The 144179-nt window shown below is 40.8% G+C and overlaps 6 protein-coding genes across 6 annotated transcripts; 1 reads left to right on the forward strand and 5 right to left on the reverse strand.

Annotated features, from left to right (window-relative positions):
• Positions 1-27721: 27721 nt before the first annotated feature.
• Positions 27722-29020, reverse strand: LOC137834058 (uncharacterized). Its single transcript, XM_068642123.1, has one exon. The coding sequence runs from the start codon at positions 29018-29020 to the stop codon at positions 27722-27724; it is 1299 nt and encodes a 432-aa protein (XP_068498224.1).
• Positions 29021-50767: 21747 nt separating this feature from the next.
• On the reverse strand, positions 50768-51199 carry LOC137834059 (uncharacterized). The gene has a single exon (XM_068642124.1). It carries the CDS (start codon positions 51197-51199, stop codon positions 50768-50770), a length of 432 nt encoding a protein of 143 aa, XP_068498225.1.
• Positions 51200-59644: 8445 nt separating this feature from the next.
• On the forward strand, positions 59645-98885 carry LOC137835234 (probable leucine-rich repeat receptor-like serine/threonine-protein kinase At3g14840). The gene is made up of 24 exons (XM_068643638.1): positions 59645-59799; positions 60511-60643; positions 77935-78006; positions 78102-78170; positions 78447-78518; positions 78639-78707; positions 78947-79018; positions 79099-79170; positions 79289-79360; positions 79455-79529; positions 79626-79700; positions 79894-79968; positions 80746-80811; positions 82676-82741; positions 82817-82849; positions 82941-82981; positions 95331-95725; positions 95992-96187; positions 96267-96407; positions 96892-97010; positions 97092-97302; positions 97420-97657; positions 97968-98118; positions 98319-98885. The coding sequence occupies exons 1-24, from the start codon at positions 59685-59687 to the stop codon at positions 98670-98672; spliced, it is 2982 nt and encodes a 993-aa protein (XP_068499739.1). The 5' UTR covers positions 59645-59684; the 3' UTR covers positions 98673-98885.
• A 5423-nt stretch (positions 98886-104308) lies between these two features.
• On the reverse strand, positions 104309-105502 carry LOC137834060 (uncharacterized). Its single transcript, XM_068642125.1, has 2 exons — positions 104682-105502; positions 104309-104402 (listed from the first exon to the last, which is right to left on the reverse strand). The coding sequence occupies exons 1-2, from the start codon at positions 105500-105502 to the stop codon at positions 104309-104311; spliced, it is 915 nt and encodes a 304-aa protein (XP_068498226.1).
• A 14604-nt stretch (positions 105503-120106) lies between these two features.
• On the reverse strand, positions 120107-121264 carry LOC137834061 (uncharacterized). Its single transcript, XM_068642126.1, has 2 exons — positions 120876-121264; positions 120107-120755 (listed from the first exon to the last, which is right to left on the reverse strand). Exons 1-2 carry the CDS (start codon positions 121262-121264, stop codon positions 120107-120109), a joined length of 1038 nt encoding a protein of 345 aa, XP_068498227.1.
• Positions 121265-138685: 17421 nt separating this feature from the next.
• On the reverse strand, positions 138686-141201 carry LOC137834062 (uncharacterized). The gene is made up of 2 exons (XM_068642127.1): positions 141040-141201; positions 138686-139870 (listed from the first exon to the last, which is right to left on the reverse strand). Exons 1-2 carry the CDS (start codon positions 141199-141201, stop codon positions 138686-138688), a joined length of 1347 nt encoding a protein of 448 aa, XP_068498228.1.
• Between the last annotated feature and the right edge of the window lie 2978 nt (positions 141202-144179).

Below are 144179 nucleotides of genomic sequence, written 5' to 3' on the forward strand. Positions count from 1 at the left end.
GCAGAGGGTTTTATAGCAAAATAGAATCCCTCTTTGATCCTTTGGTTAAAGTGGGTTTCAGTCTTCAAGGTAGAAAATGTTAGAATATATGGCTTTAAACTAGAGGGGGGTGAATTGTTTAAAGAGAGTTTTCGCAATCTTTTAAGCCTGGAATGAAATTACTTCGAGAATACCTTGATTTAGAAATCAGTTTTTCAAAACACAAAGCTTAAAGCACTGCACCAGTAAAACAATCGTTTGTTTCGCAGAAACAATCAGTTGTTTATACCAGTAAACAAATATCAAAACTGAATTTAAAGAGTTAGGGATAGAGAAAATGTACACAGATATTTGTACTGGTTCACTCTAAACCCAGAGCTACATCCAGTCTTCTCAGAAACTACTGAGGAATTCCACTAAGCAATCACACCTAGATCACTTACACCACAACCAAGAAAGTGACCTTGATCCCCTCAAGACACACACTTCTCTTGGCCAACACACCAACACTAAGAATGCTGATCTTGATCCCCTCAAGAACACACAGCAATCCTCAGCAAACACACAGAAGCAGATGTTTAACAGAATTCAAGAATTACACTTATTACAGAAGTAAATCTGAAATCAATACAAGTAGAATTCCTATCTCACACACTATGATCAAACTCAATCTCTAAGCAATTTCAACTCTTTTCAAAACTCAAAAACTTGTGTTCAAAATCTTATTACTCAAATCTGTTTTTCTGAATATTTTCAAAGAAATTGTTTGTTATCAAATCTTAACAAACTTATTCATTGCATTTAAAAGATTGGTCAAAGCATTAAAGACTGGAGCGTAATCAATTAAAAACATTTAAAGCTCAGTCAAAGATAAAACAATTTTTCTGTTATGGTACCAAAACAAACAATCGATTGTTTTGGTTTCAACAGCTCAACCATTTGAAAAACAGTTTTCAATCTTTTCTAAAAACATCTAAGTATAAAACAATCGGTTGTTTCGACAAACAATCGGTTGTTTTTCACTTAGTTTGAAAAACACTTTTCTTTTAAAAAGATTGAGAATGCCTATGCTTTGGATTCAATCACAGAGTGGATTACAAAACTCAAACTACCCCAGATCCTAACTAAGACACCTCAGCAACAGCAAGCACAGCCAAGCCTTCAACATCCTTCAAAGGGTTTGGATTCTTCAAAGCTTGAACACCACTTGGTTTAACAAAAAATTGGTCCAACTTTTGCACAGAACAACGTCAGCACGTCAGCACATGTGACTTTGACTAGACATAAAGGCACTTGAATTTCCAATATATGGAATATATTCCTTTATGACAAGAAGTAACCTCCTTCATAACCAAATCAGACTTTCATGATTTGATTTGTATAGCTTTAATTACCTTTTATTACCTGTTATTTCTTTCCTTAATTAGGTTGTAAACAGTCTATAAATTGAGATTGTAATCACATTAATAAAGAGATCTCAGAAATTCATTTCATCTATTTCTTTCAACTTGATATCAGAGATTCTGATCTGGGAGACTCTGCTTCTGCAATCTTTTTTTTTAGTAGCCTTCATTGCTGCAACTATTTTTCTGGGCAACCTTCATTGTTGCAATACTTTTTCTGGGCAACATTAATTGTTGCAATAGTTCTTTTTTCCTTCTCTTTTCTCCATTGACCACCACCTTGCACCATTGATCGTCATTGCCACCGCCATTGACCGCCGCCTCCGATCGACGATCGACGACCGCCGAAAACCACTATCGGCCGCCAGAGACCGCTGCTGGAAAAAATTTCCAACTAACTTTTTTTTGTGAACAAGACCAAATTTTGAAAATCTACAAAACTCAGTTGGTTTTGAGCTCTCATGGACTACCTTAGTAAGACATCTAACTATTGTTCCTTAACTATGAGTGGTAAGAGTTCTAGTTTCTTATCCTTTAATGCTTCTAGTACTAAAAATAGATGGATTATAGACTCGGGTGGTATTGATCATATGACACCTCATTCCTCTTTTTTTTCATCCTACACTACTATATCTGGTAACCAATATATTACTATTGCTAATGGTTCCAATACCCCCGTTACTGGTCGTGGTAATGTCCACCTTCAACCTTCATTTCCTTTAAAAAATATATTTCATCTTCCTAAACTATCCAATAACCTCTTGTCTATTCAAAAGGTTACTCAAGATTTAAATTGCGCAGTGGTATTTTTTCACTCCCATTGTGTTTTTTAGGATCTTGCCATAGGGAAGACTATTAAAATTGCTAAAGAGTAGGGCGATTTATACTATTTACAACATGAAGAAAATAAAAAGTGTGCTAGACTACAGGCACACACTTCTAATCTTCAGCAAGGCCTTGAATCTCTGTTGTAAAAAGGGGGGAAGGGGAATTATTGTAGTTCTTTTGTAGTATATGTTGTTATATATCAAATGTTATTGTAATGACTAACTTGTTCAATTCCCAAGCCATATTTCTATCCAATGCTTTGATCTAAAATAACAAATGGTTGTGTGAGATTTTTATATAAAATGCTAATGTAATGGTTAAAATGGTAAATTGACAAACTAACTTTGTAATTCACACTTTTTTTTGGGTTTAATTTTGACAATAGAAATCAATTTGTTTGTTTCCCAAATTAAGAAAAAGTACAATAATTATTTTTGGAATAAAATAGGTTTTTAGTGATAAACTTGAAGATAAGATTTGATGTATGATGACTTGATGGAGTTTGACTTAACCTTGATGAAGATTTGATGTTTTTATTGAGTGAGAGTATGATGCTTGATGTTGACACATTATGTGTTAAAATTGTTTTCAAAAAGTGTTTTCATGATTTTACTTGGTTTGAATGAAAGGCAACACATTTTAATAAATTAAAATGTGTTTAAGAGGTTTAAATGTTTATAACTTTATAAAATTACAAGTTTAAAAAATTTTACCAACTAAAACATTTTTTTAATTAGTTAAAATCTTGGAAATTTTGTTGAAAATCATTTTCACACAATTTTAACATATTGGAATGTGAATGTATTGATTAAAATCACTAAAGAAGTCCATTCAAGAGATTTCAATCTATTGAAACTCGTTTAAACTCATTGAAAATATTTTTGAAACTCAATTTAGAAATGTTTTAATTTTTTTTCTTATAAAAGCTTTCATGTTAGACATCACTATGCAACTTAACACCTTAGCTAGGTTGACACCTCAAGTAACAACAATCATTTGTCATCACATTAAAAAAATATTATTAAAATAAATAAAAAAAAGAAATAAAATACAGAAAAAAAAATGCGGGGATTATACCAAAACCTACATTAACAAAAATGATACATAGGTAGACTATACCTATTCATAAAGAATTCTAAGAACAGACTAGATGGAAGCCTATTATTCCAATGAAATGATTCTCTATGAATAAATCCTAAATTAACCAACTTATCAGCACACACATTCCACGCATTCCCGTCACGAAAAATATGAGTAACCCTGAACCTGATTTTCTCACAGTAATTAAGACAAGTATTCTATCAATTACGAAGCATCCACGAAACATTAGTCCTAGCAGTAAATGCATCACAAACCAAGGTAGAATCACATTCAAGCCATACATTAGTAAGCCCCATCTTTTAAGCTTCCTCTATAGCATGTATAACTCCATAAAACTCAGCAACCATAGCTGTCTGAACTTCAAGAAACGCAAAGAAAGCACCAATAAAGTCCCCCATACTCCCACGGAAAATACCTCCACAAGTAGCAAGACCAGGATATCCCCTAGCAGCCCATTAGTGTTAATTTTAATCCATCCTGATGAAAGGAACTCTCATCTAATAGGAAGAGGACGAAGATACAAATGTTATAATTTATTAAAATAGATTTTTAATTTTTTACAACTAACAAATTTGCAAAATTTGTTTTTATCTTAAGAGATCTCTAAGAAAACTTGAAAAAGCCATTTACTTTTTACACATTTGAGAAATTGTTATGTTGACAAAAGGACTTTCCTTGAACATTCTTTGAATTGTTAATGAGAATCAACAACGCCCGTGAATTACCAAAATATAATTACAAATAAAATTCATAATGAGGGTTCTGAAATAATTACAACATAATAAATTTTTATTGTAAAAGATGTTTGTACTAGATAATAACTACACAGGTATAATGTATTTGACATTACATATCCAAAACGTATTAAATAACAACTACATAGTCAAAATGTATTTTACGATAATTGCTTCTCCAAAATGAAGTTAGTGTCTTATATTAATTACATCTCCAAAAAGTATTGAATAATAATTACATAGTCAAAATGTATTTCATAATAATTGTATCTCTAAAATGAATTTAGAGTTGTACAATTTACTTTTGAAATTAAAATAAATTTGTATGTGTCATCCAAAGCTTTGTATGCATTAATGAATTCATCAATGTTGTTGACACATTTTCCTTTGGTTTTATTAGCTCTAGAAGAGGATCAAAGAGCCTGAGCTGGCCAACAACACTCAAAGGATCCATATTTGTTGTTCTTTAGCTTATCATATGAAGTGAGTTGAATCAAGCATATACACTTTAGGAACACAATAAGGAGGCTTAAGGACAGTTCAATGGACGACATTGCCTTCCAAATGAAGAGCCAAACTCATAAGAATCATGAGTGTCATATCCTTATACACAAATATAGGGCGGAAATGGAAAGGAAAGCAAGATGAACACAAGTAGAAACACAATATAGAACAATTAAACCGATTAAAAATAGCAACTAACACATATGAACCGATTGAAAGGAGAATTAAGTGCTGGAAATAAAAGGAAACACAAGAGAAACAATAACAAATGGTGGAAATTAAATAACAACACCTAAAAAGACAAACTACCGAATGGAATTGCTTGGAAATGGAGATGGAAGGAAGAAGGAACTTAATTGGATGAAGACTTGAAGGAGATGGACAAGCCACTTGGATGGTGAAAGCTCCAAGATGAGTGCTAGTTGCTGCCACTTTAAGCCCTCCAAAGCTCACAAAATAAGACTTAATGAAGGAGATCAAATCTCTCACAATTCTCTCTCAATTTGAGTAGAGTTTCCTTTCTTCAATTTCTCAATTCTGAATTTACAAGAGCATGACCTCTCTATTTATAATAGAAGAGGGGTGAAAAAGAAAAGGCACAATTCAAAAACTAGACTATTCAAAATTGGAGCCAAAACAAGTCACATGAGAAGTGTGACTTGCTTTCCAACTTTGGCACCTCCTAAAACTATATCTACACCTACTCTTTTATGTCACATGGAAGGTGTGACTTTGTTTTGTACATTAGCACCCCTTATTTAATATCTACACCTTCCTTTTAAAGTTCTAATAAAAACTACACAAAAGTAATTACAAAAAGAGACATCCATTGATGCTCATTTATTAATGCTTGGCCTTGCTCCTCATGGGTTGGGCTTGGCCTTCTTGGGCTTGGCCTTCTTGTGCTTGGGCCTCATCTTTTGAAAAGACTAATAAGAATAAGGTTGATTCTTCCTACACTCAATCAAATTGGACCTGCACCCAATTGCATTTGTGAAAGTACCGAATTACCTTTAATGAAAATGAAATTAGGGTTTAGTGATTTTTGCACCCAATCACACACCCAAGTTCGTTTCTACCATTCTTACACCCAACACCACCTCTTGCACGAGTGTTCGCATCCTCACACTTTGGTTGACATTTCTCCAGCAACATAGTGTTGAGTGGAAGGACCCCTTGAACAAAGACGAAGTCAGGAACGTGAAGGTCGTCCAATGTTGCGCGAAGGTTTGAGGGCATCATCTGCATCAGCGCTACAAGCTTTTTCAAAATAAACATGACAAGGGTACAATTGGGTTTTAGAATGTTCGTCGAGTGCCAATCACAATTGATTGGGTGCAGGAAGAAATTGCCTAAGAATAACTTTAAATGCTTTGGCCCTTGTCCATTCTTCCTTGTGATGAAATCTTTCTTTGCTTGTTGAGATGACCCTTCAAGTATAGCATCCTTGGTCATCTTCATGTATTGTTGATTCTCATCATCATACTTGAGCATTTACTATAAGATTTCATTATGAGTTTCTAAATCTACCCTGTTGGGATTGAATAGCAATGTGATATTCCCTAAGTTATTTTTGTTTATAATGGCCTTCATATTTTGTCTTTAAACGATAACCATCAATCCGATAAAAAGTTTGCATGTTTGCTAAAAGGACTATGTGTAAAATCTTCCAAATATGGGGACAAATTCAATACAGGTCTATGAACAAGTGTTTCCAACATATGATCTTTTCAAATCAACACAACATGACTATAGTAAAGAATATTGTTTGTTTGCATCACTCTCAATAATTTCAAGAGTCAATTGTTTCGCCTTGTAAGAAAGTCCAAATGTAATTCCAATAGAGAACTTTTATATAATATAGGTCATAATTTCGTTGCAATAATTTTCCTATTTTCTTTAACCATCTTTGTTATTTGTCTTTGTTTGACATCTCAAGGATCCAACATTTGAGTTTGATGAAGCCTTCTTGAAGATTTGCTATCATATGTGTCTAGGTAATTTGGTCTTTATTTTAGTCTTGTATCTTTGATTTATCTTTTACTTTAAAGATGACGATGAATCCAAGAACAAAGTTTTTAACTTGTTAAAAACTTTTTCAACTGGTTTTTAATTTGATTTACGGAATGTTATAGTTTTTCAATCTGCTATTTTTAAAATCAATTGATTGAAAATACTTCAAAAAATTTAGCATATTATGAAATATGTTTTATATTATGAAAAGAATGTTTTAATATGTTACATATGAAATATTGAGTTTGAATACTTTTTATATTGACAAAAATAAGTTTTTATACAATTATATTCCTTTTAGTAAAATCAACATATTACTTCTAGTTTTTGAACATATTGATTTTATTTAACTGCACCCTTTTAATAAATCCGCTTTTGTTAAAATTATATAATAAAAAGTATAAGAAGAATGTAACTCATACACTCTCAACTTTTACATTTGAGAGAGAGCTTTTTGCGAATTAGGTTTTTGTGAGATTTTTTTTTTTTTGAAAGATCTTTAAGGTTTCTTGAAGAAAAATTTTCATCATCTTGTTGAAGCCAAAGATATTTCACTATTGTTGTGAAATTAAGAGATCCATTTTTGTTTCTTGTTTCACAATTCAGTTAATTCATTTCATTCTTTACTGTGTTGTATTTCTGTATTGAGTTGTTAGCCGAGATATGTTTTTTTGGTGGATAGTTATGTTGTAACAGGGTGTTACAGTATGTGTTTTGGTTCTTGTAGTGTTCAAGAAAAGTTTGGTGTATTTTATTGTAAAGAATTTCGTTTTTAGTGAAAATCACTTTGGTGTGAGGTGGAACTGGATGTAGCTCTATATATGAGTGAACCAATATAAAATTCTTGATGTTTTTTTGTGTTCTTTATTCTTTTTTACGAATTATCTACATAATATTCGATTCTGATATAATATATTTTTTTTTTCAAAAATAATATGTTGTTTTAGTTTCTGCAGACTTGTATTGATTTTCTATAATAATTAAAGTTAATGAGATAATTGATATTGATTGTTACATTGAAGCTTGATATATTTTGTTATAATATGTACCACTTACTGATTAACAAAATTGTTTAAAACAGAAACAATTTAATAAAATTGCATGGATCTTAATATAACCAAATATTTATTAAAGCATTGATTGTTTTTTCTGAAATCTTGTATTTGTCATATTAACTCTAAAATTCCTTTTCTCTATATTGTTGTTATATTTGATCGTGCTTGTTTCTTTTGTGTGTTAATTTTTTTTTATAAAATTTCAATTAGTTGTTGATTGTTTAAATAGTTTTAAATTTTTCTAGCAGTATTTCTTGTTGTTATTCTACAAACCAATTTGTTGAAATTAATTTTGATGAACTGGTTTTTTATTAAAAAATTTAAATCTTTTAAACTGTGAATCTTGCTACAAATTCGATTGTTTCTCAAAATAATTTGTAAAAAATTCACACTAAATTTGAATTAAACAAATTGTTGCAAAATCTTCTAATTTTGTACCGTCCCATATCCGGGCGTTGACGAAGTCAAGGTCAAAGTCAACGCCGCGAGTCAAAGTCAACACAAGGCGTCGCCTAGGTGAAGAGACGCCAAGTACCAGCGTCGCCAAGAGGAAGCGTCGCCTAGGTGGAGGCGTCGCCCAACCAGGGAGTCGCCAAGATCAAATATCACTAAGGCAAGGCAATCACAGTGTGGTTCCGCGATACCCATGGGTAGGAAAGACCATGGAGGGAGCGACGCCGTGGGAAGGCCTCAGGTCCCGATGATCCGGGATAGTGATAAAGAAAAGAGAAAGGTGGCTTCAAGGCCATAGTGACAGCACCAGTGTAGGGTAGCCTGACTCGTGAAGTACCCCTGCCGCCCTAGAGACGCCTTTGGGACAGATACGACTCAAGAGGAAGGTCACGCCCAGGGTAGCCAGGCGCAGGGTACGAGAGGAAGGCGGATACGCTCTCAAAGTGAGTGACTAGATGATTGGGGGCATGAGTTGGCACCCAAAAAGTCACCCCTTGCGCAGTAGCACTCCCAAGCAGGAGGACTCACACGTAGAAACGTCCCCAGATGGGGTCATGGCGCTGTGAGGCCCTCCACGTGTACGACAGCCAGGTCAGAATAGAAGCACCATTTAGTCAGGTACCAGGTAATTAAAGTCATTTAATACAGTTTCTGTTTCGAGCGTTTAAGGTACTATAAAGGCTCCCAAGCGTTTCAACGTCTTAAATGCGCTACGTTTTATAATTAGACGCGGTAATTAAGTGCGTTACGTTTTATGATTAAAAGCGCTTTAAATGCTTGGGTAGTTTAAATAGCGCCGAGAATGTTGGAAACAGGGTTCGAACTTTTGGCAAATTTCCCATAAACTCTCTAGTTGCTTGCTCGAGCCTTGAGGTTACGCACAAGGGACTAGGGGAAAGATCTTTGCTAGAGGGAGAGATACACACGAGATACAGTTTCCTTTTGACCACCTTCAGAGTGCCATACGCGATGCTCAGATACGGAGGTGCATAGTTTTTGGTGTTTCTTGCTGGCTGACTTAAGCGTCGGAGTGCTAACGGCCGCTAGGGCGCCCCTTTTGTCCTTCTTTGCAGGAATCCACAGGTATCCAGTGGGAAGGAGTCCCTAGCTGACGGTTGAGGTCGCGCACGAAGACGTCCCGGATCAACCGGACGGAACAAATTCAATTCAATTAAGTGCGTTACGTTTTATGATTAAAAGCGCTTTAAATGCTTGGGTAGTTTAAATAGCGCCGAGAATGTTGGAAACAGGGTTCGAACTTTTGGCAAATTTCCCATAAACTCTCTAGTTGCTTGCTCGAGCCTTGAGGTTACGCACAAGGGACTAGGGGAAAGATCTTTGCTAGAGGGAGAGATACACACGAGATACAGTTTCCTTTTGACCACCTTCAGAGTGCCATACGCGATGCTCAGATACGGAGGTGCATAGTTTTTGGTGTTTCTTGCTGGCTGACTTAAGCGTCGGAGTGCTAACGGCCGCTAGGGCGCCCCTTTTGTCCTTCTTTGCAGGAATCCACAGGTATCCAGTGGGAAGGAGTCCCTAGCTGACGGTTGAGGTCGCGCACGAAGACGTCCCGGATCAACCGGACGGAACAAATTCAATTCAGCCCTCTTAAACTTAGTTTCCCTCAATTTCAATAGTCCTGTCACTAACTTGGATTTTTCATTTTTATTAAAAAAAATCTACAACACTTATGTTTCTCCATACACACAAAAATGTAGAAAAAATGACTTTTTCCAACTCTAGTAACATCACTTTCTCTATGCACACCAACCTCTCCAGGCACATCATCTTGTCTCACATCACCTTCCTCACATGTTTCAACATCATCATCAACCTTTCTATGCACATCACATTTTTTTCCATATCATATATTTCACCTATATTACTATCATTTTCAATTCCCACAACAATATTTGTTCTTACATCCCTATTTTTGAGCAATTATTCGTAACTTATATAATTAGGAACATTTATTAATAGATGGTCGAAAAATATAGACCTCGATCCTGTTACAAATAGCATAATCAACAATTTCTAAAGCATGTACATCAATGTTGACTTCCTCAAACTCTTTCTAGCTTGCCATCGTTTCTTTTCCACAAAGCCCGATATCAATGTATTGGTACCCAATATCCTTTACAATAGTTATCACTTCCGACATAAACCATTAATCTTTATTACAATTGTTCACTTTATCAACATTTTCCTCCTTTCTTAAAGTACTAAAAGTTCCCCAATAATAAATTATAATATTGAACAACATCTTACAACAAAAATATAAATTTAAACCATCAAACTAATATTTAATTATTAACAAATGTTAAAACCCCTAAATGATCACAAACCCTAATTAAGTCACGCCAATTACCTTACCACTGCTTAAATAACCTTAATTCAAAGTAACAAATAACATAAACTCATCAAAGTAATTGCACACCAACCCCAACTTTGCGCCAAAATTGAACCTATTACACTTCCACAAAAGACACTCGAAAATAAAAAAAAAATTAAGGTTTTCTTTACTTCAAGGGTTGTACTGTTCAAGAGGAAATATGTGAATGGATATCTATGATTTGGATCAAGAGATGTGCAGGGAAGGGAGAGAATGGATCTGCATAGAGAGTGATTTCTCTCATCCTCTTCATATGCAAAGATTTGAGGGGAAAACCACCTAAGATGGTGGTATTTTCCCTTTTTGACCTTCTTTTTTGTTTTGTCATTCATGCAATAATATATATAATAACACCTTTTATTTTTATTATTTTTCCATCACAATTATCATATTATGATATTTCGTACTTTATTCTATATATTTTCTCTTCTTTATAAATAAATTTCTTGTACAATTTACTCCATATATAATTTTTTTTATTATAAAATATCTACATGGTTATGTATCTACATACAATCTAAATCAATGAATATAAAAAAACTTTCAAATGTATAAATAAAGATAACAATAAATTTGTATATGCTTAGATAATATTATTTTTATGATTATTTTCATGTTTCGATAATATTAAGTAACTTGTATTTTAAATACAAAGATAAATTTGTAAAGTTACATTTTACACTTTTAAAAAAAAAATAAAAAAACCTCAACCATTTCATCACTCACAAACTCTGATAAACTTTCCTCACACATCCACCCTAACAAACCCTAATCCAAATAACCTCACTTTCTTCACACTTTCTTCTCATCCTCACACATCCACTCTATCAAATCCTCACACATCCTCTCCTCAATCCAAACACACTAAGTGTTTACCTCCAAAAGTAGATTCCTTTTTGCTATATGTTGTTAGTTTCCACAAAAAGTTCTTCACATCACCATTAATAACCTTCGTTATACTATGTCCTTAATTTTTGTCTTCAACCCTTGATCACAAGTTTGCATCCTTCCAAAAAAAATACTTAATAATATTTTAAAATTTCAAAAAATATATATTAAAAAACTAGCAAAATTAAACTTATTATTTATTATATTAAGACTATTCTCTCTTTTTTCTTGCTATAAAAAAGAAATATTTCAATACTTGTAAAAAAAATATTTTATCCATAATATTATACAGTGTTGAAATTAGATTTTTAGGTTAAGTCTTTAAAATATGAATGTTAGATTAAATAATTTGTAAGATTAATTTGATTATTTTTAGTTTGATCCATTTAGTCCCCAATTTAAATGAGTTTAAATTGGATTAATTTATTTTTTTTAAAATAAAAAATAATATTATTTTAAACATATACTTATTTTACTGTTTATAATAAATTAAGTCATTATAGGTGAACTTAAAGTTAATTTTATTAAAATTACTTAAACATTAAAAAATAAATTATCGATTTTTAATTATTTTAGATTTAATATTATCTTTTTAAAGAGAGTAACACTGGTATGTTGCTTTGCTATAGGGTCAAACCGAGCTTAAAGATCACAGATCATTCAAAATATGAATTTTATTAGTTGACTCGTTATGACGAGTTTGGCTGTCCATTTTGATACTTTTTAGTGAAAACATTTCTGACTAAAAATATTTAGTACAGTAAAGATTCCATATTAACTAGAGATGTTTTAAATACCTATAATGAATTTTGATATTAATATTTCTATTTCTTTTCCTTCTATTGAAAATTACCACTTTACTTCAGTATTATATGAAGTTAATCTATTTGTTAAGCGTTAAAAGTTAAAAATATAATTTCAAACGATAAATATTATAATTGTATATAATATCAGTATTTATTGTTTATTCTTTATAAGGATGCTAAATAAATATTATTAATCGATCTTAAAATGGGTATTAAAGACTAAAATTATTGTCAATTGTTTTGGAGAAATAAGGATAATTATAGGAATTGAAAAACAACAATTTATTTTATTAAAGTAAAAATAAAAGCTCGATAATTTTAACTAAATTATCTAAATCATGAAAAAGAATAATGAAGTTAATAGAAAACAAAATGTTTAAAACGACCTAAGTTCATGAGACAAGATACATGTGCCATATAGTGCTCACATTTTCATAATAACATTAGATTAATAATGAGATAATCTCCATAAAATGAGTTACACGTGCTGCTATTCTATCTTCTTCTTCTTTTTTTACGAGTAAAGAAAAAAGCAACTCCAGAAAGCACGTATTTTGTTGATTGTATGGGAGACACACCATTGGTTTAAAAAGAATAAAAATGTAGTCCCCAACATGAAATTGACGCAAGCTTATAATTAATGCATGTCATCCTCAATTCAATGTGAACACATGGTGCCCATATCCAATTCAGCAGATTTATCGGTGCAGTGTCTCATTAATGCTTTGCCATTCAAAATTAGACCTTTTTTTTATAGTCGTCTTTATGTCATTCTCGTCTTATTATTAGGTTTTGATTCGATACTATATAGAATGAAGACTTTTTGCACAAAAAAATAGCATAAATTATTATAATGAATGTTAGTTTTAGTTTAACAAGAATATTAGAAACACATGGCGCTAAAAGAAACTTAATGTCTAGAGTGGCCAAAAATTCAGGTTAACATTGAAAATATTATACTTGAGTAGTGTTAAATTTGTATAGCACAAGGACTTAAACTATAGACAATAATTCATTAACATTAATTTCTTTAAGGTTGATTTTGTGTAGTATTGGTTTAACCGATGTTAATTTATCACTATATTTTAAATTAATTTTTAATTAAAGTAGTTTAGTTTTAGTCAAGTGATTTTTAATGTCGTTATTGTAATAAAAAATATTTAGTTTTTCTAAATTTTACAATATAGAACAAATCAAGGTTGATTCTTATAGAATACATATTTATTATATTCGACCTTTAGTACTATTCATGGACAAATTAATTTGAGGGTTTAGGAATTTAAAAATGTAAAATATAAATTTAAAATGTGTTTTCGTATGAGGATTGGGGTCTAAAGAACTATTAAGAGAATTCTTCTATATCTTTCTATTAGTCAGCTACCTTGCTGACTTCTTGCTCTTTCTTCCTAGCCTCAGTTCTCGATCTTCTTGTAATCCAGACTCGTAGGGTACTTGCAGAAGGCGGTCCAACACTCAAGTCAACAAAGACGTTGGGTATTCGGTTCTTAGAGCACTGTATATGATGACGTACCTGATTCTTGGAATATGTGCTATTTATATTACCTTTAATGAGTTTTCCTTATTGGGTTAGGTTAAGGAGTTGGACCGCATTTAGGGTTGCATTACGTAGCTTTTAATCGCGAATTAGTTTCGCTGACCTTGATTGAGCATAAATGGACTTCTGCTGTCGGTCGGCCCTACGGACGTGGGTCTTTACTTTTGTCGGTCCAGTGAGACGTGACATCAGTCATACGGTCCTCACCGACACAAAAAATGTAATAGAGGTGAGAATCAAAATCAAGAAGATGAAAAAAAAATCAATCCACATATTTAAGAAACAAACAATCCTCTTATCATAGTTTTTAAATATTTAGTTCTAAGTTTGAACAATTAATCAGTTTAATTAATCAACTAAAATAGTTATACAAATTAAATAAAAATATCATTCAATCAAGTCCTAATTTGATTTTAAAATAAAAAAATGCAGATTATAATCACAAAGTGCGAAACAAAAATTAAAGAAGATTAAACTCAAAGCGGTAACAGTAATGTAAAACTCAATTCGACTAATTTAATATTGATTCCTGAATTGATCTTAATTATTTAGTTCTCCATGAGTAAATAACATCAAAAGAATTTTAGAGAAAACAAAAGAGAAAATTTCAACAACAAAAATTAAAAATTTTTGAGAAACAAGGGATATCTGTGGCCCTCTTTTTATTTTACGCCGTTACAGTTCGAGTTGGCTTAACCGATGTATAAGTTTTAAAATAATATAAAACTAAATTTAAAAATATTTTAAAATTAAAAATTATCAATGAAAATATTATAAATATAAAAAATTACACATTTTTTCAATATCAAAAATTATAATTACATAAATTTTAAAATAAAATATTAAATAAAATAAAAGTATTTGACAAAACTAGCTGATAAAGTCCTTTCTAACTAGATTAAAAATATTAATATTTGATAAACTACTATATAAACTAGTTGTTAGTAAATATAAAATTATATAGTTACATAAGTTTTAATATATAAATATAATTTATATTCTTTTAAAAAATGATATTATTATGTAATTATAATTTTAGATTTTTTAAATAATTAAAATTTTATTAAACATTTTCATACTTTTATTGTTTATAATTTATATAGTTTTTTTATTTGAACAAGTAATATTTTTAAAATAAGTTAATAAAATTAGTATTAATCAAATTTAATTTATTTAATTTTTTAGAATTTTATTTTATTTTTATTTCTTAATTTAAACTATTAATACATTGAATTTTGTTCACTACTTTCGCTGCTTTTATCATGTAGTCAAAGCTATTATTTCACTTATTATGATTCTTACATATTTTCATAACATTAATTACTTTATTTAATTTTCTAATGTTATTTTTTTTCATTTAAACTATATTTAAAATGAAAAATTAATTCAATAAATATTAAAAGTATGATAATAATTAATTATTTCTATAAAATTAAAATAAATAATATAATACATAAAAGGAAATTAAGAATAATAAAAAATGTAAACATAAAAGATAATGATAAAAATTGAATAAACTACAAATTATAAACTAGAAACTAGTTAAAATAATTTACAATTTATAAGTTAAAAATTTCTAAACTAACCTATTTTGAAGTATTTATTAAACATTTTTCTATTGATTAAATTGAGCTATAATTTAGTTAAATAAATTATCATATACTTTATTGTTATTAAATATATTTTAATAATTTAAAAAGAAAATAAATATAGAAATAGAGAGATATACCCGATCTAGAATGTCGACCACGGCTATATACCTAAGAAAATTGATTTTGTAGAGATAATGTTCAATTAATGTATCACTTCTCAAACTTTCAAGTATTTCACAATGAAGACAAAAAAAAATTTACATCTAATCATTTATTTTTCTTTCTGACACCTTTCCTCGTGTTGACTAAATGCTCACTCTAAGATGCTCTACCAATCGTTAGCAATGGGTATCTTTTCTTTACCATTTTCAATTGCTCAATCCTAAAATATCAATAATAATTCAAAACTGATTGTGTCGTCCAGGTCTTCAAAATTGAATTTGTTAACCAATTTATCCCTCTTAATCATGATAAGGTATTACATATACATTTTTAACCTCTTAAAAAATAAGATAATTCTAATTTTGATCTCCTAAATTTAAAACAGTTTATTTTAGTATCTCAAAATTTGTAAAAAAGGAGTATCTAAACATTAACTTTAAAGAATCTTGATATTTTTTTTTTTAATTTAAAGCATATTTTTGGTTGCAACAATATTGTTAGGTTTATTATTGTATTCAAGAATTATTTTCTCTTGGAGTACGAAGCTCATCACAATTTTTTTCTTAAAAAATATCTCGAATGATTAAAGGAGGAAAGTGTATTTAAATTATTCTTTGACTCAACTCTAAGTAATATAAAATTATTGGATGTACTAGAACAAACCCTTTAGTCAAGGTCTAAGCAGAATAAGAGTTTACTTTTTGGAACCATTTTTTCATTCTCTTGGAGAATGAGAGTTCATCTTTGGAACCTCTTTTCTATTCCCACAGATGACACCAAAGTTTTAACATTCTTAAGACCAATCATCGCACCTGATATATTGTTGTTCCGTCCGGTTAACCTGGGTCGTCTTTGTGCGTGGCTTGTTCTAATGAGCTAGGGCACCTTCGTTTTGCTTCGTCTATCAGTACCTGAAAAAAGAAGAACAAAGGGGCGCCCTCGCGGCCGTTTGCACTCCGACGATCAAGTCAGCTAGCGAGAAACACCAAAGTAACTAGAAACTGTATGATTATCTCAATGACTGAAACTTTATGGCTAAAACTGTGCTACCCTAATTGTCTTGTGCTCTCAGCGGATGCGCCGTCAAGAACAATTAGGGTTTTTGCTCTGTATGTCTATCTGGGAAAACTATGTTAAAACTCGTGTCACTGTGAACTAAAAAACGTACCTCTCTAGGGCTTATTTGTGCCCTATATATAAGTGAAAACTAGGGTTCCTTGGAGAAAGTCCTTGCGCCGCTATCTTTAACGTATCTGGCCCATGGACTCCCCTCATCTGGAGTGCAATGTATAGCCTTACGCCCCTTTGGGCTCTAACTTGAGCGCTGTATTTATCGCGCCATCATACTATTCGAGTGCCCTAATTGGACACGTGTCATGCATGCAGCCTTCCTGGATACTTTTAATGAGCACGTGGGCATTACCACGTGCCCTTTTGACTTGATCATTTATTCTGTGCCTAGGGACCCACAGTGTCGCTGCTCAACTTAGGGTTATTCCCTCGTGTGGGCCCCCTCTCTGTGAAATGCTTCGTCATGCGGATTGACTCTTCAGGCGATGTCTTACTTAGGCAATGGGCGATGATCCATCTTGGCGGTGACACATCCCGGCGATAACCGCTTATTCATGCTGCAGAACGCCGCCTTTACACACAACGACTACGTTGACTCCTTGACTACATACCTTTCCCTTGTCCACGTCATCACACCCGATGACCTGGTCGGTACACAAGCCCCCCAGTCTTGAGCTGATAACTTGCTTTCTGCGAAAAGACTAAAGCTTGCCCCATACTGCCCTTGCGGCGTTTTGATGGTATGCCACCTTCCGATCGATTGACGTGACATCTCTGCATCGTCGGCGCAACGTACCCTTAAGGACTCTGACGATGAGACATTCTCTGAGTGAGACAAATGACATTTTAATCCGTACCTTTACCTCGCGACACGTGGCCCACTGACGAGGCGTTTGTTTTACCGCTTCAGCCATGAGGCTCGAATCTTGAAAACCCCGCACCTCAACTCATTGTCTCTGCTTCTTTCGTATCTTTCTTGCACTATTCACCTTCTTTCCAAGAACTTCTTGCCCCACGTTCTTTCTTCGCAACCCTTCCCTTTGTTGACCTCCAGTTTCAGTACACACTAGGATGTCGACCAGTCCATCTTCCTCCCGAGTGAATCACAAGGATCTCTATCCCTGGGTTTCGAGTGAACTGCTCGACGAGTACTCTTGCTTACTTTCTTCCAGGGCCCTGAGGGAACACGTGGGGGAAGCATGCTCCTATGACCATCGTGCCTTCGCAAAGAGGCACGATGATGACATCGTCGTGCTCCCTTGTTCCATGGGGGAGCCGGTGTGCGGGGATGAACGATCCAGTAACGGGGTACCCTTTTTCTATTTCTATCAAGTAGTTTTTAAGTGCGTCGGCGTACGCCTTCCCTTTTCCAGGTTCGAGAGGGAGCTGTTAACGGAGATGAACACCGCTCCAGCCCAACTGTACCCTAACAGTTGGGCCTTCGTGAAGGCCTTTGACATTTTGTTTGGCTTCCTTGGGTGTGCGCCTTCTGTGGATATTTTTCTTCACTTCTTTGAGGTGAAGAGGCAGAGAAACAATCTTTGGGTAACTCTTAGCAATGTCCCTGGTAGAATTCTTTTGACTCCCTTTAAGCAAGCCTTCACAGGGTGGAAAGGCAGGTTTTTTAAGGTATGCTGCTCCAGCTTGGTGCCTTCTGCCCTGGACGGCTTTCCTTTGTACTGGACAAAGGACGCCAGAGCTTTGAAATCTAAACCCCTTAAGAAACTGTCTACAAGGGATCAGGAAGCTTGCAAGATCCTGGCGGGTGTTGGAGGATTTGATGCGGCTGCTTTAATAAGCTTGGAGTATAATGCCGAGCTTCTGAAAAGATATATATGTGTGTGAGGCTTTTCTCATGGTTTTCCACTCCTTGTTATGATTTCGCTTAGGAATACTTTGTTTCCCGTATGCCTCTTACTATACTTTATTCCTCTCTTTCACGTAGGTTCAAAGATAAACGATCATCAGAGGACGCTTCTGACTCGGGCTTTGCGGTTCGGAGACGGGGCCCTTTCGTCGCACTGCTTGAAGCCTGGGGCCATTGATGAGTGATGTGTTCTTGCTTTTTGTGTAGATATTTAGGACGTGTATAGGATTACAATTCCATTTTGCAAATGTTACAAACTTCGTCTGTAACCCTAACATTGGTTCTGCACTTTTATTTATGCTGAAATGCTGTTTAAATTATCTTGCATGCTTGTGTTCTTTGTCATGTCGCGCACGTCACTCCGATATTGCCTTTACGCTTGGCGTGAATTTCTTAGACTTTGTTTGTTCCCATTCCTTAAACATCCTGTCTCTGGTTGCCTTGTTTATGGCTCTGCTCAGTCTTTGCCTTTGTGATGGATGCCTTTCCGTTTGAGCTTTCATATTCGAACCTTCAGCATTATCGTGCCCGAGCTCATTGGGATGGTTGGCGACATACTGCTCGTAGCGACGTCAGACCGCCTAGCCCTTCGTTTGCCGACGACCCGTCGGCGGTCGTGTACATTTTGCAGACCACCCCTTTCGCACTTCCTGATCACGTCATCGTCCTTGGCGACTCGGGGAAGGTGAGTTTAAACTTCGGCGATCTACGTAGCTCCGCGCGCTAATGCGCACGCTGGTTACTGATTTGACACTTCACCAACCTTCTCCCATCAAATGACACGTGGATCCATCGACGATTGTTATTTCGTGTCGTTTGCGCTTCCCATAACCTTCAAAACTCTAACTTCTCGCGCCACCCCTACTGTTACATTATCTTCATGCTTCACTTTCAAACCTTTGATACGCTCTGGTGAACGCTTCATCTCCCCAATCATCATTTCCTCGTACGCTCCCTCGATCATAAAAAAGGTAAGCCCTTTATCACTTTGTTGGTGCTCATCGCATTTTGATCAACTTGCATCATCTCTTAACTGTTTGATGCATACGTTGTGGGCTGTTTGCTCTCTGTTTCGCTTTTTCCCTGCGCTTTTAGGTTTTCTTTCCCTTCCTATGACCCCTGTTGTTCATGCTGCTTTCCCTTCCTATTTTTCGAATTGAATCATTCCTTTTAGCGACCCTCCGCTTTCCTTTTCTTACTTTCCTTTCGTCTCTCCTGCAGTTCTCGATGGCTCGTACAGGTGCCACCCCTGCCCCCTCTCGAAACCCTCATTCAAAATCTCGCAAACAACCTTCGTCAGGAAACCCCTCCACGTCTCGTAACCCACCTAGAGATCCTGGCATCCTTTCAAATCGGGCTCAGAGGCCTGCGCCCTCTCGTCCCAACCAATTGCAATCAACTCCCCCACAAACTAGCGCCACTGCCCGCCCCATTCCTGATTACAAACTGTTGTACTCATGGGCTCCTCCAGCTTTGCTGAACGAAACTTCCTCGATTAACTCTGAGGCCGACATTCTTCGCTTGAGGGATAAGACCCACCTCACATCCCATAAGGAGCATGATGACAAGGTTGTTATTCGTCCTTTTCCTCCCGGGGAACCTGTTTGTACTGATGGCGACGTCAACGATGGCCACCCTTTCTGCTTTGTTTACGCAACCGTGTTTAAGAAGGTTAAGCTCAGGTTCCCCTTTACTCGCTTTGAGAGGGAACTCCTTACCGAGCTTGATATTGCCCCTGCTCAGCTGCATCCCAACGGCTGGGCGTTTGTCAGGGCATACCAAATTGTTTGTGCACATTTAGGCCATCCAGCCTCTGTAGACGTGTTCTTATTTTTGTTTGAGGCCAAAAACCCGGGGGACCGCCTATGGGTAAGCTTTAATGGGATTGCTGGGAGGTCCATCCTTTCCATCTTCCAACAATCTTATAAGGATTGGAAAGGGAAGTTCGTTCGTGTTTGCTGTAATGATCAGAGTCCCACACTTCTCGACGGGTTCCCCTTGTACTGGGTTGACAAGGGAAAAAAGGATTCTCAGGATCATTTTCGGAAAGCTAGGAGTCCAGAGAAAATGGGGGAGCTTGATAGAGACTTGTGTCACTTCTGGAAGGAAGTTGCCTCCACCAATACCACCTTACCTACCTCCTCAATCATCAACCGTCACCGAGCTACCCGCAACCGAGAGTGCGGGCCCAAATTATGCGAAAAATCCCCCCAGCGTCTCTACGCCCTTTGAGAGCGCTGGGGATGCTCTACCATCAAACACCTCAGCTGCTGGGGGCGTTCCGGAGCAAGCTGCGGACATTCAGTGGTCTCCCCAACCTGCAGTGGAGCCAGACATGTCGCCGCCATGTCTTGATGTTCCCTTGGTTGTCCATACTCATGAAGGCGGCGGCGAGAACCAACCCCCGACTCCTCTCCCGATCCCTGCTCTTCCAGCCCCCATCGAGGAGGTCTTGAAGGCCCATGCCGCTTACCTTAGCGCTATGACTACCGAGTGCGTAGAGAAACGCCTTTACCAGATGATGGGCGAGGCTTTAAGGGACTCCTTGAGCCAGTATGAATCCGAAGCCGGCGTTGCGAAAGACCAAGTTCAACAACTTAAGCGTGATCTTACGATGTGGGGATTAGAGTTTTCGCGGTTAGAGAATGCTCTGAAGGAGGAGTTGCGGAGCGAACGCAAAAACAGCGCTGAACTAGGCCAAAAACTCAACGCAAAATTTGCCAGTTCTCAATTTGCCATGAAGTGGTAGACGGCAAAATTGTACCCTCAGATTAACGTTTTCATTTGTTCTCATTTGACATTTTCTTTAGACACACTCAGAAAGACTTACATATTCGACCTCTGTCTATGTGCAACGAATCTGTTGTAATGACTTCTTTCTTCGGACCGTGTCAACTTATGCTCATGATTTATCTTTTACCTGTTGTGCGATCGCCTGATAACTTGGTTGGTTTTTACTCAACCCAATTAGCTTAGCATAAACTGATGCTTAATTTCCTGGAAATCAACTTATCTTGAACAAACAGTTAGTCTATAGCAATAACATTTGACACAAAATTACTTACTGAGCAGTAGGCGGGAGTCATTTTTAGTATTTGACATCTCGCTTGCCTGATCTGCCAAGTGACATGTGTATTTCTAGGTCATCGCCTAAAACTTTGTTGGCCTGGTTCTGCACTGAGGACTTTCGAACTTGCCTCAATTTGCTTAAGCAAAGAGGTCTTGTATCCTGTTCTTGCCTGAACTCACTCAAGGGTGAGGAGGACTTTATCTGGCCTGAACTCGCTCGACGGCGAGAAGGACTTTATCTTGCCTGAACTCGCTCGACGGCGAGAAGGACTTTATCTGGCCTGAACTCGCTCGACGGCGAGAAGGACTTTATCTTGCCTGAACTCGCTCGACGGCGAGAAGAACTTTATCTTGCCTCAACTCGCTCGACGGCGAGAAGGACTTTATCTAGTGCCTCAACTTGCCCAGGGGCTACCTTTTCCCTGGATGCACTGAGGACTTTTAATCTCATCTTGCCTGAACTCACTCGAGGGTGAGGAGGACTTTCTCTGGTGCCTCAACATTGCCCAGGGGCTACCTTTTCCCTGGATGCACTGAGGACTTTTAACCTTATCTTGCCTGAACTCACTCGAGGGTGAGGAGGACTTTCTCTGGTGCCTCAACATTGCCCAGGGGCTACCTTTTCCCTGGATGCACTGAGGACTTTTAACCTTATCTTGCCTGAACTCACTCGAGGGTGAGAAGGACTTTCTCTGGTGCCTCAACATTGCCCAGGGGCTACCTTTTCCCTGGATGCACCGAGGACTTTTAACCTTATCTTGCCTGAACTCACTCGAGGGTGAGGAGGACTTTCTCTGGTGCCTCAACATTGCCCAGGGGCTACCTTTTCCCTGGATGCACTGAGGACTTTTAACCTTATCTTGCCTGAACTCACTCGAGGGTGAGGAGGACTTTCTCTGGTGCCTCAACATTGCCCAGGGGCTACCTTTTCCCTAGATGCACTGAGGACTTTTAACCTTATCTTGCCTGAACTCACTCGAGGGTGAGGAGGACTTTCTCTGGTGCCTCAACATTGCCCAGGGGCTACCTTTTCCCTGGATGCACTGAGGACTTTTAACCTTATCTGGTACCGGGGCTAGCTATTCATACTTGAGGAGGGGGCGTCCCGAAGGAATCCCTTAACCCCTGCTCAAGGACTAGGCACCTGGGTTTTAACTGTTATCTGGTACGGAGGCTAGCTATTCATACTTGAGGAGGGGGCGTCCCGAAGGAATCCCTTAACCCCTGCTCAAGGACTAGGCGCCCGGATTTTAACTCATACAAGACATACCTATCATCTTGCTCTGAACACTCGCCTATACTTGTTCTTGGCGAGTAGGACTTCTTAATCTGTTCTCGCCTAAACTCGTTCTAGGCGAGTAGGACTTTTGATCTGTTCTCCCCTATACTCGTTCTTGGCGAGTAGGACTTCTTAATCTGTTTTCGCCTAAACTCGTTCTAGGCGAGTAGGACTTTTGATTTGTTCTTGCCTATACTCGTTCTTGGCGAGTAGGACTTCTTAATCTGTTCTCGCCTAAACTCGCTCTAGGCGAGTAGGACTTTAAACTTAACTTTCACCTCCGATTGCCAGGTGGCGACAAGGACTTAAAAATTTTATACTTGTGCCTCCGATCGCTAGGTGGCGATGAGGACTTAAAAACTTAATTTGTGCCTCCAATCGCCGAGTGGCGATGAGGACTTAAAACTTGATCTTTGCCTCCGATCGCCAAGCGACGATGAGGACTTAAAAAACTTTATACTAGTGCCTCCGATCGCCGAGTGGCGATCAGGAGTTAAAACATTATGCTTTAAAACCTTGTACTGAATGCATGCGATCTGAATCTGCCCTAAATTATACAAGGACGACAAAGTCTTTTTGTTTAAAAAATTTAAAATCATAATCAGGCAAACTCAATAGAATCATAATCAGGCAAACTCAATAACTGGGAAAGCTTGATAGACTGGTTAAAATGATAATCATGCAAGCTCAATAACTGGGAAAACTTGATAGACTCGAACTTTCTTTATTGGGTGGCCTCATTAAAAAACCCTTCTCAGGGAAAAAGAGCGCCACCTTGAAAAACTGTTTTCACTTGACTGTTCGAGTTAACTGCTACTTACAATGTTTCAACTGTAATAAAACTTGAGCTGGGTAGCGTTCCAAGTGCGAGGAATCGCCCCTCCCTCCAGTGTTTCCAAACGATAGGCGCCGTTCCCGAGTGCTTCGGTTATTCTAAACGGTCCCGTCCATTTGGGTGACAATTTATTCTGCATCTCGTACAGGTGGGCCTTCCTCATTACCAGGTCGCCATCTCTGAACTGTCTTGGCCTTGCCCTAGAATTGTACTTGCGCTCGACTCTTCTCTTTATTGCTTCGGCCTTTACCCTTGCCTCCTCCCTGACCTCATCCAACAAGTCTAAGTTCATCCTCCTTTCTGCATTCAAGTCTTCTGCCACGAAGTTTTGGAATCTCGGCGAGCTTTCCTGGATTTCAATTGGGATCATTGCATCGCACCCGTACACCAAGCTAAACGGGGTTTCGTGGGTTCCTGACTGTTCAGTGGTGTGATATGCCCATATTATACGAGGAACTTCCTCAGCCCAAGATCCTTTGGCCTTCTCCAATCTCCTCTTCAAACCTCTTAGTAAAACCCTATTAGCCGACTCCACCTGCCCATTCATTTGTGGATGTTCCACAGAAGCGAACACTTGTTGAGTTCCAACGTCCTCGCATAGCTTCTTCAGCAAGTGACTTGTGAACTGAATCCTGTTATCCGATACCAAACGCTTGGGTACACCGAAGCGACACACAATATTCTTCCATACGAAGTTCTGTATCTTGTGCGCTGTGATCTGGGCTACTGGTTCTGCTTCAATCCACTTCGTGAAGTATTCGACTGCCACAACCAAATACTTCATCTGCCTAATCGCCAATGGGAAGGGTCCCAGGATATCGATTCCCCATGTGTGGAAAGGCCAGGGACTGTAGATTGATTTTAACTCTTCCGGAGGCGCCTTGTGCCAATCGGCGTGCTCCTGGCACTGCTTGCAACGTTGGGCATATCTCTTGCAGTCTTCCCTCATTGTCGGCCAATAATAACCCGCACGGATGGTTCTTGTTGCCAAGGCTCGACCTCCGATGTGACTCCCGCAAATCCCTTCATGAAGCTCGGCCATAATTCTCGTGCACCTCTCTCCATGCACACATACTAAAAGGGGGTGTGTGAACCCAAACCTGTACAACTCACCATCGATGAGGGTGAACTTGCTGGAGTTCTTTTTTACCTTCCTAGCTTCCGTCGAGTCCATTGGGAGTAAGCCATCTGTGATGTATCGCTGGTATGGCGTTATCCATGTGTCCGGTTCATGGACGGCGCAAACTTGCGTCATCTTTATCTCTCCCACTGGATGCGCTCTAACCCTTGGCATCCTCAAGGTCTCCTGAGATAGGGACTTATGACTTCTTGCCATCCCTTCCTTTGACTTGCAGATTTGGAGAACTTGGTGGTCTGCCACGAACGCTCGAGGTGTCTTCAGGGTCTCTTGTATGACGGTCCTCTGCCTGCCCCCCTTGCCCGAACTGGCGAGCTTTGCTAGCAAGTCGGCCCGGGCGTTCTGCTCCCTTGGCACATGCACTACTTCGAACGAAACAAAAGACTTCCTCAACTCCTGCACATACTCCAGATAAGCTGCCATCTGCGGATCTTTAGCCTGGAACTCGCCGGTCACTTGGCATGTGATTAGCAATGAATCGCTCTTGGCCAACAGCACCCTTGCTCCCATCTCCTTTGCCAACAAAACACCAGCGATCAAAGCCTCGTATTCCGCCTGGTTGTTGTTGGCCTTAAAGGCGAATTTTAGGGACTGTTCTATCAACACGCCGTTGGGTCCTTCCAGAATTATCCCGGCCCCACTACCCAACAGGTTAGAGGATCCGTCCACTGAGAGCACCCAACGAAAACCATCTCCGGCGCTTTGCACTGTTTCAGAAGATAATTCGACCACGAAGTCAGCGAAGATTTGTCCCTTGATCGGTCACCGGGGCTCATACTTGATGTCGAACTCCGACAATTCTACCGCCCATTTTACCATTCTTCTAGCCACATCTGGTTTCTTTAGGACCTTCTGAATAGGTAAGTCGGTCATCACCAACACTGTAAAACTCTGGAAGTAGTGGCGCAACCTCCTCGCCGAAAACACTACTGCCAATGCTGCTTTCTCCAAAGCCTGATATCTCACTTCTGGGCCCTGCAATACCTTGCTGACAAAATAAACGGGTTTCTGAATTTGATTTTGATCCTGGACGAGCACCGCACTCAGCGCCTTCTCAGTTACGGTGAAGTATAATCTGAGGGGCGCTCCTACTTGGGGTTTGCACAGAACCGGCGGGCTTGCCAAGTACTCTTTGAGTTTTACGAAAGCCTCTTCGCACTCCTTCGTCCAGACAAATCTATTGTTCCTTTTCAAGCACTGGAAATATGGGTGACCCCTCTCCCCACTGGCAGACACGAATCGCGACAGGGCGGCCATCCGACCCGTGAGCTGCTGCACCTCTTTCACCGTAGCAGGGCTCCTCATTGCCAAAATGGCCGCACACTTGTCAGGGTTCGCTTCGATCCCTCTTTCGGTCAAGAGAAAACCTAAGAATTTTCCCTCTTCCACGCCGAAAATGCATTTCTCGGGGTTCAGCTTTAGCTTGTATTTGGCTATCGTAACGAACAGCTCCTCTAAGTCGGCTATATGCTGGTTTTTTTCCAAGGATGTTACGACCATATCTTCAACGTAAGCTTGCACGTTTCTCCCAAGCATAGGCGCAAGCACTTTATCCATCAATCTCTGGTACGTGGCCCCCGCGTTCTTCAGCCCAAAAGGCATCATTTTGTAGCAATAGCACGACTTCTTTGTCATGAAAGCAGTTTTTTCCTCGTCCATGGGGTGCATCTTAATTTGGTTGTACCCCGAGAACGCGTCTAAGAAACTCAACAACTTACACCCTGCTGCGCTGTCCACTAGGGCGTCTATACTCGGCAAAGGATAGGAATCCTTTGGACAGGCTTTATTTAGATCTGTGAAGTCGACACACATTCGCCATTTCCCATTGCTCTTCTTTACCAATACAACATTGGCGAGCCATTCCGGATACTGTATCTCCTTGATATGGCCGGCCTCGAGGAGTTTTTGCGTCTCATCTCTGATCGCCTGTCTCCTTTCTTCATTGAATTTTCTTCTTCTCTGTCGGACTGGTCTGACTTGGGGGTCCATTGCTAGGCGATGACATAAAAAATCAGGGTCGATTCCTGGCATATCCGAGGCAAACCACGTGAACGCGTCCAGATGCATGCCTATCACCTTGGCGATCTGTTCCAGTGTCCCGTCGTCTAGATTTTTCCCCAACTTGAAAGTTTTACCGCCGATCTCCCTCTCGAGCCAATCTCCAACTGGGCGAGGTCTCCTCTCGCTAGCGAGCAATGCTCTCACAATGCTTGACTCCCTGGCGGCCTCCAGGTAGCTTTCCTCTTCTTCTACCCCGGCGTTGTTTTCACGCTTCAACCCGACATCTCTCATGGTTACGTCACCGTTGGTGGCTGCCTCCAATGTCATGTCTATACCCACGTCGCCTACGGCGGTTCCCCCTGTCGCCGCATCCATGGCCCGCCGGCTTTCTTGCGCATCCTTCGCACCAAGAGGCGGTGTCATGGTCACATGGCACACTGATCGTCTGTTCTTGAGGCTGTTTTCATAACATCTCTTTGCCTCCTCTTGGTCAGATCGGATGGTGACGATTACCCCTTCCATTGAAGGTAATTTGACCTTCATGTGCCTCGTGGAGGGTACGACTCCTATCCTATTGAGCGTTGGCCTTCCCAATAGGATATTATATGCTGAAGGGGCGTTTACGACAAGGTATTTGATTTTCTCCGTGCGCGAGGCGGTCCCATCCGTGAACGTTGTTCTTAACTCAATGTATCCTCTGACTTCGACTTGGTCGCCCGCAAAGCCGTACAAGCAGCCCCCATGTGGCCTCAACTGATCTGTGGATAGTTGTAGTCTTTCGAAAGTTGGCCAGAACATCACGTCTGCCGAGCTCCCTTGGTCGACCAAGACCCGATAAACCGTTCTTCCTGCCGTGACGAGCGAGATCACAATGGGATCGTTGTCATGCGGCACAACATCCCTGAGGTCCTCCTTAGTGAACGTGACGTCCACGTCGGGCGAATGGTCTTCGAAAACTTCTACTGACATTACGGACCTCACATACTTCTTACGCTACGATGCCGTACACCCACCACCCGAGAACCCACCAGCTATGGTGTGGATTTCACCGAGGACGGGCGCCTCGTGCTGCTGCGCCTCACTGCCCCCTGATTGCGAGCCTGGTGGTCGTCCCGCCTGTTTCTCCATCAAGTAATCCTTTAGGAAACCATTCTTCACGAGCTCATCCAACTGATAGCCAAGTGCTAGACAGTTGTTGATATGGTGTCCGAATGCTTCGTGGAATTCGCACCACGACTCCTTGCGAGGCCCTAGCACCTTGTCAGCTTTAATCAGCGGCCTCAACCTGTCGGCTATGCTGGGTATCGCAATCAGATCTTTGAGTTCCATCACGAAGTTGTGTCTTGGCGGTTTGCGTGCTTCTCTCCCTTCCTCTAGTCGACTCTTAGGTTGAGTCCTTCGTGGCTCGTAAGCGCGTTTCCTGTCAAAGTGTTTCCTTTCTGTGACGGCTTGGTGAACCCGAACAGGTTGCGTGCGTATCTGTGCCTTGGGGCGCGCTGGCATAGTGGTTGTACATTTTTCATACGTTTCACCTTCCGAGGCAATATGTTCCACTGCTTGTCGCCTTATTTCAGCGAGAGTTTTGGGGCGACTGCGGTTAAGCGTCTTGCTGAAAGATCCGAGGCGCACTCCCTTCTTGAACGCGTACACAATCATGGGTTCCTCCTTGGTACCTACTTTCACCACCTGTGCCCCAAAGCGGCTTATGTATTTCTTCAGGGTTTCACCTTGAAACTGCTTGACGTCAAAAAGGTCGTACGAGACTGGGGCGGGAGTTCTGTTGGCTAGGTACTGTTCTCTAAATAGTTTTGAAAGTTGGGCGAAGGACGTGACGTGGCCCTCTGGGAGGCTGATGAACCAGTCCATGGCCATCCCTGTCAGGGTGCTCATGAAAAGCTTGCACTTAGCAGCGTCCGAACCACCTACCAGCAACATCTGTGTGTGGAACGCCGTGAGGTGCGCTTCGGGATCCTCCATTCCTGTGAAGGTCGCTTTGGGTCCTGTGAACGTATTGGGAATTGCCGTTTCCAAGATTGCCTGTGAAAACGGTGTTGTGAATTCCCTGGGTGGGGATGTAGCCTTCGGTTCGTCTCTGCCTCGCCATCTATGACGTAACTCCTCGTTGGTGTGGTGGAGTTCCTCGCTTCTTACTTGAGAAGCTGTGAGGTCCGCCTGCATGCGTTCCTGTTCTACTTTCGAGGCGGCCACTGCGTCTTGTAGCCCGTGCACCATCCCCATGAGCTGTTGTAGGGTCATCTCTTCACTCCTAGCGCGTGCCGGTCGGGTGGCCATGGCTTTCCGGGGATCCTCATGACTTATCTGTGCGTGGCTTGTTCTAATGAGCTAGGGCACCTTCGTTTTGCTTCGTCTGTGAGTACCTGAAAAAGAAGAACAAAGGGGCGCCCTCGCGGCCGTTTGCACTCCGACGATCAAGTCAGCTAGTGAGAAACACCAAAGTAACTAGAAACTGTATGATTATCTCAATGACTGAAACTTTATGGCTAAAACTGTGCTACCCTAATTGTCTTGTGCTCTCAGTGGATGCGCCGTCAAGAACAATTAGGGTTTTTGCTCTGTATGTCTATCTGGGAAAACTATGTTAAAACTCGTGTCACTGTGAACTGAAAAACGTACCTCTCTAGGGCTTATTTGCGCCCTATATATAAGTGAAAACTAGGGTTCCTTGGAGAAAGTCCTTGCGCCGCTATCTTTAACGTATATGGCCCATGGACTCCCCTCATCTGGAGTGCAATGTATAGCCTTACGCCCCTTTGGGCTCTAACTTGAGCGCTGTATTTATCGCGCCATCATACTATTCGAGTGCCCTAATTGGACACGTGTCATGCATGCAGCCTTCCTGGATACTTTTAATGAGCACGTGGGCATTACCACGTGCCCTTTTGACTTGATCATTTATTCTGTGCCTAGGGACCCACAGTGCCGCTGCTCAACTTAGGGTTATTCCCTCGTGTGGGCCCCCTCTCTGTGAAATGCTTACGTCATGCGGATTGACTCTTCAGGCGATGTCTTACTTAGGCAATGGGCGATGATCCATCTTGGCGGTGACACATCCCGGCGATAACCGCTTATTCATGCTGCAGAACGCCGCCTTTACACACAACGACTACGTTGACTCCTTGACTACATACCTTTCCCTTGTCCACGTCATCACACCCGATGACTTGGTCGGTACAATTGTCGACTTCGGATCTTAAAGTTCCATCATGGTTTTATTCTTAAAAGGCACATTGGTGAGTTAGGGGAGGAAGGTATATTTACTACAAGAAAAACACGAATTATATACGGATCAAAATCCATATGTAAAATCAACATTTCTGCACAAATGGGAATTGAACACATATTCTTCCAGTCACTAGAGAAAAATTAACTACTACAACAGTCAATTTCTTGGGTATTATTATGATTTTTATTATACTTATTATTAATAATAATACTAATAATATTAATAATACTAATAATACTAATAATATTAATAATACTAATAATACTAATAATATTAATAATATTAATAATATTAATAATACTAATAATACTAATAATATTAATTAGTATTACAAATAATATTAATAATACTAATAATATTAATAATATTAATAATACTAATAATATTAATAATATTAATAATACTAATAATATTAATAATAATACTAATAATATTAACCACTACAACAAGAAAGTATTATTATGATTTTTATTATACTTATTATTAATAATACTACTAATAATATTAATACTACTAATAATATTAATAATACTAATAATACTAATAATATTAATAATACTAATAATACTAATAATATTAATAATATTTATAATATTAATAATATTTATAATATTAATAATAATAATACTAATAATATTAATAATACTAATAATACTAATAGTATTAATAATATTTATAATATTAATAATACTAATAATATTAATAATATTAATAATACTAATAATATTTTATAATACTAATAATATTAATAATACTAAAAATATTTTATAATTCTAATAATACTAATAACATTAATAATACTAATAATATTAATAATAAAAATAATATTAATAATGCTAATAATATTAATAATATTTTATAATACTAATAATATTAATAATACTAATAAAATTAATAATACTAATAATATTAATAATACTAATAATATTAATTATACTAATAATATTAATAATACTAATAATATTAATAATATTAATATAATATTAATAATATGAATATAATGTTAATAGTATGAATATAATATTAAGAATATGAATATTGAATATAATATTAATAATATGAATATAATTTATAATATTATTATTATAAATTGTATAAATTATATTAATAATAATTTGTATAAATTATATTAATAATAATAAGTTTAAATTATATTAATAATAATATGTATAAATTATATTAGTAATAATAAGTATAAATTATATTAATAATAATATGTATAAATTATATTAATAATATATATAAATTATATTAATAATAATGTGTATAAATTATATTAATAATAATGTGTATAAGTTATATTAATAATAATAAGTATAAATTATATTAATAATAATATGTATAAATTATATTAATAATAATAAGTATAAATTATATTAATAATAATGTGTATAAATTATATTAATAATAATGTGTATAAGTTATATTAATAATAATAAGTATAAATTATATTAATAATAATATGTATAAATTGTAATAATAATAATATGTATAAATTGTATTAATAATAATAAGTATAATAAAAATGGTAGTATGAACAAAGAACTTGTTTGGTTTAGTGGTTGGTAATCTTCCTTGGTCTTTGAAGGGTCTTTAGTGCGATTCTTGCCTGTTGTAGTTTGCTTCCAGTATTAATTTGGGACTTGGTTTTGAGTCCTATCCAGTGCAAATGACTTACATACGGACGAGACTTCATTTTTTGAATTTATTTTTGGAATATTTTTTCAAACCCCACAAATAGCGTTAATGTTCTGATCTAAAGTCCATTGAGATAGTATACATTGTCATGGTCAATCACCGAAGGAATTAGAAAAAGAACAGAAATTAAAACCATGGAAATGAAACAAGTAAAAAGTTTAAAAAAATTTCATTTCTAGGCATGAAACAACATAACACTCAAATGTTGTGTCCTAGGACAACATGACATGAAAAGATGAAACATTTGTCGCAAAATGACACATAATGTCTCAAAGAAGTAAAAAACCTCTAGTTAATGCATATTAGGAACCACACCATTGTATTGAATATTAAAATTGAACAAACTCGTCTCCATAAAAAGTCTAAAAGCATAAACTTCAAAAGATGGCTGTGAAAATTCAACCTTAAATTTAATTACTTGGACATAACACTAAAAGTGATTCTTCCATCAAATTGATCCACATACACCTCATTTATAGATTTCAAACTTGGAGGAATTACGTACCAACCCACAGATTTGTGAAAATGTATCAGAACATAATAATGCAAAATTCAACCAAATTGGATGTGCTTGTTTAACTCGAATATATATATATATATAATTATGTTTGATTAAGTTACAAATATTCATTAATCAATCATATCTTTTATTTATTTTAAATATCTTTTAAAATATTTCAACCTATATTTAAGAGTTTATAAATATAGATTAATCTCATACAAATTCACTCAATTATTTTATTCATTCTCATACTTGTATATATATATTATAATTTTTCTATCTCTTTTGCTAATGTGAACATCATAAAATCTTCTATGATGAATTTCTTATTCAACTTCGTTAAGAACTCATCTTTAAAGAGAACAATACTATTTTCCAAATAAAACCATATTTACTCCAAATTTAAGGAAAATAATACTCAAACCTACATTTATTTATTTAAAGCTTAAAGTTTGCAATTGGATTACTTCCAACGGTTTCAAATGTATTCAGGAAATTATTACAATATATGTAGAAAAAAATCAATTTAAAAAACACAACTATATGTGTCGTATTGTTGGAATTCCTTCATATATTCCTCTTGAATAGTTTTATTCTTCTTTGTAATTATATTATTAACATAACATTTTGGTTCTAAATAATATGAGTTAATTAATAACAATATGCATGTATCCTAACTTTTTAAGGTACATAAACATTGATTTTCACAATAAAACTATAGACCTCAGTAGGTCCATGTGAGACACTAGAGCAGAGAGTACTAAATACTTTTCAAAATTTATTATTAAGTAACAGTATTTGACCCACCTTTGTCTTTTACATCATGTGAACTTGAGTAGATTATTCTAAATCTGAATTTCGCATTAATGTGTTGAGCTTTCCCTATTAATTAGTTATTGCAATTCTTTGATTGGTGGAGTTAGATCGCCTCTCCATGTGAAAGACGCAATGATCACCCCCAAGATTTGCCTCGTCCCAAATCTCTTTTCTTTGTTTTATGCAAGAATACTATCAATTTTTATAATAAAAAATTTGAGTAAATCAATAGTAAATATCACATGCTTTTACAAATCAAATTAAATTAAATTAGTTACTAATTTAATTAGCTATTAATTTAAAATATAATTTTAATAAGTAGTTAAAATCGTGTTACTAAAATCCAATTTAAATTTTGATTCAGAAGTTTATTTAATTACTAATTAATTATATAAAATAAACTTAATAATCATATTATATAAGAATAACTTAAGTAGTTATGTTTTATTAAAAATAATTCAATCACTGTTCTTATTGGTTGACCTGATCGCCGGTTGACCCCAATTCCAAGTTCTTGATCCATCTATCTCTGGTGGAACCTATTCTTCTCTTTGGAATGTTGGAACACGACTCCGTTGAAACAGAGGGGCCCCCTACCTGTTGATTGCACTCCAACGATCAAGTCAGTACAAGGCTTATAAGAATCAAGAAGTAACTAGTTTCAGTCTTAGAAACAACATACCTTTACCTGGGATCTCAAGTTCCTTTTATAGCCTACCTCACGTAGCAACTTCCCATCACGAGAGTCTTATCTCAACTGAAAGCCTATGCATTAGGAAGATATTCTATTTAGGGCACACTCTCTTAGCGCCGCAGTTGAACATAATTTTTCCCTCAAGGGAGTGCATCAAATCTTAACAGAACAACCACCAGGGTACCAACTCATGTACCAGCATCAGGGGTCAAATCTGTTTCACGTAGGCACACTCAGCGGGGTGCTACGTATCACATATGCAACCTACTCATTATGCCCTAACACACATGAGCTTAGGTTTATAGGAAACATTTTGCTCGTACTAGACCTACACGCGTTAAGCGTACCCCTAGGTCCATTACTACCCCTTGCTGACCGCCTGGGCCTTGCACATAGGGGGTTACGTTAAGTATATAGAAAAGAGTTAACACGTATCTTGAGCCCAACCATATGGCCCGTCAACTTGGCGCAAAAGAAACCACTTCTTCCTATAAAGTTTTTAAAGACAAACCTTCTGTTGAACATGGAAGCTTTGATGTGTCAAATCCACATGAAGCCTGAAGCTGTGCTGCTTTTTGGTTTGGGTTTAGATTAGGTTGTTTAGAATCTTTGTTAAGATCAGTTCTTAACCCTACACAAAGCTTGATCAATCAGTTTTAAAGGAAACAAAGTGTTTTTCCCAGCAAAGGGAAAACAATCGGTTGATTCATCGAGATAATCAGTTGTTTGTCACTTAGCTGGCTTGAGGTTTTTGAAACTACTTTTTGAATTAGTTATGCAACTGCTTGACTCATTCAACCGGTTAAATCATGGTTTCAACCAGTTAAATGTGTGTTTTCATAACAGTTTTTTGAAAACATGTGATCCTGCCTGTTGACCAGAACGTTGAAACCTGCCTCGTCAAAGGATCGACGTGTGCACCGCTTCAAACCTCCGTCCTTCTTCGAGATCCACCTCAAGAACCTGCAAAAGAACAGAGCGGCGCTGCTGCGGCCGATCGCACTCCAACGCCCAAGTCAATGACCGAACCACCAAATACTAAGAGCAAGAACACTCAAGAATTCTCAAGGAACCGTGCAATGTTCTCTCTCACAGTAAGCTCTAGAACTCGCAAGCGTAAAGAGTATAATTTGAACGTGCGTACCTCAGAAATTCGTTGAGAACTCTTATATACCTGGTCACTTTCTCTCTCCTGGCAGTTACAGACCTGGACACGTGTCTCGCATCCAGTCGTACACGTGCCATCATCTGGAGCCTCCTTGACTTGGGCGCTGCTTCTGACTCTCTTTTTGGCTAAGTTATTTATGCATGGTACTGCCCAGTGCATAGCTAACTTGGGAGCGCGATCTCTACTGGAATTGGCGAGTTAGGGTGCTCTCGTACACCTTCCCTGTGGTCTCGCCGGCCGCCTTCATAATCTGCACCACCTTCATCTTCGGCGATGTGCTTGTTCTGGCGATCTCCAATCACTTGGTCGCCTGAGTTTACCATCTGGCGACTTCATCTTCAACTGGGCGATCGCCTGGTATGCTGGAGATCGGAGCACGCTGCCTTAATAACCGGCGACTGCACGAGCCCCCCCGACTTCCTTCACTTCTGCGAATCTGGCGCCTTGTCAACACGCCTACACTGTAGCTTGGTGCCACGTCATCACTTCCGACTACCAGGACGGTACACAAGCCCCCCAGTCTTAAGTGAAGACTTGTCCAGCGAAAAGACTGAAAGAGTCACGTCAACACCGATCTACGTGGCACTGACGCAGAATTCCAAGCGGTTGTACTTTCTGCTTCTCTGTCGCTCCACCAAACCCCTCACCCATCGCTCGACACGTGGCTTCATCAACGGTTACCTTCAGTTACCGTTTGCGCTTCCCAAACCCATTTCGAAAAACCCTTAAACCCATTTTCGCTCCACTGTTCCATCACTTTTCTTCGTATTCACAAACGCTCTAACTTCCTTCTGCAAAAAAGCTCTCAGCGTTCTTCAATATTCTGAATCACCAACATCCTTCATCGTCTTCCTGATCATCAAAAGGTACCTCCTTTCCTTCTTCTGCTGGTTTTTCCTGCATTTTAACCGATTCGCATCATCCTGTAACTGTCTAGTGCATACGTTGTGGGTTGTTTTTTCCATTTCTCCTTTCTCGTAACTTAGGGCTTCGTCAATCGTTGCAACGAACCTATGTTCATTCATTTTTCACCCTTCTCCCATGATCGAGTCAACCTCTGCGAACCCTGATCATTTTTCCTTTTCTTCTTCCTTTGCAGCTTCAACAATGACTCGCTCAAAGATCACCCCAAATCCTCCTCCTTCGTCGCGAAACCCTTCTTCTCAAGCACACAACCCTCTGCAAGCACGCGGTGCTTCATCTTCTCAGGCTGAGAGGCCTGCACCTTCCCGCCCCAACCTGGCCCAGGCGACTCCGCCTGTCACCGGAGGAGCCCCCGTCCCCCCACCAGATATCAAAAAACTCTATCCTTGGGCCAACTCGACCCTGTTGAGGGAAACGTCTTCTGTGAACACTGCTGGGGCAGTTTTGCGATTGACTAAGGGGGATGAGCCTCACCAAACATTCCACAAGGAGCACGACGAGAAGATGACGGTGCTACCTTGCCCCTCCGACCTGCCAGTTTGCGCTGATGACAAGGAAAACAACGATGGACCCTTCTGTTTCGTCTACACAACTCTATTCAAGAAGGTGAAACTCAGGTTTCCCTTCACTCGCTTTGAGAGGGAGCTTCTCACCGAGCTCAACATCGCCGCCGCCCAGCTTCATCCCAACAGTTGGGCGTTTGTGCGGGCATTCCAAGTTATGTGCGACCACCTGGGGTTGCCAGCATCTGTAGATGTCTTCTTGTTTCTCTTCGAAGCCAAGCACCTAGGAGACCGCCTGTGGGTAAGCTTGAATGGGATTGCTGGGAGGTCAATCCTCTCCATCTTCCAGCAATCCTATAAAGACTGGAAGGGCAAATTTGTTCAGATACGCCCCAACGAGAAAGACGCGTCGTTGCTCGACGGTTTCCCCTTGTACTGGGTAAACAAGGGGAACAAAGAGTCCAAAAGCTGCTTCAGGAGACCCAGAAGCCCTGATAGCATGGGCGCTTTGGACAGAGATCTCTGTTTCTTCTGGAAGAGTGTGGCAGACGCCAACATCACCTTCCTCACCACCACAGTTATCTGCTTCGAGTTCTTCGAGGACCAACTCGAAATTCGAATAGGTTAGAACGTTTAAGTTCTTGTTCTAATACTTACTTCTGTTAACTGTTTCTGGGCGTCTTGTGCGTTGTGCACAAGACTTTGGTTTTATTTTTCTGCACCCTTTATCTGCTTTGCTGCATATTGCCTTATGCATTGATTTTCTCTCTGAACTAACCCAAGCATTTTTGCTCTATGCAGATAATATGTTGGGCCAGGGTAAGCTCGCTGAATTGAGGGCGCTCGCTCGAACCCACGGGTTGGCAACGGGTTCCCAAACAGTGCCAAACTCTGTGGTGGAGATCGCCGCCGCTCAAGGCAGATCACCACCCAGGGGCCCAGCTCCTTCCGATGTCCAACCCGCCGCCCAACGCAAGAAGCTTGTCCTCAGGAAACCCAAGAGGAAAGCCCCCCAGGTAGTCCACGAGGAGGAGGAGGAAGACGACGAGGCCACTGAAGATGGCCTTGTTACGAAGAGGAAGAGGGTGGCACCTTCTTCACCACCTGCCCCACCCCCTCTTCCAACATCAACACCTCCATCCACGCCTGCTCCACCTCCAACATTGCCTCCTCCGCCAGCTCCTGCCTCACCAGTTCAAGCCATTCCATTAGCAACTGCACCACCTGCGGTTGAGGCCCCCGAGCCAAACTTCATGGAGGACCCCCCGAGCGCCTCCACGCCGTATGTATCAGCTGGAGGGGGTCCTCCTTCAAATGCCTCAACTGCAGACGTTGCTCCAATCGGGGATGAGGTTGCCCATACCTCTCCAATTCTGATTACCGAATCCCCGACGCCGCCACCACGCCCAGAAGCGCCTACTGAAGAACCAACTAAAGAAGGTGGCGACGAAAGCCAACAACAGGCCCACCCGGTGCCTCTACAAGCAGCAAACCTCCCTCTTGAGGTCACAAGGATGTGGGAGCCTTTCTCTGCCAAGCTGAAGATGATGGCAAAAGACTTCCCCACCATTATAACTAGAGCTGTGGAGAGCTCCACCAGGAAGCTCTAGGATGACCTCTTCAACCTTCGAACTGAGAATAGCACTATGAGGGTTGAGGTGGAGAAGTTGTCCTTCAATCTGACACTCGCGGAGATTGAACACTCCCGAGTAGAAGATGCGATGAGCACCGAGCTCCGGTTGGCGCGCAAGGAGGCCACCGATCTTCGCCACAAGGTGCAGCTTCTGGCTCAAGAGAAGATTGAGCTGGAAAGCAAGATTGTGCCTTATCGCGTTAAGGTGGCTGACTTAGAGGCTCTAATAAAAACTGACACCGCCAAGGTGAAGAAACTGGAGCAGAGGTCCGCTGATCGGGAGATCTTCCTGGGAAAGGTGGAAAAGGCGAGGGACGACGCCATGGCTGAGCTTGCCGAGGCCAACAAAGAGAAGGGGAAGATCGCTGCTGAATTGGGCCAAGTGCAAGCAGAATCCAAGAAGGTTGTTGAAGACCTTCTCCAGGCTCAAGAAATCAACGAAAAACTCAAGAAGCAAGTAGAAGAGCTGGAGCAGCAGAACAAGGGGCTGAAAGAACAAACTGAAGAACTCAAGAAACAGATTGAAGAGCTTAATCTGAGTTCTGCCCAAATTCTGGCTGCTGGATTCGAAGCTGCACGGGAACAGTTCGCCTGCTTGTTCCCCGATCTGGATCTCAGCATGGTATCCCTCAACAATGAGGTGGTGGATGGGAAAGTGGTTCCCGCCGAAGACTGATCAATTTCCCCTCATTCACCATCTTTGTGCTTTTTCTTTGTATGTGACTTGTAATAAACTTTTTCCTCCTTTCTGTATATGTGCCCGAACTGGTATTTACTTAATGAAATTACCTTGGTATTTCTTCCTGTAACTTCTTTGTCTACTTTTAACTTTCCTTGCGTGATTTTCTTCAAATAAATGACTTAGCGATTTCGTAGGCACGATCTTATACTTAACTGCTTCGAACCACTTTAACTTCAAACAACAATCACTTTAACCGCTCGTAATCTTAAGGCAATTAACCTTAGCGTAAAATTACTCTTCAGGCAACGAACTTTAACTCAACTTCTGGCTTAAAACATTGCTTCACCCGATCTGCTTCATCAAAACGGGTCTTTAACTTTCTCGCCACTGTTTGGACTTTTCCTGGTCGCCAAAGACTCTTGGCGATATCAACTTCTTTCTGGCTTCATACCTTGGCCATTGTTCTTTTATCTGGGGGTAGAGGCGCCTTTCGGATCCTCCTCTACCTTCCTGAACTTCAGAACAAAAGACCGGGTGGCTAGGCGCTCTCTTCGAACCTACCTTAGCCACCTTCCAAACTTCGTCCACCCTTAACACCATACCTGAACTCGTTCGAGACGAGAAGGATTTTATCTTGCCTGAACTCGCTCATAGGCGAGAAGGTCTTTAACTCGCCTGAACTCGCTCATAGGCGAGAAGGTCTTTTAACTCGCCTGAACTCGCTCATAGGCGAGAAGGTCTTTTACTTGCCTCTACATTGCCCCGGGGGTTACATCTTCTCGCCCCCAGAAACACTGAGGACTTTTCACTGGTGCCTCTACATTGCCCCAGGGGTTACATCTTCTCGCCCCCAGAAACAATGAGGACTTTTCGCTCTTCCTCGCCTGCGCTCGCTCGACGGCGAGGAGGTCTTTAACTCGCCTCAGGACGCGCGAGGGCGTTGAGGTCTTTTAACTGGTGCCTCCGATCGCCGAAAGACGATGAGGACTTTAACTTTAACTTGTGCCTCCGATCGCCGAAAGACGATGAGGACTTAAAACTTTAACTGATGCCTCCGATTGCCGAAAAACGATGAGGACTTAAAACTTTAACTGATGCCTCCGATCGCCGAAAAACGATGAGGACTTAAAAACTTTTTTAGAAAGCATGCAATATATCTTTAACTTGCCTTAAGTCACATATAAGTGACAAGGTCTTTCTTCAAAACTTTCTGAAAACAACAGGCACGCAATCTAAAACAACTTGTACTTTGAAAACTTCTCTTTATTGGGTGGCCTCATTAAAAACCCTCCTCAGGGAAAAAAGAGTGCCCCCTTCAAACTGTTTTAACAGAGACATTGTAATGTAACATGTTTATCTTTACTTACAAAGCTTCTTAACTGTAATACAACTTCAGGTGCGTGGCGTTCCAAGTGCGAGGAATCGCCCCTCCTTCCAATGTCTCTAAGCGGTAGGCGCCGTTCCCGAGCGCCTCGGTTATTCTGAACGGTCCAGTCCACTTGGGCGACAATTTATTCTCCATCTCGTACTGGTGGGTTTTCCTCATCACCAGGTCGCCTTCTCTAAACTGTCTCGGCATCACCTTCGAGTTATATCTTCGTTCAATCCTTCTCTTCACCGCTTCAGCCTTCAATCTCGCCTCTTCCCTGACCTCATCCAGTAGATCCAGGTTCAGCCTTCTCTCTTCATTCGAGTCTTCCTCTACAAAGTTCTGGAATCTCGGCGAGCTTTCCTGGATCTCTACTGGGATCATTGCATCACACCCATAGACCAAGCTGAACGGGGTCTCATGGGTTCCTGACTGCTCGGTGGTGTGGTACGCCCAGACTATACGGGGTACCTCCTCAGCCCAGCTTCCTTTGGCTTTCTCTAGCCTTCTCTTCAAACCTCTCAGCAACACTCGATTAGCTGACTCCACCTGGCCATTTGTCTGAGGGTGCTCGACGGATGCAAACACTAGTTGAATTCCCACCCCTTCGCAAAGCTTCTTCAACAGGTGGCTTGCAAACTGAGTCCCATTGTCCGACACCAGGCGCTTGGGCACTCCAAACCGGCACACAATGTTCTTCCACACGAAACCTTCGATCTTGTGTGCGGTGATCTGGGCCACTGGTTCTGCTTCGATCCACTTGGTGAAATACTCAATCGCCACCACCAAGTACTTCATCTGCCTGATCGCCAGCGGGAATGGTCCCAGGATGTCGATTCCCCAAGTATGAAACGGCCAAGGGCTGTAGATCGACTTCAACTCCTCGAGAGGCGCCTTGTGCCAATCGGCGTGCTGTTGGCATTGTTTGCAACATTGGGCATACTTCTTGCAGTCTTCTCTCATCGATGGCCAGTAGTACCCTGCACGGAGAGTCCTCGCGGCCAGAGCTCGACCCCCGACGTGGCTCCCGCATATACCTTCGTGGAGCTCTGCCATGATTCTCGTGCACTTCTCGCCATGTACGCATTCCAGGAGTGGGTGAGTGAACCCAAACCTGTACAGATCGACATCAATCAATGTGTACTTGCTAGAGTTTTTCTTTACCTTCCTAGCCTCTGTCGGATCCAGTGGGAGAAGGCCATCTGCCAGGCACCGCTTGTACTGTGTTATCTAGGTGTCTGGCTCATGGATAGCGCAGACCTGCGTTAAGTTCACCTTCTCTCCTCGACATGCTCTAATTCTCGGCGATCTCAAAGTCTCTTGCATCAGGGACTTATGACTTCTCGCTGCTTTCTCCGTCGACTTGCTTATCTGAAGAACCAGGTGATCTGCTACAAATGCTCTTGGCGTCTTCAGAGTTTCTTGAATCACCGTCCTCTGCCTACCCCCCTTGCCTGAACTGGCGAGCTTAGCTAGCAAGTCAGCTTGGGCATTCTGCTCTCTGGGCACATGCACTACTTCAAAGGAGGCAAAGGAACTCTTCAATTCCTGCACATACTCCAAGTAAGCCGCCATTTGTGGATCTTTAGCCTGGAACTCGCCTGTTACTTGCCCTGTGACTAGCAGCGAGTCACTCTTAGCCATTAACACCCTGGCTCCCATCTCTTTGGCCAGGAAAATCCCGGCGATCAGCGCCTCATACTCTGCTTGATTGTTACTAGCTTTGAAGGCAAATCTCAAAGATTGTTCGATCAGCACGCCGTTGGGTCCTTCCAGAATGACTCCAGCACTGCTACCCTGCTGGTTCGACGATCCATCCACCGAGAGGACCCAACGGAAGTCGTCCCCTTCATCTTCAACTGGGCGATCGCCTGGTATGCTGGAGATCGGAGCACGCCGCCTTAATAACCGGCGACTGCACGAGCCCCCCCGACTTCCTTCACTTCTGCGAATCTGGCGCCTTGTCAACACGCCTACACTGTAGCTTGGTGCCACGTCATCACTTCCGACTACCAGGGCGGTACAACATGTTTTAACTGATTCAGCTAATTAAAACTACCTTAAACAGCTACATTTCAAAGCTATAAATATAGCCTCTCTTTTAAAGCAAATAACACATTCAAATACAACAAGTATTGATACAAATTTGAGATCAAAGAAAGATATTTGTTTTATAAAGGAGATTATTAAAGTGCAAGATTGTTCTTCAAGCTTTGCTGTGGTAACAAGTTCTGATCATAAGAGTTTCCTGTATTGAGCAAATCCAGGTGTTTCTATCCTTGTTTAGTTACTTGTAATAGTACTTCTTTTAACTGTTGTGTGTGTTTCAAATCCTGTAAAGACAGAGGTTGTTTTGTCTTGAGGTGTGTACTGGCCAAGACCTCGGTCATCGGCACCAGAGAAAGATATCGGACATCGAACATCGGTGGACTGATAACAGTAGTGGGCTACGTAAGCTAGGCCCCACAAATAGTATGAGTTAACATAAAGTTAACACCCAGATACCAAAAAGGCCTAAATCACGAGAGGATCATGCATGGGGTGTGTATAGTACATTCAGGTACGACACAAGCAAGTGTTCCCTGGAGGCGCTAAGGCCCGTAAGGGTTAGGGTTTCCAGGGAAAGACTGCATGCATGACAAGTGAATAATTAGGACACCCAAAAAACAGTTGACGCCGCAGCGTTGGTACATGAGTTGGTACCTTGGCGGCTATACTGTGAGAAAGATTGCACTCTAGAAGAGACAAGTCTTGTGTTGCGGCTGCGCTAAGCTTGTGCAACGCGTCACAAGATGCCTCACCAGCGAACCCTAATTCCACGTAAGGAAAGATCCTTAAGGGATAGGGAGTTTGTTGAAGATGGGAAGCTTTGATGTTTCAAATCCTCATGGAGCCTGAAGCTGTGTTGTGTTTTAGGTTTAGGTTTTGTTATGGGGTTTAGAATCTTTGTAAGAACAAGCTTATTTCAATCTGTTTTAAATATTAAAGTGTTTTTCCATGCAAAGGGAAAAACAATTGATTAAAGTTTCGAGACAATTGGTTATTTGTCTCTTAGCTGGCAAAGGGGTTTTGAAATTGTTTTTTGAATCAGTTGTATAATTGCTGAAACCATTCAACCGGTTAAATCGCAGTTTCAACCGATTAAATGTGAGTTTTCATAACAGTTTTTTGAAAATCTATTTTAACTGTTTCAGTTGTTTAATCTGCCTTAAATGGTAGCTTTTTAAGTGTTATAAAAATAGTCGTCTTTCAAATGATTAAAGATTGATGAAAGAGAGAAGTTTTACACTCTGATTTGAGATCAAAAAGAGAGATTACCAACTGTTTGTGAAAAGGTGTTTTACCAAGTTTAGCAAGATTGCCTTTGGGCTTTGCTATGATTCAAGAACTGATCAATAGGGTTTCTGGTGTACTGAATTTTAGGTGTTTTCTGCCCTTGCTTAGTTTCTTGTAATTGTTCATATTACACTCTGTAAAACTGTTTGTAAAATCCTGTAAAACTATTTGTAAAATCCTGTAAAGTCAGTGTGATTCTGGCTTGAGGTGTTGGCTGTGTGCAAACGGGGTGAGTAGGCTTTGGGGGATTCAAAGTCACCTATTTGTGGTGTGTGTTTGTAATCTGTGATTGGTTACATAGTGCAATACTCAGTGGTTTGACTGAGGACTGGATGTAGCTCAGGGATTGAGTGAACCAGTATAAGCCTTGTGTGTAAATCTCTCTATCCCTTCTCTCCATAACTGTTTGATATTTTCTGTTGTCATAAACAGCCGATTTCGTGCTTTTAACCGATTGAAATTATGATATTAGTGTTTGTTTGACTATTTGATTAACTTTCTGAATTGATTGTTAAAGATTCATTCTAAAGAAAGTATTTGCGAAAATCTTCTATAAACAATTCACCCCCTTCCCCCCCTCTTGTTCTAGCCATCAATCCTAACAATTGGCATCAAGAGCTAGGTTCTTGAAAGTTACTCAAGTCTATTTTCCGTTTTCTGAAAATCTTTTGATGGCTGATAAAAGGTTTTTGGGGAAGGTGCCTCTTTGAATAAACCACCTCTGTTTTGTGGTCAAAACTATCCAATTTGGTGCATAAGAATGAATTTCTTTATTCAATCCTTAGATAAGAATATTTGGAATGTTATTTCAAATAATACATATGTGCATATGCCTGAAATTAATGCATCATCTAAAGAACATCTTGATTGTATGGCACAACATATTATTGTGTTTGCTTTAGACTCTGATGAATTACTCAAGATTTCAGAATGCACTTCAGCTAAGGAAATGTGGGATACAATTGAGGAATGACACAAGAATTCAAGGAGTGACTTGATGGATAAAGAAGAGTCTTCTGCTGATTCAATCTCTTATGAAAACAAGTTAGAAGTATGCTTAGTGACCAAGGTAGAATCAAAATCAAGTCAAGGTTGTTTGGGGAGAAAACAACACCTATGGTATCTAGATAGTGGTTGTTCAAAACATATGAAAGGTGATGCATCCAAGTTCATCAACATCTCTCTCAAACAAGATGGACACGTAACCTATGGTGACAACAACAAGGGATAAATCCTTGGCCAAGGTACAATAGGTAATAAAAGTAGTTTGCTTATTGATGATGTGCTCTATGTTGAAGGTTTGAAGCACAACTTGCTCATCATTAGTCAGCTATGTGACAGAGATTACCAAGTTACTTTTAGGACTAATTCATGTGAGATTCGCTTGGCTAATTCAAAGGATGTTCTACTCATTGGTAAGAGGTCTAACAACATCTATTTGCTTGATATATCTAGTCCTACTTCAATAGGTTGTCTTCTATCAAAGCACGAGGAATCATGGCTTTGGCATAAAAGGATTGCTCATATTCATATGAATCATTTAAATAAGCTTGTTTCAAATGAACTTGTCCATGGCTTACCCAAACTCAAATTTGAAAAAGAACATGGGTGTGAAGCATGTCAAAGGGGGAAACAAACTAGAAAATCTTTTAATTTGAAAAACTATGTTTCAACTTCAAAACCCCTTGAACTTTTGCACATGGATCTTTTTGGTCCTTCTAGGACTATGAGTCTTGGAAGAAATTTGTATGCTCTTGTGGTTGTAGATGACTTTTCCAGGTATACTTGGACACTTTTTCTACACACAAAGAAGGAAGCATATCCAGAATTTAAGAAGCTTGCAAGGAAACTTTAGAACACATGCTGCAGCAACATAAGAGCAATAGGGAGTGACCATGGAGGGGAGTTTCAGAATGAAAAGTTCATCAGCTTTTGCAACAAGTTAGGAATCTCTCATAATTTCTCTGCACCAAGAACACCCTAACAGAATGGTGTAGTGGAGAGAAAGAACAAGTCCCTAGAAGAGCTTGCAAGAACCATTCTAAATGAATCTGCCCTACCAAAATGCTTCTGGGCTGATGCTGTGAGCACTGCCTTCTACATGATGAATCGTGTGCTGATTCGGCCTATTCTAAAGAAAAATCCTTATGAGTTGCTGAATGGAAGAAAGCCAAACGTGAGCCACCTGAAAGTCTTTGGTTGTAAGTGTTTTATTTTAAACAATGGCAAAGAAATCTTAGGTAAGTTTGATGCTAAATCCGACAAAGGTATCTTTCTTGGTTACTCTCTTAATAGCCATGCTTATAGAGTCTATAATAAAAAGCTTATGACTGTTGAGGAATCTATTCATGTTATTTTTTATGAGACTAACAAGTGTGAACAAGGTGCAAGCTAAGATCAACACAGATGAAGATGATCAAAACATCTTTTTAAAGAATCTTGACAACAACACAAAAATTCAACCGGTTGAACCCTCGAGACAACCGATTGAAAATCTGCAGCAGGAGGATCTGCCAAAAGATTGGAAGATTCCAAAGGATCTGTCTATTGATAACATCATTGGTCAAATCCACAAAGGAGTATCCACCAAAAGGAATATGGCAAATTTTTGCAATCATACAACATTTGTTTCAAAGATTGAACTTCAATAAGTTTGTGGAGCTCTCAAGGATGAATTCTGGACAGCAGCAATGCATGAAGAGCTTAATCAGTTAGTCAGAAACGATGTATGGACTCTTGTTCCAAAAACCAATCAAATGAATGTGATAGGTACCAAGTGGGTGTTTAGAAACAAATTAGATGACTCAGACATCATTACAAGAAACAAAGCTAGACTCGTTGCCAAAGGATACAACCAAGCTGAAGGAATAGATTATGATGAAACCTTCGCACCAGTGGCAAGGTTAGAAGCAGTAAGACTGTTATTAGCCTTTGCTTGTATGAGCGGTTTCAAAATGTTTCAGATGGATGTGAAAAACGCATTTCTCAATGGAATCGTGAATGAAGAGATTTATGTCTCACAACCACCTGGATTTGAAGATCACAAGTATCCAGAGTATGTATACAAGCTTAAGAAAGCCTTGTATGGCCTCAAAAAAGCTCCACGTCAATGGTATGAAAGGCTAAGTCTTTTTCTTTTATATCATGAGTATGAAAGAGGAAAGGTAGATAAAACTTTGTTAATTAAGAAAGCTAGAACTGATATTATCTTAGTACAAATATATGTAGATGACATTGTATTTGGCTCTTCTAATGCAAAACTTTGTGAAGATTTTGTCAAAGCTATGCAGGGGGAGTTCGAAATATCAATGATGGGAGAGCTTTCATTCTTCCTCGGTCTACAAGTTAAACAATCCAAAGAAGGAATCTTTGTATGTTAATCCAAGTATTGCAAAGACAAACTGCTATTTAGGAGCTGATGAAGCTGGACCAAAAGTTAATCAAACCATGTACAGGGGTTTAATATGTTCTCTTCTTTATCTAACTGCAAGCAGACCATATATTATGTTTGTTATTTGTCTTTGTGCTAGATTCCAGTCTTGCCCCAAGGAATCACATCTCAAAACTGCAAAGAGGATCATAAGATCCAGTACCGACCAGTCATCAGACCTCGAGGACTGGAAGTAATGGGGAGCCACGTAAGCTGGGTCCCAGAAGCGGTATAAGCTAGTGTGTTGATCAGTCGTCAGACGTCGACTACTAGGGAGTATCGACCAGTCCTCAAACGTCAACCACAAAGGAGGGCCGAAGAGTCGTCGGGCATACAGGAGGCGCCACGAGAGGTGGGTCCCAGGAGAACATATCAGTTATCAGTAAAAGCACCCAGAGATAAGGGGAAGCCTTAGGCCACGAAGAGTTCATGTGTGTGGTGTGAATAACGCATTCAGGAACAACACAAGTAAATAACCACTGGAGGCGCTAAGGCCCATTAGGGTTACAGTTTCTAGGGTTAGGCTGCATGCATGGCACGTGAATACTTAGGGCGCCCAAAGAACAAGGGCCACGGAGGGTTGGTACATGAGTTGGTACCTTGGTGGCCATCCTGTTAGTCGTTGCACTCCAGTTAAGGGCAATCCTATGTACTACATTACGCTAATATCTCATGATTCCGCTGCTCATAACATGTAATAACTGCTCTGGGCTTGTTTAAGATTTTTGCATTTTAGATTTTTTGCTTCTACACTGTTTGCGTTCTTCGTTTTGTTGAGTCTCTCTTTTTCTTGTTCATTGAGTCACGCCGCTTCTTCTGAACCTTCGTTTTTCTTCCTTTCTCTTCTCCCTTTTTTAGCTTTCTTCAAGATGTCCCGAACCAAAACCACCTCCAAGCCTCCTTCCAACGTTGACTACAAAGCCCTGTACCCTTGGGCTTCTGATGAACTCCTCACCGAGACCTCCACGCTCACCTCTAGTGAGGACGTGAGGAAACATCGAGATGACGAGTCTGATCGCAAGAGTCGCGTATTTGGGAGGGAAAGTGATGCCTACGTATCGGTTCGTCCTTGTGCGAAGGGCGAACCGGTATGCGTTGATGATCGCGCCAGCGGTGGAGAACCCTTCTTCTTCCTATACTCCACCATCTTCAAGTGGATCAGACTTCGCTTGCCTCTCATGGGGTTCGAGCGGGTGCTCCTTACTGAAATCAATGTGGCCCCCGCCCAGCTGCATCCCAACACTTGGGCCTTCATGAGGGCGTTTGCCATATTGTGCAACCATCTAGGGCACAATCCTTCGGTGGATGTCTTTTTCCACTTTTTCGAGGCCAAGATCCCAGGGAAGAAGCTTTGGGTAAGCTTCATCGGGGTGGCGAGGAGAATCCTGCTAACCCTCTTCTAGCAATATTATAAGGGCTTCAAAGGGAAGTTCTTCAAGGTGTGCTGCAGCGCCCATGACCCCACCCTGCTAGATGGGTTCCCACTCTACTGGGTGGGGAAGCTAAAGTTCAAGAAGCCCAGGGGTCTCAAGGAACTGACTCCCCCTGATCGCGAATTGTGCCAGGTCCTCACGAGCTTGGGAGCGGTGTTTAACATCGCCCAATTGATTAAGTACGAGTATAGCTCCTCAAACCTCAAGGGCTACATTGGTACTTGTTTCTACTTTTCTCCCGCCTTACTTTGCATATTTGTTGTTAGTTTACACATCATGTGCTTGGTCTTCTCTAGCTTGTGCATCCACTGGTTTACCCTTTGCATATTGTGGCTCTTGTGCTTCTTGTATACTGTGTCGGATTATTTTCTCATGTTTCATGTCTTGGTGCAGGCATGGTGCTGAACGAAGAGACGGGGAATAGGCTGGCTGAGCTGATTTCTCATCACTAAACGTTACTCACTGGTGCAGGCTGCTCAGCCCCCGCTGGTCCTCTATCCGTTATACAAGATTCGCCCAGTCCCGCCCCCACTGATAAGAATAAAGGGGTAGTGGCAATTGATTCCGAGGACGAGGACACTGAGGAGGGCCTCATCTTCAAGAGGCCAAGGATGGGCGTCGCGTCGAGCTCACTCTCTGCTACCGACGACCGCCCCCTTTCATTCAGAGACCATCCCCAAAGTGCCTCATCTCCTTGCGGACTCATCGCGCTCGAAGGCGGTGGGGAGAGCGCTCCTGGGGGTGACCAAGTGCCCCCCGCCCCTGAGCTCCCTGTTGTACTCCAACATGCCCTCAAATGCTTCCAGGACCTCGATCTGACCACGCTGGGGTAGAGAAGGGTTCAACCATTGGACCATACTGTCTCCATCACAACGCTCTCACTCAAGAGGGAGGCGTTCTCTGCGAACCATCCTACCTAGTCTCAAGACTTCTAGCCCAAGGAGAATCTCGTAACTGACCTCGTCCTTGTTGTATGAAGTCAAGAGAGGGTTTTAATAATTGACCTCACCCTTGTTGTATGAAGTCAAGGGAGGATTTAACTGGTGAACCATATTTCCCAGCCCTGGCGTTCTTACTCAAAGTGGGAGGCGTTCACTATGAACCGTCCTACCCTCCCTTGAGACTTCTAAACCATGGGGAAAGGTTCATAACTGACCTCATCCTTACCCCACCGGGGCAGATGAGGATTTTAATTGGAGAATCATACTTCTCACCCTTGGCGTTCTCACTCAAAGGGGGAGGCGTTCTCTACGAATCGTCATGCCCTCCCTTGAGACTTCTAACCCATGGGGAAAGTTCGTAACTGACCTCGCCCTTGCTATGTGAAGTTAAGGGAGGGTCTTACTGGCGAACCCTATTGTTCAACCTTGGTGTTTTCACTCGAGGATGGGGGGAGGTGTCCTCTGTGAACCTACCTTCCCCAGTCCTGAGACTTCTAACCCAAGTGAACGGTTCGTAGCTGACCTCATCTTCGCTCAAAGGCGTGAGAGGATTTTACTGGCGAACCATACTGTTCAACCTTGGCGTTTTCACTCAAGGGGGAGGTGTTCTCTACGAACCTGCCTTTCTTGATCTCGAGACTTCTAACCCAGGTGAATGGTTCGTAACTGCATTGTACAAAATATTCAAGAATATACTTCAACTGAAATTTTATTGGGTGACCTCGCTAAAAAACCCTTGGAAGGGAAAAATAGTATGTACGAGGTTGGTCGCATTCCATGTACGAGGAGTCGCGCCGCCCTCTAACGTCTCAAGCCTGTATGCTCCATTCCCAAGGGCCTCTGTCACCCTGAAAGGACCAGTCCACTTGGGGGACAACTTATTCTCTAGTTGGTACAGGTGGGCCTTTCGCATCACTAGGTCGGCGACCTGGAACTGGCGAGATCTCAGCTTGGAGCTGTACTTGTACTCCACCCTTCTCTTCAAGGCTTCAGCTTTGATTCTTGCTTACTTTCTTACTTCATCCAGTAGTTCCAGATTCACCTTTCTCTCTTCATTGGACTCTTCAGCCACGAAGTTCTGGAAGCGTGGCGAGTTCTCCTAGATCTCTACGGGAATCATCACGTCCAACCCATACACCAAGCTGAAGGGTGTTTCTCTGGTGGTGGACTGGGGAGTGGTGTGGTAAGTCCACACAATTCTAGGGACTTCTTTTGTGCAGGTCCCTTTGACCTTCTCCAGCCTTCTCTTCAGACCTCTCAGCCGGACTCGGTTGGCAGACTCAACCTACCCATTCGTCTGAGGGTGCTCGACTGATGCAAACACCTACTTTGTCCCTATTTATGTACACAACTTTTCCAGCTGTTGGCTTGCGAACTGGGTGTCATTATCAAACACCAACCGTTTTGGTACTCCAAAGCGGCATACTATATTCTTCCACACGAAGTGCTAAATCTTGTGGGTCATGATCTGCGCCACTGGCTCGGCCTCTATCCACTTCGTGAAATACTCTATGGCTACCACGAGGTACTTCATCTGCCATATCGCCAAAGTGAAAGGTCCCAATATATCGATTCCTTGGGTATGGAACGACTAAGGGCTGTAAATCAATTTGAGCTCTTCTGGTGGCGCCTTGTGCCAATCAGCATGTTACTAACATTGCTTGCACTATTGTGCGTACTTCGTGTAGTCTTCCCTTATGGTCGGACAATAGTATCCCGCACGAATGGCCTTCGATGCTAGAGATCGACCACCGATATGACTCCCGCATATCCCTTCGTGGAGTTCTTCCATTATTCGTGCACACTGCTCGCCACTTACACATACCAGGATAGGGTGGGTGAACCCGTGTCTGAACAACTCTCCGTCAATGAGGGTGTACTTGGTCAAATTTTTCTTTATTTTCCTGGCCTCTGTGGGTTTCAACGGGAGTATTCCATCAGCCACGTAACGCTTGTAGGGCATCATCCAGGTTTCTCCTCCTTCCACCACGTAGACCTGCAATGACTCTTCCCCAAGAACTGTGTATGTGCTTATCCTGGACGTTTTCAATGTCTCCTGAGTCAACGACCGATGACTCCTCTCTCTCCCTTCTGACATGCTAACTTGATGGATCCCTACCAGATTGTCCGCAGTGAAGGTTCAAGGTGTCTTCAGGGTTTCCTGGATGACTGTCTTCTATCTGCCCCCCTTGCCTGAATTGGAGAGCTTTGCTAGCAAGTTAGCTCGGGCATTCTGTTCTCTAGAGACATGTACCAGCCCGAACACCGTGAACGACCTCTTCAAAACTTGGACATACTCTAGGTAGGCGGCCATTTGAGGGTCTTTGGCCTGGTATTCTCCTATTACTTGGCCTGTAACCAGTAGGGAGTCACTCTTCGCCAACAAACTCTGCGCACCCATCTCCTTGGCTAACAGTATTCCAGCGATCAGGGCTTCATACTCTGCCTGGTTGTTATTGGCCTTGAAGGCAAACCGTAGGGCCTGCTCGATCAACAGTCCATTCGGCCCTTCCAGGATGACGCCCGCTCCGTTGCCTTGTTGGTTAGAGGACCCATCTACAGAGAGCACCCGTGTGCATCTGCCGAGGAGAGCTCTACCACAAAGTTAGCATAAACTTGGCCTTTCATAGGGCCTCTGGGCTCGTACTGTACGTCGAACTCTGATAGCTCTACTGCCCAACGTACCATTCTTCCCGAACGTCTGACTTCTACAAGACCTTGCGAATAGGAAGGTCTGTCATCACAACCACAGTAAAGCTCTGGAAGTAGTGGTGAAGTCTCCTTCCTAAGAACACCACTGCCAGAGTTGCCTTCTCTAGGGCCAAGTACCTAACCTCAGGCCCCTACAATACTTTGCTCACAAAGTATATTGGCTTCTGTACTTGGTCTTGTTCTTGTACAAGGACCGAACTGATCGCCCGATCGGTGACCGCAAAGTATAGGCGAAGCGGTGTACCCAGCTGCGGTTTGCATAACACCGGGGGACTGGCCAAGTACTCCTTCAGCTTGAGGAACGCCTCTTCGCACTAGATGAACCTACTGTTCCTCCTCAGGTACTGGAAATAGGGATGACCCTTGTCCCCGCCAGCTGATACGAATCTAGATAGAGCGGCCATCCGCCCTGTCAACTATTGCACCTCCTTGACTGAGACCGGGCTTCTTATTATGAGGATTGTGGCGCACTTCTCATGGTTCGCCTCTATCCCACGCTCGGTGAGTAGGAAGCCTAAGAACTTGCCTGCTTCCACCCCGAACACACACTTGTCAGGGTTCAGCTTCAATCTATATTTGGCTATCATGGTGAATAGCTCTTTTAAATCAGCCACGTGCTGATCTTTCACCTGCGAGATCACCACCATATCATCCACGTAGGCATGTACATTCCGCCCTATCATGGGCGCGAGTACCCTGTCCATCAGCCTCTGGTAGGTGGCACCTGCGTTTTTCAGCCCAAAGGGCATCACTGTGTAACAATAGCAAGACAGCTCTGTCACGAACGCCGTCTTGCACTTGTCCCTGGGATGCATCTTGATCTGGTTGTACCCAGAAAAGGCATCCAGGAAGCTGAGCAACCTGCAACCCGAGGCACTGTCTACCAAAGCATCAATGCTTGGTAGGGGGTAGGAGTCCTTCGGGCAGGCCTTGTTGAGGTCTGTGAAGTCTATGCACATCCTCCACTTCCCGTTGGCTTTCTTCACCAGCACCACGTTTTCCAGCCTCTCGGGGTACTAAATCTTCCTGATGTGGCCGACACTTAGCAACTTCCATGTCTCTTCTTTGATGACTTTACGCCTCTTTTCGTTGAACTTTCTCCTCCTCTGGCGAACAGGTCGGACCTGAGGGTCCATTGTAAGTCGATGGCATAGGAAGTTAGGGTCTATGCCAGGCATGTCCGAGGCGGACCATGCGAAGGCATCCAGGTGTTGTGCTATGACCTCGGCAATCTGGTCCTGCGTTCCTTGGCCTAGAGACTTGCCAAGTTTGAACATTCTGCCACCGATCTCCTTCTCCAGGGCAAGCCCAGCTGGTTCGGGTTGCCTTTCCCTGGCGACCTCCGCAGGGGCGACCCTTTCTTCACTTGGGGCCCGGGTGGTGACAGTGAACACCCCTCTCTTTGTTTTGAGGCTATTCTCGTAGCACCTCTTAGCCTCCTTTTGGTCTAATTTGATGGTGATCATTGTTCCCCCCAAGGAAGGTAGTTTCATCTTCATGTGCCTTGTCGATGTTATCGTTCTCAGTCTGTTCAGGGTAGGTCTGCTCAATAGTATGTTGTAGGCTGAGGGAGCGTTAACAACAAGGTATCTAATGTTCTCTGCGGGAAGTGACACCATCCGTGAAGGTGGTTCTCAACTCTATGTGCTAACGCACTTCTACCTGGTCTCCAGCAAACCCATACAAGAAGCCGGTGTAAGGCCTCAACTGGTCGGGAGACAACTATAATTTGTTGAAGGTCGACCAGAACATAACGTCTAGAGAGCTTCCCTGGTCCACCAGAACACGATGCACCTTCCTCCCTGTTGTCACTACCAAGATCACCACTGGGTCATTGTCGTGGGGGACAACATCTCGGAGGTCGGCCTTGGTGAAGACGAGGTCGATGTCAAGGGCCTAGTCTGCCTCTTGCACCTCTACCGTCATCACCGCTCGTGCATACTTCTTTCGCTGAGAAGCGGTGCATCCTCCGCCCAAGAAACCTCTTGAAATGGTGTGAATTTCACCATGAATGGGCATATCGTTCCCCTTATCACCCCCTGGCGCTGCCAACGCCTAGACTCTCTGCGGTTCCAGCAAGTAGTCCTTCAGGAAACCATTCTTCACCAGTTCATTCAATTGGTGTCCGAGTGACAAGCAGTGACAAGCATTTTTAAAAGTTCTTGTTAGGCCCCAACCTCTTGTCAGTTTTCGCGGGCATCTTCAGTCTCTACGCTATGTTGGGAGTAGCGATCAGCTCCTTCAATTTTACTAGGAAGTTGTGCCTTGGGGGCACATCCTCCCTCGCACGCCCCCTGATTTGGGGCTTCCTGGGCTCGTAGGGCTGCTGCTTCGTTGGGGCCTTCTTCTCTGTCGTCGCCTCATCTACCCTCATGGGCTGAGCTCAACTTGGCCCTCACGGCAGGTGGGGATAATGTTTCTGTGCTTCTCGGTGAGTTCCCCTTCCGCGACGATATGGCCTACCGCTTGACGCCTAATCTCGCATAAGGTTTTGGGACGACACATAATGAGTGACTCACTGAAGGGTCCTGGCATGATTCCCTTCTCTAAAGCGTGAACCATCATGTCCTCGTCCTTGGTGTGCAGCCTCACCACCTGTGCCCCGAATCGGTTGAGGTAGTCCTTCGAGGACTCTCCTTGGTACTGTCGTATGTCGAAAAGATCGTAAGAGACTGGCGGGGGAGGCCGATTGGCTATGTATTGCTCCCTGAACAACGTAGAAAACTGCGCAAACGATGTTACGTGCCCATCATGGAGGCTGACGAACCAATCCAGCGTTGTGCCTGTCAGCGTGCTCATGAACAGTTTGCAATGCACTGCATCTGAGCCCTAGATAGCATCATCTAGGTGTGGAAGGCCGTGAGATGAGCCTTTGGGTCCTCTACACCTGTAAAGGTGGCTTTAGGACCTACGAACGTGGTGGGTATCACGACGTCCATGATCGCCTGCGAAAATGGCATTGGGAAAGCCCTGGGTGGCGTAGGCGGGGCTCGCTCATCCACCGCACGTTCCCCAGCCTGCTGCAAATTCCTACGCAGTTCCTCGTTGGTCCTGCGAAGCTCTTCGTTCCTTGCTTGCGACGCAGCCAGGTCAACCTGGATGCGTTCCTGCTCCATTCTGGATGCCGCCATCGTTTCCTGAAGGGCGTGCATGTTCCTGCGGTTGACTCACTTGCCAGAGGATTCTAACGATGATCACGCGCTTGCTTATCTCCGCCTAGGTTTGTGCCCTCCTTGGATCGAAACACTTTGTACCTGCAAAGACAAAGGGGCGCCCTAGAGGCCGTTTGCATTCTGACGCTCAAGTCAATACTGGGGCAAAGAAACAAAATGTGTGTTATAGTCTCAAGAACTGCGTACCTTTGGGGGTTTTCTTACTACCCTTTATATAGTATAGGGTTTTCGTTGTTTCCGTTACCCACACTTAGGGTTTCTGGAGGTATGCCCTTGCACCGCTATTACCCAATCTTAGTGCAATCTAGCACATAAGGCTCCCTCACTAGAGTGTAATCTCTAACGGAATGGCCACCTGGGTACTAACTTGTGCACCTAATCTCTGGGGCCATCCGTCCTGGGGGTGCCATAACTGTTCACGTGTTATGCATGCAACCTGCTCCTGGAAACGTAACCCTAACGGGCCTTAGTGCCTCCAGTGGTTCTTTACTTGTGTTGCGCCTGAATGCGCTATTCACACCACATGCATAGACTCTCCGTGAGCTAGAGCTTTTCCCTTAACTCTGGATGGTATTATTGATAACTGATGTGTTTTCTGGGACCCACCTTTCATGGTCCAATTCTGCTGTTTGAATCACCGATGTCCGATGTCACATCGACCTTACTCTGTTGTCGAAGAGACGTCGGGACATCCTGGTGATCGACATCTGACCACTAGTCGGCTCCCAGGCTCGTGCCGCTTGCGAGACACTGGCTCATGCCGTTTGTAGGACCCAGCTTACTGGCCCACCATTACTAGCAGTCAACGATGTTTGATGACTGGTCGGTACAACATTGTTGCAATTTTGCACTAAAGACCACTTATTACATTTAGAATTTATTTATTTAGAAATTTTGAATTATTTATATTTTTAAAATTTGAAATTATTTATTATAACTAATATATTATGATTTATTTATACAAGAAATTCTTTTTATTTAATATGTTCCAAACTCTATACATTATATTATCTGAAATTATTATAAAATAATAATAATAATAATTAAAATTAATATATATAATTTTATAATATTTTTTTATAATTACTTTATAATATAATAATATGTTTCTAATGTCTCTTTTAATATAATAATTTTTTTTTCCAATAATAATAACTTATAAACCAAAATTATTTATTATTATTTTATTTTTATCAAACTAAATATGTATAATAAATATATTATAATTTTAAAATAAATCCTGTGAGTTACAATTTCTACTTCTTTCAGGTTTATTTATTGATGTTTATGTTTCATTTATCTTCATTTTATCATCTGTACTTTGATGTCTATTTTTTTTTTTATATTCAAACTTGCTTTATATTTATATATTTATATGCATTTTATTTTTACTTCTTTGTAATTCATATTATCCATTATAATTAAATTTCAATTTAACTGATTATCTTTAATTATAACAAAAAGTTATTAAATTTTTATAAAATATTTTAAATGTATAAATTTCAAAAATAAATAATTTTCAAATTAATAGATAAATAACAGCATGGCGTCATCAACTTGCACGGCTTAAAACACAATACTATAAATTAACTATAATTTATTTAGGACCAACTATAGTGAACGAAGTTTCATAGAACCATGTACGACAAGAAAATATAAATATAAAATGAAGATGAAAACTAGAAGGACCCACACATTTATTGTTGGCAACCAAAGAAAAGTCAAAACAAGGAAAAATCATAGGAGAGAAACTAGAAAGCTTTTATCACATACACACATATGTATTGAATTATTTAAGATAATATTATTTATCTTTTAATAAAAATAATTAATAAATAGTTTACGTTCTAATTCATACTATATATAATATATTTATTGAATTTCACAATAACTTTTTTTAATAATTACATTAAAATTATTTTTTGGTTAACTGATAAAATACAATACAACACTGTAAAAATTGTAATGGCAGTCCATACAAATTAAATTTTAATAAAATATACTAAAACATTTTTTTCTAGTCAACTTATATTACTTTCAAAGATATTATATGTACCGGTTAGGCAATCCGATAGTTCCTTCGATCAGCTAGCATAAATATATTATGATAAAAATGAAATATGGGATAAATAAAGTAGTTTTAATTTTATGATGATACACATTAAATACGTTTTATTAATGATAAAGTCCATTACAAACTCTACAAAATAAACATGTTATACAAGAGTAAGTTACTTTTTTATTATTACATTAACTACATCCAAATATCAAATACTAACTTGAGCATCGAAAATTTGTTTGTAGGTAAACTCCCAACTGAAAGTTAAAGTCCAAACACAAGAATAAGAGAAAGGAAAGCACGACCGAGGGAGAAGAATTAATTGTCCAGTCGATAAAGAGGTACTATATAGAAAGTACATTATATAAAGAGCGAATGATAAGTTCATACTTTAATAAGTTCTTATAACTTATTATCATGTATACACACCATATGCAGTTTCGCTGATCAGGCCTTACTACGGGTTTCAACACATGTATTCTTGGGGCCCCGTTACGTGGCCCATTATCTTGACCAGACAACCGAGCTAACCTGCTCCACACAGGTGTCAATGTCTGATCACCTGAGCACCGAGCCCAGTGCTCTAGTCCAGTACACAAGCCCCCCAGGCTCGAACTGGAACTTGTTCTAGTGAAGAGGCTAATTGCTTGCCTATGACGACCTACGTGTCTTGTGAGTGACGCGACGTGCACAGTGCCTTGAGGTGACGTCTCACAAGCGTACACGTGGCCACATCAACGATTGGAAAATGTTGCCGCTTGCGCTTCCCGTATACCGTAACCCTTCAATTTTTACGCTCCCTTCACTGTGTTATTCCCTTCTTTGCACATCTCTTTGAACATTCTGCTTTGAACACCCTGCTCTGTCCTCTCCAAACAAGCCTCCTTGCCTCCCTTCATCAATCATCTCAGGGTACATTTTTTTTTATCTTGTGACTACCTGTGGTTTTCCATTTCAATGCCTTTAATCTGCTCATAACTGCGTTGGGACTGTTTATATTTCTCGTATCTGTGATCGCAAATACCTCTGTTTTTTGCTTCCTTGCTTTTTTCCTCAAAACACATGTGCTTCCTCCTCTGAGTATTGCATTTGTTTTCTTTCTTTATTTTAGGTTCCCTGTAAAGGTGTCTCCTTGGTGGTGGATTGGGTAGTGGTATGGTAAGCCCACACAATTCTAGGAACCTCGTCTGCCCAAGTTCCCTTGGCTTTCTCTAGCCTCTTCTTTAGGCCTCTCTGAGCAGGACTCGGTTAGCAGATTTGACCTGTCCATTCGTCTGGAGGTGTTCTACCGAGGCGAACACTTGCTTGATGCCAAGCTCTGTGCATAGTTTGTCTAGCTGCTGACTTGCAAACTGGGTGCCATTGTCAGACACTAAACGCTTTGGGATTCCAAAACTACAAACTATGTTCTTCCACACAAAGTGTTGAACCTTGTGGGCTGTGATATGTGCAACAGACGCAACTTCTACCCACTTGTTGAAGTACTCGATGGCTACCGCCATGTACTTCATCTGACGAACTGCTAGAAAAAAACAGACCTAAGATGTCAATCCCCCATGTGTGAAAAGGCCATAGGCTGTGGATCGACCGCAACTCCTCTAGGGATGCATGGTGCCAATCAGCGTGCTGTTAGCACTGTTTGGTGAAAACTACCAATTGTCTTTTTTTTATTGAATGCAAACATTTGTAGTGTTTAAAATATCAACTATGAATTTCAAAAGGCAAAAACTATATTATAAAATAAGAAAATAAATAATATTCAAATATATTATCTAAATATAGCTGCAATTATCTCCACAGTAAAACTTTTAAAAAAATTAAAAAAATGTAGTTATTTTTACAATAAATATTATAACAAAATATAACCTATTTACATTTTATAATAATAATAATATTATTATTATTTAATTTATTAATTCACATAAGAATAATATTTTATTATGAAAATAAGTATGTAATGGGATTGTTAATATTAAAAAAATTATTAATAAAAACTAATTTTAGAAAAAAAAATTATTATATTAACTAAATTAGATATTATTTTATAAACTAAAAAAAATCTCTGAAATTTAAATAATAATTTTAAAAATAGTATCTAATGATACTTCAAATTTGTTACTTAATTAAATATCAATTTAAAATTATTTATTAATAATAAAAATTATTTTAGATATTAATAATTATTTTTAATTTATTTAAAATAATATTTAATTTATTTAGTATAGTAATTAATTATTTTTTAAATTAATTTTATTTAGTGATTTTTTTTAGAGTAATCAAAATTGATAATCATGACTAATGCTTGTATTATTTTAACACATAGTATTTCTTAAAATTAAAATCGCATATATCGTAATGAGGATAATTATTTTTTTTATTCCTTTATATCAAAATATTATCATGAATTAGCAACTATTCTGAAGTTGACTTACTTTTCAACACTCGTTTTTCTAGTCATCAGTTTCTTTGATTATTCATTCCTAGACCAGTTCAACTCATGTTTCCCAATCACACTTGTCATTGTCTCCTCATATATATTTCTATATATATCTATATGTAGATAGATAGTTACTTATATCTGTTTCTGCTATAACTTAATTGCTTCTCATAAATTCTAAGTCTTAAATAATCGTTTAGTCATGAAATTATCAGCAAGAGCAAGCATGAGTAACCCTTGTTTCTTCTTCTTCTTCCTTATTGCTTCCTTTTGTTTTTCCTCCTTTGCTTCTGGAGCCACTCTGCCCCAGGATGAAGGTACGTTAATAGCTTCCAATAGTTTGTTAAAATCACTATCGAACTGAGCCTTAGTTTATGTGTTGTTTTATTTCTATGAAAATTTGTTGAGTTTGGTAGTAAGGTAAATTACCCTAATATTCACATCAAAAACTGATTTTTTATGAGTGGACACTAAAACTTTTACATAATCCAATCTTAATAATCTATTCCATCATTAAGATTAATACATGCTAATTTTAATTAAAGATTAATACACATATATATAGTGTGATTAGAAAAGAAAAAAAAATTGTTCAGATTTATATTCTTTTTGCTTCTAATGCTACATGCTCACGTATAAGAATGATTTGGTTTATTTGAGGTGAGGATGGGAGAAATTAAAGCTGAAACATGAGCAACAGAAAATAAATTTTCCCTTTTTCTATTTTCATATGCTAGTTTTTTGTTTTATAGAATTCTGTTTGACTTTTATTTCTTTGGATTTTATACCAATATATTATATGCAGAGAGAGACCCTTTTTAGTAGGTAAGAAAAAAAAGTTCATTTTAATAAAATTATGTTGCTATCTTATTTGCTTGAGTTCAGACAATATGATATTAATTTTTCTTTAAACTCGTACATAATTTTTTATTTTATTTCTGGCATAGCTGAAACTAACTTAAATATTGATCAAAGTGAGATATCACAGTTCCTAATACTTTCATCATGAGAAAATATTGTTATGGCAGTGAAAGCTCTGGAAGATATAGCTAAGAGACTTGGGAAGAACGACTGGGATTTCAGCGATCCATGCAATTTGGCATCTGAAGTAGTATGCAATTGCGACTATAACGGTGGCACCGTTTGTCATGTCACCAACATGTAAGTCTCTCACTCATTCTCTAGTTTTTTCTTGAACAGTTTATATGTAAATGAAACCATTTAGGTTTTTTTTTTTTCAAAATAATATAACTCAAATTATTCAAAAATAATTTGAACTGGATATTGCTCTCACCGGCTAGCTGACCTGGGTAAAAAACTCCTGTTCTAACCTATCTCTTCTGGATACTGATTTGCGTCTTCTTGTTGCACTGGAATGTGGTTCCGTTGAGACAGAGGATGCTCCACCTGTTGATCACACTCCGACGATCAAGTCAGTGAGAGCTTACCAAAAATTAATCAGTTTCAGTCTAGTATTTAGAAACAACATACCTTCACTTGGAGTTTCAAGCCCCTTTTATAACTATTCATGTAACAACTTTCGTTCACAAGAATATAATCTCAACTGGAAGCATAACTAAAAATATTTAATCTTTTATCTTAATAGAAAAACCACTTGTCACCAATTGTCTTCAGGTGCTAACCACAGGCTAACATTCTGTTTTACGTGTGCACCCGACGCTCCTCTTTTATTCTCAACAGCTATTAATTATCATGTAACCAACATGCAACATATCACAAGAGATAAAATATATTTTTATCTTGAGAATAATATGATAACAGATTTAAACAATAACAATTATATCTTTCATATTCAAAAGAATATCACAACAGATAAAATATTTCTTTATCTTTTATCTTCAGAATAATATCACAACAGATCAAATATCTCTTTATCTTTTATCTTCAGAATAATATGATAACAGACTTAAATAATTACTATTATATCTTTTATCTTCAGAATAATATGATAACCGACTTAAACAATTACAATTATATCTTTTATCTTCAGAATAATATCACAATAGATAAAATATCTCTTTATTTTTTATCTTAATTACCTTTAATGGGTTGACCAACATCTGGGCCAAACTCGTGACCCACCCTTTAGACCCAATAGCTGAGGTCCCGAGCCTTTGAGCACTCCTATCCAGTACACAAGCCCCCCAGGCTCGAGATGATCTTTGGTTAAGCGAAGAGGCTTTTGAGTGCTTTGGCGGCTAACATAACGGTTTCTCAGTGGGTAGGTGATAACTCAGTAAACCTTATCTAGCTTAAGCCAATGCATGTCTCGTTACTTAACTTAGCAAACCTAGACTAGCTTAAGTATAACAACTACTATTAATACACATGCGCTTTAGTATAACAACTACACCTACAGATAACTTATCACTTAAGCTAACACGTTTTAACATGGAGTAACGAAGAAAACAAAAATCCAACTTAACAAAAAACTAACATTTTGCTGAACTATACCCCATAGCCACTACGAGCTAATGCTCAATCTCGGCGTATCCATGTGTATTTCATAGGCTTGGGCAAGGGTCACATACCTTGATCTTACCAAGCATTGCTTCACATAGTTCGTAGTCGGATAACTATACCTTTCTGAGCTTGATCGTTCTTTCAACGAACAAGCCTGACTTACTATGCGTTTACACAACCTAGTCACAATACTCATCTGCAAAGTGTTAGAATGGATGGCTTTAAACTAGAGGGGGGTGAATTGTTTAAAGAGGGTTATCGCAAACTTTTAAGTCAAGAATGAAATTCTCTCAAGAAAACAATTGATAAAGAAATCAGTTTGCCAAAACAGCAAGCAAAAGCTGCAGTACTAGAAAAACAATCGGTTGTTTATACCAGCAAACAACAAACAAAACTGAATTTAAAGAGATTAAGGATAGAGAGATTGCACACAGATGTTTATACTGGTTCACTCTAAACCCAGAGCTACATCCAGTCTTCTCAGAAACCCTGAGGAAATCCACTAAGCAACCACACCTTGATCACTTACACCACAACCAAGAAAGTGACCTTGATCACCTCAAGACACACACTCTTCTTGGCCAACACACAAACACTAAGATTGCTGATCTTGATCCCCTCAAGAACACACAACCAATCTCAGCAAACACAGAAACGAAACTTGTTTCACAGAGTACAAGGATTACACTTGTTACAGAAGATAATCTGAAATCAATACAAGCAGAATCCTATTCCACACACTTCGGTCAATCACAAACTCTAAGTAATCTCAGCTCTTTGAAAAACTCAAAATCTCTATTCAAAATCTTGTAAAAGATTGTTACTCAAATTTGTTTTTCTAAATTTATTCAAAGATGTTGTTTGTTATCAAATCTTAACAAACTCTTAAATTGCATTAAAAGATTGGTCAAAGCATTTAATGACTAGAGCGTAAGCAGTTAAATCATTTAAGGCTTAGTCAAAGATAAAACAATTTTTCTGTTATGGTCCCAAAACAAACAACCGGTTGTTTCCTCAAATCAATCGGTTGTTTTGGTTTTAACAACTCAACCATTTAAAAAATAGTTTTCAATCTTTTCTAAAAACATCTAAGTATAAACAATCGGTTGTTTCGACAAAACAATCGGTTGTTTTTAACTTAGTTTGAAAAACATTTTTCTTTCAAAAAGATTGAGAATGCCTATGCTTTGGATTCAATCAAAAGGTGGATTACAAACACAATCTACCCCAGATCCTAACTAAAGCAGCACAGCAACAGCAAGCACAGGAAAGGCTTCAACATCCTTCAAAGGGTTTGGATTCTTCAAAGCTTGAACACCACTTGGTTCAACAATCTCCCCCTATTTGATGAAGACAAATCCTTGATGCTTGTGTTGTACCTGATTGAATCTGAAGCAATTCCTGCAAGATACAGTTTTAAGCAAAGCATAGAACTTCTGATATTTGATTAGCATAGAAACAAATACAGAAATTCAGAGCATAAAATCAAACATTTTAAAAAAACAAACTATTTTTTGCAGAAAACATAAAACTGAAATCAAACACAAACAACATAAATCTCCCACTATTTGTCTTCACAAATAAACAAAAAGAAGAGATAAAACAAGAAATAATTTTTTTGATTACATCAGAATTAAAACAGCAATAGCAGAAGGAAAGAAAATTGAAAAAAACTGATATAACCCCTAAAAACAATCGGTTGTTTCGAAGAAACAATCAGTTGTTTTTCTTCATTCATCATCAGCAAACTGAAGATCAAAGATTTGGTTCTGGACTGCTTCGATCTTTTCATCTAGAGTCATGAAGCGTGCATCCATGCTGTCAAACCTGTTGTCAATCCTCTGGAAATTACTGACACAGAGATCATGAAGATTTCTTTGATTCTCCCCAAAGCTATCAAGCCTATTCATCATGAGTCTCTCAAAAGGAGACATGGTTTGCATCCTTTCTTCTTGATTTCCAGCACCAACACTTGGTCCAGCATCTTGATAATCTTTAGGTGGATCTTCATGTTGAACATCCATATCAGCAGGTTCATCTTGTTCAAGATCAGCAGCAACACTAGTTGAGGCATCATGGTCACCATCTTTGCTAATCCATTTCCCACCTACTTTGGTAAAACCCATTTTGCTGAGTGATCCATTGTTCAACTCTTGAGTTGACTTGACCAACTCAGATGTTTCATCTTCAAGGTTCACTTCAAAATAGAGTAAAAATTTAGATACCAAAACAACATATGGATAGTGATAGTCACTTAACCTCATAGCCTTTTGCATGTGCTCTTTGATGATGTGGATCCAATTGATTTTGATCTTCTTCATGATGTAGAAGATATACACCAGATCTTCCTCAGTAAGCAATGAATGATTTCTCCCCCTTGAAGTTAGAATCCAAGTCACAATGAGGGCTAGCAACCTTTCATCAAGCTTTAGACCTCCAACCGAGCATGTTCTAACTTGAGCATGTTGATTCTTCAAGCAACTCTTGTAGTATTGGATTTTGTTGAAATCCTCCACTACTCCAAGGTTTCCCTTATTGATTCTAAGACCAGCAACAACAGCCCATACCTCATGAGTTATCTCCATTTCTACACCTTTCACATGAGAAACTAGATTGTTTCCCTCAAACTTTAGATTTGTGTAGAACACCCTTACCAAATATGGGTAAATGTTTCCCTTCATCTCCAGGAACTTTCTGAGAGATTGATCTTTGAGCAGCTTCATTACATTATCAAGCTTTTGACTTTTCAGCCAATCAAAGCATACAACCTTGGGGTTGTTTATCTTCTTGATACTTGTTTCATACCTATACCTCTCAATAAGATCATTGTCTCCAGAAAACCAGCCTTCTAGCCTTCCTCCAGACCTTACACCTCTGGTTTTGACTCTCTTTGAGGTGGGAGGAGTTGATTCCATGATGGCAGATAAGAAAACAGAGAAAAGCTCACTTCACAGATTTTGCAAGAGATGTTGCAATTGGTTGTTCTTGAGGAAGAGATCAACTACAACAGATTTTATAGCAGTAAAAGAATCAAATAGCATTCAATCATATGAGTGGGTACCAGATTTTCAGAGAGAGAGGACTTGACCTTGCCCTGCACAGAAAACGTCAGAAAAAGTTGAGAAACACATGGTCATCACATGTGATCTTTGACTAGTCATTAAGACTCTTGAATTTCCTAGATTTTGGAATATATTCCTTTATGACAGTTGTAACTTCTCTCTGAACGTGATCAGCTTTCAATCACAGGTTCTTTGACCAAGATTCTCTCTTTGAATTGATCTGCAACGGATAGAAATTCAAAATATCAATTAAATTGATTTCTTCACAATGTTGTTAGACTCAAAACAATCGGTTGTTTTTCTGCAGCTGTTAAAACTGATTTTGAATTTTAATCATGAGCAGAAAACGTTCAAAGCAAATGATATTAAGCATTTTAAAGAAGATTTTTAACCATGAGAAAGAACTTTAAAACAGAAATTAAGAACAGAAAAAGGAAAGTCTTATCCTTATGTTATTTCTTCAATGAGCCATGTGCTTTATGATCAAGAAGCCTCTTTTCACTGTTGAGGACCTTTGGACAGATGCAGAGCATTGATTCAGCTTCAATGATGGTCTTTTTCTTCCAATAACTTGATCAGATGACATAGTCCTTCACACTTCTTTATAATTCCTGCACAAACATGAGTTCAAACAACAAGATTTGGTCCCTTCACAAATGTGGGTCCAATAGATTTCTTTTTCTCATTTGGAACCTCACACCCTTTAGGAATCCATTTCATGTAGCCTCTAGGAACATAGATTTTTCTTATTTTGCAGAATCTAACCAAATGGCCTTTTTTCATGCAATAAAAGCATGTAACAACTGGTTGTTTTACTGACTTTCTTGAATTTTTTTTTTTGAAAACTTATCTTGTTGATTTTGTGGTTTGAAACCTAAACCAGCCTTTCCAAAAACACAGCTTTGAGATGCCAAGACATTCTCAAAGTTAGATTTCCCTTTTGAAAGCTTGTCCACAGTGTCAACTAGATAATGAACCTTTTTCTCAAGCTTTTCACAATTTTCGCAAATGAGAGTGTCACACTTGCAAGAAGAATTTTTGAAATGATTTTCCAGATTTTTAAAATCATTTTTAGATTTTTCAATCTCATCTTCAAGTGATTTCACTCTCTTTTCCAGCCAGCTGTTAAGTTCTTTCAATCGATTGTTTGAAAGAACCAATCGATTAGCTTCATCATGAGTTTCTTGAAAAGCTTCAAGCAATTCACTGTAGTTTTGTTCATTTAAAGAAGCACATGAACTAACCTCACTTGAGCTGCAAGATTCATCATCATCTTCAGCAATCAAGCAGATGTTTGCTTTTTCATCTTCACTTGATGAAGAGCTTGACGATGACACCTCATTTTCATCCCAAGCTTTGTAGGCTCTCTTTGTCTTACCTTTCTTTTCTTTGTAGCTAGGCTTTTTCTCCTTGCTCTTGTTTGGACAATCTGCCTTTATATGACCTTGCTCACCACAACCAAAATAAGTATAGTTATTGGAATTAAAATCATTGGATTTCTTGTTTCCATACCTATCTTTGTTGTTGTCCTTGTTGCGGTTTCTCTTCAAGAATTTGCTGAACTTTCTTGACAGCAAGCTAAGGTTTTCCTCATCACTATCATCATTGTATTCTTGTTTTCCTTTGTGCTTGGAAGCTTTTAAGGTTATGTTCCTTGTGTGCTTATCTTCGCTTTCTTGAACATTGAGTCTATTCATCTCTAACTCATGTTCCCTAAGCTTTCCAAACAAAGAAGCCATACTTAATGATGTTATATCTTTAGATTCGGAAATAGAAGTTACCTTTGGTTGCCATGCTCTATCAAGACATTTCAAGATCTTTATGTTTAGCTCTTCCTTTTCAAAGGTCTTGTCAAGGCTCATGAGATGATTGATGATGTGAGTGAATCTTTTCTGCACCTTAGCAATTGTTTCACCTTTAAGCATTCTGAACATCTCATACTCTTGGATTAGAGTATGCTTCCTAGCTCTCTTAACCTCATTTGTCCCTTCATGAGTGACTTCCAAGGTGTCCCACATTTCTTTTGATGATTTGCATTGAGAGACCTTGAAAAACTCATCAAAATTTAAAACAGAGGTTATTATATTTTTGGCAATGTAATCAAATTTGGCCTTTTTGCTTTCTGAATCAGTCCATTGAGACCATGACTTTTCAATGACAAATCCATCTTTTTCAAACTTTGGGAAAAAATGACCATTTTCAATTGCATCCCAAATTCCTTTGTCAAGTGATTCCGTAAAGATTTTCATTCTTATTTTCCAAAATTGGTAGTTCAAACCACAAAACAGAGGTGGTCTGTTAATTGAAGCACCTTCCCCAAAAGGTAGTCTATCAGCCATTTTAAAAACAGTTTTAGGATCAACTTGAATAACTTTCAAGAACCAAACTCTTGATGCCAATTGTTAGAATGGATGGCTTTAAACTAGAGGGGGGGGGTGAATTGTTTAAAGAGGGTTTTCGCAAATTTTTAAGTCAAGAATGAAATTCTCTCAAGAAAACAATTGATAAAGAAATCAGTTTGCCAAAACAGCAAGCAAAAGCTGCAGTACCAGAAAAACAATCGGTTGTTTCACAGAAACAATCGGTTGTTTATACCAGCAAACAACAAACAAAACTGAATTTAAAGAGATTAAGGATAGAGAGATTGCACACAGATGTTTATACTGGTTCACTCTAAACCCAGAGCTACATCGAGTCTTCTCAGAAACCCTGAGGAAATCCACTAAGCAACCACACCTTGATCACTTACACCACAACCAAGAAAGTGACCTTGATCACCTCAAGACACACACTCTTCTTGGCCAACACACGAACACTAAGATTGCTGATCTTGATCCCCTCAAGAACACACAACCAATCTCAGCAAACACAGAAACGAAACTTGTTTCACAGAGTACAAGGATTACACTTGTTACAGAAGATAATCTGAAATCAATACAAGCAGAATCCTATTCCACACACTTCGGTCAATCACAAACTCTAAGTAATCTCAGCTCTTTGAAAAACTCAAAATCTCTATTCAAAATCTTGTAAAAGATTGTTACTCAAATTTGGTTTTCTGAATTTATTCAAAGATGTTGTTTGTTATCAAATCTTAACAAACTCTTAAATTGCATTAAAAGATTGGTCAAAGCATTTAATGACTAGAGCGTAAGCAGTTAAATCATTTAAGGCTCAGTCAAAGATAAAACAGTTTTTCTGTTATGGTCCCAAAACAAACAATCGGTTGTTTCCTCGAATCAATCGGTTGTTTTGGTTTTAACAGCTCAACCATTTGAAAAACAATTTTCAATATTTTCTAAAAACATCTAAGTATAAACAATCGGTTGTTTCGACAAAACAATCAGTTGTTTTTAACTTAGTTTGTAAAACATTTTTCTTTCAAAAAGATTGAGAATGCCTATGCTTTGGATTCAATCAAAAGGTGGATTACAAACACAATCTACCCCAGATCCTAACTAAAGCAGCACAACAAAGGCTTCAACATCCTTCAAAGGGTTTGGATTCTTCAAAGCTTGAACACCACTAGGTTCAACACAAGGCGCCTAGCTCGGGTGCACACCGAGTTAGGTCATCTTACCTTACATTGAGCCAAACAACTTAGTCATAGCAGATTAAACTGCAGAGCACCCGAGCTAGGTCGTCTTACCTGACAATAAATAACCAATTTACTCGCAGGGTGCCTACTCGAATAATCGTAGTTATGGCCGATTAAACTTCATAGTGCTTGAACTAGAATCTTACCGAGAAAAGGTCATCTTACCTGATGATAAATAACCAATGTACTCGCATGATGCCTACTCGAATAATCTTTACCAAGTTAGGTCGTCTTATTTGACTTAAGCCAATCAACAAACAAATCAATCCCACAGAGCGCCTATGCTCCTACTTATACCGAGCTAGGTCGACTTTCCATGTGCCAATTCAAGTAAATCAACAAAACTAAATGCATCATCTTCCAAGAACAAATTTATCAAACATTGTCCAAAAAGAAAGCATTAAGCAAGAATATCTTAGCTGAAATACAACTTGAGGTTTGCTACGTTCTACGGTCGAGGGATGGCTCCCCCCTCTAGGGTTTCTAGCTTGTACGCTCCATTCCCCTTTAGTTCTTTAAGCTACTCTCGTAGCATTTTCGTGTCGCCTTCTGATCAGACCTGATGGTAACAATGTTCGCAGTGGTTGACTTTCTCGCCGTTTGACCTGGGTGGAAAACTCCTTTTCTAACCTGTCTCTTCTGGATATTGATCTTCGTCTTCTAAACAACTATTTGTTGAAGATTGGAAGCTTTAATGTATCAAATCCTCATGTAACCTGAAGCTGTGCTACTTTTTAGGTTTGGGTTTAGTTATGGGGTTTAGAATCTTTGTAAGATAAGTTCTTGATTCCTACACAAAGCTTGTTTCAATCGAAGTGTTTTTCCATGCAAAGGGAAAAATAACCGATTAAAGTTTCGATACAATCGGTTGTTTGTCACTTAGTTGGCAAAGGAGTTTTTGAAACTTTTTTTTGAATCAATTGTGTAACTGCTGAAATCATTCAACCGGTTAAATTGTGGTTTCAACCGATTAAATGTGAGTTTTCATAACAGTATTTTGAAAACCTGTTTTAATTTATTCAGTTGTTCAAATCCGTTTTAAACGGTAGCCTTTCAAAAGGTTATAAATATAGCCTTCTTTCAAAAGTTTCATATAGAAGTTTTACACTCTGATTTGAGATCAAAAAGAGAGATTACAATCTGTTTGTGAAAAAGAGTTTTTCAAAGTTTAGTAAGATTGCTTTTGAGCTTTGCTGTGATTCAATAACTGATCATAGGGCTATTGGTTTACTATAATTCCAGGTGTTTTCTACCCTTTCTTATTTTCTTGTAACTGTTCATATTACCTTTTGTAAACGTGTTTGTAAAATCCTGTAAAGTCAGTGTGACTCTGGCTTAATTGGTTACATAGTGGAATACTCAGTAGTTTGACTGAGGACTGGATGTAGCTCAGGGATTGAGTGAACCAGTATAAACCTTGTGTGTAAATCTCTCTTTCTCTCAACTCTCTATCTGTTTGATATTTTCGCTGCCATAAACAACCGATTAAATTGTGCTTTTAACCGGTTGAATTTATGATATTTGTTTCTGTTAGTTTGTTTGATTGACTTTCTGGAATTCTTATCTAAGTTGATTGTTAAGAATTCATTCTAAAGAAAGTATTTGTGAAAATCTTTTATAAACAATTCACCCCCTCCTCTTGTTTAAGCCATCAATTCTAACACTATTAATTATCATGTAACCAACATGCAACATATCATAAGAGATCAAATGTCTCTTTATATTCTGAATAATATGATAACAGATTTAAAAAATAACAATTATATCTTTCATCTTTAGAATAATATCACAACAGATAAAATATCTCTTTAGCTTTTATCTTCAGAATAATATCACAATAGATAAAATATCTCTTTATCTTTTGTCTTCAGAATAATATGATAATCAAAATAATATGATAACAGACTTAAAGAATAACAATTATATCTTATCTTCAAAGTAATATCACAACAGATAAAATACCTATTTATCTTTTTTCTTAATTACCTTTTCTGGGTTGACCAACATCTGGGCCAAACTCGTGACCCACCCTTTGGGTCCAATAACCGAGGTCCTGAGCCCTCGAGCACTCATGTCCAGTACAAATATGCTATGGAATAACTCAATCAAATTCATGACATAAGTGTTTATTACAAAAAGACAAACTGATAACACAAAATCCACCAATAAGGTAAAGAATTAGACAAAACGAAACAATTAGAAGGTAAAGAAAAGAAAAATTAGAAAAAACCACACATAAGGTAACATGATTTAATTGAACTATTAATAAAGTTCAATCTATCTTTAGAACAAAATTCAGTATTAACACAAATTACAACTCAAAAACTTTTTCAGTAAATTCTAACTCAACTAATAATTTCTTGTTATAAGTTGAGCAAAAACTCTCAGCTAACAGAATTGTTAATACAATTTTGTATTAATACAACATAACTACGATAACTAATTTATAATCTCCATAGATCATACTTAAACAAACATAAAAGACACTAAGCTTGAAACGTCACTTAAATTGACTATTTGTATGATACAAGTCTTAAAAGAAGCTAATGATTTGATTTACACAGAAAAAATTTAATGTCATCAAATACTTTACACTACAAGAGAGTCATTAAATAGAAATCAATTTTAGAGACAAAATAATTAATTACTATATTGACTAATTTAGATATTATTTTAGAGATTAAAAATTATTGGTATCTAAAGTAGTTTCTACTATTAAATCTACTCGGAGCATACATTTATCCACTTTAACCAAGAGATCTTCAACCACTCCGTGTAGATATTTTATTAATCTTTCCTCATCCTCAAGTTTCCTTTGTGCTTAGTACTTCTTTGAATTGTTTCAATGCTTCACTCTTTGAATCGCTTCATTGCTTCACTCTCTGAATTTGCTCCTCTTAGGAACTTTACTACTTACCGCAAGTTCTGAGCGCTTAACACATGGAGGAAATTTTGCTGACCTTATCTAACCCGAATCCGCTAAGTACATTAAGCATGTGCTTAGCAAATTGAATATTTTTAGCCATTTTTTTTCAACTTCAAGTTTTCCCATGAATTTTACAAAATAATTCAAGATTCTCATGAGATCAAATAATTTCAATTGTAATAACAGTTCTATGTGGGACAGAGCTCCATTTCTATATTTTTCAATTCAATACATTTGATTTAAAGTGCATAATTTAAAATTTTAACAAGTAAAATTTGCACTTATCAATTTGTCCAAGGATTCTTTTCTAAAGCCTACTCTTTCAGTTCAACCAATAAAGATTGTTTCATCTTCTTACCTTCCTTGTCTAATTTGTTCACCTCATCCAAATTTTCTAACTCACTAATCTTTCCACTAATGTTTTGTTTTGTTTGTTTTATACCCTCGAATGACTCTTTGTTCGAAATCGTTTTAAGATTTTTCATTTACTCCTTCACAAAATGGAGTTTACCCCTTTGGCAAGATAGCCAATCCAAATCTCTTTACAAAGTCATTAACTTCTATACATTAATCTAAAATCCTAAATGGTATAGGTCCCCCACAATATGAAGGTTTTATAATTAAAGTGTAGTAAGGACAAATTGTTTACAACCTAGTCTAATTCAAACCATTCTCTTGAAACTACTGTTCTATTTATTATACTCTTAGTAATATCATTTACTCTATACCATATAAATTTTGTTTCTATTATTGGTATTTCAATAACCTTTTTTTTTCTAAAGATTCATTAAATTCTTGTTTTCCCTCCTATCACTTCCATGTTAGCCTTGTGCAATCCTTTCCTTTCATTTTCTTATTGCATTGAAGTCTCCCACCATACACCATATTTTGTTGCTATCATTACCTAGAATTTATCAATTCCTCCCACACTATCCTCTTTGAAGTATTTTTCAGCCTTCACCATCCTTTAAGCCATAAAAATCCTTTACCACATAATGATCCTTCACAAACCATTCATTCGTTGGATCTAGTTCTTACCACTAGGTCAGAAACTATAACTAATTGTTAGGGCATAACTCTTTCTAGTTAACAAAGAAAGAAACAACCCTAGTGTCATAATTCAATTATAACTTGAGACCTATTTGACCTATGCCACAGAATAATTTATGCACCTTGCAACATTGTTTTTCCAAATACACAAAACTCCATTCGCTCCATTTGGTGTAGGGTTATATGTAGTCACTTTATATGTCTATCCCATCATATTAACATATATCCTTGTTTTTTATTTGAGATTTTGTTTCTTAAGCATACACTGTATCAATATCCTTCATATTTATAGTTTCCTTTAGGTATCTCCATTTTACATATTCCCCTAACCCCCCAATATTTAGGCATAATATTTTCATTCGACATCTTTCTTATTCCCTTCTCCTAACAACATTCATTGCTTCAACAATATCATTTTTCAACAAATATAGTCTATTACAATTTTTTATACCTTCATTTGATATAAAATTACTTAATAAATGCATGACTAACTTGTTGGGTCTTTCAAGAGAGGATTTACCGAGGAGATTCAATACTAATAAATTATGAGCCAACTCATATAAGAGACTAGACATACATTTGCCTGAAATGACTATCAAGAAGACTTTTGATACAAGGAATCCTCACATATAAATTTATTCACCCACATACTTGTTTGATCTAGTAACCAAGATAACTCATTGGCTTTAACAACACTATTGGATCTTTAAAAGAAGGGATATGCTAAGGAGATTCGGTACCAATGAGCTATGAGAAATCTCATAAAAGAGACTATGATACTTCCAACCAAAAACTTTAAGAAAATTTGTTTTGTGAGACTCAAACCCATACCTGCATTTCTAACAATCTCCTTTTCAAGTGTGAGCCCCTACCACACTGGTACAATTCCTCTTAAGTGGAGGCATTTTCAACACCAGTAAGCCATGAACAAACCATATAAAAAAACTTGACGCTACCTTCAATCCAAAATCATAAGACAATGAGTTTATGTGTCTTCTTCCTTATATGTTGCTAAAACATTTTCATTTCTACTCAATATACGAGATTCAGATTCACACTTGGATTCCTGACATAACCTCATTTGGCATCTTTTGCTAAGCACTAGATAAAGATGTTGAACTCACTACTTTCAAATTGTAGCATTGATAACTTTTTTTGTACTTATTTCACCTAATACAATCTTCTTTCCATAGTGAAATTTTACCATTTTTTTTGTAGCATTGATCACTTGTAAGGTGTTTGCTTGATCAAGACCATCTTTTTCCTATCATTTTGGGTTGTTTTTGTCATTGAGTTCCCTTCTTTGTTGTTGTAATCCTAATGCAATCCTAGCTTGCATTGTCTTATTCTTTTGGTTTAGATTTTTGGGTATGGAGTGTGGAGGGAATTTTTGGCTTAGATGGGTGATAAAAACCATGATTTAAAGGTGCAATGGAGAATGAAAATGAGGCTTAGAAGAGGTGAGGAAAACTCCTAAGAAGTTCTAAGTTAGTCACCAAAACTAGCGCTAGCAAATAGCGAACAAAGAAGACAAGATGTGCACAAATTTGGGCAACAATTCTTTAATCAATTCTTAGCTCCTTCACAAGAGGGCTTTCACTTGTATTTATAATGCTAAGGGAAACCAAGATACAAGCTTTAACCCTAAAAACTCTCCATTCATAAAAGGACAAGTGACTCTCTCTAATTGGAGCAAATCCTTTTAAATTAGAGGTTGACAAGTGTCCTCCTCTAATTGGAGAGAATCCTCATCATTCCCATCAAGACAAGTGACATTTTGGCATTGGTGGGAATCTTTTCCATTAAAGTGACATCATGTCTTCATTGCCACTCTGTGCTTTCTATTTGCACTCTAGTAACTTATTTGTGCATCCTAGATGGTCTAGAGTTGCATGGAGTCCAACGAGGTCCAATTGTAACTCTAGCTAGACTTTTTTTTCCTTCTATTTACACCCTACTCTAATTAGCCTAATATGTGGACCATGGAAATTGGCCATAAACATATCCCAAGAAAATGACCCAAATACAAGCCCAAAATAAAGTCTATGCTCCTTAATTCTCCTTGAGAAAAGAGTCTTCTAAGCTTCTTCTTCTTCTTCTTCTAATCTCCTAGTCATGACTCTTGTTAGTGGCCCAACATGAGTTCTTCGAGATGGTCTTCCATCAACATGTGTTTTGGAAAGCTTGTTTTATAAAGTCTTTTATGGAAAACTCATTCTGAAAGATAATATATATGTTCTGGAAAGCTTGTTCCAAAAGTTTTGATAAGAAAAGCTTATTTTAGAATGTATTTTATGCATTCTATAAAGCTTATTTCAAAAAATTTATTATGAAATTCATATTCTGGAGGAAATTTTATTCCAAAATTCATGCTCTGGAAATTCCAGAAAGCTTGTTTTGAAAGATTTCTAGAATAGATAATCCATAAGTCACTTTTACAAAGGGTAAACTTGTCATTTTGAAAATTATAGGGGTGTAGTTAGAAATTATGGGGATGCAAGAAGTAAAAGTCCAACAAAAGACACAAGTTGAGGACCAAATAACAAAAGAGGCAAATGAACAAGCTGTGTGGGCCGAAGATATGGCTTAACATGCACAAGGTAAGCATGGACGACTACCATTTGGAAAAATGGAATGGAACAAAAGGGTCATTTTTTTTATCATCTTTATTCTTTCTTCCTACACTTCCATAGTTGTGAAAAAAGTCCAAATTATTCATAGGTTGGAAACGTTCCAAACTGCATGGTCTTAAAATCTATTTCGATTATGCAATCTGAAACTCAAAAATGTATTTCAAATTATATAATTTAGAAACGTATGATGGACTAATGTGGAATATATTTCCAGATTACGCAATCCAATAACATATTTTGGATTATGTAATCCTAAAATTTGAAAATGTATTCTAGAATGTGTAATCCATAAATGTATTATGGATTAAATATTTAGAATACATTTTCAAATTATCTAATACAAAATACATTTTCGGATTACACATTCTAGAAATCCAAAAATATATTATGGATTATGTAATCCAGAATGTATTTATATATTATGCAATCTTAAATCTATTTTCAAATCCAAAATTACATTCTACATTGTGTATTTCAAAACATGTTTCTGAATTTCACAATCTAAGCATAAACATTTTAGACATTTCCAACACCCACACAAAGGTGCAAGAAGAAATCATGGGTGCAAAAAGTAATTGCCATAATGAATTAGCAAACATTCAAACCCAAATGTATGGATGGGCCCAAACCAATTGGAGTAGGACAACTTCTTCTTGCACCTCCATGACTTCTTTCGGCACCTCCATAAACTTTTAAAATACTAAATTTGTCCTTAAGTAAAAAAGATAAAAATGAAAGTTTTGTTTTACTTTTTGTCCGTAAGTGAAAAACAAGGTGCTTGGTGTGGTGGTGGTGGTGTAGTGCTTCTTGAGGTGGTGCGTTGTGGTGGTAGTTGCGGTAGTAGCGGTGGTAACGGTCATACTGGTGCCAGAAGTGTCACAGTTGGTTGGCTCATCATTCTCTGGTAAGTTTTTTTTGCCTTAAATACTCATTTATGGATTAGTCGATCCGCAAAATCAACGGGTCACACAATCCGGTGCCTTATGCAGAAAATTAAGTGTTCTGGATTAGATAATCCTTATGTATACTGGATCTGGAACATACCAAACTCAATTTTGAATTGTGTAATTCGATACTAAATGAACCATGGATTACACAATCCGGAAGTAATTTTAGAACTTCAAATATGCTTATGGATTACATAATCCAGAATTCATTTTGTAGTTAAAATTTCACTTACAGATTACGCAATCCAGAAATAACTTTAGAACTTCAAATATGACAACTTACAACAGATGAGGTGAATAAAATTTCATTTCATTCATGTTTATTGTATTATAATTTTAAGAAGTGAATTTCAATTATTTACAAATAATGAATAATATATTCATCAAGTTGTGTACATAATATAAAATTTTAAATTTTTTTTTACCGAAGTGGGTTGGAACCTCAAACACAAAAATCAACTCTACGGATTACATAATCCAGAACACAAAAATTGCAACTTCCAGATTACATAATCCATAACCTAATTGGACAAACCTACTGGATTACGTAATCTGAAACTTATTGTAACCCTAAACCTTACCTGATTACGTAATCCAGAACTTCTTGAAACCCTAAACCCTATCGGATTACGTAATCCGGAACCTAACTAAAAACCAACTAGATTGCTTAATTCGGTACCTATTTGCGCCAAAAAACTACTGGATTACACTATGCCTTTTCAAATACTTCCGCTAGATTACACTTAAAAATGAAAACTAGTGAAATTGCTAACCTGGGAATGATGAGAGCAGTGATAAATGATGGAGAAGGAGATGTTTAGAAGGGATGAGAGCTTTGTGAAAAGGAGAGCTTTGAGAGAAGAAGGGTTTGAGAGAAAAGAGAAAGCTTCGAAGGAGGTGGGAGCTTGCGCGGCGTGCTGGGAGAGTAAAAGGCAACGTGAGAAAGTAGAAGTAACTTAAAGTTATATTTTAATTTTTAATATTTTTTACTGAAAAACATAATAGTAAATGTGTTTTTAGTATGAGAAGAAGAAGTCATTGACAGGGAGGAAGAAGTTGTCTTGGAATAGAAAGAAAGAACCTTCGTGACCAGCAAATAATTTCAAGCAAATTTGGGGTTTCTAAATAGGACAAGGAGCAAACAAATTAGGGAAAATCAACAGTTATGTATGCAAAGCCTTTGATAATAAAAGTAAGAGTAATTGGTTGGGCGTAGACAAATAATCTAGAGTTGCAGGGGTGCAAGGAGAAAAAAATAGTTACAGAATTTAACCTACCCAATTTGTTACAACTTTTCTTTTAAATTTTCATAAGAAATATTTATTTAATTAAAATTTATACATTACTAAAAAAATCATTAAATAAAATTAATTTTAAAAAAAAATTATAATAAATTACTATATTAATTAAATTAGATATATTTTATAGACTAAAATATTATTAGTATTTAAAAATTTTATTTTTAATAAAAATTTATTAATTTCTAAATTGATATTTAATTACCAACTTTAAAATTTAACTTAAATATTTTGTCACTATTACTAACATAAATATTGACTACTGTTTTTAATTTTGTTTATCTTGAGATCAAATTAAAACCAACTGTAATCAAAAGTTGAGATAATAATAAAACATATGAACTAAAATAGTCTTTTTTATAATTGAGATATATTGCTTAATATACAAATATATATATATATATATATATATATATATATATATTAACCATTATGTGGTAAAATAAACATGCAGAACTTTGAAAGAACAAAATCTTCAGGGTACTCTCCCCCCGGATCTATATAAGCTGCCTTACCTTCGAGAAATGTATGTAATTTTCAAACTTTACTCACATTGAATCACAAATGATGAATATATATATTTCTTATTTTTTTCTTATCAAGACACATTCTTTGGTGCAGTGACCTTTCTCGCAACTACCTGAACGGCACAATTCCTACAGAATGGGGCTCCACGAAACTTGATACCATGTAAGATTTTCCAGTCATTTTTCATTTTGAGTTCTGAATCATCAATTTAGGTAATACTATCCAGATTACCATGTATTTCTAATATTAATGTTGAGTCAAAATTAGAGTTTTTGACTGATAACATTTGTAAGAAATACTTCATAATTGTTATCAGTAAACTCGATGTCTTAATAGTTAATCTTCCGTTTAATGCATTATCTGTATATAGTTTGAATTTTCTCAAGAACACCTTTGGTTACTAACAACAAGTTAATGACTCTTTTCTTAATGGTACAGTGCCCTCCTTGGAAATCGATTGACGGGTTCAATACCAACAGGGATAACAAATATATCCACTCTTCTAAATTTGTGAGTTTCACTTTCCAGAACTCAGAAAAAAAGACAAAAGTGATTGAGGCATCCATAATGCAATTATGTTGAATTTAAAGTGTCCTGTAATGTAACTTAACTTTAGCATGAAATGAACAGGAACTTGGAAGCCAATCAATTGTCTGGAAATCTTTCTCATCTTGGTAGTTTAACCCAAATTAAAAGATTGTAAGCACTTTATTCTTTGTAGATATTATTTCTACTACAACTTGTTCTCACTTCTCATCCCCTTAATTGTGTCTCCTTTGCCTTAATTTCAATTTTGAGAGTGGGTGTTTAGTCATATTATCTAAAAATATTGCCTGAACAGTACTTATAAGGTTTTGGACAATCCTCATTTTGTATAATTTGCAGGGCTTAGATTCTTCATTTGTTCTAATTTGTTTGTTGTCATCAATTATACGCAGGCTACTTTCCTCCAATAATTTTACTGGAGAACTACCAGATACATTGGCCAAACTCTCGCAATTGACTGATTTGTAAGTTTCATATTTTTTTATACCATGGAGTGATGACTAATTTAAACAATAATGTTTTTGAACTATGTTTCATTGTGCAGTCGAATAAGGGACAATCAATTTTCTGGGAAGATACCTGATTTTTTTCAAAATTTGACAAATCTAACGATACTGTATGAACTCTACTTTTTATCTGATTTCACTTTATTGGGTTACTTTATTTGGTTTTCCATTATTTGAATTAGGTTGTCCTATTCTTGAAGTGGCCAATGATTACTTATAATTTAACAGGCATATTGAAGGGAATGGATTCAGTGGACCAATTCCTTCTGGAATTTCAAATCTGGAAAACTTAACTGACTTGTATGTATGATATGACATTTTATGAGCAGGGTTTTAAAGTCAACTTTCATTAATTTGTGTTTACTTTGCCATGATTCTAATGGGATATATGCAGGAGAATTAGTGATCTAAGAGGATCTGAACCTTCACCTTTTCCTGTACTTAGTAAAATGAAGAACTTAAACAAATTGTGAGTTTATTGCTTTGACTTTTTTTTCCATTAGAAAATCAGACAGTCAAGCAAGAGGTACTAATAACTAATGTTATCTATGTTGATGTTTTTCAGGATTCTGAGAAATTGTAACATCATTGGAGATTTACCTAAAGATCTTGGGGATCTGACAAGTTTAGATGACAACTTGTAATTAACTGCATACTTTCCATTTTGTTTATAACTAGTGATCAAATTTTATTTTACATTATTTAGATTACTTTGTAACCTTAAATTTTATTGCATTGCATACTTAATGCTTTGATGATAAAACTCTAAACCTATTTTAGCTGTAGGAAATTCACTACTACTAACTCAAGTTCAATATGTTTTTTTTGTTCAGAGACCTCAGCTTTAACAAGTTGACTGGACAAATTCCGGTTACCTATGCTGCCCTACTACGTAAAGTGAACTATATGTATGGAATTTTTCACATTTTTCTTATCATTCTTAATTAATCTATTTATTCTGAGCACTATTTTCTACTTTTGGGATAAAGTAAGGTAAACATAAAGTACTCACTATAAAGACTAGTTTTAGAGACAAGAAATAATTAGTTGTTATAGTGACTAAATTAAAAATCATTTTAGAGAATAGAAAAATATTGGTTTCTAAATTAATTTTTATTATTGATAAATAGTTTCTAAATTGGTATCTAATTAGCTACCAATATTTTAACTACCAATTATTTAAATTCTAAATTTGGTAGCAAAAACTTTGGTAGCTAATTAAATACCAATTTAAAAACTATCTATCAATAATATAAACTAATTTAGAAACCAAAAAAGTTTTTAGTCTCTAAAATGGTCTCTAATTTAGTCAATATAGCAACTAATTATTTTTTAGAGTTGTATTGGAAACATTTTGGAATTTATATATAGAAATGCAAAATATAGAGGAGTTGTTATTTCTACCAATTATATGTTTTGCTCATATAATTCATGTTCGCAAAACATTTTTCCTTGTATTCTATTTCAAAAGTTGAGTTATATGAATAAATAAAATTAATGAATAGAACCAATAAAAAGAATAATTTTGGGTCATTCATATTCTGCCTGTCTAATGCAACATTAATTTTTGTCAAAAGAATCGTGTGACTTTTCATCAAAAGGAATTGAGACAAGACCAACTTACTTTCCATTGTTGGGTCTTCAAAGTTTTTATATATTAATCTCCCAATATTGTTCTATTGTAGATATTTAACCGGAAATCTTCTAAATGGACCAGTACCTTCTTCGTTGATAGAGTATGCCAAGTCAATGTGAGTTTTCTTTCAAATGCCACTTGTACGATTCCCTAATTTTGTAATATACTCATCGTTTATGAGGCGTAAAAAACTAAAAACATATTATTTGTTCATTTTTCTGGTTACCTTTGGATACTCTTATTATCCTTTTTATTCCATCCATTTCCATATTTTTATTTAAGAGATGCTATTTAATTTGGTTATATATTTTATGCTTTTGTCTAATGAGTATGTTGTTGGCCTAACATAAGATTAATACTCTAATATGGATAAAAGACTTAGTTTAGAAAAGTAAAATTTGTCGTTTTCAAATTACTTTTTTTTAGTTTTCAAATTTTATTACAACCATAATGATATATAGTATTTCTTAATTATCTTCTACTTATTTTCTTGTTCTTTTGTTACATTAGTGTGAACAGAGTTTTGACTTAAGTTTTTATTTTGGAATTAAGGTATAATGCTTGCAACAAAATGTATACACATGATGTTTTCTTTTGTTTTGCTAAAACCATGACCAAATTTATCAAAAGAATTATTTTATACGTTATATCTGAGAAAATTGTCAGAAAACATAACCACTTAAATATATTAAAAAAGGGTGAGATAAATGTTATGATTTTTTTTTATATTTTTCATCCCTTAATTTATTTTCTTAAATGAGTTTAATTAAACAAAAAATTTAAATTTAATTTTAAATTATAGATTTTAATTCACTTTATCAATTTTGAGGAATAAAAATCAATTTTAATTTTTAGAGACTATAAAATCACTTTTGGATTTGGGAGACTAACTTTTTTTTATCAGGAAAAAAAATAAAAAAAAATAAGAATCACTTAATGGGTGATCCAACTTATATACATATCAACTACTCTACTCAAAAGAGACCCAATAATCTTGTTATAAAACCTACCAACGAAGGCACCTAAAAAAACAATATCAACAAACCTACCTACACAAACTAAAAATTATCATAGACTTTTAATAAATAAGACAGCAAATCAAGATACCGATCAGAAACGTAAGAACAAAATTAGAAGTAATATAAGAACAAACTTTTAATTGAGCCAAAAAAATATTTTAAAATGATCCATCACTCCACTTTTAAAAATATGTTTATTCTTATACCTCCAAATCTCTCTAATGATGAAAACCTAAAGACTTTTTAACATTTAGAAAAAAAAGAAATTTTGATGTGGGAGATTAAAATAAAAGTAACTAAAATTTAGTCTATTTTAAATTAAGATGTTTATTAGAGTTTTATCTCCTTATAAGAACTTTTTACTTCCTGTCCAACAACATCATTGCTCTGCTTATAAAGCTATGATTTAAACTTTTTAGTTGCTGTCGACACTGAAAACTTACTGTCATTTTAATATTTCTTATTTTTCCTGTAGTTCAATATTCTGTATGTAGTATACTCTCTTTGTCTACTAAAATAAATTAGTACTTGCTATCTAACTCTGTGCTGATTCTTGATCTCCAAAAGCATATAAATGATCCTTAATAATAATTAATTACGTATCTATCTTTTTCGTTTTTTCAAAATGAAACTACACTTTAATCCTTAGCTACTTTCTCTGAAATTTAGTGCTAGATCCACAATCATTCTATTTTGCGTGACATAAAAATTCCCCAATGTCTCTTTCATCTTAACCAAACTGCATATGTTCTTTGAGCTGGTGTGTGTTGTTTAACTTTTACTTCTATATCATATACAATCTCAAGGTTCACATAGAGGAATCATTTAGGAATTTTAATTGTCTGGGAGTTTGGTTGTGCATTCTAATTATTGGTGGTAATGTTCTGAGGCATTTTTTTATGTCCCTTGATGTTTCTTGTGGTATATTATTATAGAGTCTGAATAATAACTTTTGTGCAGAGATATTTCGTATAACAATTTAAGCATCACAAGTCATGGGAGTGCGACTTGTAGTCAGGAAAATACGTAAGAATAGCTGCAGTTGTGCATTTTTGTTTGCAAATATAAGGAGCTGAGCCACAATCTTCTCTCTATGTACAGGAACTTGTTTGGTAACTCCATCACGAATGGCTCGTAAGTTAGAATTTTGTTTTGCATTATAGTTTTCCATTTCCCTTATGTGAGGAATATGTTAATGCGTTATTTCCCTTTCATCATTTCTTAGAGGAGCAGATGCATGTTTGGGAGATCATACCTGTTCAAAAAGTAAGTTTTTCTTTGTGGACAATTTTTTACTTTCTACTTTACAAATAAATTTTATAATAATAGTCTTTTTTTTTAGCTTGATCGTCTATTAATTATGTAGAACTCTAAAAATCACGTTCCAAGTGCTTAAATTGAAGTTCTGAAAATAAGGAGTTCACTGAAAAGGGATTTCTACTGAAAATACAGTGTTAGTATAATTTAAATGAAAACTCCTATTTACTATAGAAAATATAAACCTATACTAATTATAAGAAATAAGGAAAAGAAGAAATACTTGAAAGAAACAATAAGACAATAAATTTGAGAACAAAATTAGAGTTTTTTTTAATCCGCAAATAATATAATGAATAAATAAAAGGATATTTAAAGGTATCCCAACTTGTATATATGTAACAAGATAGATAACAAGATGACAAAAGGTACTCACTTCTATAGAATTAAATTTTTTAAACATTTCTACCATATAAAACATACTAAATCTAACCATCTACAGCATTTACATCAGCTGCAAACCCATATGAATGCTGCAAAATTGGCTGCAGAAATGGCACCAGCAAAAACAACATAATAAATCTGCAGCTTAAAAATTCTGCATAGGCTCTGGCCAGAGTAGCCTTGCACTTGCATCAACCTTGATCCCCTTTCCTTGGCTTACATAACCGTCAAAGTGAACTTGCATAACTCCCTTAGAAGCTACCAGTTTCTGCACTGAACCTACATAATTCCTTTTGACCAACAAAGCATGGCTGCTCCAAGTGCTTAACTTTAATCCCATTTGATTAGCCGAAAAATCTACATAGTAGCTGCAGAATTCTGAATTGAGTCTGCATACCTCCTTTAGATGCTGCAGAATTTGCATTGAACCTGCACATATTCCCCTTTGCCAGCAGATTAAGGCTTCTTCGCATGACCAGGGGCGTAACCAAACTTAGACCGATCTGAGTTTCCTAGATAAGTTGGGAACCAGCACATGCACGCCTTCCACCTACCCTGCTACTTCCTTACGGATCCAAATTTAGCACCACAAATAGCATCCTAATACATTGGTTCTGCATCTAACCAAAAAAGGCCAAAATCTACTGTCACTGCTTACAACAGGACCAAACAAGGCCTTAAGGATAAAGCCTATCTGCTACGGAAGCTTCTACAACTGATCCTCTCAGAGCTTCCATTAGAACTGCCAACTTAGAATACCAACTAGCACCTAACTTAAGGATTGTACTCACTATATAGGTGCCTCCTCCCTAGCCCCTTCTTCTCTCTCAACAGCAAAAGAGAAGAGACACACTTTCTGCCCAAGATAGCAGCTTCGACAAGGTTCCACACAAGCATATTTTCACCCTGTAGACCTTATTGCTTCCCTGCTCAGGATGCAAACTATTCTGGATGACAAAAAATCAGTACAAGACCAGAATTCTGCAAGGCCCTCACCATGAATTCAACTCTGCTTGCTACAACAAAATTGCTGCTCCCTGAACCTGCATAATAATGCACAATCCCAGCTAAGGGTACACAACAGATTGAGGAATAATACCCCCAAAAAAACAGTGGTACTAAAAAGGCTCCCCTCTCCTGTCGCTACCTGAAGCTTCTAATAATGCAAGGGAGGGGATTCAAAATCCAATCCAGAAAGGAGTGATTATAATAGGTTATCTTGTGTTTTAGCTACAACTAAGATTTGAGTTGTGACTTTTGAAAGATCTCTTCAACATCAACTATACCTTGCTTGAATATCACATTGTTACTTTGTTCCCAAATACTCCATACTAGTGTAGCCTAGAGACCTGTCCAAACGAAGTTTTGTTTATTGTTGACCTGAAATAGATGAAAACTCTCAAAATGACGCTTCAGATCGTTATGCTGGAGACATAGGATTTCTATCCATCTATAACACAAAGACATACTCTTTGAGCGTGTTTATACTCTAGGAACAAATGCTGGCTTGACTTAACTTCAGCTTGGCACATACCATATAATGTAGTATAAACCATAACTCCTCTCCTACTTAGACACAATCTTGTAAGACTTCTATCCAATAGAACCCTCCAAGTTGTAGTCAACTCATTGGGTAGAGCTTTAACCTTTCACAGACAAGTGAATAATTCATTGTTCTGCCCACTAGTGTTATTAGCAAGTAAATCATACGCATACTTCACTGATAATGTCCCGGACTCCTCCCTCCCCCACTCCAGGACATCCACCACCTCCCTGTATAAAGAGACCCTATATATGTATGAGTATAAATCAGCCTCCAATAGTGATTTCCATTCAAACCTCTCTCGTCTCCACCTAAGGCACCAACTCATAGATCTTGATAGAATTTTGCTTCATTGACATTTTGAATCTCTTTTCCAATAGCTGGCTAAGCTGAGAAGATTATTCTTCATTGATGGCACATATAGGACATCATTCATACAACCAACTCTTCCATCTTTACAAGTGAATCTGACCTTGCCAATTCCTTGAGCAGAGATCATACTATTATATGCAAATCTCACACTGCTTTTGACATTAGAATCAAAATCAATAATCCACTCCATGTTGCCAGTCATATGATTGGAACAGCCTGTGTCTAAGTACCAACTTGAAGCATCTTCATCCTGATTTGTAGTGGCCATTAATAACACTTGATCTAAATCAGAATCTTCATCTTCTTGAGCTAGATGTGCTTCATCTTTCTTGAAAAATTTTCCAGTGTTGTTACAGTTTTCAACTCCTCAACATTTAGCTGCAAAATGACCATACTTTCCACAACTATAACACTGCATTTTTCTTTTATCTTGGAATTTCTTGGATCCATGATCTTGACTCCCTCTACCAGCAGCCAATTTCTGCTTCTGCACACTATTTTGACTCTGGTTCTGACTGCTTGAAGCAGGCTGTTCCGTCCGGTTGACCGGGACGTCTTCGTGCGTGGTCTCAATCGTCAGCTAAGGTCTCCTTCTGATACTGAATGCCTGCAACTTTCCTGCAAAAAAGAGGACAAAGAGACGCCCTAGCGGCCGTTTGCACTCCGACGCTCAAGTCAGCCAGCAAGAAACACCAAAAACTGTCCACCCACGTATCTGAGCACCGCGTGTAGCGCTCTGAAGGGTGGAAAAAGAACTGTGTATATGTGTGTGTGTTGTCCCCTCCAGGCAAAAATATTCTCCAGTCACTCGTACGTAATCCTCAAGCACGGGCAAGCAACCAGAGAGTTTCTCCTAAATTTGCCAAAGGTTCCAACCCTTTTTTCCGACATTCTCAGCGCTATTTAAACTGCCCCCAGCATTTAAAGCGCCTTAAAGCGCTTTTAAACTCAAACGTAACGCGCTCATTAAAGCGCTTAATTATGAAACGTAGCGCATTTAAGACGTTGAAACGCTTGGGAGCCAAAATAGTACCTGAATGCCAAAAAGGGAAACTGTATTGAATATCTTTAATTACCTGGCACCTGACTAGAGGGTGTTTCTATTCCGGCATTGCTGTCATACACGTGGAGGGCCTCACGACACCTTGACCCCATCTGGGGGCGTTTCTGCCCATCTGGGGACGTTTCTACGTGTGGGTCCTCCTGCTGGGAGTGCTACTGCGCTAGGGGTGGCTTTTTGGGTGCCAACTCATGCCCCCAAGTATCTAGCCACTTACTCTGAGAGCGTATTTGCCTTCCTCTTACACCCTGCACCCGGTTATCCTGGGCGTGACCTTCCTCTTGGGTCGTATCTGTCCCGAAGGCGTCTCTGGGGCGGCAGGGGTACTTCGCGAGTCGGGCTGCCCTTTACTGGTACTATTACTATGGCCTTGGAGCCACCTTTTCTTTCTCTTTATTACTTTCCCGCGATATCGGGACCTGAGGCTTTCCCACGACGTCGCTCCCTCCATGGTCTTTCCTACCCATGGGTATCGGGGAACCACACCGTGATTGCCTTGCTTTTACACTGTTTAATCTGGCGACGCCTTCACCAGGGCGACGCCTTCACCTAGGCGACGCCTTCAGCTAGGCGACGCCTTCGCTTAGGCGACGCCTTGCCTTAGCGACGTCTCGTCCTGCCTTGGCGACTCTTCCTCTTGGCGTCTCTACATCTGGGCGACACCTCGAGCTGACTTTGACTTTCCTGTTGTTGACTTTGACCTTGACTTAGTCAACGCCCTGATACGGGACGGTACACAAGCCCCCCAGTCTTAAGCCGAAGACTTGTGTTCAGCGCAAAGACTAAAGCCTTGCCCCTGCCATCCATGTGCTTTCTTGATGACGTGTCATTCTCTGCTGACTCAGCAAATTTTCGAATTACTGACGCGACATTATCTGAACCACAGGGGTATTCTTAATGACCGATGGGACATTCCCTGCGATGGGGATGATTACACCTTTTGGGCTACCCTTTATCGCGCGCCACGTGGCCCATCGCGCGGACCTCCTTTAGAGACCTTCGCGCTTCTCTTTGAGCAATTGATCCTCTGACGCGTGGCACGATCCCACGGCCCTAGGTCAGCGCCTCTTGAGTTGCGAAATGTAACGTTTAAGTTACTCCAAACCCCGCGCTCACCCTACTGTTACATTCATTCACTCTGCAACTCCGCACTGTTCATCGCCTTCGAAAACCTTTTTTTTCTTTGCAACTGCGATTCTCTCCTTCCTGTGCCCTTCTGCTGCCTCCATTCTAATAGCAAAGGTATGATCTCGGATACTCACGACCTTTTCCCTTCGTCGCATTAGATTGATTTATTGAACTGCCTGGGACTGTTGTTATTCACGTATTATTGCATTTCTCCGCTTCTTCTTCCTCCTCTGATTTTTTCTCGCGTGGGTGACGCTTCCTGGGGTTCTTTCCCCTTCTTGCCATGGCTAAACTTGCTAAACCCTTTTTCCTCTCTTCTTTCTCCAGCTATCTATTTTCACCATGACGCGCGCGAACGCGGAGCCTGATTCTTCCCCTACGACCCCCAAGTCCAACTACAAAGCCTTCTACCCCTGGGCCTCCGATGAGCTCCTGAGTGAATGCACCAGCCTGACTTCTTTCCAGGACCTGGAAGCTCACCGGGGGGATCCCCATTTGTACAGCTTTAACGCCTTCTGCCGCACACACGACGCCCACATATCCGTCCGTCCCGGCAGGCCTGGGGAACCTGTTTGTTTGGACGACAGACCTAGAAAGGGGAAACCCTTCTTCTTTATGTACCAGACCGTGTTCAAGCGCGTGGGAGTGCGTCTCCCGTTCACTCCCTTCGAACGGGAGCTTCTTACTGAAATCAACACTGCCCCCGCCCAGCTTCATCCCAACAGCTGGGCATTTGTGAGGGGCTTTCAAATTCTTTGTGGATACCTGGGCATTCCTCCTTCCGTAGATGTCTTTCTGCATTTTTTTGAGGTGAAAAAACAGGGGAAAAGCTTCTGGGTAAGCTTTTCCGGGATCGCTGGCAGGATCCTCCTCTCCCTCTTCCAGAATTCTTACAAGAACTGGAAAGGGAAGTTCTTCAGGGTGTGCTGCGCCAAGCATGATCCCACAGCTTTGGATGGCTTCCCCCTTTACTGGACGGAACGCCCCAAATTGCTCAGGGCCAAAACCCTGGAAGAGCTATCCCCCGCCGATAGGGAGGTAAGCAAAGCCTTGGCGGGGTTGGGGATCGTCTTTGATACCTTGAAGCTGGTCGCTAGCGAGTACAATGCCCACGCCCTGACCACCTATTTTGGTAAGGGGCTCTCCCCTCATCTTTCTTACTATGAACAGCCTGTTATCGATCGTTTGTTTCCCCATACTATTATGCTTGTTTTACACTTGTACCATGTTACTTGCATTTCACGTCTCTTCGCGTATCGTGAATTCGCATAGCTGTTTTAGTACTAATCCTTGCTGTTTGGTCTGCCTTGGTGTAGGATCGATGATGGGCGTTTCCAAAAGAATGATGTTGGCGAAAGCACTGAAGGAGGCTCGTGCCGCCAAGGCAGGCGCCTCCTCCAGCCCTACTGCCAATCCGATTCTCCCGCCGGCTCCGACACCGCCGCCGCCAGTCACTGCTGAGGGTGCTTCTAGCCCATCTCCGACGTCTCCACCTGGCTCTGACGTGCTTCCAACTCCCAACTCTCCTTCGCCTATCGCCGCTGTGCCCCTAGCTGCGGCCTCATCACCGGCTCTAACCCCCCTTGACAAAGGAAAAAGGGTTTTGGAGATTCTGTCAGATGATGAGGAATCAGAAGGCGTGGCACCCTTCAAGAGGAGAAAATCCGCGCGGGTTCCTCTTTTGGTAGAGACGCCGCCGCAGGGAGGGAACCCCTTTATGGACAACCCTCCAAGCGCAACCTCACTCCCTCCTATGGTTCTCCAAGAGGAAAGGGGCGAAGGTGCTGAATCTGCGCCGCCTCTTTTGCCGCCAGAAACCACTGCCTCCCCGGCTCCCGATGCTGCCGCCCCCGACTTCATTGCCATCCCCCCTCCAATCATGCATCTGATGAGGGGTTTCAGTGGCGGGACTATGCCAGAAGGTACCGACAGGAGGGAAGGTATGCCTTTCTATTTGGGAGCCTTCTTGGCGGTGGCTCTTGAATGGCGCTCCCAGGCCAGAAACGCTGTCTTGCAAACCCAAACCCTCCAGGCCTTGGAAACGAAAGCAACCAACCTGGAGGAGGAGATGAAGGCCCTGGGACGCCAGAACGAGGCTTATTGTTCCTCTCTGAAACAAGCACAAGAGTCCAGGGCAGAAGCTGAGAGGAAATTGGCAGAGGCCTTGGAGCTCCAGGCTGACTTCTACGCTCGTGAAGTTGCTCTCCAAGTACAGGTAGCGGGTCTTCAGGAATTGGTCAAAGCAGACGCGGAAACCCAAAAGGACCTGAAGGACCGCTGCTGTGAACAAACTGCCAAGGTGGAACGGATAGAGGAGGAAATGGCTACGCAGGCCACTATGGACCTTCTCCGGGTTGACTACGACGAGCTGCAGGTCGAGGTTAGCCGGCTTCGTGTGGAGAAAGAGGCTCTGGAGAAACAGGTGACCTCCGGAGACGCCGCCATTGAGGAGCTGGAGAAGGAGAAAAATTCCCTTATCCAGGAGATGGCGGGCACCTACGAGGAGGGGTTTCAAGAAGCCCTGTCCCAGGCGTCCTGCGAGAATCCCGGCGTCAACCTTTCAAACTGTGACCCCACACACCACGTAGTCGACGGGAAGGTCGTGCCCATGGATCTGAACGATTGAACTGCTGCCCCTCATCCGCCACCTTCCTCTTCAAGCTTAACTCTTCATTCTTTACCTTCGCTTTTTAATTTCATCTGCCAACAACTTGTAATTCTTTGAACTATCCACACTCTTGTTATTGATTCGGGACACTCGCATGGTTGTCCTTATTTCTTTTTCACATACGACTCCGCCTATACGATCTCGTTCTCATCTTTTCCCTTTATACGCTTTACTTATTTTATCTGTATCCCGCCCGTTTCTCACACTTCGTTGGGCGGTTTGGTATGATGAGGTAAGGTCGCTCGCCAACCCTTACGCCCATGGAGAGGCTCACTAAGTGTCGCCGTATCGTCCACGGGACGACTCAGACACCGAAAGGCTCTTTCTTTGATCTTTCAGCACTCGGCGCCCACGCCTAAGGAGAGGCCTGCCAAAGCAGCACCGTATCGTCCCCGGGTGTCTAAAACGCTGAGTGCTGTGGGGTTTTTGTTCCCTTCATGGTCTTTCCTGCCCATAGGTATCGGGGAACATCCTGCCAGTGACTCGCTGGTGTTTGACGGTCTCGTCTCCCTCCACAGTCTTTCCTACCTGTGGGTATCGGGGAGGCGACGCCTTCACCTAACTTTGCCTTTCTCTGATTTCTTCTCCCTCCTCAGTCTTTCCTACCTGTGGATATCGGGGAGGTAACGCCAGTCGGTATTTGGGTTGGCGACGCCCGCGACTTCTCGTCTGTCGTCGCCCTTTACGTCTTTCTTGGCAATGCCTCGGGCATTACCTTTACTTCGACATTGACTTTAATTCTTGCCTTGGCCAACGCCTGATAACAGCGAAAAGCCTAAGGCTTTGCCTGTGCCCTCCGCGTGGCGCTTCTTGTACAGCTGATGGGACCTTTTGTCATTCGACTTGATCCACGTGGCGCTGCTTAACTGGTCAGTGGGGTATCTAGTCATTTCATTTTCTGACTCCTGCTGCACCCCTGGCTCATTCTCGACGGCGCATCGTACCACTGGACATTCTGTTGACGGGACATTTTCTGCTTTAAAAACAGTGGTGCCAGCGTCATCCTTTCATCTTCTGCCACGTGTATCAATCGTGCGGTGCATCCATTCACGTCGTTTGGCGCTCTAACCGCTTTATTTAACTCTTCGAGCTCTGGAACTATCTTCATCGTTTTCTCGCTCTTCATAACCTACTTGCGCTCTTTCTTCTTGCACCCTTTCTTCTTGCAGCCTTTCTTCTCTGTCGAAGGGCTGTCTTAACCTTCGCTCCCCTCACTCAACCCTTGCATTTCCAGCCATCTTGATCCTGTTAAAGAATGTCTTCTCACGATGCTTCCTCCAGGGTCCGTCCCAAAGACTTGTACCCTTGGGCCTCGAGTGAACTTCTTGATGAGTGTTCGTGTTTGCTCTCCACTAGGGCCGTACGGGAACACAAAGGGGAGTTGTGTTCTTACGACCATCGGGCTTTCGCAAGGAGGCACGATGACGACATCGCTGTGCTCCCTTGCACTCTGGGGGAGCCATTGTCACTCCAACCTCCTTCAGCACTACTGTAACCTGGTAGATTTTCTCGAACTTGTGATGGGACTGATGTTTTATATCGGCCCCACGGTGGGCGCCAAATGTTCCGTCCGGTTGACCGGGACGTCTTCGTGCGTGGTCTCAATCGTCAGCTAAGGTCTCCTTCTGATACTGAATGCCTGCAACTTTCCTGCAAAAAAGAGGACAAAGAGGCGCCCTAGCGGCCGTTTGCACTCCGACGCTCAAGTCAGCCAGCAAGAACACCAAAAACTGTCCACCCACGTATCTGAGCACCGCGTGTAGCGCTCTGAAGGGTGGAAAAAGAACTGTGTATATGTGTGTGTGTGTTGTCCCCTCCAGGCAAAAATATTCTCCAGTCACTCGTACGTAATCCTCAAGCACGGGCAAGCAACCAGAGAGTTTCTCCTAAATTTGCCAAAGGTTCCAACCCTTTTTTCCGACATTCTCAGCGCTATTTAAACTGCCCCCAGCATTTAAAGCGCCTTAAAGCGCTTTTAAACTCAAACGTAACGCGCTCATTAAAGCGCTTAATTATGAAACGTAGCGCATTTAAGACGTTGAAACGCTTGGGAGCCAAAATAGTACCTGAATGCCAAAAAGGGAAACTGTATTGAATATCTTTAATTACCTGGCACCTGACTAGAGGGTGTTTCTATTCCGGCATTGCTGTCATACACGTGGAAGGCCTCACGACGCCTTGACCCCATCTGGGGGCGTTTCTGCCCATCTGGGGACGTTTCTACGTGTGGGTCCTCCTGCTGGGAGTGCTACTGCGCTAGGGGTGGCTTTTTGGGTGCCAACTCATGCCCCCAAGTATCTAGCCACTTACTCTGAGAGCGTATCTGCCTTCCTCTTACACCCTGCACCCGGTTATCCTGGGCGTGACCTTCCTCTTGGGTCGTATCTGTCCCGAAGGCGTCTCTGGGGCGACAGGGGTACTTCGCGAGTCGGGCTGCCCTTTACTGGTACTATTACTATGGCCTTGGAGCCACCTTTTCTTTCTCTTTATTACTTTCCCGCGATATCGGGACCTGAGGCTTTCCCACGACGTCGCTCCCTCCATGGTCTTTCCTACCCATGGGTATCGGGGAACCACACCGTGATTGCCTTGCTTTTACACTGTTTAATCTGGCGACGCCTTCACCAGGGCGACGCCTTCACCTAGGCGACGCCTTCAGCTAGGCGACGCCTTCGCTTAGGCGACGCCTTGCCTTAGCGACGTCTGGTCCTGCCTTGGCGACTCTTCCTCTTGGCGTCTCTACATCTGGGCGACACCTCGAGCTGACTTTGACTTTCCTGTTGTTGACTTTGACCTTGACTTAGTCAACGCCCTGATACGGGACGGTACACAGGCCATTCACTTGATTGACCTCCTCTTCCTCTTCCTCTTCCTTTCTTTTTCCAACCACTTCTTCCTCTGCCTCTGCCAGCAGTTAGAGCCTAGAAAACTTGCTCTACTACCTTTTCTTTACCATTTATTTACCTTTTCTTGAAAGTAACCGTTGCTCATGTGCTTCAAGAGAATTTTGGAGTTCTTCTACTGTCATTTCATCAAGATCATTGGATTCTTCAATTGCCACGAAAATGTGATCAAAAGCAGGAATCAAAGTTCTAAGAATCTTCTCAACCACCTTTGAATCAGGCAACTGTTCATCACAGCCTCGCATAGAATTTGCAATTGCTTGGATTTTACCAAAGTAATCACATGATCAGTCATGGACAGCAATTCAAATTGTCTTTTGAGTGATTGCAGCCTCACCTTCTTAACCCTACTAGTATTTCCATAGGTCTGTTCTAGTACGTCCCAAATATGCTTAGCAGATTCAGCTTTTGAGATTTTTTGGAAAATGGCAGCTGAAACACACTCTGATGCAGTAACATCCGTGCCTTGCAATCAATTTTTTTTTTTAGTGCTTCTCAGACTTTTTCTTCTGCTCCTCTGTTTCAAGCTTGATTGAATCTTGAAACCCAATCTTGACAGCTTCTTCTAATTCTTGAAAACCAAGAATGACTTCCATCTTCACAGTCCTTCCCATCAAACATCGGAAGACTCCCTGGAACCACACCAAATGCAGCCATGGCAGCTATCACCTACAGCAGTCAACCTCCAATTCTTGGCTTGCAAAACAGCAGATCCTCCTCTGCTCAAAGTTCCAGTAGCAGTCTTATCCTCACTGTTAGGAAACCACACAAGTTCCCTCCCTATGCTCTGATACCAATTTGTTGGGAATTAATTGATAATTGGAATTGAAATTGAAATCTCTTGATTAGAAACGCTGTACTGATACAATACAAACAATGCTATTTATAACTGTTAAAAACATAATAAATTAAAACATTCTGATAACAGAAATATCTAGCTTTAAGTTTTGGATAGTTAGAGTTAACAACTTAACTCTTTTATTTAGTTTATTTCAACACAAAGAATTGGCCAACTACACTGCTCTTCATCCATGGCATCAAATATGTTTAGAGGAAATAATTGAGCCCTTCCAATAATTTTGTGTGAACCCTCTAACTGCATCAGCATACGATTTATTCCCATTCTTCTCCACCCATATCTCCTTGCCTTTCAACTTCTTCACCTCAGAATAACCATACGGTGTGTTGTGCACTCCCTTGGCATTACCCTACTCATATTCCTTCCAGTCCTTCTTGAATCTCCATATTGCTCAAGCTATGTTCTCCTATATCTAGACATATAGTTTCAAATTGCCAATGTAAATTTGGTCTAGCTCCTTCTCTAGCCGTCCACGTTTCCAACTTCAAAGAACCTCACAAACTCAAATCTTCTCTCCCATCTATTCAACCTAAGTGAAATAAACACCTCCTTCACCCTTACCATTGGAACACCTTAAACATGTCTTGCTGTAATCGGAAAATTGGTAAAGAAAAAAGTTGTGTGGTTATAATTTTGTGGTTTACTTCCTTGGCTTGACTGTGAAACCAGTTGAGGAAGGCTTTGATCTTCTCTCCATATCTTTGGGTTGTTGTTTCTTCTTCTTGCCTCGCTCCACCCGTACTCCGTATCCAACAAAATTTGAGTTATCACATGCATGGAAGTTATGAGTAATTTTTTAATTCTTTCATATAAGTTTTCTAAATGTAATTGATAACTTCAGACTAATTCTTCCCATGCCTACTTTTGAAGTTAGTGCCAACCTTGGAGCATTCTTACTGCAAAAAAAACATTAAATAAAAAATAATTTAAAAAAATAAAATAATTAATTATTATATTAACTAAATTAATATTATTTTAAAAACTAAATAAATTATAAATTATTATTTAAAGTAATTTTTTAATTGATAAATAATTTTTAGATTAATATATAATTAGTTATCCTGTTTTAGCTATCAATAATAAAAAATTATTTATTAATTATTTTCTATTTCTAAAATTATTTTGTATTTAATGATGTTTTAGTAATACGTTTATATGTTTCTTGGAATCTAAAATACCAATAAAACATTATCACTTTTCTTTAACATGTTTTACGTTAACACGAGTTCCTTTGATATTCATTTTCAATAAGAATGAAAAAATGCACAGTTGGACAAAAATAGAATATAAAAATACAATTTTGAAGCAATATATTTTTCTCATGTGGTTTTCTTGCTTGTTGATATGTAAATTGCTCTAATTTTGTTTGTTTGTGCTATAGTGTCATACAGTCTTTATATAAATTGTGGTGGAGAAGAGGTAACAATAAATGAAACCAGATACGAAGATGATTCAGATGCTGGACGGGCGGCTAGATTTATTTTGAAGGGAATGAGAAATTGGGTTGTTAGCACTACTGGTAACTTTATGAATAATGGTAACTCACCGAATAATGATGGTGGAGGCAAATATTTACCATCAACCAACTCTTTGCCTTCTACAAAAGATGCTGCCCTGTACAGGACTGCACGAGCTTCTCCCATTTCATTGACTTATTATGGATTTTGTCTGGCAAATGGAAACTACACAGTATTTCTGCATTTTGCGGAAATTGTGTTCATTGATGGTAAAACATATAGCAGCTTAGGAAGACGAGTATTTAACATCTACATTCAGGTATATGGTTAACAATTTTTTTAACCATTGTCATTGAGACTTTTCATATAGAAAATGGAAGTGGTCAACCATATAGGTTCTATCAAGAACATGTTGAATTATTTTCATAAATAGAATACCATAACAATATACATTTCCTACTTTATATGTTACTAGTTTAACTTCATATAATCCATGGCCACCTACTATCATCTTTGAAAATGATTTGAAATATTTAAGCTGTAATCATCATGAAGCATTCAGATTTTTTAATTTAAACGTTGCAGAGAAAACTGGTGAAGGAGGACTTCAATATTGCAGAAGAAGCAGGAGGTATTGGTAAGCCATTCACAAAAAACTTTACTGCTGTTGTGAGTAATAATACCTTGGAGATACGCTTCTCTTGGACTGGAAAAGGGACAACTGTTCTCCCATCTAGATCAGTATATGGTCCTCTTATATCAGCTATAACGGTGTTATCTGGTAAGTTGTCATTCTTTGTAAGTTTCATGTGGTTTGATCTTAATATTATTATCTAAGATCTTGAATAATAATCAAGCAGACAATCCACCTCCCTCCAATAGGAGCATATCAGTAGGATCTGTGGTTGGAATTGTGGTTGCAGTAGCAGTTGTTCTCATCCTTGTGTTGTCTATACTTTGGTGGAAAGGCTGCTTAAGAAAGAAAAGTTCTTTAGAAAGAGGTAATTGTACTGAAATTACCAAGTTAACCATATTTATACTTGTAGTTAACCACGTGTAATGGTTAATAGCATCATTATATATATTATTAATTGTTTGTAAGATAAAGTTAATAATTGTTAGATAGATTTAAATAATTTTATGACATTATCAACTATTTATTGATAATTTTACACTAAATTAATGTGCAAAAGTACATAAAATAAAAGAAACAAGTCACGATGACATTATATCATAATGAACAACTCTCATAGTTTTTTTAGGTTTAATTATATCATTAGACAACAAAATTACCCATATTTACAAAAGTTAACAACATATACTCGAGTGGACTCAGAAAAATTTCTTAGAGTGGATTTTTTTTGTAAGAAAATGAAATTATAATATTGAGAAAATTTAAATATATGCCCTGCTTAGTGTATGCACTAAACATGAATTTTTTGTACTACAAGAGGTCTCTGATATGTCTTTTTCTTTAATTAACAGAGCTAAAAGGTTTAGAACTACGAACAGGTTTGTTCACTTTAAGACAAATAAAAGTAGCAACAAACAACTTTGATGAGGTGAATAAGATTGGAGAAGGAGGATTTGGTCCTGTGTACAAGGTATTTTGTCTATAATTTTGCATAATAATGTTTTAAAATTATTTTACGACATTCAAAACATATAACTCCTTGGAAATGTAGGGATGTCTATCAGATGGAACATTAATAGCAGTGAAGCTACTCTCTTCTAAATCAAGACAAGGGAATCGTGAGTTCTTAAATGAGATAGGAATGATTTCTGCTTTGCAACATCCTTATCTTGTTAAACTCTATGGATGTTGTGTAGAAGGAGATCAACTATTGTTGATATATGAATATATGGAAAATAATAGCCTTGCTCGAGCTTTATTTGGTAAATCTACTTATTATATCATAAACTTTTGATTATTATCATTTATTTGATATATTAACTTTTGAATGACTATATATGTTACTTTTTGTCCATTTTATATCATTTTCACAAATGAAGGTTCTGAAGAATTCCAAATAAAATTGGATTGGCCGACAAGGTACAAGATTTGTGTTGGTATTGCTAGAGGTTTGGCATACCTTCATGAAGAATCACGATTGAAGGTTGTTCATAGAGACATCAAGGCCACTAATGTGTTGCTTGATAAAGATCTCAAACCAAAAATATCTGACTTTGGTTTGGCAAAGCTTGATGAAGAGGAAAACACTCATATTAGCACCCGAATAGCAGGGACATAGTAAGTTCCTATCTCTTTTGTGCAAGTTTCATAGAGAAATATTTTGTATGTATATATTAAGAAACAAAAAGTAAAAAGGATTTATTGATGATTACTTAATCAAATTCATTTATTTTTTAAATTATGGACTGCAATAATCTGGTTTGGATAAGTGGATTAAAAAAAATAGTCTCTAATACAATCCAACATTTAAAGTAATATCTTCTAAGTAGTGGGATGAGGGTAGTTTTTTTTTGTTATATGGAAAGAAATACAAAGAATTATTATGTTGTGTAGCTAGCTAATAAACTTTTCAATTTTTATTATATAGTGGATATATGGCTCCAGAATATGCCATGCATGGTTATTTAACTGATAAAGCAGATGTCTATAGCTTTGGAATTGTTGTCTTGGAAATTGTAAATGGAAAGAACAATATCATTCACCGACAAAAAGAAGAATCATTCTCAATTCTTGATTGGGTAAGTACTCTCAAAATCTGATCATGCCAACTTTTTATGAGAATATGAACTAGCTGCTGGTAAAGTTTAATTCACAGATAATGTTATTTGATTTCTACCACTAGGCTTTAAGAGTAACATTTTGTACATTAGTCACATATAAATATGTAGAACTTTGAATTTATTTGGAAGGAATTGTCTTTATACTATTTGTTTTGCAGGCACATCTATTGAAACAAAAGGGTGATCTAATGGAGCTAGTGGATAGAAGATTGGGTTCAGAGTTCAATAAAGAAGAAGCATTGGTGATGATAAAAGTGGCTCTGTTATGCACTCAGGTGACTACAACACTTAGGCCAACAATGTCAGCAGTAGTAAGCATGCTAGAAGGAAGAAATGTTGTTGAGGAAGTGGTTACAGAGACAAGTGAGGTATTGGATGAGAAGAGGATGGAGGCAATGAGACAATATTATCATGAGCTAAGTATAGAAGTGCCATGGACTGCTTCATCTACATCTGCATCAGATCTTTATCCAACACACCTTGATTCATCTTATTTGGACAAGAGAAATTAGCTCTTGAGAGAAATTACAATATTTTCTCATCATTATTGCAGTTGTGATTCCGTTATCTAGTGTGTTTTTATTTTAACCCTGAAACAATGTTAATCTGTGGCTACAACATACTGAGTTTTAATAATAAGAAGGACCAATCGGTCAGCGGTGCTTGTAATACCCAACTTGATATTAAGGAAGTTGTGTTATGTGATCATGAGTTTATTGTTTTTATTGTCAAGAAGTCATCCTGTAAAATAATTTTATGATTTTATTGAAGTAGTGTTTTCAATTTCGTAACTATTAATTGACTGTGCATATAAAATTAATGAATTTTTATTTTATAATTAAAGTTGTTCCTGCCGGTTGACTCGATCGCCTTCGTACGTTTCATGATGCTCCCACACCCGATTCTCTGTGGTTTCGTTCGTGCCTCTCTCGATCTAACACTTAAAATCACAAAGACAAAGGGCGTCCTAAAGGCCGTTTGCACTCCGATGCTCAAGTCAATCTTAGGGCTAAAAAACACCAAAATTGTTAAGCGTAAAAACTTTGTGTAACTGTGTGTGTTAAGCGGCGCAGAATGAATAACGTACCTTACTAAGTTTGTTACTTCCCTTTATATAGCCTAGGGTTTCCACTGTTTCCGCTACCCAAAATAGACTTTCTGAGGGGGTGGGCCCCAGCACCGCTGTTACCCACTCTTAGGGCAACCTAGCGCGTGGGGTTCCCTAACTAGAGTGCAACCTCTAACGGGATGACCACCTGGATGCCACCTTGTGCACCTGATCTCTAGGGTCACCCGTCCTGGGAGTGCCCTAGCCATTCACGTGCCATGCGTGCAGCTTCACCCCTGGAACGTGACCCTTACAGGTCGTATCTTTTCCAGTGGCTCTTTACTTGTGTTACACCTGAACGCGTCATCCACACTACACACATGGGCTCTCGTGACCCAGGGTTCTCCCTAACTGATAACTGGTTTGTAATTTGGGATCTACCTCTCGTGGCCCAGCTCTACTGTTCAACTTGTCGAGGACCAATGTCTGATCACTCCTCGATCCCTTGGGCGTACTGTCTACGAGACACTCTGGGCATACCGCTAGCGGGACCCACCTCACATGATCGAGGTCTGACCTCTCCTTGACGTCTTAGGCATACCGTCTGCGAGGCATTGGCCCCTGCCGCCCGGGGGACCCAGCTTACGTGGCCCCACATCCACTAGCAGTCAACTTCGCCCGAGTATTGGTCGGTACACAAGGCCCCCAGTCTCGAGCTGTAACTTGTTCAGTGAAGAGACTAAGTCCTCGCCCCTGGCGATCTACGTGGCCCTGTGTGACAAGACGTGAACAATGCACCGAAGTGACATTTCTTTGTGCCCGTTTTATCTGCGCACACGTGTTTTGATCAACGGGCAGGGCTTAACGTCGCTTGCGCTTCTTGGTTTACGTTAAGCATTCGAAAACGCGCGCTTCCATTCACTGTTCCATTATTCTCAAAAACACCTTTGATTGCTTCGTCTTCTTCCTCGAGCGCTCTCGCGTTTCCCTCTACAAAGTCCAGAACTTTCATCCTATTTTGATCAAAAGGTACGAACTTTACCCATTGATCGCCCTTATTTATCGATTTCGATGCTTGATAACTGCCTGGACTGTTTAGATTCCTTCCATTTTAAGCTTTCCCTGCTTTTTCTCCATTCCTCTGAATTTTTGGGTTTTCTTCGAGTGTGGGGTTTTTCTGAGTTTTCGCTGAGTTACGCCATAGTCCCTTTCTGAACCTTCGTTTCCCTCTTTCTCTTGTTTTTCTAGCTTTCTTAGACATGACTCGAACGAAAACGACATCCAACCCTCCACCCCAAGTAGATTACAAAAGCTTGTACCCCTGGGCCTCTGCGGAGCTTCTCCCCGAGACCTCTACCATCGTCTCTAGCAAGGATGTGAGGAAACACAGGGACGGAGAGCCTGACTGTGTAAGGCGTGTCTTTTGGCGTGAGAGCGACACTTACGTTTCCGTCTGACCCTGTGCTAAGGGCAAACTCGTGTGCTTCGACGAACGGACCAACGATGGAGAGCACTACTTTTTCCTATACCAAACTGTCTTCAAACGGATTAAGCTGCACCTCCCTCTTACTGGCTTCGAGAGAGCATTATTGACAGAAATCAACGTGACCCCCGCTCAACTGCATCCCAACAGCTGGGCCTTCATGAGGGCCTTCTCAATTCTGTGCAACCACTTTGGGCATCCTCCCTCAATGGATGTCTTCCTCCATTTTTTTGAGGCTAAGAGTCTGGGAAGAATTTTTGGGTGAGTTTCAATGGCGTGGCAGGGAGAGTTCTCCTCACGTTGTTCCAACAATCGTATAAAGGCTTCAAAGGGAACTTCAGAGTGTGTTGCACCTACCACGACCGCTTCCTCTTGGATGGCTTCCCACTCTATTGGGTGAGGAAATTAGAGTTCAAGAAACTGAGGACTCTTGAGGAACTAACTCCTCGTGATCGCGAGTTTTGCCAGGTCCTTGCTAGCTTGGGAGCAGTGTTCAACACTGTTCAATTGATCAAGCATGAGTATGATGTTGAGGCTCTCAAGGCCTATATTGGTACCGACTTCACCCGGTCTTTCTTTGTTATGCCTGTTACCATCCTGCCTCTTCATACTCGTATGTTTACCCTTGTGTTCTGGATTGCTTTCTAACCTCTTGTATTCTGAATTTTGGTATAGGTATGGTGCTGAATGAGGAGAAACGGGCCAAGCTGGCTGATGCCTTTGCTTGTCGCCAAGGGGCGTCTGGGGTCGTGGGCGCCTCCGTTGTTGCACCCCTCCCCACTCCTTCTACTCCTATTGCCGCGGTCCCTCTTCCCGTCGCCCAAGCATCACCCGCTCTGCCTCCCCTTGAGGAAGACAAAGGGGTAGTGGAGATTGAATCTGAGGAGGATTTCTCCTAGGGCCCGTCTTCAAGAGGCGTAGGCCTATGATGGCGACGACCTCTCGCTCCTCCACTGTTGGCCGCCCTGCATCGCTCCGAGACCAACCGCCAAGCGCTTCCTTGCTCCCTGGCCTCCTCGCGCTTGAAGGTGGCGGCGAGAGCGCCCCTGCAACCCCATCCGCCCCCGAACTTCCCGTTGTCCTCCAACATGCCCTCAAAGGCTTCCAAACAGGGGTGACGGAGGACTCGGATGAGGTCACGACAAGGGAAAGGTCGGGCCTCAACTTTGGCCTCTCCTTGCGCAATCCATTGCCCTCATAAGCAGGACTGAGGTGAGGGTTAAGGAACAGGTGGCACTGGTAGAGGCCAAAGCTAAGGAGGAAATGGCCCTGCTGGCCCATGCATTCATCACCCGCGAGACTTCCCTAAAGCAGGAGTTGGCCAGCCTCCGCCAAGCTGAAAAGAACCTCTCTAAACGGCTTCATGACTAGAGTCAAGAGGTCATTGAGCTAGAGGCCAAAATCCTGCCCCTGCGAACCCGGGCCATCGAGATGGAAGAGGCGGCTGAGGAAACTAAGGCTAAGGCGGCGAGGCTTGAAAAAAGATCCACCAATCAAGAAGTGCAATTGGGTCGTGTAGAGGCCGAGATCCTTCAACAGGCTGAGAAATTCAAGAAAAATGAGTTTGAGCTGACCGAGGACGTTGCTGATGCTTATACTGCAGGGTTCGAGGACGCCCTTGCTCAGGTTGCCTGCACAGACACTGATATGGACGCCTCACCCTTTGCAACATTGAACCGTGTTGTAGACGGGCAGATCGGGCCAAGGGCTCCTCCCTCTTAGCTTGTACTTGGTTACCAAGCGAACAATTTCTTCTTTTAATACTTTATTTGCTTGTAACTTACTTGTTTGGATGCCTCAGACTCTTAGTTGCTTTAACTTCCTTGGTCTTGATTTGTCTGAAAACTGCTCTTATATCTTGCTCAGTTATTAGCTGTTGTACCTCGCGCCACGATGCTTCTAACAGCGCTTTTGACAACGCTCGAGACTTAGGTAGCGCGCTTCCCCGCCCCATCCTACCGTATACTCCGTTAAGCAAGGGGGTTCGCCTACTAACCTGAACTGACCCCGCCCTTGCTGTATAAAGCCAGGGGGGTTAACTGTGAACTGGGTTGTTCAGCCTTGGTGTTCTCATTCGAGGCAGGGAGGTGTTCTCTGCGAACCTACCTGATATGATTCCAATAACAGATAGAGATATAATATGGACATGTTATGGATTCAACAAGAGTTGGAATATGATTAAGCACTTTCTAAGAATTGGATCAATGTTGTTAACATTCAAGAACTCACCAAATCACAAGTAACCAAGCCCAACTCATATAGAAACCCATAATATGGCAAATGAACCGCTTAAAACACAAAATAACACAAATGAACCGATTAAAACACAAGGAAACTCAATTAAAATCACAAGAACAACAAACTAAGAAGAACTACCAAATAGAAACACAAAAGTTAACGCCTATAGGTGCTATACAAAAGAGGTGTCTTTAAGGTTTCCCTCTTTAGCACATCCTAAAGCTATTCTATATTATTTACAAATTTATACAAAAGAATCTATAAAGAGAGATATTAATTGGAGCCCATTCTTGAATGCTTGTATACTTCTTGTTGGCTTTAGGCTTGGTCCTCTCTTTATTTAATTCTTCTTTAATTTTTGAAAAGACTAGAAGGAAGAACTTTAAATGTTTGGGTGGATGGCCTCTTCCTCCATTAGTAAAATCCTCTCTTACTTGATCTCTATCATGCTCCCCGAGTTGGAGAGAATTCGCCAACGAATTTTGAATCCCTGCATATAACAAAGTCAGTTTACTATCAAATTTAACAGTTGAATAAGAGAAAGACAAACATGACTTAGAATTTGAAAGTAGTGGGAGTTCAGAAAAAGAAGTCCTATAGATAGACCAAGTTAGAAAAAATTGTTTGGGAATGATGATATTTTTTGGAAAAAGTCCTCTTAAATGGTGAAAACCATTAGGAGGTATGAAAAAATCATTCCTAACATTATTTAACCAAGTTGGTGTTGAAATAGGAACCTTAGGTAATGAAAAAGATAAAGAAGAAGAATACCTTTGAGGTTCAACTTGAGGCATAGCACGAGTCAACATGATTGATTTAGTGGAAAAAGTGGTGTGACTCGGTTTAGTACTTACTTCTTTTGCTTTCTCATTTTCTCTTTTAGTTTTCATTTTTATTTGGTCCTCATGAACCTCTTTGGGAGAGAGGGATTTTAAGATAACCTTGCGCCCTTTGAAGGAAAAAGTCATTGTATTGGATAGGCCATCATGTAAAACATGTCTATCATATTGCCAAGGCTTTCCTAAAAGAAGATGAGTTGCTTCCATGGGCACAACATCACATAAAACCTCATCTTTATACTTTCCTATTGCAAAGTTAATGAGGACTTGTTTTTTAACCATGATTTCACCTTCGGTACTAAGCCATTGCAATTTATAAGGCTTGGTATGAGAGATAGTGGGTAAGGCTAACTTCTCCACAACTCTTGTACTAGCCACATTAGTGCAACTACCCCCATCAATAATCAAGGAACATAACTTGTTGGTGATAAGACAGCGGGTGTGAAAAATATTTTCTCTTTGGGCATCATCCAAAGATTTTGGAATTGTTCCCAACATTCGCCTTATCATCAATAAGTCACCTTCACAAGGACTTTTGCTCTAAATCTCACTTGATGGCTTAGAAGGAGAAGAATGCCTAGATGAATCGGAATCATGCTCACTAACTACTACCCCATTATGCACAAACATATTCCTTTTAGAAGGGCAATTAGAAGCTATGTTACCATATCCCAAACATTTAAAACATTTCTTACTAGACGATTTGATTGGTGATTTTTGAGTAGAAGTAGAAGGCTTAGACTCCTTAGAGTTGAAAGAAGAATCTTTAGAAGGAAGGTTTGAAAAAGCTTTTTTATATTTCCAAGAGTTGTTGTAGTAGCCATCATTAGGAGAGTTTTTGAAAGCATTTTTCTTTGCAAGTTGGGATTCAACCTTCATTGCTAGGTGAACCAAAGATCCCAAAGATGAATACTCTTGAAGTTTAACAACATCTTGAATATCCCTTCTTAGACCACTCACAAACCTAGCTATCTTAGCTTCCTTACTCTCATCCATGTCTACTTTAAGTAAAAGCGTTTCTAACTCCTTAAAATAAGCATCCACACTTAGCGTGCCTTGTTGAAACCGTTGGAGCTTCAACAATAGGTCTTTCCTAAAGTGTGGTGGCACGAATCTAAGGCGCATACACTTTTTCAAATTGTTCCAAGAAACCACGGGAGGTCTCTTGTTATATCCAATGTCCATTACAATGCTATGCCACCATTTCATGGCATAATATATGAGTTCTAAAGTGGCTATTTTTACCTTTTGGTCATCATTGACCTCATAGGCTTGAAAAAATTGTTCACATTTAGCCTCCCAATCTAAATACACATTAGGATCACTATCACCACTAAAACGAGGTACTTTTACAAAATAAAGTTGAGGCTTTGCTTCTTGGTGATGTCTTTGTTCACGGTGATGGCTCTCTCCATGAGAATGATGATGATGCCTCCTTCTTCTATGTTCTTCTCCATGGCTGTGAGCATTGGAAGAACCTTTGGAGGAATGTCTAGGAGAATGATGTCTTCCATGGATGGAATGTGAGGATCTTTCTTGCTTCAATTCAACTTTTGCTAATCTTTCTTCCAATTTTTGCATAACATCATCTTTGATTGCTAATCTTTCTTCCAACTTTTGCATAGCTTCATCTTTGAGAGCAAGGGCTCGTTTTGCCTCTTTTAACTCATTAAGAACATAAGCTTGATGAGTAGAATGTGGTTTGGAAGATTCAGCACTTGAATATGTATCCATTGGACAAAGAAAACATCAAACACAATAGCAAACAATATTAAGGAAAAACAAGGTTAGCAAATGGAACAATTATAGTGATGTACTGAAAATTAAAAGTCACTCAAGTCACTCCAAGAAAGAATACTTCCCTCAACCAATCTGCTCTTGAGGTCTTGATAACTCTCAAATGAAATATGTCAAAGCAAAAACACTATTTCTTAAAGCTAATACACCACAAAACTTAAAGAACAATAAAAGACAAGCAAGAAAAGGTGTAAACAAGAAAGGGTATATCAAAAGGAATACAAGATATATGACAAACTCAAATAATAGTGAAGAAAAGACAAGCAAGAAAAATAAGGTACTCAATTAAAGGATGACACACAAAAGAAACCTAAAGAAAAACACTAGAATAGATGAAGAAAACAAAAACAGAACTAGTGGATTTTTTTTTATAAACTGTGCGTGACTTTACAGATTTATATGGAACTATATAATGCAAACTGGATTATGAAATTTAAACCACAGAAAGTTCAAGATCTTATCTCAACAATGGCACTGGAATTACACAAAAACAGTAAGCCAATTAATTGTGATAAATTTTGCAAAATCACTGCCAGATTACTGTATTTTTTGTACAAGAATTACACACTGGACGTATTTCATTTATCATTTTTTTTGTACTTGGAATTTTGATGTACTTCTTTTTTCTACTTTTTTATAACACTTTCAAGAACTCAAATCCAGAATTTCAGAAATTTCCAGTAAGCAAAGAAATTGCAATAAATCGAAACAGTCAGCACGTTTTCAAGAAAACAGAGGAAACCTAACTGGAATGAAAAACAAATTTAAGAACTTCAAAAGACATAATAGAAGTGATGTTTAAGAACTTGTATAGGTCTATTACACAAGTATGAACTCAAAAATAAAAAGAAAAAGCACCAAAGGATCAAGAAAACAAACACATAAAACTGTACTCAACACAAAATCAAGAAACAAAAATTATCAACAAAAGGACTACATAGAATTGATAACATTTTTGGAGAAACATGACTTTGACAAAACTTATAAGGATTCAAAAATCAAAATGACACAAACACAATGTAATAAGAACAAGAAAATAGCAAGAAAACTCAAAATAAACCTAAAACAGAAAGGTAACAACAAGAATGTAAAGTTCTTGAATTAAAAGTGCCAAAACAACTCAAACACACACAAGAACAAACCTAAGACTCATAATACCACATGATATGATTCCAATAACATGATAGAGATATAATATGGACATGTTATGGATTCAAAAAGAGTTGGAATATGATTAGGAACTTTCTAAGAATTGGATCAATGTTCTTAACATTCAAGAACTCACCAAATCACAGGTAACCAAGCCAAACTCATATAGAAACCCATAATATGGCAAATGAACCGATTAAAACACAAAATAACACAAATGAACCGATTAAAACACAAGGAAACTCAATTAAAATCACAAGAACAGCAAACTAAGAAGAACTACCAAATAGAAACACAAAACAAGCAAGTTCCACCGATTGAAATGGATAGAAACATCAAAGACATGTTTTAGGATTTGTTTTGGAGTGAAAATGGATAAAGAAGATGAAACGAAATAGGAAACTTATGTGGTTGGAGCTCTTGGGGATGTGCACGCCACTTGAAGGATGAAAGGCTTCAAGATGAGTGTAAATGTCGTCACTTGAGGTTCCAAGAATGCACTCAAGATAAGACTAGAAGAGGAGAAGACACAAGTCTCTCTGAATCGCTCACCAATTTGGGAGAGGTTCTTTACTCAAAATATCAATTCTTCCAATTCAAAGACTCAAGCCCTCCTTTTATAGGGAGAAGGATTGGTCACTTATTACAAAAAAAGCTTACAAGAGAAGCTTTACAAGGTATCCTTCTAACTCTTCCAATTTTAGTGCCTAAATGGAGAGTGAAGAGGCACCTTCTAGATTTTTTCTAAAGCTAACACCTATAGGTGCTATACAAAAGAGATGTCTTTAAGGTTTCCCTCTTTAGCAAATCCTAAAGCTATTCTATATTATTTACAAATTTATACAAAAGAATTCATAAAGAGAGATATTAATTGGAGCCCATTCTTGAATGCTTGTAGACTTCTTGTTGGCTTTAGGCTTGGTCCTCTCTTTATTTAATTCTTCTTTAATTTTTGAAAAGACTAGAAGGAAGAACTTTAAATGTTTGGGTGAATGGCCTCTTCCTCCATTAGTAAAATCACTGCCTTCCCACTCTCGAGACTTCTAACCCAAGGGACAACTGACAACTGACCTCATTCTCGCTCAAAGGCGAGGAGGATTTATCTGTTGAACTGTTTCATTCGTTCTTGGTGTTCTCACTCGAGGGGGGGCGGGTGTTATCTACGAACCTACCCTCCCACACCTGAGACTTCTAACCCAAGCGAACGGTCCGCAACTGGTCTCATTCTCGCTCAAAGGCGAGAAGGATTTATCTTGTGAACTATTTTGTTCAACCTTTACGTTCTCACTCGAAGGGGGAGGTGTTCTCTACGAACCTACCTTCCCACTCTCGAGACCTCTAACGCAAGGGAAAAAAGTTCTTAACTGACCTCATCTACGCTCAAGGGCGAGGAGGATTTAACTGGTGAACTACTTCGTTCAACCTTGGCGTTCTTACTCGAGGGGGGAGGTGTTCTCTACGAACCTACCTTTCCCCTCTCGAGACCTCTAACGCAAGGAAAACAAGTTCATAACTGTATTGTACAAAATTCGAGAAAATATTTCAATCAAAATTTATTGGGTGACCTCATTAAAAAACCCTTATAAGGGAAAAAAAGCGTCCCCTAAGACAATGTACAATGTTATTGTTTAACTAAAATAAAACTTGAGGTTGATCGCATTCCATGTGCGAGGAATCGCGCCTCCCTCCAGCGCCTTCCTAAGGGCGTCTGTCAATTTGAAAGGACCAGTCCACTTGGGGGAGAGCTTGTTCTCTAGTTGATATGGGTGGGCCTTCCGCATTACCAGGTCGGCAACCTGGAACTGGCGAGGCTTCAGCTTTGAGCTGTGCTTATACTCCACTCTTCTCTTCAATGCTTCAGCTTTGCTTCTTGCTTCCTCCCTGACTTCATCCAGTAGGTCCAGGTTCACATTTCTTTCTTCATTAGACTCTTTAGCCATGAAGTTTAGGAAACGCGGCGAGCTCTCCTGGATCTCCATTGGAATCATCGAGTCCGACCCACACACGAAGCTGAAGGGTGTCTCTTTGGTGGTTGATTGGTAAGTGGTGTGGTAAGCCCACACAATTCTAGGGACCTCTTTTGCCCAGGTTTCTTTGGCTTTCTCGAGCCTCCTCTTCAGACCTCTGAGCAGGACTCTGTTGGCAGACTCGACTTGCCCATTCGTCTGGGGGTGCTCGACTGATATGAACACCTGCTTTACTCCAACCTCTGAGCATATCTTACTCAACTGTTGGCTTGCAAATTGTGTGCCATTATCAGACACCAAGAGCTTCGGCACCCCGAAGCGGCACACTATGTTCTTCCACACGAAGTGTGTGATCTTGTGAGTCGTGATCTGCGCCATTGGCTCAACCTCTATCCACTTCATGAAGTACTCTATGGCGACCATGAGGTACTTCATCTGCCTTACCGCCAAAGGGAAGGGTCCCAAGATATTGCCCCCATGTATGGAATGGCCAAGGGCTGTGGATCGACTTGAGCTCCTCTGGCGGCGCCTTGTGCTAGTCAGCATGCTGCTGACACTGTTTGCATTGTTGTGCGTACCTCATGCAATCTTTCCTTACAGTTGGCCAATAGTATCCCACACGAATGGCATTTGATGCTAGAGATCGTCCACCGATGTGACTCCCACATATCCTTTCGTTGAGCTCCGCCATTATACGTGCGTATTGGTCTCCTCTTACATATACCAAGATTGGGTGGGTGAACCCGTGTCTAAACAACTCTCCATCAATGAGAGTGTACTTGGCAGAGTTTTTCTTGATTTTTCTGGCTTCTGCGGGTTCCAAAGGAAGTATCCCATCAGCGCTTGTAAGGGGTTATCCAGGTTTCTCCCCCTTCGACCAGGAAAACTTGCATTGCTTCCTCCCCAAGACTGGATACGTGCTTATCTTTGGGGTTTGCCATGTCTCCTAGGTCAATGACCGATGACTCATCGCCCCTTCTCTTGTCGTGTTGACCTGGTTCACCCAGTTATCGGCAGTAAATGTTCGAGGTGTCTTCAGGGTTTCCTGTATGACCGTCCTCTGCCTGCCCCCTTGCCCGAAGTGGCGAGCTTAGCCAGTAAATCAGCCTGGACATTTTGCTCTCTTAGGACATGCACCAACTCGAACTCCACGAATGAGCCTTTCAGAATCTGAACATACCTTAAGTATGCGGCCATCTGAGGGTCCTTGGCCTGGTATTCTCCAGTCACTTGGCCCGTGGCTAGTAGGGAGTCACTCTTTGCTAACAAACTATGCACACCCATCTCCTTTGCCAACAACAAGCCTACGATCAGGGCTTCATACTCCACCTAATTGTTGCTTGCCTTGAAGGCAAACCGTAGGGCCTGCTCGATCAACAACCCGTTTGGTCCCTCCAGGATGACGCCAGCTCCACTGCCTTGCTGGTTAGAGGACCCGTGTACAGAAAGCACCCACCGGAAGTTGGATTCCTCTTGGTGTGTATCTGCCGAGGAGAGCTCCACCACGAAGTCTGCGTAGACCTGGCCTTTGATAGGGCCTCTAGGCTCATATTGAATGTCGAACTCTGATAGTTCCACCGCCCAGCGCACCATCCTACCTGCCACATCCGGCTTCTGTAGAACCTTGCGGATGGGCAGATCTGTCATCACCACCATAGTGAAACTCTGGAAGTAATGACGAAGCCTTCTCGCCGAGCATACCACCTCTAGGGCCGCCTTCTCCAGTGTCTGGTATCTTACCTCAGGTCCTTGCAATAATTTGCTCACGAAGTATATGGGTTTCTGAACCTGATCCTGTTCCTGAACAAGGACTGAACTGATCGCCCGGTCAGTCACCACAAAATACGGCGAAGCGGTGTGCTTGGTTGCGGTTTGCACAGGACTGAAGGGCTAGCTAGGTATTCCTTTAGCCTGAGGAACGCCTCTTTACACTCTTGGGTCCATACGAACCTGTTGTTTCTTCTTAGGCACTGGAAGTAAGGATGGCCATTGTCTCCTCCAGTCGATACGAATCTGGACAGGGCAGCCATGCGCACTGTCAACTGCTGTACCTCCTTCACTAAACTTGGGCTTCTCATCGCCAAAATTGCCGCGCACTTTTCTGGGTTTGCTTCTATCCCACGCTCGGTGAGTAAGAAACCCATAAACTTCCCTACTTCTACTCCGAACACGCACTTCTTGGGGTTCAGCTTCAGTTTGTACTTAGCTATTGTCGTAAATAGCTCTTCTAAGTCAGCAAAGTGTTGTTCTTTCGCCTTCGAGGTCACCACCATGTCAACCACGTAGGCTTGAATGTTTCGCCCTATCATGGGCGTGAGCACTCTTTCCATCAGCCTCTGGTAGGTGGTGCCTGCGTTCTTTAGCCCGAGGGCATAACCGTGTAGCAGTAGCAAGACAGCTCAGTCATGAACGATGTCTTGCATTCGTCCCTTAGATGCATCTTAATCGGGTTATACCCAGAAAAGGCATCCAGGAAGCTGAGCATCTTGCAACCTGAGGCGCTGTCTACCAATGCCTCGATGCTTGGCAGAGGGTAAGAGTACTTCGGGCATGCCTTGTTGAGGTCCGTGAAGTCAACGCACATTCTCCACTTCCCATTGGCCTTTTTCACCAAGACCATGTTCCCCAACCACTTCGGGTACTGTATCTCCCTGATGTGGCTAGCATTGAGCAGCTTCTGCGTCTCTTCCCTGATGACCTGACGCCTCTCTTCATTAAACTTCCTTCGTCTCTGGTAGACAGGTCAAACCTTGGGGTCCATGGTCAGGCGGTGGCACAAGAAGTCTGGGTCTATGCTAGGCATGTCGAGGCGGACCATGTGATGTGAATGTAACTACAAGAGCACATGATTCTTGACATTCTTAGGAACAACTTGAGCTGGATTTGAAAGGCACTTTACTTTAGAATTGGATCAATGTTCTAAATTCAAGAACTCACCAAAACTAAGCACCAACCAAGACTCATATGGAAGTCCATGTATTGTCAAATTGAACCAAAACAACAGGAAAGAAGAACAAGAATTAAAACTGGACAGATTTAAAAGATAGCTACTGAACCAAAACAAAATTAAGAACACAATGCTGGAAACACAAAATTAAACGGTAGAAAAAGAAGTAAACTCTAGGAATCAAAACTACCGAATGGAAAATTGAAGAAAAGGGAAGAAGAACACTTATAGAAGAAGATGCTTGCTGGATTTTGAGAATTGGAAGAAGCCATTCACGCCACTTGGAACCTTGAACCAAGATAAGTGATGGAGTGCCACCACTTGAAGCTCACCATAGCTCACAAGATAAGGCAAAGAAGAGGAAGACTCAAAACTCACAAATTCTCTCCAAAATTGAGTATAGTCTCTCTACTATAAAATTCCAATCTGAATTGTACAAGCTAAGCACCTTTATTTATAGCCTAGAGGTGCTGAAAATGCAAGCTAAATGGCACACAAATGCAATGAAATTCGGCGCCAATCTAGACAATGAAGGAAGTGTGACTTTCCTTCCTAGATTGGCACCCCCTAGGTTCCTATCTACACTCCCCCCTAGACTCCCTTACTACTTACACCTTTTTATTACATTCACACCCCTATTCTACAAAAGAAATAAGAAGAGCCATTTTATTATACTCTTGTCCTAAAGCTTTTGCCGTGCTCTTAGTAATTCGTTGGGCTTGGGGCCCTTGTTGGGCTTGGACCCCTTGATGGGCTTGGGCTTCATGGCCTTGAGCATCCTCTACCTGGTTTTCGTCATACTCCTCGGGTTGGAGAGAATTCGTCCACGAATTTGGGAAACCTGCAGCAAAAGGAGTGAGATCAGTAACATTGAAAGAATTACTACCAAGATAAGTAGAGGGCATATCTATCTCATTGGCATTATCATTAATCCTCTTGATGACTTGGAAAGGACCATCACCACGAGGCATAAGTTTGGACTTCCTTAGAGAAGGAAATCTATCCTTTCTCAAATGAAGCCAAATCCAATCACCGGGCTCAAAGATTAATGCCTTTCTCCTTTGGTTGGCAGTGTCAACATACTTACCAACTTTCTTCTCAATTTGTAACTTGATGCGGTTATGCAAATCTTTAACAAAAGATGCCTTTTCAAAACCGTCTTTGCAGAGAACCTCATCAAGTACAGGAATGGGAAGAAGATCTAGAGGTGTGAGGGGATTAAACCCATAAACAACCTCAAAAGGAGAATGGTTAGTAGTGGAATTCACTACTCTATTATAGGCAAATTCAACATGAGGTAGTAAATCCTCCCAAGCCCTTGGATTCCCGGAAATAAAGCATCTCAATAATTGACCCAAAGTTCTATTAACCACTTCGGTTTGACCATCAGTTTGGGGGTGACAGGTAGTAGAAAACAGAAGTTTGGTGCCAAGTTTCCCCCATAAGGTCCGCCAAAAGTGACTTAAGAACTTAGAATCCTTATCAGATACTATACTTTTAGGAAGTCCATGCAAACGAACAACTTCCTTGAAGAAGAGATTTGCAATATGGCATGCATCATCCACTTTGTGGCATGGAATAAAATGAGCCATTTTAGAAAAACGGTCCACTACCACAAAGATGGAATCCTTACCCTTCGATGTCTTGGGTAGTCCTAAGATAAAATCCATAGAAATATCAATCCAAGGCATTGTAGGGATAGGAAGAGGGGTATATAAACCATGGGGTTGGACCTTAGATTTAGCCTTCCTACATGCTATACATCTATCACAGAAGGTATGTACGGATTTGCGCATGTGAGGCCAAAAGAAATGTTCATGCAAGGTTTCTAAGGTCTTAGCTACCCCAAAATGTCCCATAAGCCCACCCTCATGAGCCTCTCTAACAAGAGATTGTCTTATGGATCCTTGGGGAACACAAAGTCTTTTTCCTTTGAAAAGAAAACCATTATGTAAGAAAAAGTCTTTGTGACCTCCCTTGGAACACTCTTGATAGATTAGAGAGAAATCTAAGTCATCATGATAAAGTTCCTTTATGTGATCAAAGCCTAAATATTGAACATTCAAAACATTTAACAAGGTATATCTTCTTGAAAGAGCATCGGCAACCACATTAATTTTACCTTGTTTATGTTTGATCACATAAGGAAATTGCTCAATAAACTCCACCCACTTAGCATGTCTCTTATTAAGCTTGCTTTGGCTTTTCAAATATTTAAGGGACTCATGATCACTATGGATCTCAAATTCCTTTGGAAAAAGATAATGTTGCCAATTTTGCAAAGCTCTAACAAAAGCATAAAGTTCTTTATCATAAGTGGAGTAATTGAGATGACTCCCTTTGAGTTTCTCACTAAAATAAGCGATGGGGTGTCCTTCTTGAAGGAGGACGGCCCCAATGCCTATATTAGAGGCATCACACTCTATTTCAAATGTCTTAGCAAAGTTAGGAAGGGCTAGAATGGGGGCTTTAGTTAATTTATCCTTCAAAGTTTGAAAAGCGTTTTCTTGCTCTTGTCCCCACTTAAAAACCACATTCTTCTTTACTATGGCATTTAAAGGTGCGGCAATTGTACTAAAGTCTTTCACAAACCGCCTATAAAAACTAGCAAGTCCATGAAAGCTTCGTACTTCATTGACATTGGTGGGTGTAGGCCAATGTTGAATTGCTGCAACTTTTGTTTGATCTACATGCACCCCTTTATGACTAACCACAAACCCTAGGAAGTCTATATGATCTAATGCAAAGAAACATTTAGCATGGTTAGCATACAACTTCTCCTTCCTAAGGGTTTCTAGAACTTGCCTAACATGTGACTCATGATCTTCTAAGGACAAGCTATATATAAGAATATCATCAAAGTAAACCACAACAAACTTGCAAATGAATGCTCTTAAAACATGATGCATGAGTCGCATGAATCTACTAGGAGCATTAGTCAAGCCAAAAGGCATGACCAACAACTCATATAAACCAAATTTGGTCTTAAAAGCGGTTTTCCATTCATCACCATGTTTAATTCGAATTTGATTGTAACCACTCTTAAGATCAATTTTGGAAAATATTTTAGACCCATGTAATTCATCCAACAAGTCATCTAACCTAGGAATGGGATGCCTATATTTGATGGTGATGTTATTTATAGCGCGACAATCCGTACACATCCTCCATGTCCCATCCTTTTTAGGGACAAGTATGATAGGCATAACACATGGGCTCATGCTATCTTGTACCCACCCCTTAGCTAACAAATCCTCAACTTGTCGTTGAATTTCTTTGGTCTCTTGGGGATTGGTCCTATATGCAGGGCGATTTGGTAAAGAAACCCCGGGCATGAAGTCTATTTGGTGTTCAATCCCTCTTAGAGGTGGTAAGCCTTTAGGAGGATCTTGAAACACATCTTCATATTCCTTTACCAAATGGTCCAAACATGTGGGACTATCCTTAGCCGACTCATATTCAATAGGTCTAGGAATAGCTAAAAAAATAGGCTTGTGAGTAACTATTACCTTTTGAACTTGTTGGGAAGATATGAGAAGGCTTCTCTTGGAATTTTTAATTTCTTTTTCTTTCTCTCTCTTTTCTCTCATTTTGACTTGGTCCTCATGTACCTCCTTTGGAGAGAGAGACTTGAGAATGACTTTGTGTCCATGGAAGTTAAAAGAAATTTTGTTGGTAAAGCCATCATGAAATTTTTTTCTATCAAATTGCCATGGCCTACCTAAAAGGATATGAGTAGCTTCCATTGGAACAACATCACACAAGACCTCATCTTTATATTTGCCAATGGAAAATGTAATGAGGACTTGTTTGTTCACCACTATCTCACCCACCTCACTCAACCATTGTAACTTGTAGGGCTTGGCATGAGAGATGGTAGGCAATCCAAGTTTGTCTACCACTCTTGTGCTTGCCACATTTGCACAACTCCCCCCATCCACAATCAAAGAGCAAACTCTATCATTAATAAGACACCTTGAATGAAAAATATTTTCTCTTTGAGTTTCATCAAAAGGTTTTAACACTTGTCCAAGCATGCGTCTTATTACTAATAGGTCACCCTCATGTGGGTTTTCACTTTCACTCTCACTTGGGGATCTAGAAGGTGAGGAATGTCTAGAAGATTCAGACCCATGCTCACTACTATCTACCCCATCATGCATATACATAGTTCGTTTAGTAGGGCAATTAGAAGCAATATGTCCATAGCTTAAACATTTAAAACACTTCTTACTAGAAGATTTTTGTGGTGATTTAGGCCTAGCATTGGAAGTGGAAGGCTTAGACTCTCTAGGTTTGAAAGTAGAGTCCTTAGAAGGGATGTTTGAAAAAGAGTTTTTATTTTTCCAAGAAGAGTGGTAGTAGTTATCTTTAGAAGAATTTTTGAAAGCATTTTTCCTTGCAAGTTGATTTTCAATTTTGCTAGCAAGGTGCACCACATTTTCCAAAGAAGAATATTCTTGTAACTCTACCACGTCTTGAATATCCCTTCGAACTCCACTTACAAACCTAGCTATCTTAGCCTCCTCACTCTCATCCATTTTAACTCGAATTAAAAGCGTGTCTAGTTGTTTAAAGTAATCATCCACACTTAGCGCGCCTTGATGAAACCGTTGGAGTTTCAACATAAGGTCTTTCCTAAAGTGTGGTGGTACGAATCTAGCGCGTAAACATGCTTTCAAATCGTTCCAAGAGACCACGGACGGCCTCTTGTGTAGGTCAATGTCCATGAGGTATTGATGCCACCATTGCATGGCATAGTCCAAAAATTCTAAAGAAGCTAACTTAACCCTATGCTCATCCCTAACCCCATTTACATCAAAAATTTGGTCCACCTTAGCCTCCCATCCTAAGTATACATTGGGATCACTTTCACCACTAAAACTAGGAAGTTTTACATTGAGAACAAGGGTCAGCCACATGTTGGCGCCTCTCTTCATGGTGATGATGTCTTGGCCTTGGATTATCTTCATAATAACCATGGGAGTGCCTTGAAGAATGCCGACTAGGAGGAGGAGTTCTTCGCTCACGGTTTTGATGCATTTCTTCTCGGTTTAACTCCAAACTTTGGAGTCGTGCTTCCATCTTCCTTATCACCTCAAGATAGTGAGCATTGGATTGCTTGGCATTCTTTAAGTCCTCATAAAGGGCTGCCTTTTGTGGTGAGCATGGTTTGGAGGACTCTCCACTAGAGAAATGAGCCATAAGCAGAAAATACACAAAAACATAAAACAAAACAGTGAAAGAAACTTGTTAGACAATTAAAAAACAGTGAGATATAGGTTGCTGGAAAATGCCCAAGAAAGCACTCAAACCACTCCAAGAAAATATTCTGTCCTCAACCAAGCCTTTCTTGTGGAATGGAATAGCTTCAAGTGAAATATGTCACAGCAAACCAACTTACTTAAGAACAAGTCTCCACACAACTTTAAGAAGAACAAAAAGACAAACAAGAAAAGGTGTAAATAATAAAAGCTAAACCAAAAACAGAGAGCAATGTATGACAAACTAGAAAGAATATGAATGAAAGACAATCAAGAAAAATAAGGAACTCAATGAATAAAGAAGGCACACAAAAAGAGTCCTAAAGAAAAGTGCAAGAGTAGATTAAAGAAAACAGAAAACAGCTACTGGAATTTTTTTTTTTTTTATTTTTAAAGCAAACTGTGCTATGTTTACAGATTTAACTGTACCGATTGAAAGCGAACTGGAATGTGAAAAATTAACCACAGAAACTTCAATGTCTTAACTCAAAAAATGGCACTGGAATGAGGTAAAAACAGTAAGCCAATTGAGAGAAATAAATTTTTCAAAATTGCTGCCCAATTACCGTATTCTTTTCGGCAGTATTGTACACTTTTCGTATTTTATTTATCATTTTTTGTGTACTTGGAATTTTTGAGTGATTCTTTTTTCTATGCTTTTGTAACACTTTGAAGTATGTAAATCCAAATTTTCACAAATTTCCTATGAGCCAATTAATTGCAGTAAATTGAAAACAGTAGCACGTTTGTAAGAAAACAGAGGAGCCTATTTAGGAATGAAAAACAGTATGATGAACTAGCAAAGACATAATGGAAATTGTGTAAAGGAACTTGTATAGAATGAAAATACAAGCATGAACTCAATATCTAAAAATGAAAATGCACAAAGGATCAAGCAATAAACTCAAAAAAAACAGAAAGTAAACCAAAGCAAGAAACAATTAAAGCAATAAAAGTACTACTAGAAGTAATGACAATTATGGAATAACATGACTAAGACAAAACTTGACATGATTACAAAATTAAAAGACATATAACAAGATATAACCACAAGTGAAAGGAAGCTTAAGGTCAGCTCTAGGAAGGAGAATGCCATTCCAAAAGAGCAGCCATACTCATATGAACAATGAGTGCTAGAATCCTTTTGACAAACACATGGTGTAACAAAAGAAAACAGCAAAAAAACTCAAAATAAAGCCTAAAACAGAATGGTAAACAACTTGAATTAAAGAGCTCTTGAAAGTAAAGTGCAATACAACTCAAGAATTAAGCAAAAACAAGCCTAGACTCTAGATACCACATGATGTGAATGTAACTACAAGAGCACATGATTCTTGACATTCTTAGGAACAACTTGAGCTGGATTTGAAAGGCACTTTACTTTAGAATTGGATCAATGTTCTAAATTCAAGAACTCACCAAAACTAAGCACCAACCAAGACTCATATGGAAGTCCATGTATTGTCAAATTGAACCAAAACAACAGGAAAGAAGAACAAGAATTAAAACTGGACAGATTTAAAAGATAGCTACTGAACCAAAACAAAATTAAGAACACAATGCTGGAAACACAAAATTAAACGGTAGAAAAAGAAGTAAACTCTAGGAATCAAAACTACCGAATGGAAAATTGAAGAAAAGGGAAGAAGAACACTTATAGAAGAAGATGCTTGCTGGATTTTGAGAATTGGAAGAAGCCATTCACGCCACTTGGAACCTTGAACCAAGATAAGTGATGGAGTGCCACCACTTGAAGCTCACCATAGCTCACAAGATAAGGCAAAGAAGAGGAAGACTCAAAACTCACAAATTCTCTCCAAAATTGAGTATAGTCTCTCTACTATAAAATTCCAATCTGAATTGTACAAGCTAAGCACCTTTATTTATAGCCTAGAGGTGCTGAAAATGCAAGCTAAATGGCACACAAATGCAATGAAATTCGGCGCCAATCTAGACAATGAAGGAAGTGTGACTTTCCTTCCTAGATTGGCACCCCCTAGGTTCCTATCTACACTCCCCCCTAGACTCCCTTACTACTTACACCTTTTTATTACATTCACACCCCTATTCTACAAAAGAAATAAGAAGAGCCATTTTATTATACTCTTGTCCCAAAGCTCTGGCCATGCTCCTATTAATTCGTTGGGCTTGGGCCCCTTGTTGGGCTTGGACCCCTTGATGGGCTTGAGCCCCTTGTTGGGCTTGAGCCCCTTGTTGGGCTTGGGCTTCATGGCCTTGAGCATCCTCTACTTGGTTTCCATCACCATGCGAAGGTATCCAGGTGTCGTTGTATGATCTCGACAATCTGATCCTGCGCCGTTTGGTCGATAGCGCTGCCAAGCTTGAAGACCTTTCCTCCAATCTCTCTTTCCCTCACATCACCGACCGGCTTAGGTCGCCTCTCCTGGGCGATCTCTGCGCGGGCGATCTCTGCTTTGGTAGCCCTCTCTTCACTTGGTTCCCGAGTGGTGATAGTGGGTACTCCTCTCTGCACTCGCCCCTCTTGGGCAATCTCTGCGTGAATGATCTCGTTCCGGACAACCTCTTCTGAGTGCGGTGCACGTGTAATGACCATGAACACCCCTCTCTTCGTTTTGAGGTTGTTCTCATAACACCTCTTGGCCTTCTTCTGATCTGACTTGATGGTAATCACCTTTCCCCCCAAGTCAGGTAGCTTCATCTTCATGTGCCTTGTCGACGGTACCGCCCCCATCTTGTTCAGCGTAGGTCTATCTAGCAGCAAGTTATAAGCAGAGGTGGCATTGACGACGAGGTACCTGATGTTCTCCGTACGGGATGCGACACCATCCGTGAAGCTGATCCTCAGCTCTAAGTTCCCACGCACCTCCACCTGGTCTCCTACGAAGTCGTACAGGCAGCCAAAATAGGGCCTTAACATGTCAGGGGACATCTATAGCTTGTTCAAAGTCGTCCAGAACATCATGTCTGCTGAGCTTCCTTGATCCACCAGTACACGGTGCACCTTCCTCCCAGCAGTTACTACTGAAATCACCATCGGATCATTGTCGTGGGGAACGACATCTCGGAGGTCGGCCTTGGTGAAGACAAGGTGAACATCAAAGGCATCGTATGCCCTTTGTGCTTCTACCGACATCACCGCCCGTGCGTACTTCTTCCTTTGAGAAACGGTGCAACCTCCTCCTGAAAAACCTTTCGCAATGGTGTGAATTTCGCCATGCACGGGGATTTCATGTCACTGGTCACCCCCTGTTGCCGCCACGTCCTCGACACCCTGCGTTTCCTGCAAATAATCCCTCATGAAGTCGTTCTTCACCAACTCGTCTAGCTGGTGTCCCAGCGCCAAACAGTTGCGTATGGGGTGGCCAAACGCTTGGTGGAACTTACACCAGGCGTTCTTGTTGGGCTCGAGCTTCTTGTCAGTCTTGGGGGGTATCTTCAGCCTCTCCGCTATGTTGGGGATAGCGATGAGGTCCTTTAACTCTAACACGAAGTTGTGCCTTGGTGGCATGTTCTCCCTTGCACGCCCCCTGGTTTGGGGCTTTCTTGGTTGGTAGGGTTGCTGCTTCGCGGGGGCCTTCTTCTCTGTCATTGCCTCATGCACCCTTATGGGTTGAGGTCGACCTGGTGCACGTGTGCGCATGGGAACCACGCACGTGCGCTTCTCGTTAACTTCCCCTTCCGCTCCAATGTGAGCCACCGTGCGGCGCCTTATCTCGGTGAAAGTTTTGGGGCGGTTCCTAATGAGTGACTCGCTGAAAGGTCTTGGCACGATGCCCTTTCTAAATGCATGCACCATCATCATTTCATCCTTGGTGTTTAGCCTCACCACCTGTCCCCCAAAACGATTGAGGAACTCCTTCAAGGACTCTCCCTGATACTGCCTTACGTCAAAAAGATCGTAAGAAATGGACGGGGGAGCCCGATTCGTGATGTATTGTTCTCTGAACAGCTTAGTGAGTTATGGAAACGTCGTCACGTGGCCATCAGGGAGACTGATGAACCAATCTATCTCTGGTCCCACCAAAGTGCTCATGAACAACTTGCATCGCACCGCGTCAGAGCCCCCAACCAACATCATCTGCGTATGGAAAGCCGTCAGATGAGCTTCTGGGTCCTCCATATCGGTGAAAGTGACTTTGGGCCATACGAACGTGGCTGGTATCATTGCATCCATGATCGCTTGCGAGAATGGCATCGAGAACTCCCTAGGCGGCGTCACAAGTTCTTGATCTTTCTCTTCACGTTCGCCTGCCTGATTTTGCAGATCCTTGCGCAATTCCTCATTCGTTCGGCGCAGTTCTTCGTTTGTTGCCTGCGATGAAGCCAAATCAGCCTGGATGCATTCTTGATCCGCTCTTAACGCAACCACTTCTTCTTGGAGGGCCTGCATCGTGTCCATAATCTGTTGCAAGGTGAGACTTTCGCCCCCGTTTGATGCAAAAGATCCTTGCCTCGTATTTCTCATCTTCTTGATCTTTCTTGTTCTTGCTGGTGGGACAGTGTTTTAGATCGTGCCCCACAGTGGACGCCAAATGTTCCTGTCGGTTGACTCAATCGCCTTCGTACGTCTCACGATGCTCCCACACCTGATTCTCTGTGGTTTCGTTCGTGCCTCTCTCGATCTAACACCTGAAATCACAAAGACAAAGGGTGCCCTAGAGGTCGTTTGCACTCCGACGCTCAAGTCAATCTTAGGGCTAGAAAACACCAAAACTGTTAAGCGTAAAAGCTTTGTGTAACTGTGTGTGTTAAGCGGCGCGAAATGAATAGTGTACCTTACTAAGTTTGTTACTTCCTTTATATAGCCTAGGGTTTCCTCTGTTTCCGCTACCCAAAATAGGCTTTCTGAGGGGGTGGGCCCCAGTGCCGCTGTTACCCACTCTTAGGGCAACCTAGCGCGTGGGGTTCCCTAACTGGAGTGCAACCTCTGACGGGATTACCACTTGGATGCCACCTCGTGCACCTGATCTCTGGGGTCACCTGTCCTGGGAGCGCCCTAGTCGTTCACGTGCCATGCGTGCAGCTTCACCCCTAGAACGTGACCCTTATAGGTCGTATCTTTTCCAGTGGCTCTTTACTTGTGTTACACCTGAATGCGTCATCCACACCACACACATGGGCTCTCGTGACCTAGGCTGCTCCCTAACTGATAACTAGTGTGTAATCTGGGATCCACCTCTCGTGGCCCAGCTCTGTTGTTCAACTTGCCGAGGACCGATGTTTGATCACTCCTCGATCCATTGGGCGTACTGTCTGCATGACACTTTAGGCATACCGCTAGCGGTACCCACCTCACATGACCGAGGTCTGACCTCTCCTCGACACCTTAGGCGTACCGTCTGCGAGGCGCTGGTCCCTGCCGCCCGGGGGACCCAGCTTACGTGGCCCCACATCCACTAGCAGTCAACTACGCCCGAGTACTGGTCGTCACAAAAGTTGTGCATAAGAACACTACTTTTTTTTGTAATTCTTTCAGTGTTTAATTGTTTTAAATCAATGAAAAATTTCTTTTAATAAATACGAAAGTTGTATATTGTACTGAACAGGATGCTCGGAACTCAATACTTGGAGTGGATAGTTAGTAGGTCAACTTGGGTGTTGGGTTTCTAAGTTGGAACATGAGTTGGCCCAGTTGTGTTGATAAGCCTAGTAGGGCACAGCCATAGCCATAATTTTTCACGTGTTAATATAAGACTTATTAATACGGTGCGTTCTAATCCTAAATACACTTTTTAAGATAAGTGTGCGTTTTAGGGTACAAGGTGATAAGTGACATGTTGAAAAGATAAGTCAACGTCGCAGGAAGAGGTAATACTTACTTTACATACGGATCCAAATCCGTATGTAAAAATTTGTAACACCACTTTACATATGAATTCAAATCCGTATGTAAAAGCTGTATCGAATGCTCACTTTACATACGGGTTTGAATCCGTATGTAATAATCAGTATGTAAATAGCAAATTTCTTGTAGTGTGGTCGTCAATCAGAAGGGAAAGGAGGAGCTATTCACGATGATAGCCAAGTATAACTTGAAGTTGAACCCCGAGAAGTGTGTGTTTGGGGTAGATGCAGGGAAGTTCCTTGGTTTCTTGCTTACCGACAGGGGCATAGAGGCTAACTCTGACAAATGTGCCACCATCATAGGGATGAGGAGCCCTATCAGTGTGAAGGAGGTCTAGCAGCTAATTGGACGAATGGCTGCTTTATCTCATTTCTTATTAGCTAGTGGAGATAAAGGGTACCCCTACTTATAGTGCTTGAAGAAAAATAATTGGTTTGTGTGGACACGGGAGTGTGAGGAGGCTTTCCTCAAGTTGAAGGAATACTTAGCTAGTCCTCCCGTCCTTTGTAAACCGCTGCCAGGTACCCCCCTTCGTCTTTCTTTTGCAATCACAGACAGGGCGATCAGTTCGCTCATTGTGCAAGATCAGGATCGGACACAGAGGCCTATCTACTTTATGAGCAAGGTGCTGCAAGGGCCAGAAATGCAATACCAGACCATCAAGAAGGTTATTTTAGCAGTAGTATTCACAGCTCGCGGTTGCGCCATTATTTCCAGAGCTTTACCGTTTCATTTGGAAGAATATTGTGTGCCATTTCGGAATCCCGATGCATTTAGTCTCTAACAGCGGGACCCAATTCTCAACCCAGCAGTTGCATAAGCTATGCTCGGAGCTCGGCATAAAACAGGTGTTTGCCTCAGTTGAACATCCTCAGACAAACAGCGAGGTCGAGTTTGCCAACAAAGTCCTCCTCAGAGGACTGAATAGGAGGTTAGAAAAAGTGAAAGGAGCCTGGGCAGAAGAAGTTCCTCGAATTTTAAGGTCCCACCACACCACTCCTTAGTCAACAACTAAGGAGACACCTTTTAGCTGTGTATATGGATCAGATGCCATGATACCTGTGGAGATCCAAAAAGGTTCTCCCTGTTTCTAAAACTTCTTCTGATGAATCTAATGAAGAGAGGACGGTGAACCTAGACCTGTTGGATGAGGCACGCCAGCAAGCCCGCACTAATTCTGAAGCCCTTAAGAGAAAGGTGGAGGCCAGGCAGAAATGCAAGTTGAAGCCCCGCCAGTTCAAGGTTCTCGACTTGGTGATGCAAAAAGCTCATCCTTACAAGTTGGAGAACAAGCTTTCCCCAAAGTGGACTGACCCTTTCCGCGTAGTTGAGACATTCTGGAATAGGGCTTATAGGCTCGAAACCCTAGAAGGGGGACCCATACCTCGAACGTGGCGAATCTAAAGTTTTATTTCAGTTAAGACATTTTGTTGTATATTTCTTTTAAACGATATACATTTCAAGGGGACATTTTTTTCCCTTAAGGAAGGGTTTTTTAACGAGGTCACCCAGTGAAAAGAAAATTTATTTCCAAAGAATGGTGCATTAAAAATTAGGTAAGGCATGCTCTTCTCGTTCAGATTATCCGTGATGAGACGCTCTGAAAGTTAATCAATCATAACTAAGATTGTTTGGCTTAGGTAATATCAGGTAAGACAAGCTCTTCTCATTAAGATTATCCGAGATGAGACGCTCTAAAAGTTAATCATCCATAACTAAGATTGTTTGGCTTAAGTAATATCAGGTAAGACGAGCTCTTCTCGTTAAGATTATCCGAGATGAGACGCTTTGAAAGTTAATCAATCATAACTAAGATTGTTTGGCTTAAGTAATATCAGGTAACACGTGCTCTTCTCATTAAGATTATCAGAGATGAGACGCTTTGAAAGTTAATCATCCATAACTAAGATTGTTTGGCTTAAGTAATATCAGGTAAGAATAGCTCTTCTCCTTAAGATTATCCGAGATGAGACACTCTAAAAGTTAATCAGCCATAACTAAGATTGTTTGGCTTAAGTAATATCAGGTAAGACGAGCTCTTCTCGTTAAGATTATCGAGATGAGACGCTCTGAAAGTTAATCAGCCATAACTAAGATTGTTTGGCTTAAGTTAGTGTGAGACAAGACAGGTTATTCTCGTTAAAATTATCCAAGATGAGACGCTCTAAAAGTTAATCGGCCATAGCCGAGATTGTTTGGCCAAGACAAGACCAAACTTGGTGTCAGTATGACTACCCGAGTTCAGATATTGCACGGTCTAATTGGTTGTAAGTCAGCTAGTTACACCTAATCAGGTAAGAGGACCTAAGCTGACCTGACCAACCAAGCTTAGTCACGCTGAGGATAATCAATCATGACCAAGATCTCCAGACTTGAAATCAAAGCAGACAAACTCTTGTCGAGATAGTGTCAAAGTAAGAGAAGCAGCACATGAAAATGACAAAAGGATGACCTACTCGAGGGGGCGTAGACAACAAGCTCGGGTGTTCAAGAGCCTTTATGCGACAAAGGTTAGTTGTAAGAGCCCAAGAAATTTTCAATGCACGACATAAGTATTAAAGTAGACGTTGTGTGCTATGTATTAAGTTAAGGGCACATAGTGGTTAAAACTAGTCGAAATACACTAAGTTACACTTGCATAAATGAAGAAAGCAGTAAATGTCCTCTATGAAGTACTTGTGGTTATAAAGAAAAATCTAAGCTACTACAAAGTTTTCTAGTTAAAAGGGGATGAGTTCATTCCTCCACCAGTTTTCCATCCACCATGATTTTGCCCGACCCAAGTTCAGCGAAGTCAACATCACGGTAAAGACCAAAGGCCTACCCTGCGACCGCTTCACAACCCATAAAGTAGGCTTGAAAAACATCTTGCTTACATGCTTCAAACCTCTTTGTGGATTCCTCAGTTTGTTGGGTGAGCTCCTTTTTGAGTTTGGCTACTTCGACCGTGTGCATCTCTTTCTCCGCCGTAGCTGCTGAGGTTGCCTCGACCAGTCGTTGCTCGACCTCTTGCTGAGAAGTTTTAGCATGTTGGAGCTCCCCTTACAACTTTGCAATTTCCTCCTCATAGCACTTGGAGTTTCCTTCCTCCATTACATGTGTCTCTTTACTTTAGATGTCGCCAAGCAACTTGCAACAAGGGCTTGGCCAAGTTTCCTCATGACGTTATGTATTAAGGACACGTCTGTGTGAGTGTCAAGTTTCTCCTTCTCCTCATTGGGCAGCAGAGTCTCTTTCAGATAGGCCGAAATGTCCAGGTTGGGGTCCCATAGGTTTGGTCTCCTGGAACTCTACCCTTGTCCTTCCTGGATGACCACCATATCTTGAGGAGAGGGATGGCCCTCGATAGAGACAACATGAGGGGAAGGAGCACGCTCGGCCGAGAATGAGCGTTTGTTGAAGGCAGCAGACGCTTTTCTTTTCCTTGTGAAGACCAGCCCAAAGGTGGTCTCCTCATCGCCAGTAGGAGACTGTTCAGGAGGAGGGGCCTTCTTTGAGGCGTTGGCAGCGATCTTCATCTTCTTGGCCAGCTCTTCCAGATCCTTTTTGTTGAATTAGGTCAACATTTTTTCTACAAAAGTAGAACACAAAATGGTTAGTACACAGGTATAAGATTCTCTCCTATAAGGGTAGGGAATGGGGGGTACCAGTGTATGTCTTTAAGACTTGGGCAGAAAATTCATTGTTTAGGAGGAAAACAATGTCGAAGGTCACCTTCAGACTGGAGAGCCACTTGCAGGTTTCCTGATCTGGAGGTGGAAGATCTTCTAGGCGGCGAGCACCCTGGAAATTTGGCTTTTGGCTTTTGGAAATTTGGCCTGTCCTCGCGAGCTAGGGCACCTTCGTCTTGCTCCGTCTGTGATTACCTGAAAGAAGTGAACAAAGGGGCGCCCTCACGGCCGTTTGCACTCCGACGATCAAGTCAGCTAGCGAGAAACATCAAAGTGACACACCCTTGGGAGGTGGTCGAAGAAACTGTGCTGAGTGACTAAAAACTGTGAACTAGAATGGTGTTGCCCCAATTGCCTTGTGCTCACAGTGGGTGCGCCGTCAAGAACAACTAGGGTTTAGTGCTCTGTGTAACTATGAGAATTAGGTTAAAGCTTGTAAAACTGTCCCTTACTAGGGCTCTTAGTGCCCTTTATATAGGTGGAAACTAGGGTTTACCTTTGCGTTGCTGCTCTTATCTAGGGTTCCTTGGAGAAGGTCCTTGCGCTGCTATTCCTAGGATCTGAGCGTATCTGACACATGGACTTCCCTTATCTGGAGTGCAATGAATAACCTTGTGGCCGCTTGGGTTCTAACTTGAGCGTCGTATCTCTCGCGCCATCATACTTCGTGGGTGCCCTAATTAATCATGTGTCATGCATGCAGCCTTCCTTGGAGATCTTTAATGAGCACGTGGGCATTGTCACGTGCCCCTTTGACTTGATCATTTATTTTGTGCGGAGGGTCCCACAGCGCTGCCACCCAACTTAGGGTTATTCCATCGTGTGGGCCGTCTTCTCTGCGAAATGCTTCTGTCACGCGGGTTGACTCTTCGGGCGATGTCTTACTTGGGCGACGTCTCGCTTGGGCGACGTCTTGCTTAGGCGATGACTCATCTTGGCGGTGACACATCTCGGCGATAACCGATTATGTATACTGCAGAACGCCGCTTCTACATACGGCGACTATGTTGACTTCTTGACCACCTACCTTTCTCTTGTCCACGTCATCACACCCAATGACCTGGTCGGTACAAATACAGAGGAAACCCATCCAAAAGGGTTAGGTACCTTCTGCTACTCCGAATTTTCATAAATTTTCCTTTAAAGTTCTTATAGGAGGATTGGAAGAGACTAAGCAAACCCCTTCCAGAGACACCATTGAAGGAAACCCACAACTGATGGCCCAAACGCTTGGCCTCAAAGAAGTAAAGGAAACTTTCCACAATCGGCGAAAGGCCAAACTAGGAACTCAAGATGGCAAAAGCTTGGACAAATGCCCAGTTGTTTGGATGTAATTGGGCAGGGGCCACATTTAAATCGGTCAACAATTCTTTTTCGAAAATGGTTAAAGGAAGTCGCAAAAGGACCTTTTTAAAGATAGTGGCATAAAAGAAGCAAAATGGGCCCTCAGGGTCTGATGACTCGTCGCTACAAATCGGTTCATCCTCTCTACAGGGAGCCGTGTACATCCAATCATCCTCTCTACCAAAGTGGCATTTACTCTTCCTAAGGGTCAATATTCGCTCATGGGAGGTATATAGGAGGTTTCTTTTAAAAGATTTTTCGGTGCCTACAAATACAATGTTTTGTAATCCATTGCAAGATATATCTAAAGTATAAACACAAGCATAATGAAAAATAGATTCAGACCAGGCAGTTCAAGTTTAAGCAATGCAATCGATAACCGGCATCACAAAAACAATAAAACAGAGAAATTCATAGTTCATGCGGGTAGTCGATGATGAGCTCAGACAGCGAAATTCATGTGTTTGAATGAATGGTAAAAAAGGTAGTACATTTTACGATGGATAATCGAAGGCGATGAAGTTTTTCGAATGTGCAAAGAAACGTGCAGAGGAAGACAAAAAAGGTGCAAGGATTTCAGAAATGGAACAATGAAGGGGAATGGCGTTTCGAACGTTAAATTATACGAATGAGGAATATGAAGCGACAACTCACCCTAGCCCTCGATGAAGTGCCACGTGTATGACTGTGATTTAGTGTGGTGAGATGTCACCTTAGAGGTGCTTCGTGCGCCGTGCCTCACCTACTTATGGGTAAGCGTCCCATCAACTGCCACTACACTTGAGAGGCTCTTCAGTTAGCTCAGCTCGAGCCTGGGGGGCTTGTTTACTGAATAGGATGCTCAGAACTCAGTATTCAGAGCGGATAGTTAGTAAGTCAGCTCGGGTGTTGGGCTTCTGAGTTGGGTCATGAGTTGACCCAGTTGTGTTGATAAGCCCAGTAGCAATAGAGCCATAATTTGACATGTGTTAATATAAGACTTATTAACACGGTGCGTTCTAACCCTAAATACACTTTTTAAGATAAGTGTGCGTTTTAAGGCACGAGGTGATAAGTGACATGTTGAAAAGATAAGTCAGCGCCGCAGAAAAAGGTGCACACATAAACAAAATGTTACCATGCAGTTAACACTTATGAGTGGTGCCTGGTTTGAAGGTAGTCTTCTGTTATTATTTTATGCTTTAATTTGAGATTACATTTAGTTTATCTTCTCGTGAGTGAAAAGTTGTTACAAGAGTAGTATAAAAAGGGGCTTGAGTCCCCAGATAAAGGTACGTTGTTTCTGAGACTGAAACTGAATACTGATTTTATACTTAGTAAGCTTTTCCTGACTTGATCGTCAGAGTGTGATCAACAGTTAGAGCCTCCTTTGTCTCAAAGGAGTCACGTTCCAGAGCAACAAGAAAGCGCAAAAAAGGAATTAGAAGAAGCATACAAGAATGAATTTTTTTGTATATAAACTCTCCATCAAGTCTACCCCAGGTCAACTGGCGAGAGCATATATAAAAAGTACAACTTCTTTTTCTATTTTTTAAATTTTATTATTATTTTTTATGGTTTTATGAAGAATAAATTTTCCATAATTTTTTTGAATATTTTATTTGTTTTATTACTTTATTAGTGAGTCGCTTGGTTTTCTTTTGTTGTATTAAATAGGTTAGAAGAAATTATGGTAGGTGGATAAAGTGAAAGGTAAAGTTTAAGAAGCACTAGTAAAAAAATAATATTCACACTCATAACTTTCCGATTGATGTGAACACTGCAAATTAAAATACAAATATAAGATATATTTTATATCATAATTAAAGAGTGGTGGAACAAATAAGTTACATTAGGTGCAATTAATTATATGTTCTTCCTAACTACATGTGGAAGGTCTTGAAGGGTGTGTTTGGATTGGAGAGAGGATTTGAGGGAGTGGATTTAGAGTGATTTAAGAGGAAAGTGTAAAGAAAGTGAGGTTGTTTGGATTAGGTTATATTAGAGTGGATTTGTGAGGAAAGTTTATTGAAATTTGTGTGTGATAGGATGGTTGTAAGGAGATTTTTATTTTTTTTAAATTGTATAAAATGTAAGTTTACAAATTTACCCTTTTCTTAAAAAAATATTTTCACAAATCAAATCAAAATTAAAATTAACTTTTATTTTTATTTTTGTTAATATTATTATTTAATAAATTTATTTTAATTATTATTAAATATGTAATTTATTTTTATTTTTATTTTTATTGTTAATAATTTATTATTATTATTAATATATATATATATATATATTAAAATATTATTGATCAAATATTTCATTTAAAAAAATATAAATGTATTTAAAATTATTTCTATATTATATAATATTATTATTTTTTATATTTAATACTATTATTATATGTTCCGTCCGGTTGACCTGGGACGTCTTCGTGCGCGGCCTCAACCGTCGGCTAGGGACTCCTTCCCACTGGTTACCTGCGAATTCCTGCAAAGAAGGACAAAAAGGGCGCCTTAGCGGCCGTTTGCACTCCGACGCTAAAGTCAGCCAGCAAGAAACACCAAAAAATTAAACACCTCCGTATCGAAGCACCGCGTATGGCACTCTGAAGGTGATCAAAAGGAAACTATCTCTAGTGTATATTTTCTCGTTCTGGCCAAAACCCTTCCCTAGTCCCTTGTGCAAAACCTCAAGGCTCGAGCAAGCAACTAGAGTGTTTCTGGAAAATTAGCCAAAAGTTCGAACCCCGTTCCCAACATTCTCGGCGCTATTTAAACTACCCTAGCATTTAAAGCGCCTTAAAGCGCTTTTAATCATAAAACGTAACTGTACTGACCAGGTCATCGGGTGCGATGACGTGTCTTGCGCGTGCCCGGGTGGGGCGTGCTCAGTTGAACACGTAGACTAGAAAAGATGAATGGTTCAGAAGTGAGCATAGTCGCCGGTTACACTGAATTGGCGTTCTCCGATCTCTAGTGTGCGTGACCGGCGGTCACCAGAGTTACGTCGCAGTCGCCGGTTACACTGAATTGGCGTTCTCCGATCTCTGGTGTGCGTAACCGGCGGTCACCAGAGTTACGTCGCAATCACCGTATGAGAGTGCTAGGAGATCAGGTGGTGAGAGATCGCCGAGGAATGCTAGGAGCTCGGGTGGTTTACACGTCGCCACGAGGAGCACATCGCCGGATCTCCTAGTAAACTCAGTTAAAATTGTTAGAGGCTCAGAAGGGTAATCTCAAGCGTGTAAGTTCAGTAAGATGACTGTTGCGCCAGCATGGGGCGTGAAGACTGAGTGGGTTGAAGGGAACAAATTTCTCATCAGCGACAGGATTCCCAGAGGGGACACTCGTTGGTGGTAAGATTTCCTCAGCTAGAGCATGCATGGCGTAGCAGTAAGGAAGGTAGCACTTGCGACGAGTGATATCACAGAGATGATGCACTTTGTTGCATCCGATACTCGCCTTGTCAGGTGATGTTTCACAGCGCATTGTGCGCTAGCTTGCTCCTTGAGTGGAGGACTTAGCCAGATCCTGGTTGCGACACAAGAATGACGTTCAAGTTGCCCCAATCCAGATGACGACACGTGTAGGGTTGGATGTTACCAGTTACTCCAACCTAGATGATGACACGTGTAGGGTTGGGAGCAATGGGGAAATGACGCTCAAGTTGCCTTGGCTCAGATGACGACACGTGTAGGGCTGGGCGCTACCTGCTATCCCAGTCCAGATGGTGACACGTGCAGGGCTGGATGCAAGCCACGCGTCCAAAAGCATAACGGCCTAGAGAGAGAAGAAACCTAGCTATAAAGGTAACCTTAACAGAATTTGCAGAGGTACGTTTTCACTACGGCTGATACTGCTAGGGTTGTGTGCCTACAGTACGGTCCTACAGAGCATATTCTCTTTGAGTTCTTTGGGTGTTCTTGTCACTGACTTAAGCGTCGGAGCGCCACCGGCGGCAGAGGCGCCACTGTGTGTTTTTCAGGTTCTCAGGGAGGCTATCGGTGGAGTGGACTTGGAGGGCACGTGGTGCCAAGCTGGTGAGGAAGAACGCTCTTGCGCTAAGTCAACTGGCAGGATCATCTGGCGCCCACCGTGGGGCCGTATAAAAGGTGATTCCCAACCATAGTTCGTGTTCGTGGTGCTTTGGGTGTTTTCTGTTCGACGGCTCGCTATCGCAGTCGATTCCTGGAGTTTTCACCATTTGTTTGGAGTTCTTTGAGCTGGTGAGCTTGCTGAGAAAGGATGAGGACAACTCGCTCCAGTTCGGTTGTGCCATCAACAGACGAAGATGCTGTGTGTATGACGCAAGTGATGGACATGATGAGGACGCTGCAGGAGAACGTGGCTGCATCGCGTTCTGAACAGGAAAGGATGCATGAGGCGCTGGTGGCCTCGCAAGCAAGGAACGAAGAGCTCAACAGGATCAACGAAGAGTTGCGCAAATCCCTTCAGGAGCGGGAAGAACGTGCGGCTAGGAACAGATCTGCGGCCCCATCCCCACCACGCAGCTTTCCTATGCCATTTTCCCAAGAGATCATGGACTCGGTGGTCCCGGCTAACACTGTGGCGGTGAAAGCGTTTTTCAATGGGGTGGAGGACCCTGAGGCCCATCTCACAGCGTTCCATACCCAGATGATGCTCTCAGGGGGCAGACGCGGTGTATTGTAAGGTGTTCATGAACACTTTGAGCGGAACGGCGTTGGACTGGTTCGTCAGCATACCCACTGGCCACATTACCACGTTCCAACAGTTTTCTAAGATGTTTGTTGAGCAGTACATAGTAAACAAGGCGCCACCTTTGGTGTCTTACGACTTGTTCGATATAAGGCAGTACCAAGGGGAGTCCCTGAAGAATTTCCTGAAAAGATTCGGAGCTCGGATAGTCCGTTTACCAGGAAAGGACGAAGAGATGTTTGTGCACACCTTCAAAAAGGGCGTGTTACCCGGGCCCTTTAGTGAGTCGTTCATCAGGAGCCACCCCGCCACGTTCGCCGAAATCTGGCGACGTGCCGTGGCTCACATCGCCGCCGAGAGCGAGGTCACCGAGAAGAGGGGAAACGTGGTCCCAACTAAACCGCGCACCCAAGCAAGGGTACAACCGCAAAGGGTAATGGAGGCGGTGGCGGGAAAGAGGGATCAAAGGACGCGCCATCCTTACGACCCCAAGAAAAATAAGAGCAAGGGATCAGGGCGCCCTAGGGAGAGTAATCGCCCCCCGAGGTATGAGTTTGTAATGGGTTTGGCTGATTTGATCGCCATCCCAAACATAGCTGCCAGGCTCAAGGTGCCTGAGAAAACGGCGGAGAAGATTTTGGGGCCAAAGCCAGACGCATGGTGCGAGTTCCATAAGAGTTTCGGCCACTCTATCAACTCGTGTTTGGCTCTGGGACACCAGCTCGCCGAGCTGGTCAAATGTGGTTTCCTGAAGGATTACTTGCTAGAGAAGAAAGCGGACCAAGCATCGGGGTCTCAACCGGCGAGCAGCGGAGGGCAACAGCACGAGGTACATATTCACGGCGAGATCCACACCATCGTTGGCGGATTCTCCGGCGGGGGGTGCACAGCGTCGCAACGAAAGAGGTACGCGAGGTCGATAATGTCGGTGGAAGTCTTTGAGGATCACTCGCCCGAAGTGGACATCACGTTCACCAAGGGGGACCTCAGGGACGTGGTGCCTCACGACAACGACCCTATTGTGATTTCGTTAGTCACGGCGGGAAGGACCGTCCACCGGGTGCTGGTCGACCAAGGAAGCTCGGCAGACGTGATGTTTTGGCCAACTTTTGAGAAATTACAACTGTCCCCTGATCAACTAAGACCATATGGGGGCTGCTTGTACGGTTTTGCCGGCGACCAAGTGGAGGTGAGGGGGTATATCGAGTTGAGGACGACTTTCACTGACAGTTTGGCCTCATGAACGGAGAAGATCAGGTATCTTGTTGTAAACGCCCCGTCAGCGTACAACATACTGCTGAATAAAACAGGAGCTGTGCCTTCGACGAGGCACATGAAGGTCAAGCTGCCGTCTATGAAGAGTATGATCATCACTATTTGCTCCGATCAGAAGGAGGCGAAAAAGTGTTACGAAAACAGCCTCAAGAACAAGAGGTCTGTGTGCCATGTAACCACAACGCCTCCCCCTGGCGTGGAGCCGGAGCACGAACCCTGGCGAGTCTCGGATGCGGCGTTAGAGGTGGTCGCAGAGCGCGATGCGCCGATGGGGAATGTAGAGGCGAGGTCGGAGAGAAACTGCTTGGAGACCGCCAGAGAAACCGGTATCGCGAGGGCACTGATCGCTAGCGAGAGGAAACCTCAACCAGTAGAGGAATGGCTCGAGAAGGAGATCAGCGGTAAGGTGTTCAAGTTGGGAAGAACCTTGGATAGCAAGACGCAAGACCAGATCGCCGAGGTAATAAGTAGATACTTGGATGCGTTTACGTGGGCTGCTTCAGATATGCCGGGGATCGACCCCGACTTCTTGTGCCATCATTTGGCAATGGACCCCCAAGTCAGGCCCATCCGCCAAAGAAGAAGAAAATTCAATGAGGAGAAGAGGCAGGCGATCAAAGAAGAGACGCAGAAGCTACTCGCAGCGGGCCACATCAGGGAAATCCAGTATCCGGAATGGCTCGCTAACATTGTCCTGGTCAAGAAGAGCAGCGGAAAATGGCAGATGTGCGTCGACTTTACAGACCTGAACAAGGCTTGCCCGAAGGACTCTTACCCTTTGCCAAGCATAGACGCCCTAGTAGATAGTGCATCAGGGTGCAAGCTGCTCAGTTTTCTAGATGCCTTCTCGGGGTACAACCAAATCAAAATGCACCCCATGGACGAAGAGAAGACCGCCTTCATGACGAAAAGGTCATGCTATTGCTACAGGGTAATGCCCTTCGGGTTGAAGAATGCAGGGGCCACATACCAAAGGCTGATGGACAAGGTGCTCGCGCCCATGCTCGGAAGGAATGTGCAGGCATACGACGACGACATGGTCGTGACGTCTCTAGAGAAAGACAAGCACGTCACAGACCTGGAAGAGTTGTTCATCACAATAGCCAGGTACAAGTTAAAATTGAATCCTGAAAAGTGCGTTTTTGGTGTAGAAACAGGAAAATTTCTGGGGTTTCTCCTGTCAGAGAGGGGAATTGAGGCTAACTCCGAGAAGTGCGCCGCCATTTTGGCAATGAGGAGCCCCGCCAGTGTGAAGGAGGTGCAGCAACTCACGGGACGGATGGCTGCCCTGTCTCGATTCATATCGGCAAGCGGGGAGAAGGGCCACCCATACTTCCAATGTTTGAAGAGGAACAACAGATTTGTCTGGACAAAGGAGTGTGAGGAGGCCTTCGTAAAGCTCAAGGAATATTTGGCGAGCCCTCCAGTCCTGTGCAAGCCCCAAGGCATAACACCCCTCAGGCTGTACTTTGCCATAACTGAGAGGGCGATCAGCGCAGTGCTAGTGCAGGATCAGGACCAAATCCAAAGGCCCATATATTTCGTTAGCAAGGTACTGTAAGGCCCGGAGGTGAGGTACCAGGCCCTAGAAAAGGCAACATTGGTGGTCGTATTCTCGGCGAGGAGATTGCGCCATTACTTCCAGAGCTTCACGATACTGGTAATGACTGATCTGCCAATCCAGAAGGTTTTGAAGAAGCCCGATGTGGCTGGAAGGATGGTGAAGTGGGCGGTCGAGCTTTCGGAGTTCGACATCAAGTATGAACCCCGGGGATCGATCAAAGGGCAAGTCTTCGCCGACTTCGTGGTCGAGTTGTCCTCCGAAGTGGCACAGAACGCCGAAGGTGACTTTCGCTGGGTATTCTCTGTTGATGGGTCGTCCAACCAGCTGGGCAGCGGGGCTGGGGTCATTTTGGAAGGGCCCAACGGAGTGTTGATAGAGCAGTCATTGAGGTTCGCTTTCAAAGCAAGCAACAACCAAGCAGAGTATGAGGCTTTGATCGCTGGAATCCTACTAGCTAAGGAAATGGGGGCGAGAGTGCTGGTGGCCAAGAGCGACTCGTTGTTGGTCACAGGACAAGTAACTGGCGAGTTCCAACCCAAGGACCCGCAGATGGCAGCCTACTTGGAGTACGTGCAAGAGCTAAGAAGATCTTTCGCCTCATTTGAAGTGGTGCACGTGCCAAGAGAAGAGAATGTCCGAGCTGACTTGCTAGCCAAGCTCCCCAGTTCGGGCAAGGGGGGCAGGCAGAGGACTGTCATTCAAGAAACTTTGAAAGCGCCCCGAGCATTCGTGGCAGACCACCAAGTTCTCCACGTTTGTAGATCAATGGGAAGACCGGCGAGAAGTCACAGATCCCTAACGCAGGAAACTATGAGGGCGCCGAGGGTCAGAGCGCGCCCAGCGGAAGGGGGAAGATCGATGCAGGTTTGCGCTGTCCACGAGCCAGACACGTGGATAATGCCCTACCAACGTTATTTAGCGGATGGTGTGCTTCCAGTTGACTCAACTGAGGCCAGAAAAGTAAAGAAGAGCTCCAGCAAGTTTACCCTTATTGACGGCGAGCTGTACAGGTTTGGATTCACACACCCTCTTCTTGTATGTATACACGGAGAGAAGTGCACGAGGATTATGGCTGAGCTCCATGAGGGAATTTGCGGGAGCCACATTCGAGGTCGATCGCTGGCGACAAGGACTATCCGTGCAGGCTACTACTGGCCCACGATGAGAGAAGATTGCAAGAGATACGCCCAGCGTTGCAAGCAATGCCAGCAGCACGCCGATTGGCACAAGGGACCCCCAGAAAAGCTGAAGTCGATTTACAGCCCCTGGCCGTTTCATACTTGGGGAATTGACATTCTAGGACCCTTCCCATTGGCGATCAGGCAGATGAAGTACTTGGTAGTGGCGATTGAATACTTCACCAAGTGGATCGAAGCGGAGCCAGTAGCCCAGATCACCGCACACAAGATCGAGAGCTTTGTATGGAAGAATATAGTGTGCCGGTTTGGTGTGCGTAAACGCCTGGTGTCAGACAATGGGACTCAGTTTGCAAGTCACCTCTTGAAGAAGTTGTGCGAAGAGGTGGGGGTATAACAGGTGTTTGCATCCGTCGAGCACCCACAGACGAATGGCCAAGTGGAGTCTGCCAATCGGGTGTTGCTGAGAGGTTTAAAGAGAAGATTAGAGAAAGCTAAGGGGTCGTGGGCTGCAGAGGTACCCCGCATAGTTTGGGCGTACCATACCACTGAGCAGTCAGGAACTCACGAGACACCGTTTAGCTTGGTTTATGGATGTGATGCAATGATTCCAGTTGAAATCCAGGAGAGCTCGCCGAGATTCCAAAACTTTGTAGCGGAAGACTCGAATGAAGAAAGAAGGTTAAATCTGGATTTGCTGGATGAGGTCAGGGAGGAGGCAAGAGTAAAAGTCGAGGCGGCAAAAAGGAGGATTGAACGAAGGTACAACTCCAGGGTAATGCCAAGGCAGTTTAGAGAGGGCGACCTGGTGATGAGGAAGGCCAATCAGTACGAGATGGAGAACAAGTTATCGCCTAAGTGGACAGGACCGTTCAGAATAACCGAGGCTTTCGGGAACGGCGCCTACCGCTTAGAGACGTTAGAAGGGGGGGCGATTCCTCGTACTTGGAACGCCACACATCTGAAATTATATTACAGTTAAAGCTTTGTAAGTAAAAAGGAACGAGAGGTGATTTACATGCTTCCTGTTAAAACAGTTTGAAACGGGGCACTCTTTTTTCCCTAAGGAGGGTTTTTAATGAGGCCACCCAATAAAGAAGAGTTTTCGAGCTTAAGTTTCTGAGTTTGCATGCATGTTTGTGTTGAAAGCTTGTAGAAAAAAGACCTTGTCACTCGTACGTGATTTAAGGCGAGTTCAAAGTCGTATTGCATGCTCTCAGTTAAAAGTTTTAAAGTCCCCATCGTTTTTCGGCGATCGGCGGCATCAGTTAAAAGTTTTAAAGTCCCCATCGTTTTTCGGCGGTCGGCGGCATCAATTAAAAGTTTTAAAGACCTCGTCGTCTTTCGGCGATCGGAGGCACCAACAATGATTTAAGACCTCAACACCCTCGTGCGTCTTGAGGCGAGAAAGAGATAAAGTCCTCCTCGACTTTGTGCGAGTGCAGGCGAGAACAGATTAAAAGACCTCTCTGCACCAGTAGATAAAGGCAAGATTAAAAGTCCTCAGTGCATCCAGGGGGGAGGAGATGTACACCCTGGGCAAGTTGAGGCACCAGATAAAGTCCTTCTCACCGCAGAGTGAGTTCAGGCAAGATGAGCTGAAAAGTAGGGGTGTTTGTGACCTTCAATGGTGGGAAGGGAAGGAAAATGCTTTTCCCCCTTTAAGTGAAACATCAATATTGACCCAGTAAGACCAGATCATTGTTCTGAAACTCAGGGAGGTAGAGAAGGATCCGAAAGGCGCCTCTACCCCAAGATGAGGGAACAATGATCAAGTCATGAAAAGAAGAAAGGTAACATCGCCAGAACCTTATGGCGTGAAAGTTGAGATAGTGAAGGGGTTGTGCGGCGAGTGCCAGATCAGAAGAGTTCCGGGCGATGACAGAAGTAGGGGGCACTTCACTTGGCAGATCAGGTAAACTGTATTTTAATACTAGTTTGAGTCAAAACCTGCTGCCTAGTAAGTGATCTTACGTTAAGGTTCTTTGCCTTAAATTCGCGAGTTTTATTGAATGTCATCGCCGGAGAGTTGATAGTTGCTCAAATTTACTTTGAGTTAACAGTTTGCCAAGTTTGTTATAAGATTAACAATTTGCTCGAGTTAAAGCGGTACACGGAGGGTTAAGTTCAAGTATTGCTGAGTTCACGCAGTTGAGCAAGTTTCGCCCGTTATGATAGTTAAACCAGTTGATTGTGCAGCAGATAAGTTAGAAGATTATATATATATATATATATATATATATGCACATCTGTGCACATGAGCGTCGAACAGTTCGAACAAGATGAGAGTTATTACAGAATAAGGTAAAGCGTAAGAGTCTTCAAGGAGATGAGTCGATCGGGGGCACGATCTTGCCGTCCACCACCTCGTTGTACACTGAGAACTCAGAAAGATCGAGGTCGGGATATTTGCAAGCAAGCTGCTCCAAAGCAATGCTAAAGCCGGAGGTTAGAACCTGGGCAGCCTCGAGCTGAAGCTCGTCGATCTTCGCCTTGAACCCACTGTTCTCCTCGCGAACTCGAGCAAGCTCAGCAGCAACTTCACTAAGTTCCTGGGAAGCCTTATCCCAATCTTGCTCGACCTTTCCCAGAAGAATCTCTCTCTCAATTGACCTCTTCTCCAGGTTGGCCATCTTCTGAGCGTCGGTCTCCTTCGCCTCCTCTAGCGAGGCAATTCTTTCCCTCAGAGGGACAATCTTGCTCTCCAGCTCGACAGCGTCTTGGAGTTTGTCATGAAGCTTTTTGCGTAGCTCTTTGTTGTCTCGCCGTACCCTCTGGAGCTCGTCCTTGAGAGCGTTCTCAACTCGCGAAAACTCCAAGCCCTGCATCATCATATCGCCCTTGGCTTTTTCGGCTTCCGCTTTCGCGGTGCTTGCCACCTCCTGGTTGATCCGATTGTCGAGCTCGAACTTCTCCAGGGAGTCTTTGAGCCCTTCGCCGACGATTTGGGGAAGGCAATCGTCAACCATGGCACTTAGGCGCACAGTGAAGGACTTCAAAGCTTCTTGAAGAGCGGCTGGGAGGCCTGAGGTTGCTAGTGGAGGTGAAGGTTGGTGTTCACCACCGCCCTCGCAAGGTTGAACGGCGGGGTGAGCTTCGAGGCGCGGTGGTGAGGCAGGCGGCTCCTCGGCAGCTTGTGAGGAGGCTTGCGTATCAGCGAGTTGATCAGGAGCAGCCTCAGCAATTGATGCGTTTGAAACAGGAACGCCCCCAGCGGACTCAAATGGAGTGGAGGCACTGGGAGGGTCCTCGATGAAGTTTGGAACGACGCTCTCAATTGCTGGGGGCTCGGAAACCGCCACCCTCCTTCTTTTGCAGATTAGCCCATCCTCGGTGCTCTCATCCGCCTCTTCATCAGATACTACCCTGGGGGCTTTCCTTCTGGCCTTCCTAAATGGTAGCTTTTTGCGTTGGGGGGCTGGAAGAGCAGCAGCAGCGGTTGGGCCAGCTGGTGAGGATTGGCCCTGGGCGGCGGCGATCTCCACAACAGAGTTCGGGATCTTGTGCTAAGTCAACCGGCAGGATCAGTAACGCACTTAATTAACGCGTCTAATTAGAAAACGTAGCGCATTTAAGACATTGAAACACTTGGGAGCCTTTATAGTACCTTAAACGCTCGAAACAGAAACTGTATTAAATGACTTTAATTACCTGGTACCTGACTAAATGGTGTTTTTATTCTGACCTGGCTGTCGTACACGTGGAGGGCCTCACAGCGCCATGACCCCATCTGGGGACGTTTCTTCATGTGAGTCCTCCTGCTTGGGAGTGCTACTGTGCAAGGGGTGACCTTTTGGGTGCCAACTCATGCCCCCAATCCTCTAGTCACTCACTTTGAGGGCGTATCTGCCTTTCTCTCGTACCCTGCGCCTGGCTACCCTGGGCGTGACCCTCCTCTTGAGTCGTATCTGTCCCAAAGGCGTCTCTGGGGCGACAGGGGTACTTCACGAGTCAGGCTGCCCTACACTGGTGCTACCACTATGGCCTTGAAGCCACCTTTATCTTCTCTTCATCACTACTCCGGATTTATCGGGACTTGAGGCCTTCTCACGGCGTCGCTCCCTCCATGGTCTTTCCTACCCATGGGTATCGGGGAACCACACTGTGATCGCCTTGTCTTAGTGATATTTAATCTTGGTGACGCCCTGGTTGGGCGACGCCCTGCCTTGGCGACGCTTCCTCGTAGCGACGCTGACACTTGGCGTTTCTTCACCTGGGCGACGCCTTATGTTGACTTTTAGTCCGGATGTTGACTTTGACCTTGACTTTGTCAACGCCCGGATACAGGACGGTACACAAGCCCCCCAGTCTTAAGTCGAAGACTTGTCTTCAGCGCAAAGACTAAGGCCTCGCCCACGCCGTCTACGTGTCACCCTGATGACGTGTCATTCCCTGCTGACTCAACAATTCTCGAATTATTGACGTGACACTCTCTGAACTGTAGGGGCACTCTTAATGGCTGATTGGACATCCTCTGAGGCTGGGAAAGTAACACCTTTTGGGGCCACGCTTAATCGTGCGCCACGTGGCTCATCACACGGTCAGCCTCTAGAGTCCCTTGCGCTCCCCTTGGGCGCTTAATCCCTTGACACGCGGCACGATCTAACGGCTCCCAATTAGTGCCTCTTGGGTTGCAAATGTAACGTTCAAGTTACCCCAAACCCCGCGCTCACACCACTGTTCCATCCATTCTCTCTGCGTCTCCGCACTGTTCATCGCCTTCAAACCTTTTCTCTGCAACTTCTGTTTTTCCTTCGTGCTCTCCTTCCTCCCTCACTTTGACAACAAAGGTATGATTTTTGCATATCCACAACTCTTCTCCTTCGTCGCATTGCATAGTTTATTGAACTGCCTGGGACTGTTTACGTTTATGCATTACTGTGTTCTTCCGCTTCTCCTTTCTTCTCCGTTCTCTTCTCCCTCTTTCTGGGTTTTCTCGCGTGGGTGGCATTTCCTGGGGTTTTACCCCCTTTTCTGTCTTGGCATCACTTGTTAAAAACCTTTTTCCTTTCTTCTTTCTCCAGCTATTTATTCACACCATGACGCGCCCGAACTCAAAGTCTGGTTCTCCCCCCAAGACCCCCAAGTCCAACTATAAAGCCTTCTATTCATGGGCCCCCAACGAGCTCTTGAACGAGTGTACCAGCCTGACATCCTTCCAGGACCTGGAGAATCATCGTGGGGATCCTCACTTGTACAACTTTAATGCTTTCTGCCGCACCCATGACGCGCACATCTCTGTTCGTCCCGGCAGACCTGGGGAACCTATCTGCGTGGATGACAAACCTAGAAAGGGGAGTCCTTTCTTCTTCATGTACCAGACGGTGTTTAAACGCGTCGGGGTGCGTCTCCCATTTACGCCCTTCGAGAGCGAACTTCTCACCGAGATTAACACAGCCCCCGCCCAGCTCCACCCCAACAGCTGGGCATTCGTAAGGGGCTTTCAAATTCTCTGCTGGCACCTGGGCATCCTTCCCTCTATGGATGTTTTCTTGCATTTATTCGAGGTGAAGAAACAGGGGAAAAGCTTTTGGGTAAGCTTCTCCGGGATCGCGGGTAGGATCCTCCTCTCCCTCTTCGAGAACTCCTACAAAAACTGGAAAGGAAAATTCTTTAGGGTGTGCAGCGCCAAGCACGACCCCACAGCCTTAGACGGCTTTCCCCTGTACTGGACGGAGCACCCTAAGCTGCTCAGGGCCAAAGCCCTGGATGAGCTATCCCCTGCTGATAGGGAGGTATGCAAGGCCTTGGCTAGCCTGGGGATTGTCTTCGATACGTTGAAGCTTATCGCGAGCGAATACAACGCCCACGCCCTGACTTCATACTTTGGTACGGAGACTCTCCCCTTACCATCTTTTGCTATCTGTACCTTACTACCTAATGTTTGTTCCTCTGGCCTCTTCCACCTGTTTTCCATTGTGCCATGTGATGGATATCCACTAGGAGAGGATTTTATTAATGAAGGAAGAGGATTTTCACCTACACATTTGAAGTTCTTCCTTCTAGTCTTCTCACAAATTAAAAGAAGTCAAAGAGAAGATCAAGCCTAAAGATAAAGAAGTCTACAAACTCTCAAATAATAGGCTTCATATTAAATATCTCTCTTTATAGTTTCTTTTAAATTGTAAATAATATAGAATAATGTTTAGAAAGGTGCTTAGAGGGAAACATGAGACACCTCTTTTGTAAAAGCATCTTTAGGCTTTAGTTTAGCAAATTCTAGAAGCTTGTGGAGTGAGCTTAGTAAGGGGGGTGTGATCTTAGGAGCTTTTTGGGTAGCTTAGGGAATAAGCTATGTAAATGACCAGCCCTTACTCCTATAAAAGGAGGGCTTAGGTCCTTCACAATTCAGATTGGAATTTTATAGTAGAGAGACTATACTAATTTTGGAGAGAATTTGTGAGTTTTGAGTCTTCCTCTTCTTTGCCTTATCTTGTGAGCTATGGTGAGCTTCAAGTGGTGGCACTCCATCACTTATCTTGGTTCAAGGTTCCAAGTGGCGTGAATGGCTTCTTCCAATTCTCAAAATCCAGCAAGCATCTTCTTCTATAAGTGTTCTTCTTCCCTTTTCTTCAATTTTCCATTCGGTAGTTTTGATTCCTAGAGTTTACTTCTTTTTCTACCGTTTAATTTTGTGTTTCCAGCATTGTGTTCTTAATTCTGTTTTGGTTCAGTAGCTAGCTTTTAAATTCTATCCAGTTTTAATTCTTGTTCTTCTTTCCTTTTGTTTTGAATCAATTTGACAATACATGGACTTCCATATGAGTCTTGGTTGGTGCTTAGTTTTGGTGAGTTCTTGAATTTAGAACATTGATCCAATTCTAAAGTAAAGTGCCTTTCAAATCCAACTCAAGTTGTTCCTAAGAATGTCAAGAATCATGTGTTCTTGTAGTTACATTCACATCACCATGTGACTTACGTCTCATGCATCTACGCGTTTGCGGTTTTGTATAATTGCTTGGTTTATCTGAATGTAGGATCGGTGATGGATGCCTCCAAAAGGATGATGCTGGCGAAAGCGATGAAGGCCGCTCGTGCTGCCAAAGCGGGCGCCTCCTCCGCCCCTACTGCTGACCCAAACTCCCCATCAACCCTGCCTCCGCCACCACCGACCCCTACCAAAGCCCCACTAGGCTCATCTTCACCGTCCCCACATAGCCCCAAGGCGCTTCAGACTCCCGGCTCTCCTCCGCCCATCGCCGCCGTCCCTCTGGCCGTGGCTTCATCACCGGCTCCAACCCCCCTTGACAAAGGAAAACGGGTCCTGGAGATTATATCCGATGATGAGGACTCGGATGGCGTGGCACCCTCAAGAGGAGGAAATCTGCGAGGGTTCCCCTCCTACCAGCGGCGTCGCCCCAGGGGGAGGATTCCTTCAGGGACAACCCTCCAAGCGCTACTTCCCTTCCCCCCACAATGGTCCAAGAGGAAATAGGCGAAGGTGCCGAATCTGCTCCACCTCCGCCACCGGCAGAGGTCTCTGCTTCTCCCGCCTCCGTCGCTGCCGCCCCCGATCTTATCGCCATCCCTCCTCCAATTATGCATCTGATGAGGGGCTTCAGCGGTGGATCAATGCCAGAAGGCTCCGACAGGAAGGAGGGCATGCCCTTCTACTTGGGGGCCTTCTTGGCGGTGGCCCTTGAATGGCGCGCCCAAGCCAGAAACGCTGTTCTGCAAACTCAAACCCTCCAGGCCTTGGAAACAAGGGTAGCTGCCCTGGAGGAGGAAAAGAAGATTCTGGGACGCCAAAACAAAGCTTACCAAACCACCCTGAAGCAGGCGCAAGAGGCCAAAGAAGAGGATGAAAAACAACTG

Source organism: Phaseolus vulgaris, chromosome 5 (assembly GCF_000499845.2).
Source record: "Phaseolus vulgaris cultivar G19833 chromosome 5, P. vulgaris v2.0, whole genome shotgun sequence".
Classification (NCBI taxonomy): domain Eukaryota; kingdom Viridiplantae; phylum Streptophyta; class Magnoliopsida; order Fabales; family Fabaceae; genus Phaseolus; species Phaseolus vulgaris.

Excerpts from the sequence above, each read along its gene's own strand:
- LOC137834058 (XM_068642123.1), bottom strand. The coding sequence starts at position 29,020 with ATGGCCACCCGACCGGCACGCGCTAGGAGTGAAGAGATGACCCTACAA.
- LOC137834059 (XM_068642124.1), bottom strand. The coding sequence starts at position 51,199 with ATGTCAGAAGGGAGAGAGAGGAGTCATCGGTCGTTGACTCAGGAGACA.
- LOC137835234 (XM_068643638.1), top strand. The coding sequence starts at position 59,685 with ATGAAATTATCAGCAAGAGCAAGCATGAGTAACCCTTGTTTCTTCTTC. Across the intron at positions 59,800-60,510 it reads CACTCTGCCCCAGGATGAAG|TGAAAGCTCTGGAAGATATA; the intron begins GTACGTTAATAG and ends TTGTTATGGCAG. Across the intron at positions 79,530-79,625 it reads ATGAAGAACTTAAACAAATT|GATTCTGAGAAATTGTAACA; the intron begins GTGAGTTTATTG and ends GATGTTTTTCAG.
- LOC137834060 (XM_068642125.1), bottom strand. The coding sequence starts at position 105,502 with ATGGATACATATTCAAGTGCTGAATCTTCCAAACCACATTCTACTCAT. Across the intron at positions 104,403-104,681 it reads GATGTTGTTAAACTTCAAGA|GAATATGTTTGTGCATAATG; the intron begins GTATTCATCTTT and ends CCCTTCTAAAAG.
- LOC137834061 (XM_068642126.1), bottom strand. The coding sequence starts at position 121,264 with ATGCAGGCCCTCCAAGAAGAAGTGGTTGCGTTAAGAGCGGATCAAGAA. Across the intron at positions 120,756-120,875 it reads GTGGGACCAGAGATAGATTG|GCAGTATCAGGGAGAGTCCT; the intron begins GTTCATCAGTCT and ends TTTTGACGTAAG.
- LOC137834062 (XM_068642127.1), bottom strand. The coding sequence starts at position 141,201 with ATGCAATGCGACGAAGGAGAAGAGTTGTGGATATGCAAAAATCATACC. Across the intron at positions 139,871-141,039 it reads AGAGAATGGATGGAACAGTG|CACAAGATCCCGAACTCTGT; the intron begins GTGTGAGCGCGG and ends CGGTTGACTTAG.